This window comes from Cupressus sempervirens, chromosome 4 (genome assembly GCF_028749045.1).
Source record: "Cupressus sempervirens isolate cs-2001-9-10 chromosome 4, ASM2874904v1, whole genome shotgun sequence".
Lineage (NCBI taxonomy): Eukaryota > Viridiplantae > Streptophyta > Pinopsida > Cupressales > Cupressaceae > Cupressus > Cupressus sempervirens.
In genome coordinates, this window is record NC_143121.1 from 391,566,714 (window position 1) to 391,710,892 (window position 144,179).

The window sequence follows — 144,179 nt, forward strand, 5'->3', positions numbered from 1 at the left end:
GGTTTGTTATAAAAAATAAACCTATATATTGAATGCTCATGGAAATATGGTCACTAAGATTTTGTTTTTTGAAAAATAACTATTATCTTCGTATTCGAGTCCTCTTTAAACCAAAAAATAATAATTTGAAATTGGGTAAATATATAATAACTTACATGTGTCAAAAGCCATATATGCCAAAATTAGTGTTAGGTCAACTTTAAATTCTGATAAAATTTGAAATACTAAGGATAAAGACATCAGATCACCTCCATGGTTTTGATATGCATGTTAACAAACTAAATTCAAAAGAATCACATTGATATCTATTGTAGAAAAAAAGTTGTGTAAAAAATAATGACACTTTTTAAAAAATTAGGTTTTTGATAACATACCAATTTTCATGTGAGAAAAATTAATTAATTCAAATCAATTAAAAAAAATTAAAAAATATATTTAGAATCTACACAGAAAATCTTAAAAGACTCTAATTTATGCCATCTTCAAATTTCTAACCGTTAAATGACAATTTCCATCCGAAAGTGAAAGTTTTCTTGAAAATTCACAGTTTAGTGTCAGTTTAGGCAAAAAAGTGTAACCCATTATTGTGGGTCCACCCAGTTATGTTTTGTAATAGCTCCCCATTCTTCTCTTCTCTTCTTTCTCTTCTTCTCTAGTGTATTTGGGCTGGGATTCAAAGTTTTCTTCCTAGTTCTTTCTCTGATGAGCCCTCAAATCAGGGTTATATATTAATAAAATATACAATGGTTAGCCCATTTTTGCTTTAATTTTTTAATTTTTTTTTAACAATCACCATTACTGAAATTCATTTTAACACAATATAAATATTCTATGTCATTGGATTGTTTGCCTGAGCTTGACAATGCATTTTGTTCACCAATTACGAATATCATAAGTAAATACAAATAAAGTTGTAAGTCTTCATTCATGTCTTGGTTATCTTTTGTTCATTGGCTTCCACATATTAACTCATTTTTTTCAATGCTTCAACATATATAATGGTGCTCGTCCATGGTCAAATCTATTGACTCACGTTTTCACATTCTAAAAGTTTCTATTTACCATTTTAAAAGTTTTTAGCTAACCTAATGATTTAGTGTTGAATATTGAATCATAAACTCCCAACAAATTAACACTTGGGAAGAGCTTATGTATAGACTTTGTATGAAAACTCATCAAGTTTGAGATGGAGTGTCCAAAAATATGGATTCCTAATAAATAGCTAGAAACATGAATTATTTATAAGCCAAATTAAATGAGTAATTAATCTAACTAATCAAATAGTTGATATATGAGAAATATTTTGATTGACTTATTTTACAATAATTAAAATTTAATGATTGCATTTTTTAATTTATTACCTTTTTAAATGATTAATTAGAAATTATGTTTTTCTACAGTATATTATACATAAGAGTAGATTTGGTTAGTTTAATATATGAAATTTAGAAACTTAATTCATCTTCTTTATATATATATATATTTATAAAGTGAAAGTGACAGAGCCACATATATACTATATTATTAATTTGGTTCAAAGGTTCGTGAAGGGAAGAAACCAATAAGAAAACCTTCAATCCTAACCCAATACAAATATAAATGTAATATCCCATGATAATAATGAGAAGAAGAAAAACATAACCACGACCCTAATGAATGGTCAAATGCAATCAAGGAAATGCTAACCATGATACATTGTAATATAAAACCATAATATGAAAGTATATTTATCTAATGAAATTACACATATTATATACATCTCCAAAGAAAGACGTCACTACCCCACTTTGTATGTAAAAAGACATACAATTTCTATCCACCTTTTCATCATCTCGAGCATCCCTACCCTCACCCTAACAGACAAGTACCTACACAAGCATCGCCATAAAAAAATGTCAATATCATTTCCATGTCCTCTATCTTCAACAACACGCCAGCACCAATTCTAAACCTCAACAGAGTTTGATTCCTAAGGATCCAATAGGGCTTTCCTGCAAAATGATGCCAGTTTTTCTTGCCAATAATACAAAATCGGGGACCAAAAAAATCTTTAGTACACCTTCAATATACCGACTATATTTTCTTTAGGGGTATGCTAGATCTCCCATCTCCAACTCCATAGGAGTTTCTTCTGATACATCATTAAACGTGAGTCATTCCAACAATTTATCAACCTGCATTCTCTCCATGTCCCGAGCATTGATAGCTAAATGCATACCATGTTCTTCAATTAACCCACTCATCATTTGTACACCCAAACCATGATGAGGATGGCCCATTATATCTAAAATGGCCAAGACCTTATTCCTAAAGGATGAATTCGCCCTTCCAACCTCCCAATTTCCTGTTAAAATGGCTTAATGACACCCACTCTCAACGATGCCCTAATCCCATCCATAATCTTGTAGAAATCCCCTACCATCCACACCATATCTTTAGAGAAAACACTCCCGATCAATGCAGACCCTGAACATACGTCATACTGCCCAAGAGCCTTCACAATTACAACATCTGCCACCAAATTACTACGTAATGTCCTTCAAACAACTACTTCTAATTGTTGGGTGTTATGCAAAAAAAATGAATACATTGGAGAGGAAGATGAATATCAAATGAGACGGGAAAATAATCCTACTTTCATTTGGAAACATTATCTCCACCCTCAGTATGCAAAGAATACTATGCTTACATACACAACATTCTGCCATGAAAATCACTTGTATGTTTTGTTCGAAAATCCAGCCATCAATGGGTAATTCCCATTATTTTACTTTGATATCCATTTTGAAATTAGGTGGTGCGTATTCCATTTTCTACTACAAACTTAATTTCGCTATTACATTCTCATGTCAAAAAGACAATGACATTTATTCTTAAATAGCCTAAATTCGGTCATCCACCAATCCAGATTAATAACTGTGAAATTATGTCACTCGGATTCGTACATGTGCCAAATAAGGATATTTTTACAGAAGATATCCACTATTCTCCAACTCATACCACCTTGTATACTATCTGAGAATACTCGGTTATTCCCTGACCCTCAACATTAATGATCCGCGCAATTTACTGATTTTCCCATCATATTTCAATAAGAACTTTCCTCATATTTTGATGTTGCATGTGAACTCAATCCCTATGCATCTACTTTCCCATTCTTCTCATAGGTGTATCCCTACCCCTTCATGATTTCTATATTGTGCATCTCTGATCTTTCATCGGACAACTCCTATTTTAATTGTTAATTCCTTTATGCCTTATAAATTGTTTGAATCTTTTGTTTATCTTGTTCAATGATGAAGAAAAGTTGCGGGTATTTTCTAGGTTGAAAGCTCCGTAAGGCTTCAGCTGCCTCATTTCGATCACACCCCAAATTTGACAATATATCTGCTACAATATTTCCTTTCCTCACAGCGTGGGAAAAATCTTTGACTTCAAATGAATCTATGGTTTTCCATGCTTTTTGTAGAATATATTCATTCTTCCAACTCCCCAAAGCTGTATTTATGCATGCAGTAATTACTACCATTGAATCTCCCTCAATGTGTAGGCGATTAATGTTTAATTTTTGTGCCATTTCTAATCCTTATAGCAGTGCTAATGCCTCACCTACATTAATTTTACCTAAGGGAATATGTTGAGCCGTAGCTGCAATTACTTTCCCTTGGTGGTCTCTAATGCAGGATTCAATTCCTGACGTCCCCGGGTTTCCTCTTGAACACCCATAAAAATTTAATTTTAACAATCCAGCATCTAGGGGAGGCCATCTAACATATAATCTCTTAGTTTTAACCTTTGGCACAAAAGCAGTAAGAATATAGCTAGGGGAAGGTAAGTTACTCAAATGATTTACCATCGAGATATCCCCTTTTGTAATTACTGACTTCTATGTAGTGTTTCTAATATATGCCAAGACAAACTCATCCACTAATGATTCAATTAGAGCAGAACCACTAAAATAGTTGACTTTTGATTCCTAAAAAAATTCTTATTCATTTCCCACCATATCGACTGCACCACTATGGCTGGAGTGCACTTCCATAAATATGAATAATGAGAATGACTTTTCAAACAAGGTCAATCCTAAAACAAATCCCATATAGTATTCGGTAGTGGCATTACAATCTTAATTAATATTTGATATAACTTAGTTTTTACTATAATTTTCTTTTGAAAAAAATATTTATAAAAATATGCAACATCCCTCGTCCCCATCCCCCCTCCCCCCACACACCCACCTTCCACCCCCTTCTAGCCCCCCCATATATATCAATTTACCTATATGATTACCTCTATCTCCATCTCTCTCCATCTCTCTCTCTCTCTCTCTCTCTCTCTCTCTCTTTATTCATCTATCTTTATCTCCCCCTCTACCTCTATCTATATCTCTATGTCTTTGTCTCCAATATATTCCTCTCTCAATCTATGTTCCCACCTCTCTCTCCCAATTGAACTCATGTACAACAGAGTCACATGCAAAAATATGCAAAATTTTTCCCTAATTGAACTCCCATATAACTCTTTGACACACTCATTGTACACCAACGTGTGATTGTTAGTTTATATAACTTTGGTGGATGCTCATAATCTAGACTAGAGATCTAATTTTGGTATAGGAAAAGTCATGTTTCAAAAGGAAGTAGAATTTGTCTATACACATACAAACAATATTCTTTTGATTTTTTTTTTTTTTCCTATAGATCCATTTTACATATATTTCACAATTATTGTAATTGATGACAACACTTCACTCTAACACATTTTTTAATATTGTTTACATCAATACTATTATCATTGTGTGGAACACACACTAAACACAATTCAACAATCTCAATGTTGTCAACTGCTTGATTAGCTATGACCATATGTCATCTTGTAGAAAATTCAATTCTTAACCATTAACAGGAAAAACCACCCTTAGTAATCAATTTAAATTCCCTAGCTAGTCTTTTGCATTATTTCCTCCATCCATATATTTGTAATGTACCTTTCTAAATTGCTACTTGTTAGCTCTAGCATGCTTCCTAGTTAATCATTATGGAAGCAAAATAATATGATGGCTCTTATACCTTTCTCTATTATTGATATTTAAGCTACTTAAAATCTTCAAGAAATTTTTTTAGTAAATCTATATTGAACATTTTCTACAACACGTTTGCCAATGCCATTGTACCTATAACATTTAACAAAAAAAAGTTACTACTTGTAAAGAATTGACTCTTTTCTATTCTTATTGTTGTTGGCAAGCACATTAGCTACTTAATAATTCTTATTTATGATTATATGAACTTAATACATTCTTAAGTTCTATTAATCTAATTTCATAGATTAATTTTTTAAATTGATGATAATATAAAGATTTATTGTATTTATAATTTTAATCTTTTACAATTCTACACTCTTTTAAGTGTGCCTTCTCCTATATCATTTCAAGCCTTTTGAAATTATATCCTATTTTAAATTTTTACACTTTATTTTAGGAAAATTCTATATGATTTATTAGAGATAAAAGATTTAAGAGCGAAGAGAACTTGTTGATCAAAAAGCCTTGGCATACAAGGAAGCATTGCAAAGAGATCAAAAGTAGTAGTGGCACAAGAAGCACCTTCGTCATCTTTATTCTTGATATCCCATCTCAACACATATAAAGATTTAAATAGTTGATAGGCTGGTTTAATTCACTTTTAAATTTGTTACCACGTTCTCATAGAAAAATTAAAATATGCGCATAATGCGGAGCACGTGGGTACCACTTGCAATCTGCAATCTGAGAGAGGAGACGGGGATTAAATTTGAAATGTATTACAACTGAGCTATCCTGTTGTGTGTCCTTGCTAGATTTTTCTTTCCTGTTCGAGACGACTCATTAGCTTTGACCGATTTGAGGGATGAACCCGAGCGGCACATCATTATTAATTTTTAACACTTGCGAGGGATTAGTACCAAGTCAAGTCATTGGCTAATATTTTCTTGTGCGTGCCACACATGCTTGCCAAATCAAATTGGGTCCATGTGGAGGAAAGTAATAAATTAATAGGTGACATTTCTACTATGGAATTGGTCATGTTTATTAGATTCAAAATTTAAATTATTTGGTAGAATAGATTGATATTTTAAAGTATGTTCATCAATAAATTAGAGGAAGTATATTAATAGTTGTTTTAGTTAGTGTTATATATTTTGAGATTCTATCCAATACAATACATTTGGATTTTTTTTTGATTATTAGTGGCTGCCTTTTATTTCACATTAGTTTCGGCTGCGGTCTCTGTGCAAACAACAAAATATTCGTGCTATATATGAAGCTTCAAAGATTAATTTCTATTAAATTGATTTTTGTGGTGTAAATTTCCAATTTTCTCATTGGCTCCTCTACTTTTTCTTGTGGATCATTTTAATTTTTTTTTAGAAAAAATTGAACGTAAAATTCATGGCAAGTTGTGTCTATGGTGCCATGTCGTGCCAATGCTGGCACATTGTGTCAAGAGGTGGGGAGACTTGCGAAGAGCAATGCACGTGGCCTTCCGTAGAGGAATGCACATGGCCCTCACATGTAATTCTTACATCAAAGGGTTAGCTTATTATCAAGGTTTCCTTTGAGTAAACCAAGAACATATTTGATGTCATAATCCATCTCTCCATAACCTGAATCGAATGGAAAGTTTATTGCCACGTTGACTTCATTAAGAAAGTTGATTAATGAATAACTTTATTGCTTCATTAACGACATAATTAGTTAATAATAAAGTATTACTTCATTTGAACGGAAAGGAAAGGAAAGGAAAGGTGGTTTTATAGTCCACGACACTATGCCATAGTTTTTGGGTTTACGTATGGTGACAGTGATATGGGACTACCTCGTACTCTTTTTCGAGAGGCGCTTGACGCTACAAATGAGGTGTACACACCCTACCCCCTAGTGAGATTTGAACTTGTGACCTCTCTTTCAAGAGTACAAGTTCTCCACCACTAGGCCAACTCAAGATAAGGAAAAAGAAGAATTTGATCGGTTATATTTTAAACATGAATAAAAACATACCATTATGCATCAAAATGGAAGGGGGGCATTAGCGGCTAGAAGCAATGAAAGATCTTGGGAAGTGAGACCAGAAGGACATTGGTTCACAACGACACTCCCTAGATTCCTCTTTTGGATGCATTATTATTAGTTCCTTCCTTTGGCAAGAAACTAATGGAATCACCTAGTTCCACATTAGTTTTATAATCTAAAAATTTCATTGATATACCAATGTTTGCAAAAGGTTTATTAATTTGCATTTTTTTTGAAAATGAAAAATACAATTTGAGGGCTCATGAATAAGGAAAATTAAGCTTAAGAGGATAATGGAGGCATGTTGCAAATGGTAAGGAAAGGTAAAGATTCTAGTTTGATTTGTAATCCTTCACTACGTATGCATTTTTTAGCTTAGGTTGATCATTTAGGCATTGTCACTAATTTCTGCATACATCTTTCATGCCCACCATGGGGGCCAGTCCCCAAAAAAAACTTTTATTTGTGTAGGTGATGTACAGGTTATTTAAGCACATTCATTCTATAGATTTGAGCATTCATTCATTCTTGTTGCACTTCTATAAACTTCTACACATCTGTTCTAATTTCTTGCGCTTCTATTCTTTTCTGACGCACATTTATTATTTGTGCGCATTTTCTCACCAAAAACTCGCATCTATTTATCAAAAATCTGCATTCACTTATTCTGTGCTTTTATTTCATATTTCTACACTTCTGTTTATTTCTACTATGCTTGTCTAGCATCTATGTTTTTATTTACTATTATTGCACATTTTTATTGCATATTTGGATAAATTTTCTAGTTGTATTTTTAGATTCCTGACATTCTAATGAGTTGTTGTTCATTTTGGTAGTTTTCTAGGTTTTTTTTGTAGGATGTTGTCTGGAAGCCCCTCAAAAACATATTTGATTGTCCCTTGTTTTGCAAGTTTCTATAAGGGGTTGTTAAATATAAACTATAACCTTGGTTTGGGCTTAAAATATGACATGCTTTTAATTTTTACGTGTCTTCTTTAGATTAGATCATCATGCCAATTGTGTTTTGTGGAATAGCCACATTCTATATTTTTCCCAATTTTAGTACAAAAAAGGTATCATCTCCCCTTGTCATTCATGGATCTTGGGTGTAAGAGAAAATTTGTACTAATCTTTAGAGGGCCTACCTACCGAGATTTTCTTTAGGAGAGCCAGTGAGAGGGAACAACCCAAGTGGTAGTGGGCTAACACCAAGCTCTTTTGATCCACTATAAATACAAATCCATTGGGTCAAAATTTTCATGGAGTGGTTGTAATATTGTTATGTTAGGATGATAAAAGTGTCTGAAAGCATAACCTTCTAAACAAATGTACTTGCTAAATATTTTTTTTGTAGATTATCAAAAACCTTCTATCTATTGGTGCTAAGAGCCCTTAAAGAAATACCACACCTCTTGTGGCTTTGTTGTGGGGTAGTGGTTCCTTGGGATATCATCGCCCTTGGAGTTTGTATCTTAGTGTGCTCGAGAAGTGAGTGGACTATAAGGAGGAGTCTGTTCCTCCAAGATACCATTCTATCCACACTGAGTTAGCATGGTTGGACCTAGTTCAAGTGGAAATTCAATAGATATTGTCCTAGCCAACCTAGGATTGTGGTGCATTTGTGAATTTCATTTTAGAAATAGTTTTAGGGGATCATTCATACTATTTTATGTGTATGCATATATTTTCTTTCCAAAAATTAGAGAAAAAAACCAGATATCAATTTTTTTTTTCCAAATTCTATCAGATTTGTGCATTTTTCATAAATTTTTGCATTTCTTTCTTATACCTATGCATTTGTCAAAATTTTAACACTTTTAGTCAATTTATCTGCACTTTTGACTATGCTTTTGTGCTTTTGTTTATTATTCCTATGCATTTGTTCATTATATTTGCGCATTTATAATACTCAGTATCTTGCATCTATCACTATTACGTGCACATTTCTTCAGACTATCTACACATCTATTATTGCACATTTGTGATAGTGAGCTTAAGAGACCTTTTCAAGAAAAAACAAAAAAAAATTCTTTTGTGTCCATTTGATATGTCCTTCTAGTTTATTGAACAATTGAAACTTTTAGATAGTGAGAATACAAGTTTGAATACCATTTTCATTTTACATCCTTCTAGTCTACCATATCCAAAATCCTAAAAACATCCACCATCGAATTTCTAATGTTGAACAATTCCATCTTAGTGAGTTTCCTTATTAGGAGTTATCATCTTTTACCTAGACGCTTACTTACATTGACAATTTTGAATCGTCTTTGTCAATATCATAGCAAGTGCCGATCTCCTATAGAGTTTCATTGTCTACATCAAAATTTTTAACACTTTAGCATATCCTTCAACCAGCATCTACACTTTGATATTTTATGGTAGTTCAAACTAGAGCTCAAAAGTTGAAAGCCCAACAACAACAAGCCAACATGGAAGAAACAAATGCATATGGGAGTCCTTGGCCCAAAGAAAATGTTAGGTCCTCTAGATACTCAATGGATGATGAACCAACTAAAGAAGATATTATGGAAGCCATGAAAGATCCTAGGTTTTGAAAGGCAATGGAAAAGATATTGGACCTAGATAAAGAGAGATACTTCATGGTACTTGCAAGACAAGGTGTTAAAATTTTTGATCTCAATCGACTTAAGAACACTTCTAGTGATCAAGGACCCCCTCAACAAAGATTAACCCCACAAGATCTTTTTCAACAAGGTTCAACCTCACAAGGTCCTTTATCATCAAGTGATTCTTTGCAAAAAAATATTGTACCTTCATAAGGACCTGTTCAACAAAGTCCATCTTCTCAAGGTCCTTTATTAGGTTTAACATCCCAAGGGTTAAACCAACAAGATACTACTCAACAAGATTTTCCCCTACAAGGACCTCCTCAACAAGGTTATACCCAACAAGTGTCTTCTCAAGGTCCTAGTCCACCAATTGTAACCTTACAAGGACCTCCTCAACACGATTATACCCAATAAGCATCTCCACAACAAGGTGTAATGTAACAAGGGGGTAAGGCCACACAATTTGTTCCCACTTTTCATCACGAACGAATCAGATGAAAAGTGGGAAAAAGGTTTTTTAGGCAGCTTTGAGTAAATTCGAGGCTTCCATTGATGCCTCCACATGGCTTCGATGGAAGCCATGTGGAAAGGGCTTCAATGGAAGTTGCAAGCTTTGCTTGAAGCCCTTGCTGGCCACAGGCTTGCTTGGGCTTTGAGAGAAGGCGTGGGCTTCTTTCGAAGCCTTTACGACTTCGTTCAAATCCTTAAAGGCTTTGTTTGAAGCCTAAATAAACCCTAAGCACAACCAAAAATAACATTTTAAAAGCCATTTTACCACTATCAAATGTCTTTTTCTGGGCAACAGTTTTGCAATAGTGGTTGGAGCAAAGTTCGTGATGTTTGTAGTTACACCATCATTCCAGATCAACATTTTCAACCTCCTTTGAGCATTCAACATACTGAGTATGTTCATTCTTGTATTTTTAATGAATATTTAGTTTTTGATTAGATAAACAGGTTTTACAGGGATCCTGAAACCCGAGAGTTAATACAAATCAGGCTAAAAATAAGCGAGAGTTAATGAATATTTAGTTATTTTTAATGATTGTTTAGTTATTTTGATGAATTATTTGTAGTTTTTAAAAAAATATTTAGTTATTTTTATGAATTTATTTAGCTTTTTTATGGTCATTTTGTAATTTTTAGTATACAATAATTAATTTTATCTTTATATTTTGTATTTTGGTTTAAATGTTAGAAAATATTGTTAAAATTATAGTTAATGGAAGAAATATTATATGTTTAGTTTATTTAAAATGCTAGGTAGATAAAGAATTTAAAAAAAAAAATGATTAGATTTAGAAACCCAAAAATATGATAGTAGGTGTAGAAAACCAAAAATATGATTCTAGATGTAGAAAACCAAAAATAGGATTCACCATGTGTAGAAAACCAAAAATAAGATTCGATGTAGAAAACTAAAATATGATTTAAGATGTAGAAAACCAACAATAGGATTAGAGGTAGAAAACAAAAAATAATTTAAAACTCTAGATGACTAAAAATTAATAAAAAATTACCTTCAATATCTAGAAAAACTCTCTCATCACTTTCTCTCTCTTCACTTTATCTCTCTTCTCACTTTCTCTCTCCTCACACTTTCTCTCTCTTCTCACTTTCTCTCTCATACTTTCTCTCTCTTCTCACTTTCTCTCCTCAAACTTTCTCTTTCTTCTCACTTTCTCTCTCCTTAGAATTTCTCTCTCTTCTCACTTTCTCCTCACACTTTCTCTCTCTTCTCACTTTCTCTCTCTTCACACTTTCTCTCTCCATGAACTCTCTCTCTTCTCACTTTCACTCTCCTTGAATGCTTTCTCTCTCTCTCTCCCCCCTCTCACTTCTCTCTCCTTTCTTTCTCTCTCATCACTTTCTCCAGATCCTTGTGCACTTTTTCTCTCTCCTTAGCCTCTCCCTATTCTTACTTTCTCTCTCCTCTCATTTCTCTATCATTACTTTCTCTCTCCTCACACTTTCTCTTTCCTTTAAGTCTCTCTCTCCTCACTTCCCTCTCATTTCTTTCTCTCTCATCACTTTCTCTCTTACACAAGTTCTTTGTCTCCTCACACTCTCCCTCTTCTTACTTTCTCTCTCTTCTTGTACTTTCTCTCTTCTCTCACTTCACTCTCCTTACTTTCTTTCTCCTCACACTCTGTCTCTCCTCACACTTTCTCTCCTCACACTTCTTCTCTCATTACACTATCTTTGTCCTCACTCTCTTTCTCTCTCTCTCTCTCTCTCTCTCCTTTCTTTCTCTATCATCACACTTTCTCTCTCCTCATACTCTCTCCCTCTTCTTGCTTTCTCTCTCATCACTTTCTCTCTCCTCTTGCTTCTCTCTCCTTACTTTCTATCTCATCACTTTCTCTCCTCACACTTCTCTCTCCATATTTTCTCTCTCCTCATACATTCTCTCTCCTCATACTTTCTCTCTCATCACACTAACTCTCTCCTCACACACTCTCCCTCTTCTTACTTTCTCTCTCTCTCTTTTCTTACTTTCTCTCTCTTCTTGAACTTTCTCTCTCCTCTCACTTCTCTCTCATCAATTTCTCTCTCCCCTCACACTTTCTCTCTCATCACACTTTCTCTCTCCTCATACTCTCTCTATCTTCTTACTTTCTCTCTCACTCTCTCTCTCTCTTATCACTTTTGTAATATTAAGTTAACATTAAGTTCCCCTTATGTTCTTGTAATATTAAGTTAACATTTAGTTTGCACGTCGTACCTGTAGATGGTATCTCACGATTAGCCTCAGGATCAAGGAGAAGGAGAGGGTCATGGACATGATCAGGGACAAGGATAAGGGCATGGATAGGGATAGGGACAGGCTCAAGCTTAGGCTCAGGGACAAGGAGCACCTATGATGTATCATGTGTCCACCTTCATGTTCTTGATATGGGTATTTCCTTGAGTATTAATTCTTTTAGGATTTGAACTATGGGTGTTCATACTAGGAAGATTGCAACCTTATTGATGAGGTCCTTGGAATGTTGGATTTTGTTGTTGGAAAGGACCTGATTGAACATATTGTGCATGTATTTTTTGAACATAACCTTGTTGTGTAATACTCTGGTTGATAAGATCCTTGATGTGTTGAGATTCGTTATTGGGAAGGACCTTGTAAGGTTTCATTTTGTGGACTAGAACCTTGTTGGTTTACACCTTGTTAAGGAGACACTTGTTGAGGAGGTCCCTTTAAGGTTACAATTGGTGGACTGGGACCAAGATATGGACATACATTATCATTAGATCCTCTGGTACAACTGATCCAGATGCTTCAACAACAAACCTAAGAAATTCAAACTAGATCTTCAACCAAGAAGTATACATTAGAAGACATATGTCCATATCCTTTTGACAAGAGTTTGGTCATGATTCTATTTCCTCCTTGTTTTGAGGTTCCTAAATTTGAAAAATACAAAGGGAATTCAGATCCACAAGATCATGTTAGAAAATTTTGTGCAGCTTGCATTGAAGTAGCTCACGATGAGACTTACCTTATTTCCATGTAGTTTGGGAGGCCAACCCATGGAATGGTTTTCTAAGTTAAAACATGGTATCAAGTCATTTAATGAGCTAGTTGACATGTTTGTAACACATTATTCCTACAACATTAGACATGAAGTGATAATGTTATACCTTTGCAATATAAAAACCAATAATGGGGAACCATTCCTTACCTTCTCACAGAGTTGGTGTCACCTTTTGTCAAAATATTAGAGAATCACTCCTAAACATGAAAAGATGGATACTTAGCATACAAAATCTTCCATCAGACATGGGCTATAAAGTACAATTGCAATGTCTACCAAACTTCAAAAAGCTCATTGAAAATAGTGTAAAAATTGAAGACACTATGGTCCGAAAATGAGAACTAAAACTTTACACAAAAGACAATGCTAGATCTTCAAACCTCAACAACAAAAATTCCAATACCAACAATGAAAAATCTAAATATTAGAACAAGAAAAAAAACATTGTGAGTGATGGAGTAGTAGATAATCAAAATATTAAGACATCACAACCAATACTGAATCTACAAAACAAATCTACTACTCAAACAAATCAAAATACTCAAGATATCCCAAACAATCAACAAAATAATCAATCTTTCATGAGAACATATTTCATACCCAAGAAAAATACATTTACTCCTATATGCGAATCTCTCAAATCAACTTTGAGGAAGTTAATCACTCAGAAACTTATAACACTTCCTCAAGTGAAATATTATGAGCCAAAAGTGAAACCATCATGGTGGAATGGCGATGACTATTGTGAATTGCATAGAGGCAAAGGTCATAAAACAAATGAATATAAAAGGTTAAAGAATGTGACACAAGATTTGGTTGAGAGTGGCAAAGTAAATGTTGATGGGCATACCTCATATGGGACACATACTACATTCAAAGATCCACTTCTAGATCATGATAAAGAAAATGCCTCCAACAATAAAAATGATAGTCAAGACAACTACAATACTACATCCTACACATACATTAAGCCCAGGCTATGGCTGCTCTCCAAATAATCAAATTGGACAAAAATCAGGAGATATCCAATATTTGGTTAGAAGGAGACTCAATGAGTATTGTCAACTACCTTAAAGGAAAAAATAATCCCTCTTGGAATATTGAAATTAAAAAATATTATTAATACCATAGAAGGCTGCTATATTTCTCATCTCTATCATGAATCCAATGTGGTGGATGATGTAGTTGCCAATGAGGTAGTGAGGTATCAAGGGATCGAGACCTAGTAGGTTGATGAAAGCTTCCCTAAGAGTGTCATGTATTACTTTGATTATGACTTAATTAATGACAAGGTAGGAGTAATTATGAATAGAGATGGACATGCCTAGAAAGATTGATTTACTAATTTCAAAGTGTAAGGAAACCTATACAAAAGGCAAGTGAACATTATAATCATCCTATCAATGCTCACACTTTTTGGGTGCTTATGAGAACCACTTGTTCTTTCTTCAAGGTGATTATTTTGATTAGTTTTAGCAACTTTTTTTTCTTCTAGAAGTTGGGAATCACATAACTAAGATGGGAGGCCAAAGAAGGAGACAAGAACTGTCCAACTATGAAAAATGGAAAACATGCACAAGGTTATGGGAAATTTTAGAGAGAAGGCATCTCACCATCTTAATGGTGAAAATCATGAGTCTACCAAAATTTTCCATAAGAAATGGAATAATGGGTCTTTGAGCTTGGGTGGAAGAAATTACACTGTCAATGAGGAGCTTAGTTCTATTGTCATTGACATATTGATAGACAAGAGGAAGTTCAACAAAGACCATATGTTTCTTATGTGGCTATGGAAAATTTTTCCAAGTGATGTAGGAACATCCTAGGTGTAAGAGTAATCTTGAATCACCCAAAAATATTTTCATTTCAATATTTTCTATTTTAATAAGGACTAGTAGATAGGGTGGTTACTATTTATGGGAACTTGCTATTTTTAGTAAGTTTTTCACACAAACTTAGAATGTTCTCATTTTCTACATGAAGGTTCATTTTAGAGTTATCAGCCTACCATAAAAATCTCATTTCTCCAGCTTAAGCATTAGAGAAGTTATTATAGATTTTTGGCAGAAAAAAATTGTAGAAAAATCTTTAGGTTCACTGTTGGATGCCTTAGAGTGCCCAGATTAGGTATGAAAAATCAATGGAAGGGCACTTGTGCCATTCCAAGCTTGTAGATCAAGAGCTGCCATTTCCAAAAAGTGATTATAATAGCCAGTCAGAGCAATAGTTTGAGAGTTATGGCCTTTTTGGGCTACAAAAATTTCTAAAATAATTTGTCAAAAATGTATTTAGTAGATTTTATATGTATTGTTAGGGTCTGTCAGCCCTAGGTATTAAGTTTGAGCATCTAGAACCTTCCCAGGTGGCATAAATTTCCTATTTAAGAAAGGCTTGAACATTGTCTAGGACAACTCTAGGTGGTAGTTCATAGCTTGGTTTTGCAGATTACTGTAATTAAGGCAACCATCTGGGTTAGCATATAGTACTTGTGAGTTCTGTAATTCCACATTTGCGATGCAAATAAGAAGTCCATATTTTGTTCTCGCATTTGTTGTTTTTTCTTTGTTTCTCTTATGATTTTATGGTTTTAAGGGGAGCACCCTTCATCACCAAAGAACTTGGTGAAAGAGAGGCTCTTGTGAAAGATGAAGGTAAGACCTATTTTTAGCAAAAATGTATCAAGAAACTTTGGAGGTTTTTCATGCAAGATATTATATGTTATGTTACTTTAGATACTATATTTTCTAGAATTTTCTCATATCAATTTGTTTTGTTGAATCATTTTAGACATAATATCAAGGTGTCTATTCCTTTTTACCTATTATCTTCTTTAAATGCTAGTATTAAGGGCATTAGGGAGAAGGCTGTCAAAAATCCTCCCTTATGTGACAGACTCATGTTTCTCATTTATGAGCATATTAAAGCCCACTCTAAAGAGAAATTTACTAATTTGAAGAGAAAGGAGGTTACTATAGCTAGTGATACTGAAGATTCCTAAGGTTTTTTCTAATACCAAAGATAGTGAAGGGCTACATTCTGATGATGAGGATCTTAGGGTTGATCTCCAAGGGCAAGGATAAGCATTGCACTTAGAATACCCCTCATAAATGACCAAGGATAAATGGGTAGGCCTCCAAAAAATAGAAGAAGGGAGAGTCAGAAGATGAGTTGTATGAGGAAGACTTAGCAGAGTCAGAGGAAGATGTGGAGTAGGTATAGTGAAAAGAGAATCCTATAAAGAGAAAGCCAACCCAGAATGTCAAATCTTGTAAGCCAAACAAAAAGGCTAAGGTAGTAATTTTGTTTAATGATTATGAGGAGGATGGGGATGATTTGGATACTGATGGCTAGGAGGATGTGCCTTTTAAGGTAGTGTTGAGGAAGAAAACTACTGGGAAAGCCAATATTAAAGATGACTAGGGTGAGTACTCCTCCTTGGATCTCATTAAGAACTAGTATGTTGGCTCTTTGTCCCTTGAGGATAAATATAACCCCTACCTTTTGTTGAAAACATATACAAAGAAGAACCTTAATCATAAGTCAAAGGAAGAAAAATAACCTAGAAAAGCATGTCCTTAGACTTTGTGAAGTTGGGGATTGGAAGAGAAACAATAAACTTACAGGTGAGAGAAATGGATCCGGGTAAGGTGGAACTCTAAACTCTAATTGATCTGTCTTTGGTCATCCTTTGACAATAGAAAAGAGAAAGATATGGACCTCCTAAAAAATGTGAGGAATAACTTTCTTGATAACTTCAAATCATTGAAAAGGATGTTCCATCAGATACTAGGTCTAAAGGATAGGATGTCCATGGTTGAGGAGAAGGTTGGTGACAACAAGGTATGAGATGGAGACAAAAATGGTAACTCCCCACCGGGTCTTTGATTGACTTGGTCACTTTCTATAGGCTAGAAGCCCAGGTGATGGAGTTAGAAACACAAGTCAATGGTATTGAGAATACCCTCCAGAGTATATCCAAATAGAGCTATAATATCCTTAGAGCCTCCAATGAACACATGAAGATTCTAATTAATAAGATGGAGGTAAGTCTAGAGGAGAGAGCTATTGTTGTTGTAATTGAGGATGCTAGACTGGGTGCTAACAAAAGGGAAGGAATGGGTAGAAGGATCATGACTACTACTAAGAAGATGATAGTTGTGGCTAAGAAGATGGATGTGTTGTGGCAATAAGTACCATAAACAATGAAAAGAAAAGGTTAATTTCCTATTGGCTCCTAACTTTTTCAATGATTTTTTGGTTTGCTGGCTTCTTGGTGTCATTTTTAGTTTACTAGCCTTTTGTTATTGGATCTATTTTTTGTGAGTTGTAGTTTTTTGGGCTATAATGTTTAATCTCTAGTTATTTTTTGTACAGGGTTTTAGGCCCCCTTCAAAACATATTTTCTTAATAAAAAACAACATATATGAATGTGATCCTTCTCAGTATTATGCCAATATCATTACCTTTCATGAGAAAGATGAGTCTAAAGAATTTAATGCGATCACTATGAATCAAGCTAAGGTCACATTGCAAGTTGTCTCATCCAAATTGTCCATGTCTCAAACAAAAGCTATCTATGTACCAAAGTCTACATCCAAGATGTTAAAAAAATAAAACCTTTTGGATCAATTGAAGAAAACACCAGTGAAGATATTGATATTAGAGCTTCTATAGTTGTTAATATCACATAGGGAAATTCTTAAAAAAATATTTTGAAGACCACAGTAGCCAAAAATCTAGATGATGATCAATTCCAAGCTATGGTGGGACATTTGACCATGCCACATTTCATATCATTTACTGAAAATGATGATCTTACCATTCACAAACCACACAATGCTCCACTCTACATTGAAGTCCTTGTATAAAATCATAAAATTAAAAGAGTCCTCATAGATGAACAAGCTCCAACTTGAATATCTATACTCTAAAACATATCATTCTATTAGGATTTTCCAAAAAATAGTAGATCCTAAAAAGAAAATCACAATAAAAGCTTATGATGAACAAGAAAGGGCACCTAAAGGATTAGTTGTATTACCTATTAGATTTGGTCCAATGGTAAAAAATGGACCATCTCAAGTTCTTGATATGGAGCTAGTATATAATATTCTCTTGGGATATCCTTGGATTCACTCTACACAAGGAGTTTCTTCAACATTTCATCATTGTCTAAAATTCCCTCATGAAGGACAATAGATAATCATCAAAGGAGATCCCAATACTTTTCAGTATTGCAATACCATAGGGTCATCAACAAACTATCTAATACCATACAATCGAGTTATATTGACATCTCTCAATCATGATTCTAGTAATTAACATCTACTTCCAAGTCATTGGACTTAAAAGTTGATGTAAAAGAACCAAGCATGAGAGAATATACCTTTGGGAAAAATTTTTGTATCACAAAATTACCTCTATCTCTTAATCATATGGAAGATCCTTGATGAGAAAATAATAGTTGGAATCACCTCCCACTACTATTTTTGCAATTTTTGTGAGTGGGGGCACATTAATAGATGAAGCGAATGAAAAAAATGCTAAATAATTCCTCTACAAAGAAAAGAAATAAGAAACCACCAAGTATGAATACATTTCTCCTGAAAATTATGGCAAATGATATGTTATCTTGGTAAAAATGGGATACAAAGGTGTTGAGATAATGGGTGTTGCACACATTGCATAATATTGTTATATTTTACTATTTTATTTTATTATGTAATGTTGTACCTAGATGGACGTGCAACATGTAAAGATTCTCATAGAATATTCTTGATGAGTTGTATTGTAACATTGTGATAATATTTCATGTAATTATTTAATATTGGGGAAAAGAATTAAATGCCCAATATTAGATGTGGGGTCAGTGGATTAGGTAGCACATAGTTTTAGCACATGGTTTATGTAATACCACTTAGTGGTTTTGTGGGACTTGCTACTATATAAGTAGCCACAAGGGTAGTTGTTGTAGAGTGACAAGGAGAAGACAAAAGGCAAGAGTCAAGTAGGACAAGGCTTGATAGATTAGCCAAGGGAGCATTTGTGAAGGTTGGAAGCATGGCATGAGATGTGTGAATTCATGCTTGTTCACATAGTTTGCTTGGTTGTGGCTATGGCCATGAAGGCTTCCATGGTTGTATGGCAATGGTATTTTTGCTAAATAATACATGATGATGGATGCTTTTGGAGGCTAGGTTTTTCCCCCAATGAGGGTTTCCTAGGGTATGTCTTGTGTCACAATTTTGTGGGTATGTTGTCTATTCTCTTGCATGTGGATTTTAATTCTGTGTTTATTTCAGATTTATTATTGGTTATGTGGAAATGGTTATTATTTCTTTATTGTCAAGTTTTCTTACAAGTGGTATCAGAGCTATGGTTTTATTATTGTAACCCCAGATTGAATCCATGGGAATGCATGAGAGGATAAAAGAAAAGGGCAAGATATATGAATGATTTATTGCAGATCTAAGGGTTTTGGATTTGCTGTTATGATGGGATGTTAAAATATTTGGGCATGTGAAATTGTTGGGCAAAAGGTTTTTTCAAATGTTTCATTTAAAATGAGGGTTTTTTGGGGGTAGCATGCAGAAATGACCTCCTGGCTAAAAACAGACCTCACCATTGGATCCAGGTCGACGTTTCCATAAATTTTGATATATAATATGCCCTAGTTTGGCCATGTTCAGAGGAAATGAAAGAGTTTTTTGGTTTCAGCCCATGATGGCCGTCAAATTTAATCCCATCAGAATTTTCATCATAGAAAAAAAATAAAAATGAAAAATCGCAGTGAAACTAGTAAAAAGACTGTCTTAGTAAAATGGCCATAACTTTCTCTTAGAATATTAGATTTCAGAGTTCTTAGAGGCGTTGGAAAGCTAATTTAGAGCACCACAACATGGTGTAGGTTTATTCTATGATTTTGACATTTTGTCAGGTTTTAAGAGCCCTAAAGTCATATGTTATTTATTTTGAGCACGAATTAGGGCATAACTTGGGCATATGGAGTCAGATTTTAGACTTTGAGTAGTCAATGGAAAGCTCTACATATTGGTTCAGATTTGGTGCAGGTTTGACATGATTTATTTGGTGATATATTGATCTGAACAGTTTATAGATATATTTTGACTATGGTAACATTGTGAGTTTATGGCATTGGAGATTTAAGTTTTGATGTCATTGTATACTCAGTTCATATTTCAGATTGGTCTCATGATGATATGGTTATCAATATTTGGATTTGGATATGCATGATGAATTGTTGGGTCTACAAGTTGTGTAGTGTTGTAAGCGGTCTACACTTAGAGGTTGCATTTATAGCTTGGTTATGGGTTGTCTTTTCTCATTGATCTTTCATTATTAATGCATATTCAGATTGGTGGCTTGGATTTGGGTTGTCTATGCCCTAAGTCACATGATTTTCTGATTATTTTTTCATGTAGAAGGGATGAGATGTTGTTACCAAGGACAGTCATGGTGGAGGATTGTGGTTGACTATTTTATGCTGACAGGTTGGACATATTGAGAGCCTGATGCTTGGTTCATGGATGTGATCATGATGCTATGGATTTTGGCATAACATGATTGGATATACAGGTACATCCTTGATGTTCATTAGCTTAGATTTTTTGATTCAGTTATGGTGGTATATCTTCTTGGTTGAAGATCATGGTTATTTAGTTTCTTTTGAAGAGCTCATCATGTGCACTTTGAGTTCTTTGATGGTTTGATGCCATGGTTGATTCTCATGGTTAGAGGATGGTTTTTTCATCATGATGTCATGGATAGCTTGGATACATGATTTAGTGGGAGCTTGTGACAGTGTAGGATTAGTTCCTGATTTTGGTTTGGATCTTCATGTAGGAGATGGATTTTATGATGCCATGGGAGACTTGGTACCATGGTTGAGTGGGAGTTTTTGGCATTGATATATTTATTGAGTGTTTGCAAATGTTGGAGGTTTGTCTTAGATCCTATTGCTGCAAAAGCATCTTTGACATTTGCATGTTGCACTTGTTATCTTCATGGTGTGTGGAGATGGTTGCATCTTGAGGACTCATAGGGTTCTTGGCAAAGGTGTGGTTTATGCTTTTATTTGGCATGTTATCCTTGGTATGAGGATGGTTTCATTATTATGTCATGGTATACTCTTGATACGCGTTTAGAGTTGTGACATGTTATAGTGTGTTCATATGGAGCATGTTATCTCTTTAGTTGAGATGGTAAGATCATGTTGTCATGTTTATGTTCCTAAGGCCATGGTTGGAACTTTGACATTGATCTTGGTTTAGTTTCTTGGTATTGAGTACACTGATCATAAGCTAGATACTTCATGATATTGCTATGTTGCATTTGGAGTTGGCATGGATTGATTGGTTACAGGTGCTCATGGATACTTAGAGACAGTGGTGACACTGATTTCTCTTAGATTAGAGAAGTTTTTGTTGGGATGGTTGATGGTTTCAGCAGGAAGTCCAAGGGGTAGTCACCTAATATGGACTTGAGAGGAGATTGTTCTTAGATGAGTCTTGGTTGGAGACTTGGGTATCTTGATGAGCATTTTCATTCCTCACTCTTGGTCTACTCAACAGTTTGCTACTTGAGAGGTATAGCCCATTGTTTTTTCTTAGGTGCATTATATTTGTCTTTCATGAATATGGATCTTGAGCTATGGTACATGAGTTAGTTCTGGAGGGTTCATTTGAGAGATGGTTTAGCATTGGTTATCTCCATGTGCATATGTTGTTATGCTGGTTGAGTTTGGGAGATGGTTTTATATTGGGCGTTTTTCTTGGATTAGGAATGGTTTATTGAGTTTGATCTTCTTGTGAGAGGTTTACATCCATGATTAGTTATATGGTTTGGTTTGGGTTTTGTTGATGCTTCTTGTTGGGGTTTTATGAAGGAGATCATACTTGCATAGTTTACATCTAGGGGTGTGTGTAGAAGGACATGATACAGGTTATGATTTGCATGGTTTCTCTGGTCTTGGTTATCTTCCTGGATGTTTAGTTTTTCCTACATTGGATTTGAGATTGGTTAGAGATTGTGATCACTGGTTTGTGCTTATGCATGTCATGCGAGAGATGACATGGTTATTTCTTTCTCTTTCCTCTGTTGCTTGTGGAGAATTTGGGAGACTATTGGAGACTTGTTTTGAGAGTTGTTCTTGCAGGATATTAGTTTATGTATTGTGGATGTCCTTGATACAACATGGATTCACTTGTTTGAAATGTTGTGAGTGGATTGGTTATAGATTTGACATTATCTTTTGCAGTGGGAGCTTCTTGGTATATATGTGGTAGGTATTGCTCTTGAGGCTTGTGATTGCAGGTTATAGATTGGATATGTCAGTGATATGAGATTCACTTGTTATACCTTTGAGGTATGGATAGTTGGATGGGTTTGGCACTTGTTGTGGGTGCTATTTCAGCTATGGATATTTTGACAACTATGGATACATGTGATTACCTGTGGATTAGGTTATTTGTGCTTGAAATTTTAGTTGGTACAGGATTTTATGATCTTGTAATGTGACAAGTTGGGTGGCTTTCTCTTTGGATGGCTTCTATATATGTCCAGTGGTAGTGGCATAATAAGAGGTGAGATCATTCATGTTCGAGATGCTGGATACTTTGATTTTGTTGCGGGTACCAGGATGGAGCACTTGGTGTATTTTGATCCATGATGGTGGATGTGCTGAGAGGGATTGTTCTCTTATTCATTTATGTGGCTACGGATTGACTCTATGCAATGTATACAACAAGTGAGAGATTGTTGAGATAATGGGTGTTGCATACATTGCATAATATTGTTATATTTTATTATTTTATTTAATTATGTAATGTTGTACCTAGATGGACGTGCAACATGTAAAGATTAACATAGAATATTCTTGATGAGTTGTATTGTAACATTGTGATAATATTTTATGTAATTATTTAATATTAGGGAAAAGAATTAAATGCCCAATATTAAATGTGGGGTCAGTGGGTTAGGTAGCACATGGTTTTAGCATATGGTTTGTGTAATACCACTTAGTGGTTTTGTGAGACTTGCTACTATATAAGCAGCTACAAGGGTAGTTGTTGTAGAGTGACAAGGAGAAGACAAAAGGCAAGAGTCAAGCAGGACAAGGCTTGACAGGTTAGCCAAGGAAGCATTTGTGAAGGTTAGAAGCATGGCATGGGATGTGTGTATTCATGCTTGTTCACATAGTTTGCTCAGTTGTGGCTATGGCCATGAAGACTTCCATGGTTGTATGGCAATGGTATTTTTGCTAAATAATACATGGTGATGGATGCTTTTGGAGGCTAGGTTTTTCCCTCAATGAGGGTTTCCCAAGGTATATCTTGTGTCACAATTTTGTGGGTATGTTGTCTATTCTCTTGCATGTGGATTTTAATTCCATGTTTATTTCAGATTTATTATGGGTTATGTGGAAATGGTTATTATTTCTTTATTTTCAAGTTTCCTTAAAAAAGGAAGTGGACCTATTGGCTTGCAAAAAGAAGGCATCTTACAACCTATTTTAAAGAATCCAAATTATTAGAGAGATACCATAGGATTGGGATATAGATCATATTAGACATGTGAAATAAAATGTTACACTAGAACTTCTTAATCAAAATAGAGATAAATAAGAGGATATTGATTCTGATGAAGATTATTCTAGAGCCTATGAATGGGATTAGTCATCTGTTCTCACCAAAGATTAATAAAAAATTGACATTGATATGACTTATAGTAACTCATACCATGAGGAACAAAGTTCACAGTTAGACTCGTTAGAGTTAACCCCATATTATGCTAATTGTGACAATTGTGAAGAAAGAAAGAATTATCAGGAACATGGCATTTTAGATGAGAGTATGGAAATAAACCTTGTCAATACATTCCTAAACCTTTAGAATTTCTTTATTAATACTATTATCACCTTTCAACATGAACAAATGATCCCTTGCTATTATTACATTACTTCACCTCCTATTCCCAAATTTGAATTTTTCCATAATGATGATGCAATAATAGATTACCTTGAGATCAGAGAGCCCTAGGGAGATCATAAGAGAGGGTTTCCTATTGAACTCAATGACTTGGCTTATTTTAGTGAGAATTCCAATCCTTTCAATCATAAAAGTATCAAAATAATCAATAGATCTAATGGTGAAAACCATTCTGTGATAGTATTAGATCCAAAAATAGTAAAAAGAAAAGACATATCAAAGGGTGAAAACTCTCCGAGGCACCTAGAGATGAAAGGATTGACACTCTTCATGATTATTTATATTGAGAGAAATAAAAAATACTCATTGAACCAATAGTGCCTATCAACATTGGAAAAAAATAATCTCAACGCATTGTAAAGGTGGCTGCATCATTGGCAGATTTAGAAAGAGATGTGTTTCTATAATTATTTAGATCTAAAAAGATAAATTTTGCATGCTCATACACTGATATTCTAGTCTTAGATCTAAATCTCATAATGCACCATTTGTTTATATCTCTAGGAGTCAAACCAATAAAACAAAAACTCAAAATGATTCATCCACACATAGCACTCCTAGTTAAAGTTAATTTAAACAAACTTTATTAGAGTTATTGATTATGCAAAGTGGATATCAAAATTTTTTCCTATTTGAAAACCAAAAAAGTCTATTAGGGTATGCACCAACTTTAGAGATCTCAACAAATCTTGTCCAAAAGATGATTTTCCTTTACCAAACATTGACACTATTGTAGATCTTATAGTGAGACATAAAATGTTATCTTTAACAGATGGATTTTTTGATTATAACCAAATATAAATAACACTAGAAGATTAAGACAAGACTATTTTCACATGTCCTTGGGGTACTTATTACTGGAACACCATGCCTTTTGTTCTCAAAGACACAGGCGCTATATACCAGAGGGCTATGACTACAATTTTTCATGACATGATGCATACCATAATGGAAGACTATGTCATCTAGTGAGTCAAGATTCCTCGATTTATGGAAATATCTATTCTTATATAAAAGAAAATATCCTACCACTTGACTTATCCCAAAACTAAAAGAGAAACTTCCTTTGCCAAATATCTTGTTATACTCTAATTGTTGACACCTTGCATCGAGAGGTCTTGATGACACTCTCTTTCATTGTCTTGAACATAACATGAGCCTCAAACTTCTTTATGAGAAGTATATGATGGTATATCTAGGTCACACTTGAGTGGTCTTTCTTTGAATAAGAAGATTATGCATATGGATTATTGGTGGCCTACAGTGAAGTTTGATTATTTTTAATATGTCAAGAAATGAAAAAAGTGACATATACATGGTAATCTAATTCATGCACTAGCTCAGGAACTTCATCCATTTACAACAATATGTCCATTTAGTCTGTGGGAACTCAGTCTTATTAGGGAAATTCATCCATCTTCTTCCAATGGCCATAGATTGATCATAATGAAAACATAATATTTTACCAAATCGGATGAGACCATTCCACTCATAACCACCACTGGAAAGAAAGTGTTCATGTTCATTTGTAATTATATCATTTGTTGATATAGTATTCCATCATCCATACTTATAGATCATGATAAACAATTTCAAAATAAGGATATCCAAGAACTATGTGATAAATTTCATATCACTCATTATTCTTCCTCCATTTCTTTCCTACTAGGAAATGGTCAAGCTAAGGTATATAATAAAACCATTGTCAAGATCCTTAAAAAGACTATCAATGAATTTGACCATGACTGGCATTTCAACTTAGTCCAACTCTGCGAGCTTACCACATATCCATTCACACACCTACTGGAGCCACTCCATATGCCCTTTCTTGCAACAATGAATCTATGCTTCCCCTTGAGGTCAAGTTACCATCTCTTAGAGTGACATTAAAAGATCTTATTCCTAATGAAGACTATAGAGTATCATGCTTGCAAGAGTTGGAATTGCTATATGAAAAGCAATAAAAAGATTTTGAACATTTGAAAGCTCATCAACAAAAAATTTCCCATCAATATAATAAAAAAGTGAAACCTAGATAATTTCAAGTGGGTGTCCCAGTTGTAAGAAAAAAATCCAAAGAATCAAGTTAACCGAAAAAAGAAAGGCAAATCTGAGACAAACTAGATAGGTCCTTTTGTGATCACTATTGTATTTGGATATGGGGAATATCAATTATCGACTTCTAAGGGTGAGTTGTTGGATGAACCTCTTAAAACATACACCTTAGTAAATTCTATGTCTAAAATCCCAATGAAAGAGATGAAAAATAAAAATAAAATAAAAATTCAAAAATGAAAAATCACAAGAAAATGATGAAAACTTGGGAACAAGCATCATTTGTGGAAAACTGTCTCTTCTATCTATTTAGATTCTTCTAAATTGTCCATCATGTCATATATATTTATTATTCCATCTCTCAAAGCCCATCATCTCCCATGTACATATCCATAATAAACTGGCTACATACATGGTCTACCATGTATATATCATTAATAAAGTTCCATCACAGTCTAGTCTAGGTTAGATCTTCATGCTATCTTTTTTTATGTCATTATCCATCCCTAATAATATAGTACAATACGTAACTAGTGGCATTGCCCTCAACCTATTTTTGGAAGTGGATCTTTGACAAGTCATGACTCAAATGAGGATGAAAAAGGATTCTTTTTTAACAATCTTCAGATAAAAAATGAAAAACAATAAATACTTATCAATGGATTCAAAAACTTGACCCAAAACTCCTAATTCTTAATTAAATTGTTACGTAAATAAAAAATCTCAACTTATCCAAAAATCTAAATGATCACATCAAACCATAACAAGATCTTTGGCAAGGTATTTGTACATCTGTTGGCAATTTTGATTGATTATTAGAGTACATGCTAACATAAAATTGATTTTATTGGTATCATGTTCCTATGCTATTCTAGGATGTTTCACTAGTATGAGTTGATCACTCCCATATAAAATTGTGATTCGAGTAACCAGGATGGAAAAATGATATTTTTATTTGTTTTCTATTTGTGGGGTGTTTTCTATTGTGGTCGATCAAACTTTTATTTTGGGGTATCTGTGCTTAAGGACCTTCATATATCTAATGAGCATTCCACGGTGAAAACTTTATTTTTCACACTATAGCTTAGATCATGACGTGCCACACATATCTCCATCCTAAATATTTTTTCATAAGGTTAATTGGAAAATATTCCTTTTCTATTGATCATGCTAGTGATACTCAGGTCATCTAGGTTCAATTATACCTAGATGCTTGTCAAGATTGCAATATTAAAATCCATGTAAGGAATGCTCGAGTCATCTTGGTTTAATTATACCATGATTCTTGTGTTGCCTTACAAAAATAAAGAGCCCAATGATGATAAAAATTTATGTTACCTTCGAGATCAAGATGTCACAAAGTAGTAGAGAATGTGAGCTTTCATGTAATATTTATAATTTGCATTTACCTATCCATCCTTATTTTACATTCCATCCATATTCATTTCATTTGAATGTGTGAGGTTTCTTTTATAGATTATGAGTCCATTCTTATATGTCTTTTAATTCTTCCATTAGATCTTTTAGGGAGAAACATGTTATTATCTAGATTGAAGCTATTGGAAATTAATCAAAAGATTTTAATTTCATATAGAATTCCATCATTAGAAGATTCATTCACTTTTTATATTTTGTGTATTTCCATTTATCATTTTATTAGGTTAAGTAAACATTATAATTCATTTTTACTCATTTGCCATTAAAATTTGTCATCTTAGGCATCAATACATAGTAAAGAAAAAATTATAAATGAATCATATAGAATTTATCTTAGACCATTTAAAAACATTGCATAACATGAGTCACATATAACACATTTTCATTGAATCATAATAATGCATCAAGAAAAAAAGAAAATCATAATGCATCACATTATATAACATCATGAAGCATGTATATAGCTGTAAATACAATCATTTTATATCATATCTTCCATAATCATGTGTCAATATATATCATAAATAAGCATCATAGATTCATATAGTCAAGAAATAATAAGTGTCCAATGTCCATAGTCCTAAGCTTGCATAATCAAAAATCATATTCAATATCCAATGGTTGATGATATCACATGATAATAGAAAAATAGGTCAAAGTACACACTCCATCAAAATATAAAAAATCTAATTGGCACTATCACTAGACTTTGTGTGCTGATATCGATGTCCAAAAATAGAAGGTCCTACACCCTATGCTCCACCAATCTATCTGTCTGTCTCTGCCTATCCCCCCTTCTCTCGCCTAGGATGTCTCAAGGATACATCACCACTCTCCTTGCTTACTCTACTAAATGTCATATGCTAATAAGTACTCTCTCCAAAGCTCCCCATCTATTGGTCCTCTAGGAAAACTCTCTCATAGGCCTCCCTAAAGTAGTTGATCTCTCTACCTTATCTCAACATCAACATCATGCTCTTTGTATTTGGAACCAATGTTTGATCTTTCTCCATCTTCTCTAATAAGTCCTCTACTATACCTATTCTCTCCAGTACTCTATCTTTCTCCCTAAGTATGACTTGCATTTTTCTCTCCAACCTCTCTATCAAATGCTCTAACTAAGGCACCCTAACCACATGTCTCTCCACCTCTACAAACTCCTCAATGGACCACTCCATCTCCTACTTTGTTAACAATTGGCTAATGAGGATATGTAATTATTGTCATTTATGGCATCACATGATGTACATGCTTATAGGAAACCTTAGAAATAGAGATACTTAGCTTTTGGCATTACAAAATTGTCTACATATGGAATTTGGTGTACAACAGTGCATTGTTTTGTTTATAACTTGTTGTTGACATCATATTATGACTAGTAAAGTTAGATGGAGATAGTATACAAGTTGATGATGATGTGTATAACCTCTAAAGATAGTACAAATTGTACAAAAATAGATATTCATGTTCTTAAAGAAATAGGACAATAGAATCGAAGGAAAGGAATTATTTTGTTTACAAAATAATTAGTTGTCCAATTAGGGATGACATCCTAGATGTTTACTCTAAGTTGGAAAAGTGTATTATGGTCTTAGCTAACCTAGCAACAAATAGTATAATGGAATGGTATTTATGCAAAGGACATCTTATGATGAGAAGTGTAGCAATTATAATGATGATAAGTTGTGTTAAGAAATTGTATAATTTTTTTTGTGAAAATGATATATGTGAAGTTTGTGAAGCTATTTCGAGATCTGAGATCAAACTAAGAAAGAAGATATATTCTAGAAGTTTGATTACTCATTTGGGCAGTAAGCTCTTCTTGTAATTAGAAGTGCATGTTTGGGCAGTGGGCTCATCTTGCATCTACCTTACTACAACTCCTAATAGGGTTGGCACAACTTATAATAAGGAATCCTTATACTAAATTTTCTCATTGAATCCTAACAGGGTCCATCCTCTAACAAGGAACTTATATATTAGTATATTATCTAGTGGATATCATCCCCATCAGCCTTTTCCCTTGGCCAAGGTTTCCCTAGTTAACAAAATATGGTGTTATGAGTTATCTTTGTGCATGGTTACTATTACTATTCAACATTATTTTATTATTCTATTATGCATGATTTAAAGTAAAGAATAATATCTAGTTGGTGACTAAAGTTTGTAGATTACTGATTCACCCCCCTAGTAATCCCTATTGCTAACAATTGGTATCAAAGCATAGTTACTTTTTGAAGAAGCTTAATAGCTTGACTAAGATCCCTATGGATATGGAACAATTGATGAAGAACCTTGAAGAGGCACTTGAAAAAATTGATCTCCTTACTAAAGAAAGAGATAAGTTGAAGGATAGATATGAAGACTCCAAAGTATACATTGGGCAATTAAAGGAAAATATTGAACATCTCAAATCCAAGCCCGTATCTACTAAATTTGAAACAAGTGATGATGATTATTCAAAGCTGAAGACAAAATACAAGATCTTGAAGCATGAATTGAAGATTATGAATTTGAAGTTGACTTTGAGGAGTGATCCTAGCAAAGTTGAATCTAATTTGAGGATTGAGAATGTAGATCTTAGAGAAAGTTTGGCAAATAAGACATATGAGTTTGAAACATTGAAAGTAGATCATGAAAAGCATCATAAGTACAATACTATTGTGAAAGGTGAATTAAATTTGTGAAAGAAACAAGTTGAGAAGCTTTATTCTAGTAGAGAAAAGCTTGATGATTCAATACAAAGACCTACTTATGATAAGATTGGTCTTGGTTATCTATTTAACATGTCTATGAAGAAACTTGAGATTAGATTAGATCCAAAAGAGAAATATAAATATGATGATAAGATTGAATCTAGTCAATCTTCTAATAAGCCTAAAGAAGTTGATCAAGACAAAAAAGGTGAAATTTTTGATGAAACAAAGAAAGTGGAATCTCCTAAGTAAGCTAGGTATGAATTTAGAGGTAAGTGTTTTTCAAGTAATGAAATAGGTCATATGAAAAGAGATTGTACAAATAAGTCATTTAATCATGTTAAGGATTTTTATTGTCATAATTGTCATAGTATGGGTCATAAAGCAATTGATTGTAGAAAACCTAAGCATGATAATAATAGAAGGAATAGTAGAATGTCTAGAAATACTAACCTTGCAGATAGAAGAAGATATTTTGAAAGGACATTGAGAGAAGGAAGACCTTATGAGAAAAAAAGATAGATTGCATGTTATAAGTGTAAAAAATTTGGACACATAGCTCATAATTATCATGCACCTGATGATCAATAGAATCCTAGAAGTAGAGCACTAATATGTCAATTATGCAACAACTTTGAACATATAGTAAAGTATTACATTATGGATAAAAACTTCAAAGATAGAAGGAACAATGGAAGAAACTTTGAAAACAAAAGAAATGATGGAGGAAACATTGAAAATGATAGAAGGAACCATGAGAGGAACTCCAAAACTAACAAAGATAGTGATGGACAAAGAAATGTTATCAATAAAATTTGAGAGGAACTGAATGAGGCATTTGTAAAAGGATTAGATATCTATAATGAAAAGCTAGAAGATGATGAGACAAGAAGATTGAAATTAGTTGTCAAGTTTGCTTCAATTAATTTGAATTAACCTTGTTCACAATATCAGAATTTGATAACTTCACCCAAAGATTGAGGTAGAGGAAGAAAAGTTGGGAAAAGGTGTAGCGAGATAAGTTTAGATGGTATCTAAGATTGCTTGTAATTTGGAGCTTATCTAAACAAGTTATGAAGGAATTAAGATTTACTGGTATTACAGAGAAAGTCAATTTTGTAGCAGAAGATGAAAAAACTATGTTTTTGATAAGAATTTCATGAAGAAAAATCTAATGGAGCTTTTTCATGATAAAAGAAAGCTATGGAAAATGTCAAGTAGCATTTGAAGATCGGATAAGATGATCTTGAGTAGTTATTTGATTATAGAATGTAATTGACAAAATTTTCATGTTTGCAAAGTACACGATTAATGCAAGTTCAAGTTGATGGAATAAATGGAGTATAGACTTGATTTCTACTTCATCGAAATCTCATCTAAAGTAGAGAGTACTCAAGAGTGACTTGTTAAGGCGATTTCAAAGAGAACCCTATTTTCAAAAAGGTATTTTATCAATTATTTGCATATTTCTTTTGATAAAAGTTCATATTTGTTGGAAGCATGGATATGTCTATAGTTCAAAATGTTGAGAATGAGGAAAAACCTAAGTTGAAGGTTTTCTCTATGAAACCTATAGAAGGAAGCCCTAGTTTAGCATCATCCATTACACCGAACAATGTAGTTTATTTGGAAGATGTAGGTAGTTATCGTAATGGCAAGTTTGAGTCTATTGGGAGTGAATAAATGAAAAAGGATATGGAATTGGTTTTCAATCATGATATAACTATGAAGACCATATTTTAACATTTGAAGGAACCATACCTATTCAAATATCATTTCTACCATAAATTAAACATAGATAAGTGGACACAAATCATATTAAGTAGGATACATGATGGAAAATTATGGATGGAAGATAGTGTAGTTGATATCTTAGCTGATTTTATTCATGAGGTAACTAGTCTTAGTAAACAAGGTAGTGTACCTATAGGTGAGAAATTGGTCAAGAAGAAAGTTGAGAGTTATACTAAAGCAGTGTATAATGGAAAGGCTATGGTGATTAGTAGCATTAAGCAAGATGATGTAAGATTCCTTAGTAGAATCATTTCCTACTCTGTATGTACAAGTTCAAAGATTGATGAATTATCAACTAGACTCATCTATGTAGCCTACAAGATATGTGTAGAGAAGGAACAAGTAAATTTTAGTGAGATTCTAAGAATGCAACTACTTGAGAACCTTGAAAAGATCAACATGACTAAGAATGGTGTGTTTAGATTTCAACCACTAATTAATCACATATTCTTTCATGTACTTAAAAGATTTCCATATTTGTCAGTCACAGAGATAATTAGTAGTAATAAGTGTACAATGGGGAAATATCTGATATATATAGAAGACATCTAGCAGATAAGATATTGGATAGTGGAAATTTGATTATCAAGACATTTTAGAATGAAATGAGGTAGAGATTTAGAATTACAGCTGCAATTGTAGATAGATTTAAAGATGACATTTGTATTATGGTTGGTACAAATTATGCTTATATTCAAATAGTAAAAGCTTGGGAAACATTTCTTGGTCCCTTAGGTGATGAATTGAGTGATGACACTGCAGTTGGATATATTGATTTGTTGCTGAAATTAGAGAAGGATAAAGCAGGATATAGATTTGGAACCTATGATTAGATTACCTAGTTAGCTCATCAGGCATTTGTGGAGAAGGTATCACACAAGAAGATAGTGTCTATAATGAAGAAAGATTTATTAGAGGCTAGAATGATCGAGAGTGAGTCACAAGGAGTAAGGAAAATCATAAAGTAAGGTATATTGAATGTGAAACCATTGTTAGTATTTGTTGCAGAGACATCTTTGAAATAGAGCATTCCATATGCAATAGTATCTGATGAGAAACCAAGTGAACCAAAGATCAAATCTAAGAGATTAGTGGAAATTGTGACCATAAAGACTAAAAGGGTCAAGAAACAAGCCACTAGACTAGGAAAGAGACATAAAACATTGTTGATTCTAGCAAATAAGAAGAAGAACAAGAAGTTAGAAAAGCAGAGAAGGTTACAACTTCTAAGAAATCATTAGGAAAAGCTTGGTAACCTTGGAAGCCAAAGATAGAAAAGATAAAATCAGCTATTGCTTTTGAAGGAAACTTTGTTCAGATGAGAAAATTCTATGATTTGTACAACAATTTTGAGAAAGATTAGATTGATATCTCTACTATGAGATATACTCTAGAAAATAATGTGAAGCTAAAAGATATTGAGGGCATAGTAAACCATAAAGTTTATGAAAGACTCATAGAGAAGAAGGCTCTGGAGCTTTAGAAGTCTATGCTAAGAACTATTTTCAAGATTGATGATGAAGAATAGATTAAGAGATTGTTGAATAATCTTGCACCTTACCTAAGAAATAAAGTGAGACCATTTTTGTTTATGGTGGGTGAGAAAGACAAGTTGAGAAGTGAGACTGTAGTAGCAATAAGTTTGATGTTGACTGAATCAAAGGCAACATCTTCACCAACACCTAGAACCTTGGAAGTGTTAGTGAGTGGTGCCACTTTGTAGATATATCATACCAATGTTATCATTAACATTGATCATACCAATCCATTTAAGAGTTCAAAACCATTTGAATCTCATTTTGAGGATATTAAAGATAAACTGAGACAAATTGAAGAAGAGAAGAGGCTATTGAAAGAAAAGAAAAGGAAAATAGAAGAAGCCAAGTAGAAATTTCTTGAGGATGGAATAAGAAGAAATAAAGAGGAAAATAGAGGAAGACAAGAATAAAATGTTAGAAGAAGAAGAGAAGAGAGAAAAATAAAGAAATGAAAGAGAAAAGAAAGAGGAATAAGAGAGAAGAGTCAAGGAGGTAGCCAAGAAGCCAAGGGAGGATGATACTAAACCTTCTAGTTCATATACTCCACTTTCACTTGCTAGCCCAACAACTAATGATGATGATCAAAATGATTTGATCCCATCCTTATCAAAACTCATTTAGAAGAATATAACAGTGAAGAGCATGCCAAAAAACCTGATGGAGGTTACTGATAGACTAAATAGTACTTTAGCAATATAACACATAGAAGTAAATCAAGAACAAGGGGCACATGTAGTGCTAAAATCACTTGATGAGGAATTCACTAATTTGTTGAGTGTTGCCAAAATCAAGGCACATATTTCACAAGATGCTAACCTATTTAGCACCATTTGTCAAAATATTAAGAATGATATGATAAGTCTTGATACTTGTATCAAGGAACTTTGGTAGTATTAATAGGATGGGAGGATACTATACTTTAAGTTTACCCTATCTCATAAACTAACTAGAGACATTGATAGTTAGATTGGAGGTAAGATGAGTGAGCTAGAGGCTCTATCTAGCCAGTTACAACATCCATCTTGTAAGATTGATGATTCTGAAGGACAAGTGGCTAGTATTCACAATGATATCAAAAAATTGGAACTTTGGAAGGAAAAAAGTTTGAAGAGAGTATCATATTTTAGAGAGTCTATTGCTCTGAAAGTATCTTTTTTTGAGAAATAGTTGGAGAAATGTGTCAAGACCAAGGACACTTATTCTAACTTTTTGTATTCAGACCTTAATACATTTAAGATTGCATCATATGCCTTATGTGAAATTCTTACCTTAGCTGAAGCAACCAAAGAAACATGGACTAAAGGTATGGATAATCTAAAGAAAAATTTTGATGATTGCATGAAGATTCGATCATCTTAAGATAGAAGGACAACATTTTTGACAATAATTTTTGGACAATTTTTGACATTTTGACCTTTGTCATTGATGTCAAAGGGGGAGAAGTTGTAGGAAATTGAGAAGTGAATAAGAAAATTGTCAAAGAGGAGAAGTACATAATGAAATCATATTGTAAGAGGAAGCATATATAAAGATGGATAAATTGTAATAGATGCAATCTATGTGTGTGTTGTTTATTTTTAAAAAGTTTTTGTCACTTAGCTAATTTTCCCTATTTTTTTGCCATCAATGCCAAAGGGGGAAATTGTTAATAATTGGCTAATTAGGATATGTAATTTTTGTCATTTATGGAAACACATGATGTACATGCTTATAGGAAACCTTGGAAATAAAGATACTTAGCTTTTGGCATCAAAAAATTATCTGTATGGAATTTGGTGTACAATAGTGTATTATTTTGTTTATAACTTGTTGTTGAATTCATATTATGACTAGAAAAGTTAGATGGAGATAATATACATGTTGATGATGATGTTTATAACCTTGAAAGATAGTATAGACTATACGAAAAGTGATATTTTTGTTCTTAATGAAACAAGACAACAAAATTGAAGGAAACGAATTAATTACTTATCCAATTAGGGTCGACATCCTAAATGTTTACTTTAAGTTGGAAAAGTGTATTATGGTCTTAGCTAACCTAGTAGAAATTTTTATAATGACATGGTATTTATGAAAAGGACATCTTGTGATGAGAAGTTTAGCAATTGTAATGATGATAAGTTGTGTTGAGCAATTGTATGCGAACTTTTGTGAAAATGATATATGGAGAGTTTGTGAAGTTATTTTGAGATTTGAGATTGAATTGAGAAAGAAGCTATATTCCAAAAGTCTGACTACTCTTCGGGAAGTGAGATCTTCTTGTAATTAGAAGTGCATGTTTGGGTAGTGGGCTCATCTTGCATCTACTATACTACAACTCCTAACAGGGTTGAAATTTCCTCACAGAGATTCAAAGTCTACTAACAGGGACTCCTTATAATGAATTTTCTCATTGACTCCTAATAGGGTCCATCCTCTAACAAGGAACTTATATATCAGTATATTATCTAGTGGGTATCATCCCCACTGGGGTTTTCCCTTGGCCAAAATTTCCCTAGTTAACAAAATATGGTGTTATGAGTTATCTTTGTGCATGGTTACTATTATTATTGAACATTACATTATTATTTTGTTATGCATGGTTTAAAGTAAATAATAATATCTAGTTGGTGACTAAAGTTTGTAGATTATTGATTCACCCCCACTCTTAGTAATCCCTATTTCTAACATACTCCTTATCTAGTAAAGGAACATATGGATCCTTCTCTCCCATCTCCACATCCTATGCTAGACCTTGTACATGATCATTGTGTGCTGGTATCTCTCCCTCTGTACCATGTCTTGCTGCCCTAGGTACATGTCTAGGAACCTATCTTGACACTATAGCTCAAGGAATTGGTCTCATCCCTCTAATCATAACACAACCCCATGCCTATTCTCTCCTCTGGCCTCCATCATCACCACCATCACCACAATCATCATTACTCCCTCACCTCTACCTTTACTACCACCTCTTCTACCTTGTCTCCTCCTCATCTCTCTACTATTAGCCCTAACTACTAGAGGAGACTTGTCTACCATAAAAATCATTAGAAATGGATAAATCTACATATACCTCTCATACACCCTAGTGCATCATGGATCCACTACATTTCTCTAAAGTGTCCATGCATAGAATGACATCATTCAAAAATCCTATAAAAAACCCTCATAAGAGTCCATTGGGACCCACTCCCTCCTCTCCTAATGAGTGGGAAAAAACTCTAAAAAGCTCTAAGGCATCCCCTATAACTGAAAAAACTATTACAACACTTGACCTACCAACTATCTCTCTATAATGTGAGATGTCTTCCCAATAAGCCATCAGGTCTCAAAATAGTATCCCAATACTCTCTCATCATCCTAGTCCTTACAATCGAAGTATGATATCCATGCCATTATGTCCAATGCATCTAACAAATATATTAAATAATCTAATCATCCTATCTTAGACCAGGACCGAATCAAAGAATATAGATGAACATATTTTGTCTCACACCTCTTAACCTCATATTGATGGGTCTCAAAATAGCTATGTTCTCCCACACCAAAACATGCAATAGAGTCACACCTACCAATAATGATGCACCACTTTAGTACACCACCTAATGAATATCATGATACAAGTGTACTAAAAAAACACTCCCCAAGAAAATTGGGTCACATCCTCCATCATCCTCTACAGTGTTTGTCCCCATCCCATGGGTAATCCCCTCAATCTCCTATCTTGAAAGTATGTATACTGATATCATCCTAGCTAACATAATAGGTAATGGATCATATACCTCTACCATGAAATTGAAGCTAATCTCATAATCATCTTGTTGGAATTCTTTAGAACAACTGGGCCGGGGGGTGTTGAGTCAGTTATCCAAGATCCATATATACAATTAAAACTTTTCACAACTTAGTAAACCCATATCCATAAAAACATTTTATCATGCATGCATCCATTAGATTATGCAATTAGTTAAACTTGTAGGTTACTGCCAAATCAATTTGCAAAAATTTAAACATGAAACATAATAGATTCAATAACACATTTGACAAAATGATTTAATATGGAAACTCAATTTGGGAAAAACCATCAGTAACATGCTACTCATTCTCACTCTTTTGAAGTGATGCCTTATGAAAAGCCAACCTTGTTAAAGGTTATAATGCACACTATTAAATGTGACTTGGTTAAAGGATTTCAATCACCCTATTAGGAGTGAGCCTTGTTAGAAGTCTTTTGATCATTCACTTGGAATGTTGACTAGTTAAAGGATTTACAAATGACTATTAGGTCAACCTTAATCTAAAGGATTTACCCTAGAATGATACAATGATTAGAAATTAGCAATAAGGCTTGATCTAATAACAACTTACAATACACTTGTAGATTATGGATCTCTACTTTAGTCCTTCGTTCTACTTGGGTTTCACACACTTCAACTCTGATAGCTTGTTCACCCTTCAAGCATCCATACCCTTAAGCCTTCTTTCTTTTCTTACCAATATAATCTCTTCTCTTAGCTCACTAAATGAAGAAATACCCTAGACTCCTTGTCTTCCTTACATTCTTGAACATGACAACACTTGCTTCTGACCAACCATCTCCATAAATAGAAAAATAAGATCTTTTGTCATTCATCCTCTATCATTTATTTTAGGGTTAGATCAGATTAGGTAGGATTTAATGAATCTACCCCTTATTTCATTTCATTCCCTTCTAGAACCTTCTCCTTCAATCCTCTTTGAATTCACCTCAAAATGGTTCATCGTGAATTTTGTGCCACCAACTCATCAACCTTATCTTCCACATGGTTCACACGATTCAAGAAAATAACCTTGTTAGCTCAGATTCATCAAATTCATGATATTTCTCATAATGTTGACACTTGACATTAACTGGCTTCTAATGCTCAGCACATACTACATTTCTTGACATCCTCTATCAAATCACTCAGCACAAACTAAAGTTTATTGGTCCTCAACATCAACTAAACTTTTCTTGGATTGCACTAACTTTTCTCGGCACCTATTATGTAAATTTTCAAGCTTGGCAAACAAACTTTGTTTAACTTGTTCTTGTGAACTTAATCAGTGTAACCAACCTTTGCAACCTTAAGTAGATTATCAATGCACTATAAGATCATTGTCTTAACTAATTCTTGTACTTCTTTTTCATATCATAACTCAACCTTTCCTCTAGGTGCTATTTTTACCTCATCAAATAATGATAGTACTTAAATCATATAAGAATTGTCTTACGAACAAGTAGCAGGTTTGACATTAGTGACAAAAAAATGATTGAAACACATATTCATACTTGTGTCAATCTATTTTCAATAATCTCCCTCTTTGGCATTGATGGTAATCCAAATTGACCAGACTTAATCAGTGTGACCAACAAGATATCAAAAAGAAAATAATTCCTTGTATTGAAATCTCTCTCTCTCTCTCTCTCTCTCTCTCTCTCTCAACAACTTTCATCTTTACAATAGGTTACAATTTTTTTCATCTGATCAATAGACAATCAACTCATCCTTATGACTCCCTCAACATTATCTCCCTCTTACTAGGTAGATGTATTCAATAGGTACACTTTCTCCCTCAATAATTAGAATTAGGAAAATAAGAATTTCTCCTTCATCTCACTCAACTTTCATGAAGCTTAGTACACTTTTCTCCCTCTTATTCTCTTATTTCAATTCCTTTACCTCCCTCTTTGACAACAATGCCAAAGACTTGTCATCTTAATATGCAGATATGAACATTTTCAGTTTCTCCCTCAGTCACCATGCTTGTGATTGATTTGTAGTTCCAACTCTTTGATTACTTTAGGTAGATCCTAAAATAAGATCCACTGCATCAATATGTAACACATGTCAATCAACTTTTTTGATGCAGGGCACACCATCTATTTCTTAAATAGCCTTTGATAGGGGTATCACCTCTAGTTTTCTTCATAGATACTCATGAGCATCCATAGGTAATACTTTTGTGAAGATATCAACTATTTTATCTTTTGTGTTAACATATTCCATCTTCACCTCTTTATCTTGAACTAATTCTCTCAAGTGATGATACTTGATTACAACATGTGCTTAGTCTTTGTATGCATTAGAGGATTTTTTGATATATTTTTAGAACTTGTATTATCATAATAAAGTATCACAGGTTTAGTGATTTCTTCCTTGATACCTTTGAGTAGTTATTTGATCCATACAATTCATTGCATCAACAACATATTAATCTTTAGCAGTAGATTGAGAAATGCAATTTTATTTCTTGCTAGTCCATGTAACTAGCCTTTTGCCTAAGAAAAAAGCTCCTCCACTGGTGCTCTTTCTGTCATCAATATTTTTAGCCTAATCAGCATCAGTGTAGGCCTTTAATTAAAATTTATCATTTTTCTTGTAGTATAGACTATAGTGCTCTATTTCTTTTAGATGTCTCATTATTCTTTTGATAGCCATCAAATGATTCTCCCTAGGATTAGAAGAGAATCTTGCAACTATCCTTAGAGATAATGCAATATTAGGTCTATTGTGTACTACATATTGCAATTTTTCAATCATAGACCTATATAATGTTTGATTCACCTCAGTTGAATCATCATTCTTTGACAGTTTATGTCCTATTACCATGGGTGTACTTATTGGCTTGGAATCCTCCAATCCAAAAGTTTTTAGTATCTCTTTAACATACTTTCACTGAGTGATGTATATACCATATTTCATCTGATATACATGAAAACCCACAAAGAACTTGATCTGTCCAAACATAGACATCTCAAATTCTTGTTTCATTTCATTTGCAAAAGCTTTACATAAAGTATCTTGACCTCTAAATATGATATCATCAACAAAAAATTTAGATAACAAAATACCTTTGCCTTTCTCTATCTTCAAGTATAGATTGTTGTTATCATCAATCCTCTAAAATCTAATCTTCAAAAGATAATTATGAAGCCTCTCATACCATGCTCTTGGTGCTTGTTTCAAACCATATAAAGCTTTGTTTACTCTACATACTTTTGTTGTTAGCATAAACAAATCCTTCTAGATGTTCTCTATAAATCACTTCCTCCAATATACCATGAAGAAATATAGACATAGCATCCATTTGATAAACCTCAAAACCTTTGTATGCAGAGTAAGAAAGTAGATTTCTTACTCCTAGTCTTGCAATAGTGGAAAATATTTCTCCATAGTCTATCCCTTTTTCTTGTGCATATCCTTAACAAACTAGTCTTTCCTTGTACCTTTTGACTTCACCATTTTCATCTAACTTGTTTTTGCATACCCACTTGGTACAATTCACATTTTTGTCTTCTAGTCTAGGAACTAGAGTCCATATTTTATTTTTCTCAATTTGTTCAATCTCATCTTCCATGGCTATTCTCCAATCCACATCTTCTAAGGCATCTTTCACTATTTTGGATTCTCGTATGCCCAGAAAACATTTATCATTTCTCAACTTGTTCCTTGTCATTGGTCTAGAATCTTTCTCTCCAATGGTTTGTGTAGCAAGGTGATGTCTCTTGACATACTTAGAAAATCTTGGTTCTATTTTATTATCTTTATTTGGCCTCTCAACTTTTGAATCACTATGTGCATCTCTGTTAGGTAGTTCAACATCTCTTTTATGTACACTAATCTTAGAATTAGGATGTGCCCCAACTTCATTTTGTAACTCTACATTTGAATGTAGCTCAATTCCTGAATGCAACTTTACATTCATAGTATGTGACTCTATATTCATTGAAACTTTCCATTGATTTGCAACACTTCTTTAGCAGGCATACCTTCATAAAAGTATACAAATGATTTGTATTCTTCTAGTTTCTTCAAAGGTTCAGTCTTGTATACTTTTGCATATTCATCAAATTTCATATTTTCAAGTTCTACAACTTTGTTAGTGTTAGTATTTAAACACTTATATGCTTTACTTCTTGTGGAATAACCAAGAAATATACTTTCTTCACTTTTTTGCATCTAGTTTACCATTCCTGAAATCTTTGAGAATATAAAATTTCTTCCAAATACCTTAAAATATTTCATATTGGGTGACTATCCATACCATATTTAAAAAGGTGTTGAATGAGTACCTTTCTTGAATTGTATATGGTTCAAGGTATAGATAACTATACTTACAACTTCTCTCTAATATTTCAAAACAACATTTTTCTCCATCATCAGTGTTCTAGCATAGTCCATTATAGACATGTTCCTCCTTTTAGTAATTCCATTTTCTGGAGGGGTTCTAGGAGCATATGTCTATCTTTTGATTCCTCTATTAAAAAAAATCTCAAACACATTTGATGTAAATTCTCCTCCTCTATTAGATCTCAAACATTTTAGACTTTTACCTATTTCCTTATCAACTCTTGCTAAGTACCACTTAAACATTTGGAAAACATCAAATTTTTGTTTTAGAAACATAATAGTCATCATTCTAGAATAATCATCAACAAGTAGCATAATGTATTTATCTCCTTTGTATCTTTGCACTTCAATTGTTCCCCACAAGTTAGTATGAACAATCTCTAGTATTCTTTAGAGGTATGAGTCTTACTCTTAAAACATGACTTTATCATTTTGCCTAACTAACATTGCTTGCAAATTATATTATCAAGATTCTTCAACTTAAGAAAACTTCTAACTCTTCTCATGTTACTGATACTAACCAAGTTATCAAAATTAACATGTCATAACCACTTGTGTGATAGCGACACATCATCAAATTCTACAATTAAACAAGTAGTATCCTTTGTATCAAGGTAGAATAGATTACCTCTAGTTTGATCACCTTTTCCAATTAGTTTTCCATTAATATCATAAATCTTAACATTTTTGTTTTCAAACTCAACTTTGCATCCTAAATTATTCAGTTCTCACACACTCAATAGATTATAGTTAAGTCCTTCAAATTAGTAAGAATTGTCACATAATTTTTTTTGTGAGCTTGATAGAACCTTTTTCTTTTATCAAACATGGTGCATCATTACAAAACCTTACACTATTTCCATCATAATAATTCAAAGTAATGTACTTACTTTTATCTCCAGTCATGTGATGTAAACGCCCACTACCAATGACCCATCTGTCATTCTTGTAGAAACAAGACACAAGTGTAGTTGCCTCATCCTCATTAGATTCATCCTTCATTGAAACATACACCACTTCATCATCATGATCATCAGATTCAACTTTTGTTTCCTCTTCAGCAATGTAGCAAGGCTTCTTGCCTTTATCTTTGTAATCTTTGTTGTCTTCATCTCTTCTACTTTTGTACTTATCACCATCTTTGTAGTTCTTCTTCTTTAGACATCTGGCAATAATATGACCAACTTCTTTGCAATTGAAACATATGATAGGCAACTTACTTTTGAACTTGCCTTTACCTTTGTGAAATCTCCTTGCTAGTAGTGCTTCAAGTTGATCTACATCTTCCTCATTTGTATCATTGTCACTAGACACATATTTTAACTTTTTCTTCTTCTCGTTGGGTTCCTTTAATGATAGCTTAGCTTTAAAGAAAATTCAATATTTTTAGGTTTGTAATTATCAAAATTAGATAGCTCAAAAGAAGTGATCCTACCTACTAGACCTTCAAGAGTTAGATCATTCCCCAGCATACATCTTTTTTCTTGTATTGTAGAAACTCTAATAACATAGATGGGCAAAAGGGTTCTCAAAAATTTTCTTAGTATATTATCATCATCTAATTTACCAGTAGCTCTTCTTATTGCATTAAAACCATCTTTTATCCTAGAGCAACATTGAGAAACATTCTCACCTTCTTACATTCTCATATCATCAAACTTACCTTTGAGACTTTCAACTTTGGTTCTTAGAACATTTTTGTCACCTCCATAGATACTATGTAGAGCATCCCACATTTTATTTGCAATATCACACCCTTTGATATCATCAAACTCGACATATCTTAGGGTAGGGATAATCTCCAACATTGCTTGATTGTGTTATTTTTTCTTTTTCATATCTTCAGCAGTTGGGAGTCCAATAGGGTCAACATGCTCTATGATGATGATAGATTGTGTATGATCTCCATGCCCTCATAGGTTTAGCTTCATCGGACTTTTTCATGCATGAAAGTTATCTCCATTAAGCTTGGGTACCTCTCTTTTTGACATCTTGATCTTTGTGCTTCTAGTACCTTCAAACTAGTCCTCTTAAGCAGACAACTCTAATACCAATTGTTGGAATTCTTTAAAATAACTGGGGGGGGGGGTTGAATCAGTTATCCTAGGTCTAGATGTAAAAATAAAACTTTTAACAACTTAGTGAATCCATATCCATAAAAATATTTTATCATGCATGCATCCATTAGATTATGCAATCACTTAAACTTGTATGTTACTGTCAAATCAATTTGCATAAATATAAACATGAAACACAATATATTCAATAACACATTTGACGCAATGATTTTGTAAGGAAACTCAGGTGCAGAAACAACTTCCTACACTAATCTCTTAAGAGAAGTATGGTGCAAATCCTATTAAAATATTTTACACTAACAGATTCAGTATCATGTAAACAACAATATTTCAGCCAACTAAGCATAAAGAAAATAGATAGAGAAAGAAACACATAACACAAAGATTTTTTGGTGGGGAAAAAACTTTCGGTAAAACAACCCCACCCCTCCAGAACCTGCACAATGTATTATCTTCAACACAAGGTTACAATACACTTGCAATGCAAGTTCAACAATGACAATAGAAGACTCCAGTAGAAACTCACAGTACCAACAATAAAATTTCTCATATCGCATCTCTTCACAACCCTAAAAATACTTGTAACATGCACTTCACTTTAGGGCTACTCCCAAAGGTAACCGTATTAGGGTTTTTACCATTCTCTGAGAAAATAGGAACCCCACGATTGGGGTAGAGTGTACAGTACTCAAATTTATCAGTTGCCACATCTTCACCTATCATTGAATCTTCCTAACATAGCTCTTACGTGTCATAAGAATTCGTCAAAGCCATTTTAGCCATGATCTCCTTATACATAATTCAAGATGCCGACACATCAACATTATTTGCAGGAAATACATTTTACAAAAAAAAAATTAGAATAGGAATTATCCAAGGTTGAGACACCTTATTCCTAACAGATTTAATATAGAAACCCAATTTGGGAAAAACCACTAGTAACATGCAACTCATTCTCGCTCTTCTAAAGTGATACCCTATGAAAGGCCAACCCTGTTAAAGGTTACATTGCACACTATTAAATGTGACCCAGGTAAAGGATTTCAATCAACCTGTTAGGAGTGAGCCTTATTAGAGGACTTTTGATCATTTACTTGGAATTTCACCCAATTAAAGGATTTACAAATGACTATTAGGTCAACCTTAATCCAAAGGGTTTACCATAGAATGATACAATGATTAGAAAGTAATAGTAAGGCTTGATCTGATCACAACTTACAACACACTTGTAGATTACATATATCTATTTTAGTCCTCCATTTTGCTTGGCTTTTACACACTTCAACTCTGATAGCTTGTTCACCCTTCAAGCATCCATACCCTTAAGCCTTCTTGCTTTGCTTTCCAATGTAGTCTCTTCTCTTAGGTCACTAAATGAAGCAATACCTTAGACTCCTTGTCTTCCTTAGGTTCTCAAACATGACAACACTTACTTTTGACTAGCCATCTCTATAAATAAAGAAATAAGATCTTTTTTCATTTATCCTCTATCATCCATTTAAGGGTTAGATAAAATTAGGTAGGATTCAATGAATCTACCCCTTATTTCATTTCATCCCTTTCTAAAACCTTCTTCTTCCCTCTTTGATATCACCTCAAAACAACATCATGAATTCTATGCGACCAACTCATCAACCTTATCTTCTATGTGGTTCATATGATTCAAGAAAATGGCCTTGTTTCCTTAGATTCATTGAATTCATGATCTTTCTCATAATGTTGACACTTGGCATTAACTAGCTTCTGATGCTTGGCACATACTGCATTTCTCAACATCCTTTATCAAGTCTCTCGACATGAACTAAAGTTTACTGGTGCTCAGCATCAACTAAAGTTTACTTGACTTACACTATTTCACTCGACTTACATTGAAATTGACTTTTCTTGGCTCCAACTATTTTTTTGCTTTGCTTGCACTAACTTTTCTTGGCACCTACTATGCAAATTGTCAAGGTTGGTAAAAAAATGTCATTTAACTTGTTCTTCTAAACTTACTCAATGTAACCAACCTTTGCAACCTTAAGTAGAATAACTGTCTTAACTGATTCTTGTACTTTTTTTCCATATCATAACTCAACCTTTCCTCTAGGTGCTATTGTTACCTCATTTGACCAAATACTCTTCATCAATCAAAAAAATGATAGTACTTAAATCATATAAGCAATTATCTTACCAACAAGTAGCAGGTTTGACATCAATGTCAGAACAATGATTGAAACACATATTCATACTTATGTCAATATGTTTTCAACACATCTAAGTCCTCATCTTTAAACACATCCTTGCACTCCTCTAACCCACCATACTAATCATATTGTACTAACTAACCACTAATAGGAATTCTTAATATTTTTTAGACATCTTCTAGTGTCATGCTCATCTCCCCTGTCGGTAGATGGAAGGGAATCATATTAGAGTGTCATGTCTCTATTAAGGGTATAATTAACCCAAGGTTAGCCTTGATTATGGGCCAATACAAAGTGCGATATGTTAGAATTCTTTAGAATAACTGAGAGGGGGGGGGGGGTGGTGAATCAGTTATTCAAGGTCCAAATACCCTATTAATACCTTTTTACTAATTTTAATGAATCCATACCCTTTTTATCTATTCAAACTTAAATCAATCATATTAGCAAGTTACATTAAATCAACATGCAAAGATAAAACATTCAAGATCAACACATGACACAATGATTTACGTGGAAACCCAATTTGGGAAAAACCACCAGTAACATGCTACTTGATTCTCACTCTTCTGAAGTGATGCCCTGTTAAGAGCTTGCCCTGTTAAAGGCTTACAACACATTGTTAAATGTGACCTTGTTAGAGGATTTCACCAAACTGTTAGGAATGGGCCTGGTTAAAGGTCTTTAGAACATTCACTTGGAATGTCACCTTGTTAAAGGATTTTTCTAATGGCTGTTAAACCAACCTAAGTCCATAGGATTTAGACTTACAGTTACAATTGCTAGAAAGTAACAATAATGGTCTTTTGATCTGATATAACTTACAACATACTTTGCAGATTTCAAATCACACTTTCAGTTCAATCCTTATGCTTGGCTTTTAATCTCTTTAGCTCTGACTGCTTGTCTTCCTCTCAAGCTTCGTCTCCTTGAGCTTCTAACTCATTCTGTCAATGCAATCACCTTTGTGGTCGTCTATACAAATAGAATTTCTATGCTATCTTCTCCTAGGCACATTCTTCAGCATTTCATGCTTTTATGCTTGACCACTATCTCTTTTTCCTTCTATCCCCTCTTGCTCTCTTTTTCTCTTATTAACTTATGTCTTCTTATATAGAAGTTTGATTTGCCTTTACCACTCAATTCTCCCTCTTCAATTTTAGAGTTTCAAAATTGATTAGGTAGGATACAATGTATCTACCCCATATCTTGTTTTCTTCTTGAAACTTTGCCAGTTGTATCTTAAAAATGTTCTACATGGTGTTCTATGCGACCAACTCATCATTCTTATCTTCCTTTTAATTCACAAATTTCTAGATAACAACCTTGTCAGCTTAGATCTGGCGAATCTTCGATTTCCTAAATAATGTAGCAACTTGGCATTATTGAGTTACTGATGCTCGACACCTCTGTGTTACTCAACACCTATACCAGCTCGGCACTTGAACTTACTCGGCACTTGAACTTACTCGACACTTTGAACTTACTCGGTACTTGAACTTACTCGGCGCTTGAACTTACTCGGCACTTGATTCTACTCGGCACCACTTGACATCTGAAGTTTACTCGACATTAACTAGAACTTGCTCGGCTCTTACTAGCTTGCTTGGCTCCTTCTCTCTAATGAACTTAGTTTGAGCTTTACAAAAGACTTAGTTAAAACCTTAAATCTTTGATATGTTTCAGTGTGCCCATTCTTTGTAGTATGTCATCAAATACATTCTTTCATCAATGGCTTAGCTGATCCTTGTACTTCATTCCAACATCATAACTTCAACCTTTCTCTAGGTATTTTAGTTACATCTTATTAATTGCCTCCACCTTGACAATCAACTAATTGATAGTATTTGGATCACTAAAGCAATTGTCATCCCTGCAAGTAGCAAGTTTGACATCAATGACAAAAACAATGATTGAGGACATTCTTTACTAGTTCCATATTTTATTCCAACAATCTCTCTCAACTTTTCTTATAATTATTTCAATCATTTCCAACACGATATAATCCACATTTGGTAATCAAAGTTTGATCACTCTTAGTCAAAAGAGGTCTCAACGAATATGTGTCAGGGAATCTCTCCCTCAACATCAATATATCTAACAAGTCCTCCTATACACATCAAAAAAACCATGCAATTAGCTATCTTGAACCTTTATTATCTAGATTTTTGGTCTACTTGTTTAATCTTACAACTGATTTTACCAATATGTTTATCACATGTTTATTAACAAATCTATCATTTGTCTAAGCCTAATTGGATTTCTAGCTCATGTTGCTACAATGACACCTACATTGTGTATGCACCCTAAAATGGTCACTTAGAATATTGGCTCCCATTATTCAATTTATCAAATTTCCTGAATCAATGGTTTGAATTATTTTATTAAATCAACTCAAATCAATTTGTTTGATCAAATTCTAATTAATTCAATTATTTGAACATTTCCTAAAGTTTGATCATTTTATCCTAAGTCTTATTTAATTAAAAGAAAACCTCACTTTCAATTAAATAATTAATCCACATTTAATTAATTAAGATAAAAACCCCTCTTTTAATTTAATTAAATATTTCCTATTTAATTTAAAAAATTTGCTTCCTTTTAATTTAATTAAATTCTTCTTGAAAAAAGAAATAAAATAAAATAAATTTAAATAAATTCTTTTTTCCTCTACACTTAAATGCACATATTTCTAAGTGGGATTCCATTTAATTTTCCTCCACTTTTCTCATTGATGGAATTTTGTCTCACATGGATCATTCTTTCTCCACCCTTGATTAAATATTATTGTCTCTTAATCTTAATCATCCATTCTTCTTTATAAGGGAGAGTCCTCTCCTCATTTTACACATCCATGATTATGCTATTGTTATGTTGTAGGTTTGGAGAGCGATTTATGGAGGAGTTTGAGTATTAAAGCTTTTTGTGGAGAAATTTTATCTTCTTATCTTCTTATCTCATGCATCCATGGCTTCCATCATCATGATCCATCCTTGCATTTTCATATTAGCTTAGATCCATATTTGTTTTCATAGATTAATCTTGTATTGTTATTTCCTTTCATAGTTTATAATTCCTTTCTTGTATTGGTTTGCATTGTTATCATTCATATTAGCTTGCATCTTCATTTGCATGCATATTTTGATCTTTGAATCTCTCATTTTATGGTGTATTTGCATGGGCACAAACTAGATCAAATTGAGGGCCTTAATTGTAAACCCTTGCACTCCATGAATAGAGAGCTATGAGCTGCCATTTGAGACCTCATTCTTAAGAAATCTTGGATATAATGACTCATAGAAGTGTGCTCACATTTTAGGCATACATTTTTTGGCACCCACTGTGGGCCAACCCACCTTTACATGCTAGTTTTGGCTATTTTTGGAGCTAATCCCCTTGTGTAGATTTGTTTGGAGATGAAAATCTTAGATTTAAAGATCTGATTATATCTTCCAAACAACTTGGTTTTTTTGTTTTGAATTTTCCTTTGCAGGTTAGTGATAGATCAAAGAAGCTTTAGTGGTATTTTCAAAATCTTCCAAGGTGTTTTCTAGTTTTTAATAATTTTTTCTTAATTTTTCATGAAAAATAATTTTAGGGTGCAAATTAGCAATTTTTTAAGAAAATTCTACATTTTTGCAAAGGTCTTTGAAATCTAAATAGGGTTGGTTCTTTGTGTTTTGATTTTAGAGATCATAATAAGGTTCAATAATTCAATTTGAAAAAACTAGTCTGTTTTGACAAAATGGTTCCCTAGGGCACAAATGAAAAGATCTTTTCAAAATTCTAACATTTTTGGAAAGATCTCTAATTTTTGATTGGGATCTTTTTTCTATATTTAGGGTTTTGGATCCAAACTTATATCATATAGGTCCAGTCTTATTGACTAGGTCAAAAATCACTATTAAAAAAAGAGAATTTAATGAATAACTTGTATTTAATTTTCACATGGATCAATGCATGATGTGAGATTTCATTTGGGTTATTTTCTAGTTATTTTCACTCTTAAAAGTTAGATTTATAGATCTAACCCTAGTTTTGCATAAGGTGGATATATAGTGCATATCTTATGTTTGCTTATTTTGCTTTTTGATTTGTTTTTTGCCAGTAGGCATTCAAGTGTAAACAAAAGGTACAAAAGAGAAAAGATGCATTGCAAGGATTACTAGGTATTTTTTTGGATCTTTATAACATTTGGATTTGGAAGTCAAATGAACCCTCTCATGTGTTTGGCTTGAGTGCTTTTACATGCTTTCATAGATTCACACTTCATTTGGTGCACTAAAATTGGATCTAGATTTACTTTCATGCACATGTGTTTCACATAGTAATTAGGCCCTATGAACACTATTTGTGGAGCTCTTGAGGGAATGTGCCTCATTCACTTGCCTTACATGTGAAGCTCTTCTCGATGATAGATCCCTTTGTCGGTAAGGAAGGATATTTGTTATTATCTCACTATTCTACTTGGGTTTGTCCTCAACATCCATTAGTACTCTCTCTTTTGAGATTGGTGGTGTTTGTTGTTGGCTTTTCCAAAAAATTGACGAGGTTATTTCAAATTAACATGTCAAAAAATCTTGTTTTCTATGTTTGGATAAGGTGAAGAGGTTAGAGGAGTAAGCTCTATTCACTTTTGGGCACATTAGAAACTTGGAACCCTTGAATCCAAACCAAGTCCCCATGTAGTACAACTTTGTGAGTCTTCCTTGATTAGAGAGGGTTAACTATAGTAGACATTCTCTTTATTGGGTCAACCATGTGGATGGAACCTCAAGCGGTAATAGCTATTTTTGACATGGTAGTAGAAAACACTATATAAATGTCTTTGTGGGAGAAATCCTCATGGGTGTAGTCTTTTGTTAGATTGTCGGATCTCCTTAGTATCTTTGATTGATTAAATTCTTAGAATATCTCAAAACCCATGTGCACCAGAATTGGATTTCACCCACTCTAGATTGCAAAAGATATAGAGTTGAACACTACTAAGAACCATAATGCTGCCAAATTTTCTTTTCTAGGACTATGTGTGTGATTGGAAAATATTTTGAGAACATACATAGTGGTGGTTCTAGGGATTAGACTGATACTGTGACACTATTCTTGTTCATGTGTAAGGTTTCTTTGTCCCTTGCTCATTGTTTGAAGATGTTTGCTTGAAATTCTTGATTGCTATCTTGCGTGCCTGGTTCATGATTCAAAATTTATCACACCTAGTTGGATATTTAAAAAAAATAAAATCTGAGTTTCAAAGTCGAGACTTTATGATCAAACTACTTTGCTATCGTGTTATTTGTAGTCTCCCTATATTGATTTGGTTTAGATCAGGCTACTTACCCCATTGTTAGAAGCTTGTTTTCACCTTGAGTTATTGTGATTTGACCCCTTGAATTAGTGATCTTTGATTTCACAAGTGACCTTGTTTGGAGTCGGTGAGATAGAGACCATCCTTGTTGAGAAAGATATACATTTGGATTCTTTGATATTATTCTTGGAGAGTTTTAGTAATCTCTTATCCATCCACTTTCATAAAAATTCAATTTTAATTATTCATAATTTGGGTAAATCATCCTCCTAGTCCATATGAGCTAGAGAATTCACCCAAAGTTGTGGGCACCTCTATGGTAGTGTTGGTTTATGCCTATTGCAAAATTCTATCTTATCACATCTCTTTTGAACAAGTGAGCACTTTTACTATCCTAGTTTGGTACCAATAGTTCTTAGGCCTATCCTATCACCTAGTACCATTTCTTTAATGCTAGTGACAAGAAGATATCAAGTGGATAAAGGAAAGTGACCTCAAGTCATCTTTAAACAATTACCTTAATTTCAAACTTGTCAAAGACATGAAGGAAAAGAACCTATGTTTGTTCAATTTCATGAGAATATTCTAGAAGCTTTGTTTGACCCTAGTAGTGACCTTATTGAGTTGACTAAACCCTTAGCATCACCTCACTTGGACATGGATATGAATTTTACAATGGCTCCAAAAAAGAAGAATCAAAGTGGTGAATACTATGTTGACCTTTTGAGTGGTGATCCCACTCATGAAAATAGACCAACCTCACCCCATATTGAGGATAGATATTTGAATGCACACCAAAGGGCTGAGAAAGGTAAGCATTATACCTATCAAGAAGAGAAATCCCAATATGATGATCAAATTTGTGAGCCTTCTAGCACTCATGTGAATGTAACATTTATTGGTAATTAGCTTAGACGGTCAAGACTGTGTACACCACTCATGACACCTGTAGGTTATGCAAGTGATAGACTCAAAGTACTTGAGCATGAGACAAAATACCTTCTAGAGGAACAAGCTAAGAAGGAAAAAAAATTAGACACCTAGAGAAAGAAAGGCAAGTTATGATTGAGATAGAAAGAAAAGCCTGTCAAGAAGCACAAGACCTTCTTGTGTCTCCACAACTTGACAATAAATTCAATAATGTGCACATTGGTGGTGGAAACAACTCTCCTCCACTCATTCTTCCCAAGACTCCATGAAATGGAAAACATTGGAGAACACCTTTCAGTATCTCCTAGTCCTAGAGGAAGAAATGCTTCAAGGAATGACGATTATAGGAGACCAATAGCTCCTAGAGTTTCAAGACAACCTCCACAACATGCTCATCATGGTTCACAATATGGAGGTGGTAGCTTGAACTTTGAGCACAATTATTACGATGTCATGGCTATGCAACAAGACCCACATTTTTAGAAATATGTGGAAGCATTTATGGAAAAAAATAGAGATGCATGCTTTGAACATTTAATCAACCATGGTCTTAAGGTCTCTTACAACTCTGATGTAGACAAAAAGATTAAAAAGCATGATACCTTTATGAAAGAAAAAATTCACCAATTGAAGAAACAACTAAAGCCAATATCGACACCCAAGAGTTCTTTTTCACTTGATTTAGTTTGTCCTAATCATTTTGATAAGAGTGTTGACATTAGAGATTTTCCTAGAATAATTGAGATCCCCCAATATGACAAATATGATGGAAATGGGGATATGAATGATCATGTGCATAATTTTTATACTATGAGTTTTGAGTTTCATCATGAGGACTCATACCTTATGAGATTATTTCCAAGGATTCTTAAGGGTCAAGCAATGGAATGGTTTACCAATATAACTCCTCCTGTTAAGATGTTCCTCGAGTTAATTCAGAGATTTGTTCAACCCTTTGCATACAATCTTTCACAACCTATCTCGCTATTGGAATTATGTCACACAAAGAAAAATCAAGGAGAATCCTTGGTTCCTTTGTTACTTTCTTGCAAAGATGGAGATAATAGTGCTCTCACTATTCTAGGAATATTCCTAAGAAAGAAAAGGTTGAAATCCTCATTAGTAACATGGTTCCTGAGATGAAGTACGAAGTTAAGAAGATGGTTTTTAGTGCTTTGATACTGTGGTTAAAGTTGCATTTAGAATTGAGGATATTTTGAGAGAGCAAGGTATTTTGAAAAAAAATGGAAAAAACAAAAACAATAACAAGGATAAAGGAAAGAACACATATTGGAATAAGAAGAAACAAGTGGTTAATGATGGAGTTGTAGATTCCTCTAACCCTTAAAACCAAGCTATTCTCCATTTGGCTAGTGTAGGACCTAGAAAACATGCTAATGTCTAACATACTATGAGAAAATCACAAACTCAATAATCATACATTAACACCCTCTAGTCTATCATGAAATCCAAATGAATCAAAACAAGAAAGCAAATCTAAAACTTCCTCTTTCATTTGTAGCTCCCATGTCCTTCTTTCTTCTCCATGTGATGTAGCTCGAAATAGCCTATAATGCACACAATATTGAAGCAAACATCTATGATAATGATGGTGCTATGAGAATACTTAAATTTTTTATTTTACTATGAGAGATGGAGTGAAAAAAATGAGAAAACTAGGGACCCAAGAACTCAAAAACTCTGCAACAAAGATGAGAGAAAGAATGCTTATTTTATAATCAACACACAAGGTGAGAGCATTGGATTTGTCACCCTTAGATATGAAACTTGGCACAAGATTTTTTTGAGAATCCATGACACATATGACACAAGATTCCAAGTGTAGTATTCTATGACGCTTGAAAGTCAAACATGACTAAATGTGGAAGAGAATCTATGGCACATCCTATGACACCTTAATACCACTTAAAGCCAAGAATCTATGACAAATGAAGCCAAATACAAATGTGTGTAAGAGAATAAGAATCTTGGATTATGACACATCTTAGCCATGTGTCAATGGATAATCTATGAGGTGTCACACCCATGTGTCATGATGATGTCAATATTCTATGGAATATTTGAATTAAAAATCCTTTATTCCACAAAATAGAAATTACTGAAAATGGAATTAATGGAGGAAAATATTACTTAGGAAATTATGAATTTCCATGGTTTATGAATGATAAATAAATTAACTAATTAAATTTATTTATTTATTGAGGATGACAATTAGGAAGAATAATTAGTAAGAATGATAGGATTAAATTATGGGTTATTTAATCCTATAGAGAACATTAATAGGCGATTGGCCAAATTGATTAAATAAGTGTGATAGTATCCTTTAATGAAAATGTGATGATATAGATTGAATAGGATGATGAATGATAGACCAAAGCCATGGTCAAATTGATTGATTGATTAACATGCCAAGGACACATGACATGAATTAAAGATACATAACATTTAACCGATATCATAAATGCTACAAGATCAAAATTGATTGATATGATTGATTATAATAATATCGACGGACGTAGTCAATATTATTAAAGTGGTTTGATCATGTCATGATCTAACATTGGGAGCCTCAAAAATGTCAAAGATCAGATGACCTGAATGAAAGTTTGACCTAGCACTGAGAACCATGACAATACTAAGGTTAGATTCATAAGATTTGAGAGATTGATAGGTTTCTAAGGCACTGAAAGCCACAAAAATACCTAGGATCAGATAAATGATAATTGATTTGGGATGTTTGATATGTTTCATGATGATTCAGACTAATTTCAAGTTGATTTGGCATGATTTTGAGTTGATATGAAATGGTTTTGAGTTGATATGAAATGATTTTGAAATGACATGAAATTGATGTAAAAGAGGATACAAATGATAATAGACACTATTGAGATATGATCAAATTGACCAAAAGATCAAAATTAGTGGAATTAGAAAATGGGATGAATTTTTATGAGGAAGTGATGAAACTATAGATGTGAGCCATTTTTTAGCATCTACATTTTACCTCTCTTTGATACACTGTGATTTAGAGCATTGTGTCAAAGAAAGCTAACAACAAAGCCATAAAAGCTTGCCCCAGTAATGGCATATATATTTATTCCCCCTTGAGAAATTGACCAAAATAGGAATATGATAGTTCAATTTCATCAACAGTGAGAAAAAAAAACCATAGCAACTGATGGATAAAAAATCGGAGCTAAAACGTGAAAGTATGGGCTTTGGAGTGTAAGATGGCATCGCAACCAACACAAAAAAGGGCTCTTGCACATCCATCTAGGGAAAAAAAACACTATAAAAGGGCTTGGAGAGGGTTTTGAAAGTCATTTTCACTCTCTCATTTGAAGAAAAAAGCTTTGGAGCAAGGAGAATGGATTGGCTACCCAGGGAGCAACACCGTGGTGAATGAGTGCATACCTTTCGACAACGGGAAGATGCTAGACCTTTGGTGAGTACATTGAGGCCATATTTTTATTTTTTATGCTTTTATATGATTTTAAATTATTTTTCCATGCTTTTTCCTACTTTTTAGGCACATAGGAGTCTGTCGGGGTACAATGGGGTCAAATGGGGGTCCTAGGGCCAAGATAGCGCATCCAAACACCCCAACTACCCTCAAAACACATCCAAGTGCACCATGGGTGAACTTGGAATGCCCAAGTGCACCATGGGTGCACTTGGAATGCCCAAGTGTCCTTAGGCACACTTGGAATGACCAAGTGCTCCCTAGATGTAGTTGGGAGCCCAAACTGCACCCTAGGATGCTCTGGGAGTTTGAACGGGGTCCAAATGGTCCCAGATCGACCTGAAACTTGGGGTGCACTTGTATAACCCTAGGAGGATGTTAGAAATATGTTAAAATGAAGTCAAAGGTGGTCTAAGTGGTCAAAATTTGGTCAAATTTAGGATAGATGTAGGTCAAAGTCGGGTAAATGCTGACAAAGAATAGTGCAAGGGGCCCGAAAGGGTGCAAACAGACTCAGAATGACCTGAAACTTGGAGGACATGTTGAAAACTCTAGGAAGAATTGAAAAAATAGTTTAACTAAGGTTAGGATGATTAGGAAAAAATCAAACCTAGTCAAACTTAGCTCAGATGGAGGAAAAAAAGGGCTGACAATTGGCTAGGGATAGGGTCAAAATGATGCAAATAAGCTCAAAATGACCCAAAACTTGGAAAACATATTTAAAACCATTGAAAGAGTTCAAAAAATAAGTCAAGTTAGTCAAACATGCTTAGAAAAAGTCAAAATTAGTCAATCTTTAGTCAAACTAAGTCAAACTTGCATCAAAAGTAGGGTAAATGGGATGCAAAACAATAGGAGATTGGCATAGGCTATATGATTATGTAGGAGGAGTTTCCCCTATTATGGACAAGGGGACATAGGCCACCAAGTCTTGCATTATGTCACCAGATGACAATTGGTGAGTGAGGGATCTTGGCCAATCTTGGTTTATATCATGTTACATTCATGCCGGAGGTAAGGGGGAATAGGGCTCTATTGATAGCTTTGATAGAGAGATGACACTCATAGATTGGTTCATTCCATCTCCTGATGGGGGAGGTGACTATCAATTTAGAGGATGTATGGTGCATCGTTAGGATCCCTATTCATGGAAAATTAGCAGTGTATGACCCAACTATGGGATGAGCAACACTACACAACTTATTTAGATGTGGAGATGTGGAGTTAGGGATTCGAGATTATGAGATTAGGTGGGTGGTATTGGTGGCACATCATGAGCGGCTGATAGATGTGATCTACTGGGTGATCGATGGATTATTGATTCATGATAGGCAGGGACATGGATTCATTGTCAGATGGGGCCAAGTTCTAGAGTGAATGATTATGGAGGGTACTATGTTTGCCTGGGGCCCATGCATGCTGGCAATGTTGTATTACTATCTGCATCAAGTGGCATATAGAGGTGGGCTATCATTTAGCACTGGCAGTACATTTTTATAGATTTGGGCCTATGAGCACATTGCAATATTTAGGCCTCTTGTAGATTGAGAGTTGGTGGAGGACATGCCATATGCATACAACTATAGGGGTGTACTAGTACGAGGATCACTAGGGTACACGAGGTACTTTTAGCATCAGATGGACACTATGACACAATTTATCTAAAGACCTTATAGAGATTTCCCTAGATGGGATGATGATGACATTCACTTACCATACTATAGGCAGGAGTGCTATCTCATAGGGCACATAATGATTGGGCATTTGGTGATAGAGATGTACCTACTATAGGGGGTATGGAGATAGTTTGGGGAGACCTAGGATGTACCGACTAGTCTAGCATTATTTGCATAGTCTACAGTATGTAAGGAAACTTGGCAACAAAGAATATAACCACCGTTTCCACATAACCGATAATAGATCTGAAATAAATACAGAATTAAAATCCACATGCAAGAGAATAGAAAACATACCCACAAAATGTGACACAAGATATACCCTGGGAAACCCTCATTGAGGAAAAAACCCAGCCTCCAAAAGCATCCATCATCATGTATTATTCAACAAAAATACCATTGCCATACAACCATGGAAGCCTTCATGGCCATAGCCACAACCGAGCAAACTATGTGAACAAGCATGAATCCACACATCCCATGCCATGCTTTCAACCTTCACAAATGCTCCCTTGGCTAACCTGTCAAGCCTTGTCCCGCTCAACTCTTGCCTTTTGTCTTCTCCTTGTCACTCTCTCACTCCACAACAACTACCCTTGTGGCTGCTTATATAGTAGCAAGTCCCACAAAACCACCAAGTGGTATTACATAAACCATGTGCTACCGAACCCACTGACCCCACATTTAATATTGGGCATTTAATTCTTTCCCCAATATTAAATAATTACATGAAATATTTTCACAATGTTACAATACAACTCATCAAGAATATTCCATGAGAATCTTTACATGTTGCACGTCCATCTAGGTACAACATTACATAATAAAAAATAAAATAATAAAATAACAATATTATGCAATGTGTGCAACACCCATTATCTCAACAATCTCCCACTTGTTGTATACATTGCATAGGGTCAATCCGTAGCCACATAAATGAACAAGGGAACAATCCCTCCCAGCACATCCACCATCATGGATCAAAATACACCAAGTGCTCCATCCTGGTACCCGCAACAAAATCAAACTATCCAGCATCTCAAACATGAATGATCTCACCTCCTATTATGCCACTCCCACTGGACATACATAGAAGCCATCCAAAGAGAAAACCACCCAACCTGTTGCATTAGAAGATCATAAAATCCTGTACCAACTAAAATTCCAAGCACAAAAACCTGATCCAAAGGTAATCACATATATCCGTAGTTGTCAAAATATCCATAGCTGAAATAGCACCCACAGAAAAGTGCCAAACCCATCCAACTATCCATACCTCAAAGGTATAACAAGTGAATCTTATATCACCGACATATCCAATCTGCAACCTGCAATCACAAGCCTCAAGAGCAATACCTGCCACATATATACCAAGAAGCTCCCACTGCAAAAGATAATGTCAAATCTATAACCAATCCACTTAACACATCTCAAAGAAGTGAATCCATGTAGTATCAAGGACATCCACAATACATAAACTGATATCTTGCAAGAAAAAACTCTCATAACAAGTCTCCAATGCTCTCCCAAAATTCTTCACAACCAACAAAAGAAAGAGATAAAGAAATAACCATGTCATCTCTCACATGACATACATGAGCACAAACCAGTGATCACAATCTCCAACCAATCTCAAATCCAATGTAAGCAAAACTCAACATCCAGGAAGATAACCAAGACCAGAGAAACCATGCAAATCATAACCTGTATCATGTCCTTCTACACACACCTCTAGATGTAAACTGTGCAAGTATGATCTCCTCCATAAAACCCCAACAAGAAGCCTCAACAACACCCAAACCATACCATATAGCTAATCATGGATGTAAGCCTCTCACAAGAAGATCAAACTCAATAAAACCATTCCTAAACCAAGGAATAACCATTCCTAATCCAAGGAAAATGCCCAATATAAAAACCATCTCCCAAACTCAACCAGCATAACAATATATGCACATGGAGATAACCAATGCTAAACCATCTCTCAAATGAACCCTCCAGAACTAACTCATGTACCATAGCTCAAGATCCATATCCATGAAAGACAAGCATAAATATAATGCAACTGAGAGAAACAATGGGCTATACCTCTCAAGTAGCAAACTGCCGAGTAGACCAAGAGTGGGGAATGAGAATGCTCATCAAGATACCCAAGTCTCCAACCAAGACTCATCTAAGAAAAATCTCCTCTCAAGTCCATATCAGGTGACTGCCCCTCGGACTTCCTGCTAAAACCATCAACCATCCCAACAAATACTTCTCTAATCCAAGAGAAATCAGCATCACCACCATCTCTAAGTATCCATGAGCACCTGTAACCAATCAATCCATGCCAACTCCAAATGCAACATAGCAATATCATGAAGTATCCAGCTTATGATCAGTGTACTCAATACCAAGAAACTAAACCAAGATCAATGTCAAAGTTCCAACCATGGCCTCAGGAACATAAACATGACAACATGATCTTACCATCTCAACCAAAGAGATAACATGCTTTATATGAACATACCATAACATGTCACAACTCTAAACGCATATCAAGAGTATACCATGACATAATAATGAAACCATCCTCATACCAAGGATAACATGCCAAATAAAAGCATAAACCACACCTTTGCCAAGAACCCTGTGAGTCCTCAAGATGCAACCATCTCCACACACCATGAAGAAAACCATCTCCACATACCAGGAAGAACCATCTCCACACACCATGAAGATAACCAAGAACTCCATGAGTCCTCAAGATCTAACCATCTTCAAACACCATGAAGATAACAAGTGCACCATGCAAATGTCAAAGACGCTTCTGCAGCAACAGGATCTAAGACAAACCTCCAACATCTGCAAACACTCAATAAATATATCAATGCCAACAACTCCCACTCAACTATGGTACCAAGTCACCTATGGCATCATAAAATCCATCCTCTCCAAACCAAGAAGATATAAACCAAACCATGAACTAATCCTGCACTGTCACCCCATCAATGTCACAAGCTCCCACTAAACCATGTATCCAAGCTATCCATGACATAATGATGAAAAAATCCATCCTCTAACCATGAGAATCAACCAAGGCATCAAACTATCAAAGAACTCAAAGTGCACATCATGAGCTCCTCAAAAGAAAACCAAATAACCATGATCCTCAACCAAGAAGATATACCACCATAACTAAATCAGAAATCCAAGCTAATGAACATCAAGGATGTACCTGTATAACCAATCATGTCATGCCAAAATCTATGGCAACATGATCACATCCATGAACCGAGCATCTGGCTCAATATGTCCAACCTGTCAGCATAAAATAGTCAACCACAATCCTCCGCCATGACTGTACCTGGTAACAACATCTCATCCCTTCTACATGAAGAAAATAGTAAATCATGTGACTTAGGGCATAGACAACCCAAATCCAAGCCACCAATCTGAATATGCATCAATAATGAAAGATCAATGGGCAAAGACAACCCATAACCAAGCTATAAATGCAACCTGTAAGTATAGACCGCTTACAACACTGCACAACTTGTAGATCCAACAAGTCATCATGCATATCCAAACCAAACACTAATAACCATATCATCATGAGACCAAACTGAAATATGAACTGAGTATACAATGACATCAAATCTTAAATCTTCCAATGCCATAAACTCGCAACGTTACCATAGTCAAAATATATACCATAAACTGTTCAGATAAAAATATCAATAAATAAATCATGCCAAACCTGCACCAAATCTGAACCAATGTGTAGAGCTCTCCAAGAGCTTTCTGTTGACTACTCGAAGTCCAAAATCCGACTCTGTATGCCCAAGTTATGCCCTAATCCGTGCTCAAAATAAACAACATCTGACTTTAGGGCTCTTAAAACTTGAGAAAATCTCAAAATCACAGAACCAAACCTACACCATGTTGTAGTGCTCTGAATTAGCTTTCCAACGCCTATAAGAACTCTGAAATTCGATATTCTGAGAGAAAGTTATGGCCATTTTACTAAGACAGTCTTTTTACCATTTTCAGTACGATTTTTCATTTTTAATTTTTTTTTCAATGACGAAAATTCCGACAGGATTAAATTTGACGGCCATCATGGGCTGAAACCAAAAAACTCTTTCATTTTCTCTGAACATGGCCAAACTAAGGCATATTATATATCAAAATTTATGGAAATGTCGACCCGGATCCAATGGTGAGGTCTGTTTTTACCCAGGAGGTCATTTCTGCAAGCTACCCCCCAAAACCCTCATTTAAATGAAGACATCCGAAAAACCTTTTTATCCAACAATTTCCCATGCCCAAATCTTTTAACATCCCATCATAATAGCAAATCCAAAGCCCTCAGATCTGCAATAATTTTTCATATATCTTGCCCTTTCTTTTATCCTCTCATGCATTCCCATGGATTCAATCTAGGGTTACAAATAATAAAACCATAGCTCTGATACCACTTGTAAGGAAACTTGGCAACAAAGAATATAACCACTGTTTTCACATAACCCATAATAGATCTGAAATAAATACAGAATTAAAATCCACATGCAAGAGAATAGAAAACATACCCACAAAATGTGACACAAGATATACCCTGGGAAACCCTCATTGAGGAAAAAACCCAGCCTCCAAAAGCATCCATCATCATGTATTATTCAGCAAAAATACCATTGCCATACAACCATGGAAGCCTTCATGGCCATAGCCACAACCGAGCAAACTATGTGAACAAGCATGAATCCACACATCCCATGCCATGCTTTCAACCTTCACAAATGCTCCCTTGGCTAACCTGTCAAGCCTTGTTCCGCTTGACTCTTACCTTTTGTCTTCTCCTTGTCACTCTCTCACTCCACAACAACTACCCTTGTGGCTGCTTATATAGTAGCAAGTCCCACAAAACCACCAAGTGGTATTACATAAACCATGTGCTACCGAACCCACTGACCCCACATTTAATATTGGGCATTTAATTCTTTCCCCAATATTAAATAATTACATGAAATATTTTCACAATGTTACAATACAACTCATCAAGAATATTCCATGAGAATCTTTACATGTTGCACGTCCATCTAGGTACAAAATTACATAATAAAAAACAAAATAATAAAATAACAATATTATGCAATGTGTGCAACACCCATTATCTCAACACAGTAGAGGTTCAAGAGTGGAGAGCACCTATCAGGACATAGGTGGCACATGCATAGCTAGTGAAGTTACAACCAAGGAGATGGGGGGTAGGAGTAGATGTAGTGGATGTAGGCACCACAATAGCATATGATAGATGGTTTACGCAACATCGTCCTAGGCCTTTGATAGATCAAATTATACTAGTACCATGAGTGAGGTCTTAGGTAGAGCAAGATGAGGAGGATGACGATGAAGAGGAGGATGGGGAAGAGGATGAGGGTGAGGAGGAGGAGGAAGATGGGGGAGCAGATGATGCTGAGGGGGAGGATGAGGAGGGAGGAGAAGTGAAGGAGGAGGATGGGGGAGAGGATGATACTAAGGAGGAGGAGGAGGAGGAAGATGAGGAGGAGGAGGAGGGAGATGAGGATGTTGAGGGTGATGCGAGGGGTGATGATGAAGATGCTAAGGGGGAGGATGAGGAGGATGAGGAGGGAGAGGATGAGAGAGATGATGAGGAGGGTGGAGATAGTTGGGGGGGGACAATGTTGGGGGTGGTGATGAGGTAGAGGATGAGGATGACTATTGGGAGGCTAGGGATGTAGCTGTGATGGATGTGTAGGGGGATCTAGTGGACTATGGTGATAGGGTACTAGTACTAGTATGGGTAGGGCCTAATCAACTAGAGATGATGGAGATGAATAGAGGTCTATGGAGTTAGTTAGATTAGGTTGTGGTAGAGAGGGATGCAATTGTAGTAGAGAGAGATCAAGCTATGGCTAAGAGAGATGCCACGGTGCATAGGGAAGAGATGGCAACACAAGAGTCTCAGGAGTTCATCAGCAGCATCAGAGATGCAAACTTTTGGGAGATGGTGATGATGACGAGTAGGACACACATGGAAGCATAATAATGGTGGGATAAGTATGAGAGAGTGGTGCCACTAGGGTAGAGAGTAGAGAGTTTTCATGCATCAAGATCTCACTCCCATTGGACCCAGAGGACACAAAGTAGCGCAAGGGTGATGGGGCCTATGAGGCCACCACAGAGAGTAGAGGGATCATCCTCAAGGTTAGATAGAGGCCATGAGGCTAGGGACAACATGGGATGACACTAACAGACTCATGTACAAAGGGGCTTCTCTATTTTTCTTTTTGATTTTTGTTATGCTCTTTCATGGTTCATGCCTATGGGAAGTTAGTATTGATGTAAACCATGGTCATTACTCTGATACTTTTGTGATACATTTATGAGATGTACTTGTGTTATGATGACTATATGAGATGGATTATGCATATGCTTTTGTATGGATGCATTTATGCCTTTTTTTATGTGGACTTTTATATGATGACATCATGCATTGATTTATCACATGTTATGTGCAAGAAATGCCATGTTTTATGTTTGCCACATATTTTTCTCATGAATGAATTCCTAATGCAATGTAAAGGATATGGAATGAATGAAATGTAAAATGATATGCAAATGAAATGCAAATGACATGTAAAATGAAATGTAAATGAAATGTGAAGATGATATAAATGCCATGTTTATGCAAAGATGTATTGTTGCTTTGGATCATTTTGGACTTTTGACATATGCAGGGATGTAGGACAATAATGCTTTTGATGTATCAAAGTACGAGACCAAGGTAGAAGAAATAGAAGATAGAGGAGATGAGATGAGGAATTGTTAGTATGACGAGAAGACTTTTGCTTTTGTAAAGTGCACTACATGTCAAATGGAGCTTTATTTTGATATGGAAAATGGAATGTGACACATCGTGGCATAAAGGACCAGAGTGCTAATGCAAACCTTTTGCATGAACAAGAACGATGCAAATAGAAAATGACCTTCTCCCTCCTGAGGCATATGTACATGCCCCAGACTCTCAAAGGTACATTTTAATAGGCAGAAAATAAAAGATCATGAACCATCCTGGCCACTCTCATAGATCAATTTATATCATCAAGTGGCATAGGAACATGTTTGAAGAAAAAAAAAAGCAGAAATAAATCACTCACTAAACAGTGTGAGCCAACAGCTATTCTTGTCCATTATTACTTGCTTTTTAGTGTTTGAGGTCTTTAGATAGTGTTTGATAATTTGATCATGGTGTGTTTGCAATTTTTGATTCAATTTATAGATTTATAGTGACATGTTGGATTGACTAATGGTTCACATTGCTCAGATAGGTGTGATTGTCATGGAAGTGTAGTGTTTTGAGTTTTAGTTTGCAAAAGCACAAGTATTCACACAAAAAGGGGTGATAATTCACAATGACTATTTACAAGATTTATTATAAATTTTTGGTGGGTTTTGTGGTTTTTAGGCTTTTTTGAGGATATTTGATGTTTTTGTGTGGCTCGTTTCTTCAAGAAATTTTATGTTTTTTAGGATTTTCTTCAGGACATTTTATGATTTTTAGTGATTCTTCCAAGACATTTTATGATTTTTAGTGATTTTTCTGGGACACTTTATGATTTTTAGTGCTTTTTTAAGGACATTTTATGATTTTTATGAATTTTTTCATGATCATATTTTCTTTTTTGGGACTTTTTCAAGATCGGATTGGAATTTTTAGGATTTTTTTAGGGTCGTAGTTGAATTGTTAGGATTTTTTCAGAATCATATTTGAATTTTTAAGATTTTTTAGGATCATAAAAGCATGTACAAGTGTTAGCTCCAATTCATTATGCAATAGGTCCAATGGATAAAAAGTGCTTAGGGATATGCCCCTAGTTCAAGTTCAAACTCATGCACTATGTAGGTAATATGCCCCCAGATAAGATGCAAACTATGTACAAAGGCCAATGACAGAGCATGTACAGACTGGTGATGCATTAGGTAAGATAACAATGGATATTAACCACTTCATGAGCCATGGTCAAGGAGCCAAGGATGTCTTGCATGATGATAGATATGATCAAGGAATGAAAAAAGGGGAAAAAACCAAATGAAATCTTGATAGATGGAGGAGCAACAACTGATTACACATGGTGCCTATTTGCTAGGTTTTCACTTTTGGATGAAATTTTTCTCTTGACTCAAATTTTCGTGCCAAGATGCCTGTTTGCTAGGTTTTCATCAAGGAATCTATTTTTTCATGAATTTTTTCACTTTATTCTTTTTTTTTTTTTCATGACTTTTTTTCTTTTTTTTGATATTTTTTAGGACTTTTTGCCATTTTTTGATATTTTTTCAGGACTTTGTGCCATTTTTGTGATATTTTTTAAAGACTTTTAGACAGAATCACAAATGCTACTAATGAATGCTGAGAAGATAGCTATTGTTGGTGCTACTAACTGATAATCTCTAGACCCACAACTAATCATAACTAGGTAGGAGTTGTTCCATGTCTATAGCTAAGATCAAACCACTAGAAAGACATCGAGATATACCATTGTGTATCGTATGTAAGACAATGTCTACCTCTTGCGAATCGAGGCATTTAAGGATGATTAGGTCAATGAATATGTTGTGTGGGATGTCATTGATGATGAGATGCTCAAAGGCTTGCTAGATAGAGGTTGTATTTTGGGTGTTGGGAAAATTAGGTAGCTGGATTTGGGGATAAACAATTGGATAGAAGAAAGGATTGGGAGGATTGAGACCAACAATTCCCCACATAAAGGTTGATTGGGAGTGGTCAAAAAGACTTCATGGCATGTTGAAAAATGGAATATTTATATTCATGGAATCAACTTGTTCATCTTGTATCCTTGGGAGCTACTTAGCTTTTTATTTTTCATGGTCTAATTGTGCCTTTTGGTTTTCACCAAGAGACCTACTTTTGTCAAATTTTTTCCCTTTTTGCTTTGCAACTTTACTTATGGAAGATGGAATTGACTCCACAAAATATGCCAATGTGTTCTCTTGAGGAGAAATTTCTTCTTTATGATCACCAATTTTTGTTCCTGCATAGATTTCAAAGTCTATTTTTGAAGTATCATCATTTTCAAATTGATCAAAAATTGACGGTCCACGTTGGTCCCAATCCAATAGTTCAGGATAACTTGAGGGGATGTCATCATTAGTGTTGAATGGGCTATGGTTGAATTTAGATATATGGGCATTAGGTTTAGTTTTATCATTGGGGTTATGCTTAGAAGTTGAAGGACTATTGGTTTTAGGTTGGATATCCTTAGATACCTTTTCATCATTCAAAACATCCATAGTCTTACACATAGGTACTATAGTACTAGGAGGACCTATTCTTAATGGTTTAAATCCAAGCCCCAAACTAGGAGGTCATCCTTTTGTAGTGATAGGTTTAGTTATTCCTTATTTCTAACATCCAAGACCACTATAGCCATAATAGCCTTGTTTCTGCATGATAATAAACCCAAGTCCATACTTGCTAGGAGATGTCAAAGTGGGTTCTTGTTCTTCTTTTTCTTTCTCAGTACAAATAGATGTATTCTCATAGACATGTTCTTCAGCTAGGCCACCTCCCCTATTGAAGTTGATAGAAGTGGAATTCTATGTACTGATCTTAAGATGTTGGTCTTGTAATAAATGTGATTTACCATAAGATTGGGGAGAAAGTGGTGACTCCCTAATGTGGGATACTTGAGACATAAAGTATTCTCCACACTTGTTGTCTTCAATCTTTAGCTTTTCCTTGGCCTTACTGAGGATTATATTAGCATCCACATATTTGGAGGAATCTATGGGTTGTGATTCATTGTTTGCTAGGACTTGGTATGCAGTAGCATCTCTTAGATTTGCACAAAACTGGAAAGGATTTGGATCATCAAGGATGGTAACCTCCACATTGTTGTAGGAAAACTTTAGACATTGATGATATGTAGATGGAACTACTTTCATAGCATGAAGCCAAGGGCGTCCTAGTATCATGTTGTAATTCATTTCAATATCTAGGACCTGGAACAATGGATCTTTAATAATTGGACCAACTTTGATAGGTAGGATGATGACCCCCATAGAGAAGCATTCACCATCATCATGGGCTCTAATTGTGATCCTTCAAGATGGATCCCCATCATTTTTAGAATTACCCAAACCTTTGACTACTTTAAGTGTATAGATATTCATCCTTGCTCCTCCATCTATCAAGATATTTCTGACTTTAACATTGTGGACAAAGGCTTCAAGGTGAAGGGGATCATTGTGGTTTGGTCTATCTTTAGGAATATCTCGAGGGGAAAAGGTGATACGTTGTGATGTAGAGAGGTTCCCAACCATGGCTTGGAACTGGATGACATTGATGTTATCTGGGACTATTGACTCTTTAAGGGCTTGATCTAAGATCTTTTGATGTTGGGAAGATACATGTAGTAGGTCCAAGATGGATATTTGTGCAGTGGTCTTGCCAAGTTGTTCAACAAGGCTATAATTAGATGAAGTAGGAGTCGTAGGTCTACTAGGGGGTGCAGGTAGATGCAATAGGTCTAGAGGGGGCTCAAGGAAGAGTGATCTTGGTATGACATGTAGTGACAACGCAATGAGGGTCTTCAACCTTCAATGTGAATGTGGATATGTGGGAATATAACTCATTGAAATAGTTGATGGTGTGGTCATATCTAATGCACATGTAATTCACATTACCTTGTGAGTTTGAGTTTGAACTAGAGAGTTTCTCTTTGTCATGATTACCCAAAGGATCTTTAAAGATAGTGTGATTAGAGTTGGATGCTAGCAATGATGAATCAACTATGATTATACCATCATAAATTAGGTCTCATATTTCATGATTTAGTTAGAAACATGATGAGGTCTTATGTGCTTTGATGTAGTAGTAATCACAGAATTTTTTGTCATCCCACCAATCTACTTTAGTTAATGGTTCATCTTTGATCGGGGATAAATGTAGGAATTTATTATTGATTAACTATTGGAGTGCAGTCTCAAGAGGTATCCTCAATGGTGTGAATTTATTGTCCTTGGTTCTAGGATGTCTCTGAGGTTTGTCCTGCATGGAAGTCTTGGTCTTTTGTTTTGGGGTTGATGTTTGATTGGAGGTTTGTGAATTTGTAGGGTTTGCACCTTTCAAATTTAGTTGAGGTTGTGCTATACTAATCATGTAGGCATCCACAATGTCATTCTTAGTCACATTTTTTTTTTGGTGAAAAATTTTGCTTTGTCATTAGACAAGTTGGTGTTTGTGTTTTCCTTGAGGATTCTCTTACAGATAAGAGCATCTTCAATACTAGCCCCTTTTTTCATCATTTTAGAAATGGTGTTTGGAATCTTGATTTTAAGTTGATACATCAAGTTTGGGACTAAGTTTTCAATGCATAGGTTAACTTGTTGTTCTTTAGGAATGTCTAGTGAGCATTGAATGACTAAGCTTCTCCAACATAGTAGAAATGTGATAAATGGTTCTTCCATCTTTTGTTTAGTTGAGCACAAATCAGAAAGTGTCACCTCATTTGGAATGTTAAAGGAAAAGTGGGAGATGAACTTTTCTTCTAGCTCTAACCAAGATTTGATAGTACTAGGAAGTTTGGAGTACCATTCAAGTGCAAGCCCACCTAGAGAATGAGGGAACAATCTCATGAGATAGATGGGCTCATCACTAAGTTTGGTACAAGAGGCACATAATTTTTAGATGTGTTCAACAAGGTTTCCTTTTCCTTAGTATTTTTCAAACCTTGGTGCCTCAAAGTTTTTTGGGAATGGAGGCATATATAGACTTTTGTGAAATGGATTAGGATGTAGGCCCCTTTCTATATATAGATCCTATTTCTTTTGGGCTCCCAATGCCTTGACTTGGTTAGAAAGTTGTTTGAATTGTTGCAATAGCTCATAATTAGGGTTTTGCATGATAGCTTTCCCTTCAAGTCTTTTGTGCCTATAAGTAGACCATTTTCTATGGTGAGAGCTATATCTACTTCGCTCTGAAATTTCTATGTCTGATGAGTCTGGTGATGTATCACTAGGTGGTGGAGGTATGTTAGTACCTTGAAGCTGAAAGGGTCAATATTGTGACATATGTTGGGGTACTTGTTGTGGTATTTGATGTGGTTCTTTTTGTGTTATCAACTATGATTGATGTACCATGTGTTGTTGTTGTGGCATTTGTTGTGGTTGTTTTTGGGATACCTTTGTTGGTTGCATGTAAGGCCATGTATGTGATTGTTGTTGTAGAGGTATCTTTTGAGGTTGTTGTGGCACATGTTGCTATTGTAACAAATATTTATGGTATACAATTTTTTGCTCAAGGTGTCATTGGTATTCCAGCTATTGCTTGAGTTGCTCTTGTTGTTTAGCAAACATGGCTTGTTGTTGTTGATACATTGCATAGAAGGCAAGTGGGTTTACATTGGGTTTTGTGTTAGGGCCGTTGGATGCTTGTACCACTTGAGGTTGTTATTGTTGTGGTTGATGTTACTATTGATATGTTGAATGTATGTTGGAAACATTAGGTCCTAGGTCTATTGTAGGTTGATGTTGTCAGGGTAGTTGGTTATGTCCTTGCAAATTGACCATCATGTTGGTTTTGTTTATTTGGCACCTTTGTGTGTTAGAGGTTTCTCCTTGGGACATCATATTGACTTGACAATGAGGTGTATTATTTTAGGAATAGGTGTAATGTCAATAAGACATTTCCTTTGTGCATCAATAGGGATTTTTTTAGTTGATGTTTCACATGGTGTACCTATGGGAGGCTCCACAACATTTGACGTCATAACACTTGGTAAAGTTAGGAGTAGAGGTTAACTTTGTGGATTTTCCTCCAAAGGAGGTATGTTTGGCATCCCTAGAGCACAAGTACCTTTAGGTGCATCTTGTTGTTGCATCATGTGACTAAAGTCAAGTCTTAATGTCCTCTTGGGATATTTAGGGAGATTCTTGTTTCCTTTCATTGGTTGTGGTTCATCAAACAAGGGATTAATGTTGATGTGCTCAAATGTACTTTGAAGGATTTCAATTGTTGGTTCTTGATGGGACCTTATAGGTGCCATTATTTTGTTCAAAAACTCCAAAGGTTGTTTCTTTTTGTCTAAGTCCAAATTGATCATGGGTTGTATGTTTTCAATTGTTGTGTTGGTTTGATTTTTGGATTTACATCCCTTCACATTTGGGTTAAATTTGACAATTTCTTGGGCTGCCAAAATTTTGAAGTTCTTGTGGAAATTTTTGTCTTGACATGCCCTAGCCATTTCTTCATTAGTTATGCCATAGTCAATGTCAAAGTCATCACGTAGGCATACAATACCTTGTTGTGTGTTTGATGTATTATAGTTGAAGGTACTTGTATTGGGTTTACTAAATTCAAAGGAGTGTTTTTGTTCATCCTCAGGTGTGGTTGGTACTGGCACTAATATAGGTTCAAATTTAGGATTCCATTGAATCATCCCATGTGTAGGGGAAGTGTTTGAAGGAAACCTCATGGTTGGTGCATTGTTTAGGGTTTTTTGTACCATCTCTTGGTTTTGGTGATCTTGTCGATACATGTTTAAGGGGTCTACAAGTAAAGGTTGTGATGCCTCAATTTGGTCTTTATCAAAGGTTTGTTGGGTTTTCTTACTCTTCTTTTTTCTTGGACAAGGTTTTGGTTGTGTTGGCACCTTAGAAAACAAAGGTTGATAAAGTTCTTCAGGTTTTTGAGCTGATTATGTCCTAGTGAGTGCTGGCATGATACCTAAGGATGTAGATATGAGTTTTTTTTGGATTTTTAGGTGTTTAAGGATGTTATGCAACCTAGGAAAATGCCAAATGAAGTTGGGTTTTGATATGTAAGATGCAAGTGTCCTAGGGAAACTATGCAAATGCAAATGTAAATTCACATTTTGGAGATTGACTAAAGGAGATGAAAATGACCCTATAGTATGAAAAATGAAGGTTAGGGTTGGATTTTTGACTTGGTAATGATGGTAGGGGTTGATGTATACAAGGTGGACTATGCAAGAGATGATGTCCTAAGGTTGATAATGACATTTGGGATATGCAAAATGAGGATAAGTGATCAACAAGACAATTTGGTTGATAGAAAAGTTGATAGGGTTTGATAGTGAGAATGATGATCAAGTTTTGATCAATGCAAGATTAGGGGGGATATACCACTAAGGTAAGTCAAAATGAAATTTAGGAATATGACAATGTAATGGCAAGGGTGTATGCAAACTTTTTGAACTTAGGTGAAATCTTTAGATAGTATTTTGTCTAGGAGTTTAACCTTGTGATAATGGACTTTGGATCTTGACCAAGAAGAGTGATAAAAGACAAAACGATAAAAATGATAAAGATGACAAGGTAAAATCTATCAAGACATAGATAGAGTTTGACAAAATAAAATAATAAGAAAAGATAAAAAGACTAGTCAAGATCCATCATCCATCAACACTAGGAGATACTCTAAGACTCATACTTTGTTCAGATTTTTGACTGAATTCAAAGGTTCTGGGGTTCAAAATGATGTTTAGGTGACCCAAAATGATGGTTATGCTTATTGGACATGAAATATGCAAAGATCCTAAGGTGAAAAATGAGATTTTGGGTGCAAGATTTAGTTTAAGGGTCAAATGTAGAATGAGGACCTATAGAGACTCCTAAATGCAGTTTTGGGGTCCTAAAATGCAGTTCGAAGGCCCAAAATGGTCATACAAGTGCCCAACTATGCTCTAACAGCACCAAGTGCACTCTAATAGTACCAATTGTGCTTATGGTATAGTTGGTAGTTTCATGGTGCAGTTGGGAAGTTGGGTTGAAGGGTTGCTAATTCTAAGAGAGGTGGTCATCATGTTGCTATTGCAAGAAGCTATACTATTGGGGTTGATGTTAGGATGGGTTAAGAGATGTATAATGGAGGTATTGACCTAAGGAATGATGTCCTCAGTGAAGACAATGAAGGTTAGGAGATGCAGAATGTAAATTAGGGCATGCTGAGATAGGGGGCCTACCTAGGTACCTAAGGACACTGTTGAAGCATCAAAATGTTGTCTAGAAGCCTAAAAGGGGTTATCAAACTACCAAGTGTACCTAGAAAATACCAACTACACCTATGGTGTAGTTTGGGCTAGTTTGAGTGTAATTGGTAGTTTTAGAGCGTAGTTGGGGAGCTGGGCTAAAACTAAGGCAATTTTAGGTGCTGGGTTTTCCAGATTGATGTCACAATGAGGTAACCAATAGAGGAAAATGTTAAGACTAGAATGGAGGCTTAGAATGATGTTTATGACACCTAGAATGATGGTTTAAATGTTCAAGATGAGGGTGGGGTATGAAAAAATGCAAGATGGACAATGCAAAATGTAAGTTTGGGGGTTGAAATGCAAAGAATGAAGGATGCAAACTAAACCCTAATGAATGTAATATGAAGGATGAGGGATGCACAATGAGGACTAGAAGATGTAAGATCTTAGATGAAGTCTATATGATGCAAATATGAGGCCTAAACTAGGGTGAATGCAAGTGGATTCTATGCAAAAATGAGACCTATGTTATGCCAAGCACATTTAGGATCACATGTTGCCATGTTTTCCAAGTCTTGAATGTATTTAAGAAAAGTTTGCAAAGATTTGACAAAGGTTGTAATGTTTTGACAAGGTTCAAGGTGTAAATTTGAGAGTTGGTTGTTATCTTGATTAATGTTTTACACACATGCAAGACACATTAAGACAAGAATAGTTGTTGTTAAAAGTGAACAAACTCACCACAACCTAGGCTTTAGTACTATATCCACTAAATTCCTACTTGAACCAAAGTTTAGCTGCACTTATCTAGAGTAGGCAACCTAGGATCTTGGCACCACAGGCTCCCCCTTACAACGCACTCACTTCTTAGGGCTACCAAGATTTTCTTCCCAAGAGGCATGACTTCCCAAGGGACTGTTGCCTCTACTAAGGACCACGAGAATGTAGGATGTCTTCACAGGCATGGGTGACCCTTTGAGCTAGTGGATAGAAATAATTTTGGCCACTAAAACATAGTTTTTAGTGAGGTCATTCTATTTAGCAAGTGAATGATAAAATTCCTCAGAAGGTCTCCTAGCCTTGAGAACTAAGGTTTGATGCACCATAAGGGTACTAGAGGAGACTATCACTCAGCAACACCATCAACACAACTTTCACTGTAATTGAATTTTATATAGCAGTTATATTGTTGACCTAGCTTTTGGCCCATTACCACTTTAAAGTCATCCCCTGGCATACCCAATATCGAGTATCTTGGTCCAAGGCAGGCTTCCTATAGAAGTTACATAGATTTCTCTTACACCCAAGATCCATGAATGGTGAGGGGAGAGGATATGTCCATGTAACCCATAGGGTTTTAAACACCATAGACATGCCAAGAAGAAAAGAAAAAGTTTATTTTAAGAACCAAACAAAGTGTTACTTACTTTAAGAAATCCACACACATGGTTTTGACAAACACACAAGGTCTTCTACAACATCTTGCAAATAAGCATTAGTAGTTTGTTAAGATCATATCTTCATCTAATGATCACCACATGCTGCAAATAGACCATCAATAACACAAAATAATCTAACCTATGTCCTAGAAGCAAATGGAAACCTTAGATGTAGATTCTAATTTATGTGTGTGTTTTCTATGAACAAGGTCTGCTAAGACAGAGCAGATTGCACCCTAGAAGGCCAAAATGGCTCAAAATGCCCCCAAGTGCACTCAAATAGTGCTAACTATTCCCAGGGTGCACTTGGGGCTCAGTAGGGCATAGTTGGTAGTTTTTGAGCATAGTTGGGAGGTCAGTGGCAAGTTGTGAGGAAATGGTGCCTAAATAAGTCCTAGAAATTGAAGATTTTGATATCTATACACCCAAGTGTGCCTAGATAGTGTAGACTATGCCCATGGTGTAGTTGGGGCTTAGAAGGGAACAATTGGTAGTTTTTGGGCATAGTTGGTAATATAGAAACAACAAATAGGGGTTATGGTGTCTCCTCGGCCCCTAAAACTATATCCTAGGGGCCCACGTGCGCCTTGAAAAAGTAGAGTGCACCCTAGGGCAGAAAGCTAACAAAATGCATAGAATGAAAGGATATAACCATATTATTGGACCCCCTAATTAATCTAGGTGTGATGAGGAAGTGCAAATAGTAATTATATTCTTCTAAGTGAGCTCCGTCCTTGCACCTACAAGCAAAAAACAAGAAAACCCAAGTTACATAAGCATGTTCATGTTGGGTTCACCAAAGTGTAAGACCTAGAAAATGGGCTAATGTCTAACATACTATGAGAAAATCACAAACTCAATAATCATATGTTAACACCCTTTAGTCTAACATGAAATCCAAATGAATCAAAACAAGAAAGTAAATCTAAAACTTCTTCTTTCATTTGTAGCTCCCATGTCCTTCTTTCTTCTCCATGTGATGAAGCTCCAAATTACCTATAATGCACACAATATTGAAGCAAAATTCTATGATAATGATGGTGCTATGAGAATTCTTGAAGTTTTTATTTTAGTGTGAGATATGGAGTGAAAAAATTGAGAAAACTAGGGACCCAAGAACTCAAAAACTAGGGACTAGAGATGAGAGAAAGAATGTTCATTTTATAATCAACACACAAGCTAAGAGCATTGTATTTCTCACCCATAGATATGAAACTTGGTACAAGATTCCTTTGATAATCCATGACACATATGACACAAGATGCCAAGTATAGGATTCTATGATGCTTGAAAGTCAAACATGACTAAATGTGGAGGAGAATCTATGATGCGTCATATGACACCTCAAACCCACTTAAAGCCAAGAATTTATGATGAATGAAGCCAAATATGGATGTGCATAAGAGAATAAGAATCTTGGATTATGAAATATCTTATCCATGTGTTAATGGAGAATCCATGAGGTTTCACACACATGTTTCATGATTATGTCAATATTCTATGGAATATTTGAATTAAAAATCCTTTATTCCACAAAATAGAAATTACTGAAAATGGAATTAATGGAGGAAAATATTATTTAGGAAATTATGAATTTCCATGGTTTATGAATGATAAATCAATTAATTTATTGAGGATGACAATTAGGAAGAATAATTAGTAAGAATGATAGGAGTAAATTATGGGTTATTTAATCCTATAGAGAAAATTAATAGGTGATTGGCCAAATTGATTAAATAAGTGTGATAGTATCCTTTGATGAAAATGTGATGATGATATGGATTGAATAGGATGATGACCGATAGACCAAAGCCATGGTCAAATTGATTGATTGATTAACATGTCAAGGACACATGACATGAACTAAAGATACATAACATTTAACCGATATCATAAATGCTACAAGATCAAAATTGATTGATATGATTGATCATAATAATATTAATGGATGCAGTCAATCTTGTTAAAGTGGTTTGATGATGTCATGATTTGACACTAAGAGCCTTGACAATGTCAAATATTGGATGACATGAATGATAGTTTGACCTACAATTGAGGGCCATGACAATACTAAGGTTAGGCTGATAAGATTTGATAGATTGATAGGTTTCCAAGGCACTGAAAGCCACAACAATGCCTAGGATTAGACAAAAGATGATTGATTTGGGATGTTTGATATGTTTCATGATGATTCAGACTAATTTTGGGTAATTTTGAGTTGATTTGACATGATTTTGAGTTGATTTGAAATGGTTTTGAGTTGATATGAAATGATTTTGAAATGGCATGAAATTGATGTAAAAGAGTATACAAATGATAATAGACACTGTTGAGATGTTGTCAAATTGGCCAAAAAATCAAAATTATTGGAATGAGAAAATGGGATGAATTAGTATGAGGAAGTGATGAAACCGTAGATGCAAACCATTTTTTAGCATCTATAGCTAGTGCCAATCAATAAGCCAAGATACCAAGAAAGGCCTAAAGGAGAGAAATGTAACTTTACACAATTGGGTGAGTCATATGAAGAGATATTCATGAAGCTCCTTACTCATAATCTTGTGCACCCTTATGATCTTGCAAATTTTTGCATACCTAAAGTTAAGCCATGGTGGTGGGATGAAAAAGCCTATTCCAAACTTCATGATGGCATTGGACATGATATTGAAAACTATGGGAGATTTAAGCATATTGTTCAAGATCTTATTGGGAATGAAAAACTTGAAATAGGTGGATTAAATACCAATGCTGATCACACAATGTTCAAAGAACCTTTGCCTAAGTATGAGAAAGGGGAAGATTCCCAACCCAAGAATGGAAAGGTTGTAATTAATTACACTTATATGAATGCAAAAAATGTTGTCAATATGCTTGATGTTGTAGAAGAAAGTGTTAACATTTTTAACACATATTTGTATAGGAGGGGTCTAGAGGGAACACTTATTAGATGCTTAGAAAGGAAGAATCCAATCAAGCATTAGTTGACATCCATGAGGGTATCTGTGGGGGACATTCCAATGGTCTTATGACTCAAAGGTTTCTTACAACAGGGTACTATCTTCCCATGATGCAGATTGATGCAGTTGCTTTTGCAAAGTCATGTGAAAAGCATCAAATACATGGTAACTTGATACATGCTCTGGGCAGGGAACTCATTCCTTCTATCTCTAATTGGTCATTTCTATATTGGGCCTTTGATCTTGTTGGGTAGATTCATCCCAAATCATCATGTGGACACAAGTTTATTATCACTACTATTTATTACTTCCCTAAACGGGTAGAAATTGTCCCACTTTCTATTGCCTTAGGCAACACAATTTCCCTATTTATTTTGAATCATATCATTTGTAGATATGGAGTTCCTTCTAAGATTATCACTGAAAATAGAGGCTAGTTAAAAAAAATAAGGTCCTTAAATAGCTTTGTAAAAAATTCAAGATAAAACAACATTGGTCCTTCATTTACTTCCCACATGGAAATGGTCAAGTAGAAGCATCAAATAAAACCATTCTCAAAATATGACATAGAACAATTCATGAGAATGGTAGAGATTAGCACTTATAGATAAATTTGCCTTTTTAGTCCTATAGAATGAGTATTCGTACTCCTACTGGGGCTACTCCTTTTGCCCTTACATATGGTGTTGAAGTGGTGTTAGCTTTAGGGGTTGAGATTCCTAAACTTAGAGTTTCCCTCAAAGGTCTAGTTACAGATGAAGACTACTGCACCATGAAACTGCAAGAGTTAGAACTTCTAGATGAGAAATGCCAAGTATCATTTGACCATATGAGGGTCTATCAAAAGTGCACGCCAAAATCATTAAACAAAAAGGTTCACCCTAGAGAATTCCAACTAGGAGATCTTTTCCTACATAAAAATCCTAAGAATCAATAAAATAGAGATCAAAAGGGTAAATTTGAACCTAATTGGCTTGGACCTTACAAATTTACAAAAATTTTTGGGTTTGGTTCCTATTTACTATCTACAACAGAGGGAGAGCAACTCCGTAATCCTATCAATGTCTTGCACTTGAAGAATTTCTATCCATGATGCTCATTCTGTCTAGGGGCATCTTTTTACATATTTATTGATCCTAAAAAATTCAAAAAAATTATATATTTCAAAAATCCAAAAAAATGATCATCTTTGTAATAAGTTCTTTAATATATCTCCAAAAAAATTATATATTTCAAATAATAATAATAATAATAATAATCCAAGTGGTGAAAACTTGGAAATGGGTGCTACTTGTGGCCTTTGCACCCCTGGTTCTTAGTACATGTCTTCGACACTTAGTCTTTCTCCATCATTCCTTATTCTTGTTTCCTAGTATGGAATTCGTCTTTGTCTTTGTCTAGGGGGCATAATTATGTTAGCTTTGGTCTCTTGGCTACGTTAGTCTTTAGGAAACCTCACAAATGATGTTTTTCAAATCCACCCCAATTGTATTTTTCAATACAACCCCTAACATCAAGTCTTTTTCAGCACTTATTGATTTGGTCTTACCTAGTTTCATCATTTGAAGTCACTTGCTTGCAAGCATTTGATCCTTACTCTTGGAACTCAATATCAGTAACATGCTTAAAATTTTAAACACAACACTTAATTCTTGACCTATGTCATGATCTTTTCTTTGTGTGCTGACTATTATTGATTTTTGTTGAGTGTCCTTGTCTGATAAGTCTCTTTGGGATGCATAGCTAAAGGAATTGGGGCATGGGGCATGTTTTTATTTCTTTCTACTTATGGGTGTGGTCTTGAAACTCTAGAGTGTCACCTTTTGTCCCGTTGAAACACTTCAAAGATTTGAGGCATCATCCTTGACTACTTTTGCACAACCACTCTTATGGTCATCTTGCAATCTATCCCTTGATGTGAGCATGGTTTTGCTACATTAAATTGGGTAAGCTAACATTAGAGTCATCTTGACCTTTATTTCTTTGATGCTTATGTTAGAATCTTTCCACATTCCAATCTGATATAAATCACATTCATATATTCATAGTTACACTTGTAACTAGTGATGATTGTGTGATTTTTTGATGTTTGTTAATAATGGCCCAATGATGAAAATAAGTTCTTTTACATTCTCTAATGAATGATGAACACAAAATCCTATGTTAGAGTTTCTCTATTTCAAGTACACCTTTGCATTTTCATGTAGCTTGCATTATTAGACTTCATGTTAGTTTGCATTTTTAGGCTGCATTATCAGTTTGAGAGGGTTTTCCCTTCATCTTTCTTGTGGACTTTTAATCAACTGTGGTCATGTTTTGATCATCATTTCCTTATCTTCTTTCATGATCTCAATCAAAATTTCTATATTAAATAGTTGATTGATTTTGGGGCATTCTATTTCTTATGAAAAATTTTCTTTTCTTATTTTTGTTTCTTTGCATATCTTCCAAATTTCTACCTTCCATTCACTTTCACCCCACTTCTTTTCTCCTAATTCACCTTTGAGGCATAAGATTTCATGCTTGATGATCTACCTTGGTTCTATGATTCTTATATCTTTCATCTTACATCAAGAACTTTATCTTTTGTTTGATTTGATCAAATTTATCAATTTCCTATTTCTCCTCTATCTCATTTCAATTTAAATCACAAGGGGGCAGTACCTATCAACTTCAATCCTTGATTCAGTTTTATCAATTTTATCCTTGACTTTTTAAAGTCAAAATTTATTTATATTCTTTATCCTAATGTGTTCTTGAATCAACCACATGTCTAGGTTGTTTTGTGATCCCAAATTGATCTCACACTTCAATTTTTTTTGACTACATGTGTTCCCAAATCGATCACACATTAGTCAAACAGGGACAAATGTATGCACTCTAAAATGGTCACCTAGACTATGGGCCCCATTATTCAATTTATCAAATTTCCTAAATCAATGGTTTGCAATATTTTATTAAATAAATTCAAATCAATTTCTTTGATCAAATTGTAATTAATTCAATCACTTCAACATTTCCTAAGGTTTGATCATTTTATTCAAAATCTTATTTAATTAAAGAAAAATATCTCTTTTAATATAATGATTAATCCACATTAAATTAACTAAGAGAAAAACCTCTCTTTTAATTTAATTAAATATTTCCTATTTAATTAAAAGAACTTTCTCCCATTTAATTAAATAAAATCCCACTTGAAAAAGAAAAGAAAGGAAATAAAAATTAAATAAATTATTTTTTCCTCTACACTTAAATGCACATGTTTCTAAGTGAGATTCCATTTAATTTTCTTCCTCTTTTCTCATTGGTGAAATTTTATCTCACACGGATCATTCTTTCTCCACCCTTGATTAAATCTTATTGCCTCTTAGTGTTAATTGTCCATTTTTCTTTATAAGGGAAAGCCCTCTCTTATTTTTGACATCTAAAATTATGCTATTGTTATGCTACAAGTTTGTAGAGTGATTTTTGGAGAAGGAGTTTGAACATTAAAGCTTTTTGTGGAGAACTTCTATCTTCTTGTCTTCTTCTCTCATGCATCCATGGCTTCCATCACCATGATCCATCCTTGTATTTTCATATTAGCTTAGATCCAAATTTACTTTCTTATATTAATATTGCATTGTTATTTCCTTTCATAGATTAGATTTCCTTTCTTGCATTGCTTTGCATTGTTGTCATTTATATTAGCTTTCATCTTCATTTGCATGCATATTTTGATCTTTGAATCTCTCATTTTATGGTGTACTTGCATGAGCACAAACTAGTCAAACTAAGGGCCTCCATTACAAACCCTTGCACTCCATGAATAAAGAGCTATGAGCCACCATTCAAGACCTCATTCTTGAAAAATCTTGGATATAATGAGTCATAGAAGTGTGCTCACATTTTAGGCATACACATTCGTTTTATTAGTTATCCTCATTAAATAGAATTGCCATCAAATTTTACCATATTAGTTATGTAAGTGCTTCATCTTTCTATCCATTTTTAATCACTAAATGTAAATGCACAATTTTGTATCACAAATGTGTATAAAGATACCATACTTGTACAATTTCAATATTTGTGTAGATATATGCTATAAAAATGATTCATCCCCTAACAAAAGAAAATTTATTCATAAACAATTGTGCATCAACTCTAATCACAAATGTAGTTTCCACAAATGTCTAGCCAACAAATCTAAATGTGTAGCTTAAACAAAATAAAACTATTACCCCATCAATGCATGTATTTATATCATAAATGTGAGCTATCATCAACAACTACACATTCACATAGTATACCTATGCATTTGTGCGTCACACCTTTGCATCTATCCATGATAATTATAAATTTTTAAAAAAATCAATACTATCCTATCAACCTATTCAAAACTATCCTAAACCTTTCTTATCTAGATTTGTGGTCTACCTATTTAATCTTACAATTGATTTTATCAATATGTTTATCACATTTTTATAGAAAAACCCATCATTTATCTAAGCCTAATTGGGCTTCGAGCTCATGTTACGACAATGGCACCTACATTGTTCTTATTAGTTATCCTCATTAAATAGAATGACCATTAAATTCTACCCTATTTTTTATCTAAGTGCTTCATCTTTCTATCCATTTTATATCCCTAAATACAAATCCATAATTTTGTATCATAAATGTGCATAAAGCTACCATACTTGTGTAATTTAAATACTTGCATAGATATATAACACAAATAGGGTTCATCCCCTAACAAAAGAACATTTATAACAAATGCACACCATCCCTAAACAATTATGCATCAAGCCTAATCACAAATGCAGTTTCCACAAATGTGTAGCCATCCCATCTAAATGCACCTTAACATTTTACCAATGTGTAGCTTAAAAAAAATCAAACTATAAACCCATCAATGTGCATATTTATATCATAAATGTGAGCTATCATCAACAACTACATATTCACGCAGTATATTGCATATTTATGTGTTGCAACTATGCATCTAATTTTACAAATTGAAAATTTCAAAAATATTCAAAACTATCTTATAAACCTATAAAAAATAAATCAAAACCTACCATATCTATCAAAATTTCATGCTAAAACTATCAATTGATTAAGAGGGATCGATCACTTACTAACTCTCTGTAGTTGGCTAGCTGTTGGTACCTCCTGACTCATACAAAATGGTACTCTGCAATCAAAAACTACACCATTGCTATGCTAGCTCTCCTCTAATCTCCAAATTCAAAGTGTACAAATGATAACTCACCCACCTTATCTTTAACATATTTATGCCCATGGGACCCCTTTCTTGGGAGTGTTACCATACAAAATTATTGTTAGTCATTTTATCTCACCTCACCCATTCTTTCTTTTGTCTTATTGAAAGATTTTTCAAAATAACACTAACTTTTGAGGGGACATCCCATATAGTCTATGTCATTCCAAGTCTTGGGGCATGGGCAACCGGATCAAGTGCTAGTTGTCTTTGAAACAATGTGTTGTCCACACATTATTCCAAAGAGGGGGAAAATGTACACACTTAAAAATTGTCAAGTCAATTAATTAAATATTTTAATATTTAATGAATAATTTTCCTCTTTTAACTTTAATAAATTATTTGATTTATTAAGTTAATTCGCTTTCTATTAATTTATTAAATATTTTTATATTTAATTAATATTATTATTCTATTAGTATTAATAAATTATTTAATTTATTGAGCTAATTCACCTAAGTCAATTACACTATCCTAAGTCTTCTAAATAATCCTATTAAGTGAACTATTTATATTGCTTAATCAGATCCACTCATTCAAATGACTAAGCCTTTTAGTCCACCTAGTTAGTCAATCTCATGTGGCATCTCATATTTGCACTGATAATTAAATTTAATTAATTATTAAAAATCCTATTTATCCTCACCCATGTGTCCTATTTTATGGGGCTAAAAGACAATATGTGGCCTTGATCAACTCAACCAATGGGACACATGTCTCTAGGTAAAAAAGTCCTCTTCCACTTCCTCTACTAACTAGGAGTTAGTCAATCCACCTTATGTAGTCAATAATGACTCATGAGACACTTGTCCATGGAGTCCTCCTTAAAGCTAGAGTCCTTGATCTCAAAGATTCTTGATGAGATGTTTTCCACGTGTCTTTCCTCCCCCAACCTTTCTCTCACATCTCAACTAAATATTTGATTTCCTCCATTTCTCCAACCAAGTCAATCTCATCTATCCATGTGTCTTAAATTGTCTCTCCACTTTTAGATGTAGCCAACTAGGCTAGGGTCTTCCCAGAGTCTATAAAAGGAACTTCCATTCCCTCATACCAACAACTAGAAAGGACTAGATTTTAGACTCACAATTACTATTAGCCATTAGAGAAATCACAAGAAATTTTCCATCAACTCCATAGTTGTTCATCTAATCTCCATTATAGTTTTAATTCTTTCATCCATCCATAATAATTTGTATTTAGCATTGTAGGATAATTTAGTAGGATCTCACATTAAATTTTACAATCTCCAAAACCTTGAAGCATCTTGAAGAAGGGAGTACATCATGATGTAAGGGCTCATAAATCAGGATACTTAAGCTTAGGAGGAAAATGGAGGCACATTTTAAATGGTAAGGAAAGATAAAGATTCCATCTTGATTTGTAATCCTTCTTTGTATATGCATTTGTTATCTTAGATTGATTATTTAGGCATTATCACTAATTTTTGCATACAATTTATAATGGAATATTGCTCAAATAAAAAATTTCATGGAACATGAAATTCTTTTTCCTTGATTGAGTACATTCTCTAAGTTATTCATTATGCAAAGGTAGATGAATGCAAACTTTGAAATCATTGATATGTGATTACATATGCCATCTTGAGAATTTTATTTAACTCCTCCATGGATGTGTGTATTGTGGCTAAATGGGGGGGGGGGGGGGTGTTATATATATGAATATAATGTGTTTTGTTTCTCTCTACCCACCAATACAATTAGAATAGATTCGCTATGTTTCATTTCTTCTATTAGTTAAATCTGGTTGTAGAAGTGCTTGGCCAACACATTTTATTTTATTTCATATGTGTAGGTATGTTTTTATTTCATTGAATTGCATATGAGTAGATATGATTTCATTACATACGAGTAGATATGCTTTCATTTATTTCACTGCATATGAGTAGATATGTCATTTTTTTATATTCCCTAAAATATTTTTGTATTATGCTACTTAGACATATGTGGAAAGTAGTATGTTTCACAGATGCACTAGATCTATTTGATCATCTTGTTCCAAGATTCTAGGCTTCTCATGCTAGGTTTGGGGTGTTATTCATGTTAGGAAGGACCTTGGGGGAGGTAGAAACTTCATGGTTGGCATGGTAAATTCACCTGGGCCACACTACCATCTTAAATAGTGGATGGATGATGTCTAATGGATGTAGAGAGTGAAGCTTACAGATGGACACATGTTTGATACATCTTGATTAAATCTACAATGATGTGTTGTAATCAATCATCTTATTATGATAATTTAGATGAAATAATATCTAATGGATGATGTATGATGATCTTGAATGTATTTATATTAATCATGCATTTTGGTGAATGGATCATGTATAGGTCATCATCGTGGATAATCTAACGTAAATACATATTGTAATGGTAAATATTTTTTTTCTCCTTGATTATGGTAAATGGAATGGTTATTGACTTCTCAAACTAGGTTTTCATTTGTTTACTTCCACATTTCTAGAAATTAGATGATGCCACAATTGCTGAGTAGGACATGGTTCTTACATAAGGTATTTAAGTTTATGTTCTCAAATGATTTTTTTCTGATTTTGGTTTAGATGTACTCTTCTCAAGTCCTCTTACTCTTCCTTAAAAAATCCATGTTTTATTGTGTTTAATATACTTGAAATATTGTCAGTTATTAGCTCCACCCCTCTTTTCATTGCAAATAAAAAAAGAAAAAAGGAAAGGAAAACACTAGGATGAGATAGAGGAATTGGTATTCATTAGTCTTGAATGGGGTAAGCCTTTAGGGATTTTACTATTATCATTTGTAGTTTCTAGTTTTGTAGGTCTACTAATTGTTAAATCACAATAACCTTGAATTCCTATTTTTCTCTCCCCCCTCTTCCATTTTTGTCTAGTCTATCACTTTGAGTTCCTATTTATTGCCATAATTTCTTTCATGCATTAAAAATATTTTCAAAAAATTTCAATATGTACCCTAGGGTTTAAATTGGCTAGATTGATGATAAAAAACTTTGTCATGTTGGATATATAAGCTAGGCTAGGTTACTGACAGGGGAGGGGTGAATCAGGAACTAATAAAATTTTAAACTTAATTCACCAATTAAATCATCACCATATAATCTGATCTATTTGCATGCATGAAAGAAATAAAAAATTCATAACACTTTGAAACAATATTTGATGACCTAGGAACCTTCCAAATAGAAAGTAAAACTAGGGCAGGGATCATACCCACAAGATTTAGTACTATAGTGTAAAGTTGGCATGTTAAGACTTACAATTGGTCACTTCTGATGACCTACCTTGTTAGGAGCAATAAGGACTATTAGTCCACCTTGTGAAAAGATTTTACAAACATACAATGAAGTATGCACTTTGTTAGGAGATTTAACAAAAGACTATTAAATCCACCTTGTTAGAGGATTTGATTGATGCACCTCTTAGGATGAACCAATGGCTAATATCTGATCTAAAACTTTGATTTGTTGAATGATATTCCTTTGTATTACAATGACCACCTTGTTGTGATAGATAAGTCTCTACTATACCTTATACTTCTTGTATACTTCTTTAATTTGCACTCATATACTTCTTACTTCTTCACATTCTTATTTGGATATAATATAATATATTACATATATACCAATCCACTTAATTACCTTCTAGAGTTAGCTACAATACCAAATTCATCATAGTTCACAAAGTTGGTCCACTTGTAACTTAAGTTCTAAAGACAACTCGGTGAAGTTCTGACACTCAACAAACACTTTCAACACTTGGCAAACTCTGTTACCTAATTGAAGTTGAACCTCAATCTATACTAATCATTTTGATTAGTAGGAAATCAATCAATATTCTATTTCTCGGTGAACATTGAGAAAATTGATAGATACTGAAATGCTCGATTAACATTGCATGACTCAGTCAACACTGAATTCACTCCATTAACATTGTGAGCTTGATAGACACTAATATGCTTGGTTAACACTACAGAGCTTGGTTAACACTGTACTTTGCCTCTAAAGCTTGGTAGACATCAGAGAACTTGACAACCATTTTAATTTATCTCAAATGCTCGATAGACACTATGAAGCTTGACATGAACTACAATCTGATTGTTTAGCTTGATAGAAATTGAAATAATTGGTTAACACTACTAGAAGAATGATAAGCTTAGTAGAAACTATAGAGCTTGGTAGCAATGTAACAACCTGACTAAGTGTTAAGTCACTAATAGAAAAATGAGTTGACCTAAGGTCAACAATCTCCCCCTTTGGCATTAGTGACAAAACACTTATCATACAAAAAATCTGAATTCTCAAAATTACAAGTCAAAACTCCCCTTATCAACAATCTAGATCTACAACTTGGTTTTGAATATTGTCTACTATTGTATCTCGGTAGCCTCTTACTCTATTTTTTTGATTTTTCAAAAATTCCTTTATAAATATATGTTTTTCTATCTATACATGTGTTTCATTTTATATTACTACTCCCCCAACATATATCTCTCCCCCATACATGTATTTGAAGTATGATAATATTCTCCTATTACGCCAATAATCTTCTCCCTCTTTTTGACATAAATGCCAAAGGTGTAAAATATTTGCTAGTTAATACCAAAATGTGACAAGAAATCATTGTTTACCTTCAAAATGATTACCATGGTCTTGTCCCAATTCTCTTTGAATAACTAGATGCATGCAAGGCTATCTATAATTATGTTGAAAGTTTCAACATATGATTTGCTATGGAGAAATTATTGTCATGGACCAATGTATTTGCATGTGCAATATGCTTTTGCAATGCATCCATGTTGAGAAGGATCATGCCTTAAATATCTGCCAGTGTAGCCCTTATCTTGGCTTTTTTCCTTAATAATTCTTCCTAAATATTTATCAAGTACCCGATCTTCACAAAATGTTTAGAGCTGCAACTAGGATCAAGTGAAAATTATTGTGCACTTTCCTTCATGTCTTCATCTATCTTGCATAGTTTATCCTTTATTTCCTTAGTGAAGATAGATGTATCATTTAACTTAACAATAAAGAAACAACATTATTTACATAAGTTTCAAGTGTAGCAAGAATAGTAGATAATTCTACTTGGTCAATAGCTATCTTCTATACTACCTGCTCGAAAACTTTGTTTCTAAAATTTCTTTTTACCCTCTGCAACAATTTTTCTTGTCCATCTAGCTCTTCATTATTCTTAGGAACAACTTTAGTAAGTTGATCCAAATTTGGCTGCTTCTCATCAACCTCAATACTTAGTGCATCAATGTATATTCCTTTTATATCCTCAAGCACTTGATTTTTCTTATTCCTTTCCTCTCTAAGATTTTTATTTTTAGCCCTCTTTTTCCATAGTTCACCAAGGGTATCCATTTCTTTAGGAGTGAGGTTAGAAGTATTCTAATTTGGAATAAAATTTTCCTCATCCAAATCAATTTCTTCTTCTTTACCATTTTCTATTAGAATAATAGAAGGACCAATTTTTTTCCTTTGTTAAATTTTGTGCTTGGTTGAGGCTTAACCTCAACTATCATTGCACTTGGTGTAGACACACTCGATATAGAAACAATAGTTGAGATAGTAGGAACAATGATAAATATAGGAGTAGCAATACTAATAGCAAGAATACTTGAAATACCTTGTTGTAGCTCAATAATGCTTGATGCTGGAATGATTCGTGCCTACTACTCGATAGATGAAGTGATGAAAAATTTACTCATCCTGGCACTTGGTAATGTTTCTCTAGAGATTGGTTGGGTGCTTGGTGATGTAGTTTTTACCTCAATCAACTCAGTAGAAGCCTTCTCTAAACTTGGCTACACTAAGGCTTTTCTTAATGAATGAGGAAGGGAGGCCATAACCTCTACTACTATCTTCTCTACATTAGATTTTTGAATACTTTGAATCTCAGGAAGAATTCATCCTATAGCTTTTTGATCCTCTTTCTCTTTAGCATCTTCTCCTTCTACATTTTCTATTTCTTCATTTGTTATTTCTATATCTTCTTCTACATCCTCCTCTTTATCATCTTTATCATCAATATGCACAACTTGATCACTAGGCTTGGGCATCCTATAGATGTTCTTCCATGCAATAATATTTGGCTTCATAATGTATTCTATCTCTTTTACAAGGATAAAAAATGCATTGAATCTAGGTATAAGCTTGTGTTCATTTTCCTTCAATAATTCCTTCACTTCCTTATCAGAAAGACACAAAATAAGTTTTTTGAGATTTTGTTCTATGATGTGTTGGAAAAAGTTCAATGCATTGTCCCATTGTGGTGAAACTACCTTCAATAATTCATTTGGAACCTTTGATTTTAGCTCATTAGGGGAATACTTCCACTTATCTATCTTTTCCTCTATGACATCCTCAATCTATTTCTTCTCTTCCTTGGTCCTGGTATCATACTTCAAGAATCTAAGTCACCTGTACCTCCACCTCCACCTTCTTCAGGTCTATTCAATATTTTCTCAAAGGTGGAGGCAGACCTTTTGAATGTGATATGCTCATCATCACCCAATTTTAGTCTATTTCTTGACTTTGATGGTCTTTTGCTAAAGACAATAGGGGAGGACTTTACATTGGTTATAGTGACCTTCCCTTTCTTCTTGGGAGGCTCCTCCTCTTTAAGTTCTTCTTCCTCTGTATTCTCTTCTTCTCCTTCTTCTTCCTCTAGATCATCACCTTTTCCTTTAGTCAGAATGAGAGGAGAACTAGATGATTTGGTATTCTTTAATATTTTCTCTACCTTTTTTCTTCCTCTATTTATTTATTGAGGAAGCTTGATCTCCAATTCATTTCTAGCCTTTGCTTACTCATAGGTTCCAAAATATGAAGCCTTGGGATCTACTAGCTCATTTAGGAGAGCCATAATTATTTCTTTAGTGTCATCAATATTTACCTCATAACCCAAAGGTTTTACCCATGCTACTATAGACTTGACTGCTTGGATATGGACCTTGTCACAATCAACTAGAAAACAAATATCCTATTCATAGTCTTCTACCAACTTCCTTGGTATTCTAAATCTACTTTGCATTTTCTCTTTAAAGGGCTCAAAATAGTTATCCATTATACTCTAAAAAATTTCTCCCATCTTTTCTATAAACTCATTAGTCTGATATAGCACTGGTGTATCCTTTCTCCACACTACAACTCCTTTTGAAGGGAAATTTTTGCACATAGAAAAATAAATAGGTTAATAGACAACCAAATTATATGGATTATTCTTTGAAACTCAAATACTCTCCATGTTCTTTCTTAATTGGCTCAACTATAGCTTAGAAAATTCCAAGGATAGATTGTTCTTCACCACCTTGTAAGCCAAATCAACTGATTCAAATGAGACATTGTTCAACCAACTTGAGCTATAAATCTTATGCACAATAACATAGATGCCAAACTTGAAATCCACATCAATTACTCTGTTTAACTTTGTGCCTCTTCCATCCCACTTGACAAGAGTCCTCTTAGCCAATTCAACCTAACCTAGGGTTTTTGTGTTCTTTACCTTATTTAACATTGGAAACCTAGTGATTCTATGTATGATCTTCTTTATTATCAAAATAGTGTGATCCAACCATAAATGCATGTCATGGACTTGAGTCAAGATGAACTTAATCAACATCCCTTGGAAATCCCTCAGCATATGTAAAATATGTATCAAACCATTCATTTCTAGACCTTTATTCTTAGGTTTGAAAATACCATCCACACATAGCTCATTGTATGCTTGGTTCATTTCTAGAGTTCCCAACTCTTCAATTGAATAGTGGAAAAATGAACTAATATCATGAATAAGATGTACCTTTGGTGGAATTTAAGATTGTGCTCCAATAGGGTCAAGTGCCTCTACAACTAGTGGACTCAAATTGAATGCGGGAACCTTGCAATCAACTCCATGAACCAACATCTCTGGACCCTTCTTTATTTTTTTACTAGAAGATGCCATTCTACTCCTTTAAACTTCAAACACAAAAGTTAACTTCAACAATTACTACTTCAAATCACTTTGGGGGCTCTAAATTGCTCTTCTCTCTTAACTCTAAAAAAATACAGTAAAATTATTTGATCAATTTCCTCCTTTTAACAAAATTTAGTCTTAACAATCACCATTAATGCTTCATACAAATGTTCACTTGGTGATAGATTATCCTCCACTCAATTTGGTCTTTAATTCTTGGAAGACACATTCAACTCGATAAAGTCTCTTAACTTGGTAGGAACTACCAACTTAGAGGGAACTTTAAGCTCGGTAGAGTTATCACCATTTGGTTTGAACTTGATACTTGGTAGAGTCAAAAAAATTGATATTTGCATCTAAAACTTGGTAAGGTTATGTGGCTTGACCTTTCTTGGTAAGGTCTTGCAACCTGATCTTTCTTGGTAAGGTATTCAAGTGTCAACTTAACTTGGTGATCGTTGTGCATCTTGAATGTTGATATGGATCATCTTCTTGCTGATTGGAACGAATGTAAGATTTATTCTTCTAAACCATAGTTCTAGTAATGTCAATGGATGACTAAGTTGAAATAATTGTGCCACCCAACTCATTGACTTGGGTGTCAATAATTTTAGGACTTTGGCTTGTATTCTCTAGCAATTTTTGCACCCATTGTTTCCTCATTTATTTTTTGATATTGTCATCCTTAGCTTTCTTTTCATCTTCAACTCTTCCTCTATTCATATAGTTCTTTGAAAAGATGTCCAAGTTTTGTACATACAAAACACCTCTTTGTAGTGTCTCTCTTCCTCATGTGATGTTTTACACAATTTTCTCTAATGTGTCCAAACTCACACTAGTAAATTTGGACTTAATTTTTAAAAAATTTTGATCTAAATTTTGACCTAGGTTGGTTAAAATTTTGACCAATTAGTTCATGGAAATTATTTTTGTCAAAATTTTGACCAACTTGTGGGTTGGTTAAAACTTCGACAAATACATTCGTCAAAAAGTCATTGTCTTTGGTCACTCTAATTTTCTAATTTTGGTCAAAATTTTGACCAAATATTGGTCAATCACTTTCAAGAATTCGTTAAAATTTTGACAAAATATTGGTAGATTTTTTTAAAGAATTGGTCAAAATTTCCACCAATTTTTGGTCAAAAACTTTCAAGAATTAGTTGAAATTTTGTCCAAATAAGGGTAGCGAAATTTCAAGAATAGTCAAAATTTTGACCAATTTTTGGTGGAAAACCACGAGGAGATGGTCAGAATTTCGACCAAACTATGAGTTTAAAAAAAAAGAGAGAGTAGATGAGTCCCCCAATAAATGCCTACCCATGGACTCTCTCTTAGATCATCTTCTTGGAATAGTACAATTTTAGAAGAGGCTTGGCAATAGTTGCCATTGTATAGCACATTTGTTCAGTGATTTTGAAGTTGATCTAATGGTGAGCCCTCATCTAGCATCAAGGTTTCACATGAAGATTGTAAGGTCCCTCCTCGTATGTACTTATTAAATATTAATTTCTCTATTAAAACTATTATAGGAGATTGAAAATGGATATGAAGTAATGTTTTATGTTGTGAATATCCTAATGAAAATTGAGATTAGTTGATACATCCATATTTTAATACTCAATGATTCAAGAACTACTAAATTTTCTCAATTGTTTAAACATTAAAATTTCTCTAACAATGATACCAGGTGTTTTCACCTAATGATGAGGATGTTGATTTTGGTACCACAATGACTAGGTTATATGCATTCAGATGGTTCAGTATGCCCTATTGGTGATGTTATGATGTTTAGGTATATGCATGTCTAAAAATAATTATTCTAGTATATTAATTTGAATTAATGAATAAAGTTATGTTATATTGATTATGTAATTACTAATGACTAAATGTGTGTGCTAAAGTTAGAAAGGGTTATTTAAATGAAAGATTTATGTTTTGATTTATGCGATTATCCAAATAAGTTTTAAATATATGCATGTGATTTTCTTGAGCTACTGATATGTGAAATGAGCGTGCAAGATTTATTAGTTGGGAAATCTAACAGAGAAACAAAACTAAACCCTATGTACTATGTGTGGAAATTAGGGTTGAGTCTAATAAAAGATCCAGACCCCGTTGTTTGTATTTTATTTGTATTGTGAATTGAATGAATGTATCATTCTATAATAAAAAAGTGTTAATGTTTTGTAATAGTGATTTTATAGTGTCTCTTAACACTCGTGACTCGTAAATGGATTTCAGCTTGATAGTTAGGGTAAACCAAGTAACCTAAAGATCTGAGTTGGACTAAGTTAGTAACCTAATTCTAATTAGTGGGTAATCAAGATTAATTACCCTAATTAGGATTATTGATTAATTTGCATTTTTTAAAGTTGTTAGAAAGTCCAAAATTTTCAAGCTTTTTGCTAGGCCCCTAAATAGTCCTAGAGGCCAAAAATCATGAAAACTAAGTACGTAAGGGCTATGTGTATGGGTTGGGGGCATTTTCCACACCTCTAGGACTATTTAAAATTAATATAATTAAAATAGATATATTATTTATCTTGTAATATTTAATTAGTATTAGTAATATTTTTAAGAACAATTGACTACATTAATTTTATTGATATTAACAAGTGAAATTTAAGATTGACTTGAAAGGATGGGTTGGTATGTAAATTAGCATATGACATAAAAAGTAATAATGTTTAGAACTTTTAATCAATTGTACTTCAGTTGTTTAATTTAGATAATCAATCAAATAATGAAAATTTAATTTAACATTTTTTTTAATGATGACTATAAACTAAACGTAGTCTTAAGGTTTTGTTAGGGGAATCTATATTTGTATTTCAACCCACCATAGTTTAACTTGTGAAGCAAAATTTAACATTTATCAAACCTATGTGTCATGTGAGTTGTAGTCAACCCTTTTATCAACACATTAGTTTTATTTAACTTTAAAAAAAAATTGCATGTGTTTTTTTGCCTCATATTTTTGGCATGACAATGATCTTCCATGATAGGAAGGTTTCAGCATAAATGGAATCTCAATCCTTCTTTAGATGAAGGGGATATACACAATTTACAAGTTTTAGCAACTAAATTGGTAGTACAAATTAAGAAAAATATACATATTAAATATCAACTTAAAGAACATGTAAGAGTCTTGATTTCTTCTCTCAAATCTATGATAAACAATTCAACTTAGCCATTGAGCATAGTAGATAATTGTTTTGACCTCAATTCAAAGAGAAATGAGAATATTACTAGAGAGATCTACAAATAACAATCCTATGGAAAAGTAGCAAAACGGTCAAAGAAATAATAGCAAATAGCCTTAAATTTATTAGTGAAGAAAAAAGATATAAAGTGAAATTGATATTATTGATATTAAGAGAACAAAGGTCAAAGAAAAGATAGAACAAATTAAAAGGAGTCTATATGAATTAAGGTTCATAAAGACCTCAAAGAAATGACTATGACAAGTAATGATACACATGTTGCTAAACAAGTTTTTTTGAATGCCAATGAGAACATATGCCACCTGTGGTAAAATAAGTATAGTATGGAAGATGCTTGGACTCAAATAGGATGTTTTAGAGAAAGCTAAATTTCCAATACATTTCCAAGAGTTGATGTGCGACCATGAATAGCCAACAAGTTTGGGTTAAAGTAGTATTTTTTTGAACTCTAAACAATGCATGACCTATTTATCGTAGAGCTTTACTAGAGAAGGCGAAGCATTGGGGGGGATTTGACACCATAACTTCATCAAAATCATAGGTGCATTTTACTTCCCTACTTGAAAGGTTTGGTTCTTCAAATTGCATCTAATGGAAGCTTAGAAAAGAATTTGTACCTTGAAATAGATCATCAAAACACTTGTCAATTGGGATTGAGTGAATGTTTGAGCATTGCCACAGATGTAGGACATGGCATGGAATATCTTCATTATGATTGTCCTTTGTAGTTTGTTCACTATGATTTGGAACTAAGTAATGTGCTCCTAGATGCTAATATGATAGCCGTTGCGAATGATTTTGGTATATTCCATTTAATTGCTATGTATCCCATAGATTTAGTGAGTATAACAACATTTCTAGTCAGAGGATCTATAGGCTATATTGCTCTAGGTAATTATTTTCTTGAGTATCTTTTACATTGGCATTGTCATTTTCCTTAATAGATTCTCATTAATAAATTTGTTTGCATAGTATGGGCTGGGCGGGAATGTTTCTACAAATGGAGATCTATATAGTTTTGGAATCTTGATATCTGAGATGGTTGCAAACAATATAAAGGATTAATCAATGCAACATTATACCGAGTGCATAAAATAGAGTCAAATAGTCTTAGACAATCTAAAGATAGACTTAAAGGAATGACATTGATTAACTTGCAACAAAAATGGATCTTCATTCATTAGATGGAACCTATTGGAGGACTGCATCACAACAAAACAAATGTAGCAATCAGATTTACCAAATAAATCTTACTCTGAAAACATAAAATGTTTACATGAAAAAATTAAGAATTAAAGTCATACTCTAGGCACATGAATTTCAAAATGTATCATTGTATATTCAAAAACCAATATAGTAAATGATGTGGAACATTTAAAATACCAAATTGTCTTACCATTCTAAATAAACATGCTGATATTTAGTTAAAAATTAAAAACATTGATATTTAGTTGAAAATTTAAAATTCTTATATTTAATGTGCATTACATCCTACATTTTTTTAGAGTAGGCAAATACTTACAATGCATAGAAAAGAAACAAAGAAACAACTTTACTACTTAAGCACTGGGATAAATGGGTTAAAAAGGGAAAAATCATGTCTATGCAATTCTAAATCAAATGTTATTTTATAGGGAAACATGGGGACGTGTTCTTTACCCCAAAACTCCTATGGATATCCATGGATCAAGAACAACATTTAATGAGGATTTCAACCATATACAATTCTATGATTGAATAACATTCTCTTATTGGATAGCATAAAAGTAGCATTACAACTACAATAGTAATCTAGGTACATCTATTTAACAATTGTGTCTTCCCCCAAATTTTCTTTTCAAATTTGAAATTTTCATTATCAAAATGAAAGGGATGACATGTTAGTAAAACAAACAATATATAGAAGTTCCAAATGACATCTTCTAAGAATAGTTAAAACCATGTCTCAATGCCTGACCCCTTATTCCCTCTCCTACAAATGACAATTCTTGAAGCATAAATTTTTGTACATGTAACATAATTAAACAAAGTCATTTGGTTGCTATTCCAAAGGGCCAAATGGAGATCTATTACATTGACCATCATAGGTCCCAATAAAGATTTTCCCACCTTCTCTACTCATTATACAATTTGATTTTTCTAGCTCCACAAACCTTTCTCACATGAATGGCTTTTGTCCAAAGGTTAATGAATAAAGAAGTAGAATCTTATTTTCTCTTCATTTCTTATACTTTCCGTTCAGCATGTGCTAAGTGAGAACATCATAGATCCTTTTGGAAGGAACTCACATATTGTACTATCCAAAAACCAAAGAGAAAGTTTTAATTACAACTTATGCTTGATGGAGTTTTGGAGATGAAGATGTTTTAGGGGATGGTGATGTGTTTCCAATAGGGATAATAGTTCAAGGCCAATTTTTAGGGGACAAATATTAAACATATAGGAGAGTTTAGAGATGGTTACAAAGAATGGTCAGAAAGAATGTTGGTTTGCTTTGTAGTAGTGAATTTCCAAGAGAATGACCTTCAATGAGAGACATGGCCAGGACATTAGAGAACCTCAAGGAATCATTGATAGGAGGTCCAACTACTTCTAATTTAACACCAAATATATTAGAGCTCCTATGCAATACAAATATCATAGAACCATTGGCCTCTAGTAGTCAAAGTTCTTCATTTTACCTTATGACCTTCCTTGAAACCTTTGTACTGAGTTAATCTACATGAAAAATCACATATTAAAATTTTATTTCTAAAAATATCACAAGAAACACATTAGTATTTGTTAAACATAATTAAATCAAGTGCTTAAGAGAAATTTTCATGAACCATCAGGAATTTAAAAAAGAAAAGTCCTTTTTATCCCAAATATTGTCGTAAATAATGTGTATACGACAATTGCAAAAAGATTTATTTATGAATGAAGTAGCTAGCAATGTGAGATGGTAGAATTATACAAATTTAATTTAATTGCATATCCTAGATTAAAGAGAAAATTTAATTGTTACATTAAGTACCATGGTCGATTCAAAAAGAAAAACAACATCAAACATACCTTTCTTCTTGTGGCATTCTAGAATGAATGCAGATTGATGGAAAGTTGCACTCCATAAGAAGCTTGTTTAGCTCTGCAACTCCTTTAACACTCTTGAAAAATATGTGAACTTGATTGAAGTATAGTGCATCAAGTAGATCATTTAGCTTTCATTTCTTCTCTAGCTCGCTCAATTTGATGTAGTGTTGGAAGAATCTCAAGACATAAATACCAGACACAACAAAAGAGAGAATAATTTACTATTTTATCAGACATTATTAAACTCAAATAAATTCAATACTTGAACTAAACCATGAAGTGTCAATTTTTCGTCATTGTCAATGTATATCTCCATAGGTTGTAAATGAAAACATATGTGTGTAACATTAGGTGGTGTGATTGCCATCAAGAGCCAACAATGCCACAATAACCCCCTCATTGATCCAAGGAGCACATGTTGAATGAAAAGTATTAAAAAGGTTCAACTAGTAGTTTTGTGGTCCAATATATCGTCCCTAAAATTTGAATTTAATAATTTTCTATATCATTGAATAACTTATTTTTATTGTTGTTACAAAACTAGTAATAGAGGCCACATGTAACCCATGTCTCCACCATGTACAATGAATGAAAGTTGGCCACCATAGAAAATGTAGCTCTGCACTACCTCTAAGGTAGCTTCATTCTTGCAAATGCAAAGAAAAGGATTTAGGTAACATGCAATCCCAACTTTGGAATTACAATAAAGCTATGACAATCCTATATTGATGAGCGATGATGAGAAAGCTGATGAAAACAAAGGCTTGGCTAAGAAATGCAGAACTTTAGGAAAACATGAATTGCCTTTGCAAATGTGTGCTACCAACTTATGGCCAAAACATGAATCACCTTTACATGGGTTAAATAAACATCTTAATATCAATACTATAGAAATAAGCATAACTAGTATTCCACCTGAATAAAGCCAATTTAAATGAACTAACTAGTTTCTCCAATCATTAAAGTAATATTTAATGTAGGATTAAATAGGTCAACTTCTATAGAAGACATTACATCTTGCATGAATCTCTTGTAGATGGGCTGAATCTCCTTGCTCAGAGTGGTAAAGAACATCATAACTTCCTTGTCATGAGGGGTCATCTTGAAAATCTCCTAGACATCTCTCCACATGTCTACAACATTAAAAAAGTCAAAAACCATACTAAACAGACTATGTAATCAAAATCTATTTAAAAAGATATCTACTAACATACCAAGTGATTCTAGCATTCTATCACACTCATCAAGGATAAAATGTCTAACATTTTTGAGACTCAAATCTTTTTCCCTTGCTAGAGCAAGTATCCTTCTAGGAGTACCCACCACTATGTGTGGACACTCATTTTTTAGCAATGTTTTATGGACTTTAAGGTTTACCCCTCCATAGAATACAACCACCTTCAAGTCTATTAAATAAGTGATAAATCTCTCAAATTCATGGCATATCTACAATATAAAATAGAACTAGTAAGAAACTATTATTAATGGAAATAACTAAGTATAAAGTAACCACAAAAGCCTAGTTATCAAAGAAAAAATTCCACTATATCAATCCATAAATTAAAATACCTGATATGCCAATTCTTAAGTATGACACAAGACAAGAGCTGCAACTTGCCCAAGAATAGGTTCATTATGTTGTAGTGTGGAAAGAAAAAAAACTATGGTCTTTCCCATTCTAGACTTGGCCTATCAAATCACATCCATCCCTAGAATGGGCTGGGGAATGCATTCATGTTGTACTGATAGAATCAAACAAAATAAAGCGATATCTCAATTAGGACATTCACAATTGGGCTGATTTCAGAATAATTTAAGATAGCCATGATTATGCTCCAACTTTAGAGGCATAGTAGAAGTAAATTACGTGTAGAACATTTACATGAAGTTATTAAAGAGACTATTTCAACAAAAAATATAAGTACTCAGTAGTCAATCAATGAGCACCATGATGACTACATCATCTTTAGTCAAACAAATAGCATTTTGATATATCTCACTATCATTTTTGGATTGAATTCAGATGTCAATTCCTTCCATGGGAAATATATGAATTTGCACATAACTTACATGAAACACAAATTTCAAGTATTGAAGAAAATTGGTTCATATGTTACCATTAATTAGCATATATAGTAAAACATGTATGAAGCAATTTAAGATTCTCTATAATCAAGTTTACAAATCTATGATCACATCACTGAGACTTCTTTAGAATTATATTTATATTCTATAATACACTTTAGCAGTTTGAAATTGTAAGCTGATCAAACTCAAACCCATGTATATTCATTATGTTAGCTTGACAAAGTATATTTTAAGCTATATATACTTAATGAAATGCTGCAAGATGTGTAACAGTGGGAACACCTCTCATGCTATGCGGCTAAAAATGAACTATTTTCCTTGCTTTCCTTGATAATAATTCTTTTTTGAGCTCACAAATACAAGAGAAAGAGAAAAGCATGAATAAGAATTTAAAGGTCATACTTTTATAAATGAAACATTATGGTTTTCATTCTCCTTCTCCTTTCTTCAATCACAGTGAAGGTATATGACAACTTATTCAACCATCTTTTACACAATGATGTGCCTTAGTTAAATTGTGTATCCTAAAGGTGGATGGAAATTCCACTCATCATAGAACAACATCAAGTTTTCATTAACAATATTTGAAGAAAGTAAATAGCCAAAATAAAACTACATAGAGGAAACAATATTCAAATAGTTATGCTTCTTAGAAGAAGAGTTTGAGATAGAGAAATAACATTTCTAGAAGAAATGTACCTTTTATATAATATATATTATTCAACCATATTTTACACAATGATGTGCCTTAGCTAAACCAGCTGTGTATCCTAAAGATGACTTGTAATTATACTCATCCTAAAATAAAGTCAAGTTTTCATTAAGGATATTTGAAGAGAGTGAATAGCCAAAACAAGACTACATAGAGGAAATGATATTCCAAATAGGTTTGCTTCTATGAAGAAGAGTTGGGGATAGAAAAATAAAATCTCTAGAAACAATGTACCTCCTATGATGAAAGCCAACCAAAGCTAGTTTTGATCCAAATGCATCCTCTAGCCTGGCTGAGTACCCAAAGCCCTATTGTGCAGCGAAAGATCCTTAAAACTAGTGCCATCTTTGTGAAACAAGTTGCAAATTTTGTCTCACTTGAGAAGTAATGCTCTTTCCTCCAAATATCATTGCCATATAAAATCTCAACAAAGTACATCTATTTTACCAAGAATAGATGTTGGGATCCACAAGAAAAAAAACATATATACCATAGTTTCTTGAATGATTGACTTCATCAAGGTGATACCTTTGTCTAATCTAAGTAATTTTTCTCCCAAAACCAACAAGTTACTATACAAATTACTAAAAAATCTACTAATAATAAAGATTTGGAAATCCATAAGAAAAGAGAGATCCCCAAATACATACTTAGGTAGTTGGTCCACTGGGAAGCTGAAATGTTTTTTTGTCCTATTTTGAATTCTCTCAGATGAGAGTTAACAAAAAATTATTGATTTTTTTGGGTTAATCAATTGGCATGAGAACTTTCCATAATCAACTAGGTTACTATGAAAAATCTAAGGTTGCCTAATATCTGCTTTACCTTGCAAAAGTGTCTTTTGTAATGTGGAGATGAAAGAATTCATATGACTTGAGCTTATAATACCCTTGAGATAAGTGTTATCTTATAACTTCCTTATTATAACTTTCAAATAGTAAAAATATGTTTAAAAGGAAATAAATGAACATTTTCAAATATTTGATCACCTTATGGACATAAATTTTGAAACATTCCTTGATCAATATTGGGTATGGAAGAATTGGCAGAATATTGTGATATGCAAGAATATGTAGTTTCTTACCAGTTCTTTATGATTACATCATTGGAGGATGAGTTGTTTGGTCTGGCACTAGAAGAGCATTATTGAAGTTTAAGTGAATTGTTTCTAAATTTGGGAAATCCTATTTCATTTTTTTGTTTACTAAGTTTTGCAGGGGTTGTTTGATCTTCCGAAAAGATTATCATGAGTACTCATGAAGTGTGGTATTGAGTTGTTTCCACCGTGATGAATGAAGGAGTTAAGAAATAGTTAAGAAATAATAAAATCATTTATATTGTTTATATATTGTACCATGGTACTCTAATATTGATAAATATGAGATGTTTACTGCAACAAGTCAAACTACAATATTGCTATCAGGGTTCAGTTCTAATATTATCATTATACATTTTTCTCTTATCCAGAGACAAGAATGTAGGCCATTCCAAAATGATTTCAATTGAATTTTCAAAAACCAATGTTTTCATAACAACATGCCTTAAATTCATATCTTTTTGTTTGCTCCTAGTTATTATCTTTCTCTAGACCAACCAAGGGTAGAAACACACATGGAGCATATACTTGAGGATGCATGAATATATGAAGACAAAGGATATGCAAAATATACACATTGATGCATGAAGACATTGAAAATACATAGAACATACACATGAATGCATGGAGACATAGAGCATACATGAAGTATACACATTAATGCATGAAGACATGAACCATACACAAGGTTTAGACATTAATGCATGAAGACACAGAGCATACACCAAGTATACACATAATAAATTAAATTGTTATATTTCTTCTTATTGACTTAAAATGATTCCTTGTTTTCATCCAATACCCTATAGGATGGCAAGATAGTGCTTTGATGCCATTGTAAGGTCCCTTATAGAGACCTCCATTGATTTACACTACTATTCCCAACTAGGGTTTAGATCCCACAAAAAAATGGCAATATAAAACATTCCTTACTAGGAGAATGCCAATTCCTACTAATCAATGTTCATCATTATGTATTTCAATTGCATTAAGAAATAATTATTGATTCACAATACATATTCAAGCATTTAATTCCCCATTGCACTCTTCATCACTAACCTTAAGAAAGATGGGAAATTCCTTTTTAGAGGGCCTTAGAAACCCTCTACAAGTAGGCTCCCTCAAAGGATTTATGGAGCATATAAGCATTACCTATTTTTAGGGCCATGTCCTCAAAGATTTAAGATATACATCCATACCACTAGCTTAAAAGCTTCCTCCAACATGGTATTACTCTAAACCTGACAAGACAACCTATCCTCTTAACTATATTAGTGAGTGAACAAGGATTAGACTAAGTATATATTAATAAATCATAAAGTAAATGTACTTCAGGATAGCAACTTGTAATGTTCCTATTTAGGAGAATGCCAATTAATAATGATTATACTAGATTAAGAAACAATCACTTATTTATAATACATACCTATGCCTTTAATCCTGTATGACCCTTTGTAATCCCCAATCTTATAGAATTTGGAACATTACTTGTCCATAGGAATATTAGAACCATTTGTGAGTAGGAGTGATTTAAATTTTAAATAAATGTTGATGAACTATGATTCTATTCTATTAAATGATGAGCAGCAATTTAAATAAATAATGAAGAAGCATGATCTAAATTTAAGGAATCGATTTTGATTTGGTGAATGAAATAAGATGATTTAATTAATATGATTTGTTTTAATTTATCTATTTTTTTAGTCATACACTTTGGACTCTATAGCCATATAAAAAGGAACTTTCCCACTTCATTTCAAATCATAAACTCAGTTAGCTCAAGAAAATCAACTAAGGAGCAAGGTAAATCTATTTACATCAGCAACTAACCATTTTTTAACAAGCCAAATTTGTGCACAATGTTGATCAATGTTCATGATCGGGTCTATAAACATTGAAACTAAGACTACTCAATTATACAAGTCCAAATTTTGGTGTGGAGAAATCAGTTCTAAAGGCTGCAAGCTACAGGTATGTGTTGAATTTATAAAAGTTGAAAGTAATCATGCCTTGTGAAAACTCAAAACATCTCCAAATTTGAATTTCAAGCTAAGAGATCTCATTGAAATTAGGTAATGTAACATATTTTTAAAGCAGTCACAAAGTATGTGTGGTCAAATTTCTTAATAAGTCATTAAGCAGAGAAGCAAATGGAAAAATCAGAATTGTTCATGATCTTGAATTTTGATTTCTTAAATAATAACTCCTATTGATTTAAAGAAAAAAAAAAAAAAAAACCTAATTTAGGGTATTGTATGGCATGTTAAAGAATGACATGAGTAATCTAGGAGAAGGCTCAAAGAAAAAGGAAAAGGCACCTAAAGATGGGATAAACTCAAGACAATGAAGTACTGTGCAACTCAAACATGATTTATGAGACATGCTCCCCAAGACAAACATTACATCCAAATGGAAGAAAATAAATGACACCAAATTTGATCCCTATAACATTAATTTCATAAGAGATATAATAGAACATTTCAACAAAATCCATCACCATGGGCAAACAAAATCTTGAAGAGTGGTATAGTTCATGCAACTACATTTCCACTAGCTAGGCAATGACCCAAGCTAATGGCTGAATATATTGGAAGATATGATATTGAAACAACTACTTACCCCTAAAGGATGTCCTATGGTTGAAATCATACTTGATAACATAAAGGATCCATTCAATATCTCATAGCACAAAGATGGCTAAATCAAAACACGAGAGTTTGTCATGAAAGAGTTTGAAAAAAGTAGAGGATGACTACATCACTCTTGTCAACAATGAATGGTTATAATCCAAGAAACATGATACCAAATTATTAAATTTGACCAAGGTATCAAAAATAGGGAAATTACTAGGTGGCACATGGATTTTTGGGACCAATCTAATTGTGAGGTCCATGAAGGCTGAAGATGTGTCAAATCTTGGATGGGTGGCATGTTTCTATCGACTAGATGACTATTTCACCATGGGTTTCCACTTCCTCTTCTAGCTATCAATCAGATAAAGATCTAGGGTCATCATATTCCTACATTCTAAAGATACTTAAGGTTTAATTGATGTAGGGAATGGACAATTCACCATGTGGCAAGATGTGTCAAAATCAGAGGGGCCCTCCTACCTGTATCATTGAAAAGGGTAGTGTTTTTATCATATCAAGTCTTTATATATATTCAATTGTAATATTCTTCTAAAAAAAATTTCAAGGGCTTCTAATGGTGAAGTTAGCAATAGTCAAATCTAATTTTTCATAGTATCATAAGTTTAAGTTCTAGAGTTGAAGTCCCAATGTTACAGCAAGGAGGTGATCATATGATTGTGAGGGCTAATCTTCCATCCTGAGATGCTACGACATGAAGGATATCATTGGATCATGTAATCATGTGATTTTAGAATCTTAGGGTCAATTGATCATGGATGTAGATAGGGATGGTCTTGATGCTATGATGTTTAGGTGCTATAGGATCATAAAGAGTATACCAATGACTTGATTTGTCACAAAATATAATGTTTATGTATCTTTGGACTATCATGTGATTGCATTATTATAGCATTAGATTGATCATGAGATTAAAATCATAAAATTTACTATTGCCAATGCTATGCTAGAATTTTTTTCATGTGGTTGTGACATCTTAAGATCATAAAGGTCTTATATATTGGTGATCGTAAGATCGTAGAGACTAAAATTTCAACTAGAGATTTCATGAGGGCTTTGACTTTTTTGATGATCATAAGATCATGAGTCCTTGAGTTGACTATGATAAAGATATATTTTCATCTTGTTTGAGCTAGAAAAGAAAGGGCTCTTCAACCAATAATATTTTAAGAAAGGTATAGAACAATAGTTGAATATGGTTGACTTGTTGATTTCTTGACTTGGCATGCCAATAACAAAGAAAGAATGGTTCTCTAATGGTGAATTAGATATTTTGACAATCTATAGATTAATTTCAATTTTCTCTATACCTAATAAATGAAAAGGGACACTTCATTGCCACCTGGTTATCCATCTACTTAGTCAAGGCATTAATGGTCATTGTTTATGTCTTTTCAAGGTTCCATTGGCTATGAAATATATGATTTTCTTGAATTTGAATGTGAATCAAGATTAGATACTCTTCAAAGTTATTGTGATTTTTATTTGCAACCTTAAATTTAGTTTTTGTGCTTTGAATTAGGATAGAAGCTATGTTAGTTATCCTTGAACTATAAAAGCAAATTTTGTAACCCTTCTTATGGTCCACCTTTTTCTGAGTCATTAGTATTTCATTCCATACTTCATTATTGTAATTTTACTTTTGTCTATGCATGAATGTATTCTATACTATACATCATTATCTTGTTACTATAAGTGCAAACATTCATTTCCTTTGTTGATGTTTTATTTCACTTTCTTCAATCTCCTTAACAATATCTATTCTTGCCTTGAATGTTATAGAGTGAAGTTTCTTCCTTGTAGTATTTCTTTTGGTTTCTAATCTATTTGTAGTTTTTGAATTAAAACAAAAGTTGAATTAGTGTCTTATGAGAGTATGTTGATGAATAGTTCATTGTTAGGTAGAGATAAGGTTGAAAAAACTAATTTTGTGTATCACCCACTTTAGATTGGATTAGGTAGTTAACTTTCATGCATTCCTTCTCCCTTTTCCTCTCAAAGAAGTAGTTAAATATACCATGATAGTAAGGAAGTCAGCCTTCTCTAGAGACTCAATCTCATTTTTCAAGTCCCACAACTTGGATATTGTTTCCATGTTTCACAAGGTTGCCTTTAGGTAAAAACTTTATGCAAGGGTGCAAGCTTTTGTGACAACAATTTTTGCATGCCTGATGGGATTGACATTGAAGCATTCTTAAGTCTACTAGTTCACTGGTGTAAAAAGAGAACTTCAAATTGATGATGGGAAGATAGTGTTGTTCTTAGCATTCCAAGCCTCTAAGAGGTTCACAGTCAAAGAACTTGGTGACTCTACTCTAGTCGACACCTAGTTTCTAGACCAAACTTGTGATTCATTCCCAAAGCTCACACAAGGGAATCTTCTAGAGCTAATTTTCAATACATTGATTTTTCATTTTGAAATCCTAGAAGAAAGAGAAGTAGATTATCCCTATCACCAGTTAGGAGCGTAGTAGTAACACATACACCTAGAAGGTCACTTTCTACTCCCCATGTTGATAGATCATAGCCTAGGGTGCTATCCTCTCATTTGAATAGCTCATTATTCCATATGGCATAGCCTAGATCACATGATTTTGTCACCTTCAATAGTGGAAGTCCTCTCATTTTGGCTCAAAGACATGATATTCCAATATTAGCTCTTAAGAGTATACCCAATTTTATTGGTGAAACTTCCATCTCCCCTATAGAACACATCCAAGAGATATCAAATGTTTGCAATATACATGGTATTATAGAGGATGATACTACTATCAAGCTTCTAGCTTCATCCTTAAAGGAAAAAGAATTACAATGGTATAGAGGTTTACCCCACAAATCTAATATTGAAGCATTCTTAAGTCTACTGGTTCACTAGTGTAAAAAGAGAACTTCAAATTGATGATGGGAAGATAGTGTTATTCTTAGTATTCCAAGCCTTCAAGAGGCTCATAGTCAAAGAACTTGGTGACTTTACTCCAGTCTACACCTAGTTTCTAGACCAAATTTTTTGTGATTCATGCCCAAAGCTCACACATGGGCATCTTCTAGAGGTAATTTTTAATATATTGAACTTTCATTTTCAAATCCTAGAAGAAAGAGAAGTAGATTATCCCTATCACCAATTAGAAGTGTAGTAGTAACACATACACTTGCAAGGTCACTTTCTACTCCCCCTCTTGATAGATCATAACCTAGGGTACTATCCTCTCATTTGAATAGGTCATTATTCCATATGGCATAGCCTAGATCACATGATTTTTCCACCTTTAATAGTGGAAGTCTTCTCCTTTTGGCTCAAAGACATGATATTCTAGTATCAACTCTTAAGAAGATACTTGATTTTACTAGTGAAACTTCCATCTCCCCTATAGAACACATCCAAGAGATATCAAATGTTTGTAATATACATGGTATTATAGAGGATGATGATGCTATTAGGTTTCTAGATTCATCCTCAAAGGAATAAGAATTGCAATGGTATAGAGGTTTACCCCATGAATCTATTATTGATTGGGATGGGTTAGGAGCATAGGTTTGCAACCATTTTTTTGAAAAAGTGAACACCTATCACTTTAATTATAGCTACTGAAAATCAAAAGGGCAGCCCATGAATACATGAAAAATTTCAATTATAGATTTTAGGAGACATGGGATAGAATACTTACTGCAGTAAAGCCTTCCCCTGGTAATGGTTTCTTACATTACCTCAGAGCCTTTAATATTGATATAGCTACCACAATGCAAACTATGGGAGGAGATACTTTACCAAATGTTTATGAAATTTTTATGACGGTAGAAAATATCTAATACAAGGGGGGAAGTTAGCTCCAAGGCCTCTAATGCCTTTCTTTCCTAATATGCCTAAACATCAACCTACACTAGCCCCTATTCCCACTACTTCTACATGTCAACCTCTTGCCATAACTCCTCAAGCCTCTATTTCTACTAGTGAGTTAGGAGAGTTGAAGGCTTTGATGCAAAATATAGATAAGAAGTTGCAAATTCAAGACAAGAAGATAGAGGATAGCTTCTTAGTAATGCAAAAGGTAAGCAACAAGGTGGTGACCCTGGAAAGGAAAAAATATCAAGGCAATAAGCCTCCCCAACTTTAATATCAAGCCCCTATGCATAATAGGTCCCCAAATCAATATCAGGGTCATGTTCCATACAATCACAATAGACCTATTGGTAATACCCCTGCTGCAAATACACACCCAAATAGGGCCTTAGTTCCCCAAAACAATCTTGTTCAAGATCAAGACTTATGTCCTTCCTATAACTATTCATATGGTTTTTGCACATGCAAAAAGGTAGAGCCTTTCTTAGCACTAAATACACAAGAGAAAGCAAGAAGACATCAATATAGTGCCAACCAAACTACTGATGGTTCTCATATACAATAGCATAATGATTATTCCTTCATGAACTATCAACCAAAGGAGCTATGTCATGCCAGTCATGATGCTATAGCTCACAACAATAGAAGTAAGAGGAGAGATACTAAGGATGCTACATCACCTTCACCTAATCAAGATATAACTTTAGGTTTTTCTCCTCATATGCTAGTGATGAATGTACAATCCAATGTTGTTCCTTAGAAGAAGAAAAATATAAGAAACAATGGTTTTGCTAAACCTAAGGCTACTCAATTTTAGCTACCAATCTATGCAGCTCCTAAAGTCTCAACCAAAGTAGTAAGTACCCCTTTCAACATTGTAGATTAAATAAAGAGGACTATTATCAATCTCTCCATATGGGATATTGCTACTCCTATGTCATCATAGGAGAAACTATTGCAACAAGAGTTAGAATTCATAGAAGCAAAGGATCAAAAACCTAGAGAAGAAAATGCAACAAGCCGAGTGCATCCAATAATGTAGGAGAAACAAGCAAGAAAATTAGGGGTCCTCCCTTTTATGTTTCCTTAATCATAGGAGATAAACTAGTCCATAATTGTATGATAGATTTAGGGGCTAGTAGTTCTATAATGCCTAGAAGTGTAGTTGATCTTCCTGGCATTAGTTAGCAATGTTCTTTAGTTATATGGAAGTTTTGTCATGACTGTAGGGGTCCTAAAAGATGTGGAAATGGCATTTCATGCCTACCTTGGTTGTACTATAACTCAAGATATGTTAGTAGCTAAGGTAAAAGGTTATTTTTCTATCTATCTTTCTAGAGACTTCACTATATAAATAGGAGGTCATATTGCAGTAGATTGGTCATATATGTTCTTTGGAGCAAGATATAGGACAAGAGTCTCCTTGAGAGCAGAGAATTTGGCCCTCAATCACATAGATACTCATACTCCAAGCCCTATAAACATGAATTGTACAATTAGGGAGGATGATGAAGGGTACACATCTCATGAGCCTACTACTTCTCTAGCAGAAGTGCCTGATTATCTTTTGAATGAGTGGGTCACTGCTTATTAGTTTGATCCAACACAAGAGACTCTAGAGACATGGCTTGACACATATTGTATATTAGAGAAGGGTATTCCTATTCCTAGTCTCATGAAGACTCAAGAGGACAGTGATGGATTATGGAGCATGTTCTCTGTGGCTCAAAAAATAAGAATGGTTCAAGGACTAGTGTCATGCTCATTTCCCTTGAATTGGAGAAGTCCTATTTTTCTTATAGGCTCCAATTTAGCTATACTGATAATGTGGTAGAGTATGAGGCTCTAATCCAAGGTCTCCAACTTGCACAAAAGAGAGGAATCAAATCTCTAAAGGTATTCGAGGATAGTGAGTTGGTTGTTAATCAAGTAAGGAGCCTAAATATCACCAAGAATAACCTCCTCAAATCACACAAACATAGAGTGTGGGATTTTCTAGAAGTTTTTCATGCATTCAACATCAAGAGTGTCGCTTGAAGAGAAAATAAACATGTTGATATACTTTCAGCCATTGGTGCTCATTATGATGTACCAGAGCATGTGGAAGATAATAGAGAGTAGCAAATTAGAATGTTGTGAGGAATTTTATCCTAGACAACTACACAAATTGGAAAGTCTTTCATTTTGATGTATAAATTATCAACTTCCTGCAGTGTGAAGTAGAACTCTCTGAGAGGAATCAATCTAGTCTGTAGGGCTGGTATGGTGATCAAATCATGAATCTCAGTTAAAAGAAGTTACCCAAAGGTCCAATAATTTTGGAGAATATCTTCAACTCTGATGATCAAGGAGTGGAAAGTTGAACTTGGCTACAACTAAAGATGATCACATACCAGTTGCCATTGGTGATGGGAAAACTCTAAATATGGAAAAGGTGTGCTCTAAAATTAAACAAGAAAATTTTGCTCACTTATGTCAAGAATTCAATGATGTATTTACATGAACATATGATTATTTAAAAGGTTTTGACCCAAGTTTTTTCCAACATATCATAGATTTAAATAGTAATGCAAACCCTGATAGGCAAAGGAAAAGACTAGTTAACCCTACAATTAAGCCTATGATGAGAAAGGAGTTATCCAAGCTGGTAGAGGCTAATATTATTTTTCCTATTAAACATTCCTCTTGGGTAGCCAACCTTGTTCCTGTTAGGAAGAAGAATGGAGAAATTAGATGTGTAGATTTCTAGGATCTTAATAGGGCTTCTCTCAAAGATCACCATCCTCTCCCTTCCATGGAGCAGATTTTATCCACGATCATTGGCTCTAAAAGCTTTTCCTTCTCAGATGGGTTTTTAGGTTACAACCAAGTGTTAGTCCAAAAGTTTGATAGATACAAGAATTCTTTCACTACTAAATCAAGCACTTATGCCTATAGCAAGATGCCTATTGGACTAGCCAATGCATGTGCTACTTTCCAAAAGATAATGGAGATGGTTTTCAAGAGCATGATTGAGAGGTTTGTGTTAGTCTTCCTTGATGACATAAAACTCTACTCCAAAAATGTGGTAGATCATTTTGATCATCAGGGATAGGTATTCATCAAATGCAAAAAGTATAGTGTATCACTCAATCCAAGTAAGTGTTTTTTTTCGACTAGTCAAGGAAGGTTGCTTGGATATATTGCGTCTGAAGAGGGTTTAAATATCAATTGATAAAGAACAAAGGCAATTATTTCTCTTCCACTTCCTACTCATAAGAAATGGTTACAAAGCTTCCTTGGTAGAATCAACTTTGTAAGGAGATTTATCCCTAATCTTGCTACCATGATTAAGCCTCTTATAGCTATGCTAAAAAAGAATACATTTTTCACTTGGACAGATGAAGGGTGAGCTAGTTTTGAAGAAATAAAGGCAACAATAGCATCAACTTCTACCCTTATCAATTCCAATTTTGATAAGGATTTCATTCTCTATGAGTCAAGTATATAATTTGTCTTAACACAATTGAATGATGAAAATGAAGAACAACCTATAGACTTTTTCAATAAAGGGATAAAGGATTATGAAGATAAGTATAGTTATGTAGAGAAATAGGTCCTCTTTGTCATAAGGGCCTTGAAGAAGTTTAGACATCCCCATACAAGTGTAAATGACTTCCTCTTGAATAAATATGTAAATGAGAGAAGAGTTGGATGGATCACTAAGGTCATGGAGTGTGACACAGATATCAAGATCACCAAGCTAGTCAGAGGCAAAGGGTTTTGTGAATATATGATATCATCCCAGGAGATAATTGAGGAGGTTTCTCTAGCTATAGGAGATGCAAAACCAATAGGGGAAGGAAATTTAAATAATTGGATGCATGACATGACAACCTTCTTATTAGGAGGAGGATATCCAAAAGGATTAAGCAGAGCTAAAAGAAGGCAATTTAGATTGCAATCTATTCCTTTTGTCCTAATGGATGAGATTCTTTGCAAAAGGGATTTCATGGAGCCCTATTGAGATGCATTGATCCTAATCAAGCTAATAGGATGATCAAAGAGTTGTATGATACTCTTGATGGTGGCTACTTCTCAACTAGATCAATAGCCATGAAGGTCATGAGAGCTAATTATTATTGGCCAAATCTATTTCATGGCTATCATAGACGTGTGAAGAAATGTGAAAAGTGTGCCTTCTTCTTAGGTAATAAAATGTTAACAGCTCTTCCTCTTCATCCTATTTAGGTTGATCAACAATTTTCTCAATGGGGGTTAGATTTTATTGGTCCAATCAACCTACCTTCTAGTTTTGGTCACAAGTGGATCTTAACTACAATAGATTACTTTACAAGGTAGATAGAGGTAGTAGCCTTAAAGGATTCCATAGAGACTTCGGTGGTTGAATTCCTTGATGGGATTGTAACCAAATTTGATGTTCCTTCGACAATTATATTTGATAATGTCAAGTCTTTTGTTGGGACACATATTTATTTTGGGTAGCTGATCATGGTATTTATTGGAGTACTTCCGCAAATTATTATTCCCAAAGAAATGGCCTAGCCGATTCCTTTAATAAGAACCTTAAAAAAATCATGAAGAGGACAATTAAGGATAACTAGAGATGTTGGCATTCAAAATTGAAGATAGCCCTTTGGACTAATAGAATCATACCTAAGAAAGTAGCAAGGAATTCACCTTTTATGCTGGTATATGGAAGGGAAGCCAGGCTTCCTATTTCACTAAAATTACCCTCTCTTAAATTGGCTCATCAATTGGAGCTAATTAAAGATGATGTAATGACAGTTAGGATGACAGAGCTAATAGATTTAGAAGAAAAGAAACAATAGGCTATGCATAAACTTGAGATACATCAACAGAAATTCAAAAGAAGTTTTGACAAGAAGGCCAAAGCTAGGGTTTTTGGAGAAGAAGACCTTGTTCTCAAATGGGATGCAGACAAAGCTAAACTAGACAAACACTCCAAGTTTGATGCTATCTAGAGTGGGCCCTATATTATCACCAGTTGCGAGGAGGCCAATTCTTTTTAGCTATTCAAGCCTAATGGTGATGTCCTACCAATTCTAGTCAATGGAATTTACCTCAAGCCCTACTTCTAGAGAGGGTTAGGGTTTTCTCTATATATTAGGGTAGTTTTTCCAATTTTTTGAGTAGCGCTGAGAATAGGCTATTTCTCTAGAATAGCTAGGTTTTGAATTTTTTTGTAGTTATAGATGAAAATTTATGGTTTTATAATATGCAAGATTCATGTTTTTTTATGACTTTATAGGCCAACAGATGCTTAAGGTCACTGGTCAATGCATAACAAGCTAGCATCCCCTCCCAGTTACTAAAAATGTTATCAATTCTTGCCCTTCTACCAAAAATTTCAATTTAGGTCTATCAAGCATGTCCAATAGTCAATATTTGAATATTAAAATCTTGCATGCATAATAGGGGTACATAAAAACTTCATCTTTACCATTTTATTCCTAGGTATTGAGTCTTCCATACTTCATGTTATATCCTTTTAAGAATCAAGGTGCAACTATGTGACCACCTTTCATCACCTGATTGTAAGATATCATGCCCTAACCATCAAATGAGTCATGAATGTATGAGGTAGTTGGAGACAATAGTTGGCACAGCTTCACAACATTTTATGTGAGCATCGAATCTTAGATCATGAGGGTGTGAAAGACAAGAGAAAATCAATTATCATCTCAATCATTAAATCTAAGGAAATTGACGACTGACATATTCTTGGATTTCCAAGAATGATGATGTTTAGTTGAAGTAGGGAATTGGACATGTATCTAGGTGGTCTCAATCTTCTCAATTCCTTGTCACATCATCACAAGTGCAAATAATTTTCATTGAATAAGGAATGCTTGTCTCAAATGCTACATTCCGCAGATAAGAGTGAAGGCTTCAAGTTGCAATGTTGTGAGAGTCAAAACATGTTGTAGTCAATTTCATGGTTTACTTAGTCACAAGGGATTTAGGGTTAACCATAGTTAGAGTTATGATGTCACATCATAATTTTTATTACATGGTCATAGGGAGTTTGGTCTACCCTAAGGTTTAGCTAGAAATTTTTTGATTCCCTTTATCACTCCCTCACAAGGTTAAAAATCAGAGTTAAATGTTTAAGTTGTGATCCTATGATTATCAATGGGTCAATCAATTCATCATAGCATCATAGGTGTCTTTTCAGCCATGATTGGGTGATGGCGATAGGAAATTCTAATGTTACGACAAGGAGGTGTAGATAGGATCTTATTATATGTAGTTGATCATAGGATCTCAAGGGAGAAATTTGAAACTACCGAAGGCACCGCATAGTTAGTTATCCATGATCATAAGATTGAAAATGATAAGATTCAAAGGTGAGATGCTATGATATGCTTTGATTATAGATTTTTATGTTTGTATCATCAAGTTGTTATAGGGTTGTTGATCTAAATTGATGAAATTCATGAAGTTGTAAAGCTACAACAAAAGATAAGTCATAAGATCTCAAGGTTGATTTCCAAGGCTTGTAACTATACAAAGCAAGTGTTCATCATAGCATTGGGAGATCATCTAGTCATAAGGATAGATAGATAAGAGTATTTTCACAAGTGAGATCTTGACCATTGAATCTCAAAGAATTTATGACTAGTATATGCACACTTTCAAAAGCTGCATAGGATTTAAGGAAAATGGGGAAATGCCTAGTTACCATGTGGATTTGTGGGACTAGTCTGATTGTGTGGGCCATGGAGTCTAAAGATGTTTTATAGCTTCCATAGGTGGCATGTTTCTATTGGCTAGATGATTATTTTACCAAGGGTTTCCAATTCCTCCTACAGTCATTGATTAGATCAAGATCTAGGGTCATCGTATTCCTATATTTTGGAGATTCTCAAGTTTTAATTGATGCAAGGAAATGACTATTTTCCATGTAGCAAGATGTGTTATAATCAGAGGGGCCCTCTTACTTTTATTGCTACAAAGGGTAATGTTTTAATCATATGAAATCTTTATATATTCAATCAAAATATTCTTTTGAAAAATATTACAAGGGTTTCTAATGGCAAAGTCAGAAATGGTCAAACCTAGTTTGTCGTAGCATTATAAATTTAAGTTCTAGAGGTGAAGTCCCAATGTTACAAAAAGGAAGTGATTGTATGATTGTGAGGGCTAGTCTTCTAGCTTGAGATACTACAATATGAATGATATCATGTGATTGTGTGGTCATAGCATAGTAGGGTTGAGTGATCATAGATGCAGATAGGGATGGTCTAAATGGTATAATGGTAATGTGTCGTAGGATCATAAAGACTATACCAATGACTTGAGATGTAATGAAATATAATGTTATCATATGTTCAGACTATCATGTGATCATGTTGTCATCGCATCAAATTGATCATAAGATCATGATGGTAAAATTTAATGATGTTGATGCTATGCCAAAAGTGTTGTCGTGTAGTTGTGACATTGCGAGATCACAAGGGTCTAATATACTAGTGATCATAAGATCCTAGAGGCTGAAATTTCAATTGGAGATGTCACGAGGGCTATGAAATTTTTTGATGATCATAAGATCATGAGTCCTTGAGTTGACTATGATAAAGATATATTTTCATCTTTTCTGAGCTAGAAAAAAGGGGTCTTCAACAAATAAGATTTCAAGAAAGGTACAGAATGATAGTTGAATATGGTTGACTTGCTAATTTCTTGACTTGGTATGTTGATAACAAAGAAATAATGATTATTTATTGGTGAATCAAATATTTGGACCATCTATAAAGTACTTTCAATGTTCTCCATACCTAATAAATGAAAAGGGACACTCTATTGTTGCTTGGTTATCCATCTACTCAATCAAGGTATTAATAGCCTCCATTTCTATCTTCTCAAGGCTCTATTGGCTATGAAATATATGATTTTCCTACATCTAAATGTGTACCAAGATTATGTCTTCTTCATATTTGCAATGATTATTCTCTCCAACTTTAAATGTAGTTGTTGTGCCTTGCCTTAGGGTAGAAGCTATCTCAGTTATGCTTGAACTATAAAAGAAAAATTTGTAACCCTTCTTAAGGTCAGCCTTTTTCTAATTGATTAGTATTGATTTTTATACTCTGCTACTATAATTTTCCTCTTTTTATGCATGAATGAATTCTCTACTATACCTCATTCTTCAATTAATATAAGTGAAAAAATTTCTTGCATTTTTTGGTGTTTTGTTTCACATTCTTCAATCTACATAATAGTATTTATTCTTTCCTTGAATGTTATAGAGAATTTTTTTTTCCTTGTAGCATTTCTTTTGGTTTCTAATATGTTTGTAGCTATTGAATTAAAAAAAAAAGTTGAATTAGTGTCTTATGAGAGTATGTTGATGAATAGTGCATTGTTAGGTAGAGATAAGTTTGAACAAACTATTTTGGTGTATCACCCCTTTTAGATTAGATTAGGTAGTTTTATTTCATGCATTCCTTCTCCCTTTTCCTCTCAAAGAAGTAGTTAGATGCACCCTGATAGTAAGGAAGCTAACCCTCTCTACATACTCAATCTTGTTGTTCAAGTCCCATAATTTGGATATTATTTTTTAGAATTACAAGTAGGAGAGTAGGGGAGGGGGTGAATCAACAGTTAAAACATGAAACCATAAAATTTTTCACCACTCATCCATCTCATGCATTCAATAGATAAACATGAAATGACATATAAAAAACATACATCTAAAGCATGTAAACACATAAGAAATCACACATTTGACACCTGATATGATTACCCAAAAACTCTCCAAAGCGAAGGTAAAACTAGGGTGGGGATGACACCCACAATTCTTCTCTACTATAGAAATAAAGTGTAGTCAATTAAGGTTACAATGATTTGACCATGAGATATGATCTGCCCTATGAAAGGCTTACAAGGACTATTAAGACCCACCTTGTTAGAGGATTTAAACACCCTATTAAAAGTGTGCCTGGCTAAAGGACTTCAAAACATCCACTTTGAATGTAAACCTATTAAATGATTTACAACAATTTGTTAGGACTACTCTACCTAGGAGATTTAACTAAAATCACATGTTAGGGTGTTTTAGAATAGATCTTGTAATTATCTCTAGTAGCCTAATTAAAGATCAAATTCATACATTTTCCTTCTTGATCCTCTCTAATTTGATATGTCAATGTTGTATCCTCTATCATTTGTTCTTCTTAAACTAATTCTGCAATTTCACTCTCTATATCTTCTATGTCTCCATGAATGCTCTATTTTTGTGTGCAAACTTCATTATTTTGGTCCTTCAATTCCTTACACGGACATTATGAAGTTTAAGTTTTTATCCTCCTTAAGAAGACTAGAAGACTTAGGGTTAGGTATGAATCTATAGCTGATATTCATCATTTTTTTTCTTAATCCTTCCCTTTTTCTGATTGGCTGCATGTAATTGCATAGGGAATATGCATACAGATTCATCCTCTCTTCAAAATATTGTATTCTATCTTTAGGTCAGTTGAAAATTAGTTTACATAGTTATTTGTGTAAGTACAAACATAAACATCCAATCTGTGATGCTCGACACTTGAAGTTACTAATGCTTAACACATACTGTAATCTTATTTTTGACTTAGCATTTGAACTACTTGGCATCTACTATTTACTTGGCACTTGAATCACTTGACATGTATTGTATTCTCAACACTTGAATGACTTTCACATTAGTGACTCGACACTCGTTTGAACTCAGCATAGTCTTGTATTTACATATCATATTCGACATGTATTACTAGTTTGGCATGAACTTTGTAAATGGCTTAAGTGTGTTGACACTCAATTGTCAAAACCAATCTAAGATCAAAAATCTCCCCCTTTGACATGAGAGACAAAAAAACTTAACTTTACATATTCAATCTAATCTTCTTGAGTATAATATATTCAGATCTCGGCTTATATATAGAACTTCAAAATTTTCAAAATTTTGTAATAGACTATATATCTCAAAACTTATAACTCCCCCTAAGTTAATGTGCCTAATCTATATCAAAATTATGTTCTCCATTCTGAGTAGATCTATCTCTTGCTGATACTCTTTATCATTTGTCTCTTTCTCATACTCTTTGTCTTCAATATGTTGATACTCTTTATCTGATATGCTTTGTTATTCTTTGTTCTGTTTGCTCCCCTTTTGATTTATTTTTTCTTATCTCTCCCTTTTTATTCTTTTATCATCTTTCCCTTTCTTATTTACTCTCCCTTGTTTATTTATTCCCCCTTGCTTATTTATCTCCCCCTATTTGACACTTATGGAAAAGGGTCTATACACTAATGGTGTATCTATCTGAGAAAGACTTGTGGACCTCCATTACTATTTTCAAAGTAGCATCCCAATTGTCACAGGAAAAATCTAGTGACTTTATTTGGATTACTATCTCTACTACAAGGTGAACTAATCCATCAGATGTAGAAAGATTAGGATATTTCTTCAATAATTTTTTTTGCAAATACTAGTTCTTTATGGAGTATCTCCATATGAGGGGTAAGGGAGGCTTGGATGTTAATCAACTTGGCTCTTATATTAGCCTCTTCTGCTGTTAATGCAGCTAGTTGACTCCATGATTAAAGCAATGAATGAAAGTGCTTCTCAGTCTAAGCTAGGTTTTGAGGTAATTGCATACCTGATACTTTTGAATTTCTCTCTAGACTTAGAATTCTATGGCTTGTTTCTTGTGTGAAGTGTGTGGGCTCATATAGTTTAGTGTACAATGAGAAAATATTCTCAAGTACCTTCTTCAATTTCTCAATTTTTGTAGTTGATTCAACTTGTTGTAGTGCTATATCACCATATATCTTTTCATTCACTTTTCCTTGAAATTTCCTTCCAGACCATTCCAAAAGTTTTGCATTAGTGTCCTAGTCTTCATTGTTCACCTATTTCAAAATTTATGATAAGTATTCTAATAGTGGCTTTGACTCTTTAGGTGTTTGCAAGATGAATGCATCTAAGAAGATGTCTTTGATTTCCTATAATGCTTGCCTCTGTCTATATTCCTTTCAGAGTATTTCTTGATTTTTCTTCTTTTCAAAGGCTTGTTGCATTATGCCTATCTGCTCTAATGTCATGGTTGCATAATCATATTTGGGTATCAAGATTTCTTCATCTAGAGTTACATCTCCATACTGAATTACCTTAGCAACCTTGGAGGAACTTGAGCCTGGTGCTAATATTTGCAATGGTATAATTATAGTGCTCAGCTCTTGAAGGACTTTTGTAGGAGTGCCAAATGTCGGTAGTGTATGCACCCTAAAATGGTCGCCTAGACTATGGGCCCCCATTATTCAATTTATCAATTTATCAAATTTCTTGAATCAATGGTTTGCAATATTTTATTAAATCAATTTCTTTGATCAAATTCAATTTATTTTATTTCTAAGGTTGATCATTTTATCCTAAGTCTTATTTAATTAAAAGAACTTGCTCTCTTTTAATTAAATAAAATAAGTCCCCGTTTAATTAAAATAAAACCTCTCTTTTAATTAAATAGATCATCCACATTTAATTAATTAAGAGAAAAACCTCTCTTTTAATTTAATTAAATATTTCCTATTTAATTAAAAGAACTTGCTCTCTTTTAATTAAATAAAATAAGTCCCCATTTAATTAAAAGAAAACCTCTTTTTTAATTAAATAGTTCATCCAAATTTAATTAATTAAGAGAAAAAACTCTCTTTAAATTAAATAAAATAAGTTTCCATTTAATTAAAAGAAAACCTCTCTTTTAATTAAATAATTCATCTACATTTAATTAATTAAGAGAAAAACCCCTCTTTTAATTTGATTAAATATTTCCTATTTAATTAAAAGAACTTGCTCCCTTTTAATTAAATAAAATATCCCACTTAAATCTCTTTTTGATGAAAAAGGAGTTAAAAAAAATTAAAAATTAAATAAATCTTTTATCTACACTTAATATGGGACTTATCTTCATCCTTTCTCCACTTTCTTCTCAACCACTCTACTTTTCTCATTGGTGGATCTTTAGTTCACATGGATCATTATTTCTCCACCCTTGATTAAATCTTTTTCCTCTCAATCTAGATTGTCCAATCTTTTTTATAAGGGAGAGTCCTCTCCTTATTTTAGACACTCATTATTATGCTATTGTTATGTCACAGGTTTGGAGAGTGATTTTTGAAGAAGGAGTTTTAAATATTAAAGCTTTTGTGGAGAACTTCTATCTTCTTGTCTCATTCTCTCTTGCATGCATGGCGTCCATCATCATGATCCATACTTTGATTTTCATGTTAGCTTAGATCTTACATTGATAGATTAGATCTTGCTTTCATAGATTAGATCTACATTGTTATTTCTTTTCACAGATTAGATTTCATTTCTTGCATTGTTTTGCATTGTTATCATTTAGATTAGTTTTTCATTATGATTTGCATGCATATTAGATCATTGAATCTGTTGTTTTGTGGTGTACTTGCATGGGCACAAACTAGGTCAGACTGACGGTCTCCATTACAAACCCCTACACCCCATGAATAGGGAGCTATGAGTCGCCATTCGAGACCTCATTTTTGAGAAATCTTAAATATAATGACTCATAGAAGTGTGTCCACATTTTAGGCATACATTTTTGGCACCCACCATGGGGCAACCCACCTTTGCTTGCTAGATTTTATGCAGATCTGTTTGTAGACTCAAGAAAAAAAAAAAAATTTAGGTTTGAAAGATTTGATCATATCTTTCAAAATGCTAATTATTTTGATCTTTTTTTTTTTTTTTAAAGATTCTAATATATCAGGAAAGCTTTGGTCCAATTTTTAGATTTTTATAAAATATATTTCATTTTTTATGATTTTTCTTTGATTTTTCATAAAAAATTATTTTTGGGAGTAAATTATCATATTTTTCAAAAAAATTTACATTTTTAGAAAGATCTCTGAATTTTAAATAAATTTTATTCTTTGTGTTTCAATTTTAGAGGTCATATCAGGGGTCAATAATTTGAGACTCAAAGAAACCCTAGATTTGAATGATTTGATCATATCTTTTAGCCAACTAGGTATTTTGATCTGAATTTTTTTTTTTAAGCTTTTGATGAATCAAAGAAGCTTTGGTCCAATTTTTAGATTTTTTTGTAATATTTTCTATATTTTATGATTTTTCATTTTTTTTTCATGAAAAATTATCTTTGGGAGTAAATTAGCATATTTTTCAGAAAAATTTACATTTTTGAAAATCCCTATAAATTTTAAATAAATTTGGTTCTTTGTGTTTCAATTTTAGAGGTCATATCAAGGGTCAATAATTCAAGACTCAAAGAAACCTTAGATTTGAAATATTTGATCATATCTTTTAGCTGGCTAGATATTTTGATTTGAATTTTTTTTTGTAACCTTTTGATGCATCAAAAAAGCTTCGGTCCAATTTTTTAATTTTTCTGAAATATTTTCGATATTTTATAATTTTTCATTGATTTTTCATGAAAAATTATTTTTGGGAGTAAATTAACATATTTTTCAAAAAGAATTATAGTTTTGGAAATATCTCAGAATTTTGAACAAAGTTTATTCTTTGTGTTTTGATTTTAGAGGTCATATTAGGGGTCAATAATTCAATTTGCAAAAACTAGTCTGTTTTGACAAAATGACTCCCTAGAGCACAAATTAAAAGACCTTTTCAATTTTTTTTGCATTTTTGGAAAGCTCTCTAATTTTTGATAGGGGTTACTTTTCTATATTTGGAGTTTTAGATCCAAATTCATATCATGTAGATCCAATCTTTATGACTAGGTCAAAAATTAATTTTAAAAAAATGGCATTTAATGAATAGCTTGCATTTAATTTTTACAATGAATCAATGCATGATGTGAGCTTTCATTTGGGTTACTTTCTAATTATTATCACTCTTAAAAATCAAATTTTTAGATCTAACCCTAGTTTTGCATGAGTTGGATATATATTGCATATCTTGTGTTTGCTTGTGTTGTTTGTTGCTTTGTTCATTGCGAGCGAGAGATCAAGCGTAAACAAAAAGTATAACAAAGAAAAGACACGTTGCAAGAATTACCAAGTATTTTGTTTGATATCTAAAACTTTTAGATTTGAGATTAAAATTAAATCTCTCATGTGTTTGGCTTGAGTGTTTTACATGCTTTCATAAAACAAATTTCAATTGATGCTCTTAATGGGAAATGAATGAACATAGATTTGCTTTCATACAAGTTTGTGTAAGTGAATTCTTGTGTTTAAACCTTAAGTAATTCTTGGTTCCAATATCAAATATCTCATTAAGTGATTGAGGGCATGGATTCATTCCTTGTTTACATAGGGAGTTGAATGCACCACTTTGTGGACTCACTCTATGTTTACTTGGAAAGTTAAATATTCCATTGTTCAACCCTTTTTCATTTGTGATTAGTATTGACTAGCAGTCTTAGATTACTTGTGATTGATCTAGATTTCTATCTTGGGTTATTGGACTCGCTAATCTGTCAGCCCCTCATTTCCACCCTGTGGTTGCAAGATCAACGCCACATTAAAGGGGAGGGGTCTACAGGAAAAAAATGTTAATTGCTCCACTAGGCAACCCTTTTGTGCTTTTTGGAACTCACTTGTTTCCTAAGGTGTGGACTCACTTTGAGTTGGTGTGAAGAGTTAAATGTTCCACTTTTGGACTCACTTTGAGTTGGTGTGAAGAGTTAAATGTTCCACTTTTGGACTCACTTTGAGTTTGTGTGAAGGGTTAAATGTTCCACTTTTGGACTTGCTTCACATTCTCTTGAAGGGTTAAATGTTCCACTTTTGGACTCACTTCACATTATCTTAAAGGGTTAAATATTCCACTTTTGGACTCACTTTACATTTACTTGAAGAGAGTGTTCCACCTTTAGTGCTTTGAATACTATTGATAGTGAATTACTTAGTTTTTATTTCTAGGAGGCCTGCTTGGGGATTTCATCACCCCTTGGGATGACCTCAACTCCTGTATTCCGGTGGAGTATAAATATCGAGAGGTGAATCCAAAGACACCTCTCTTGGGAATTGAGTTTGATACCACTCTTGGCTAAGCCTCAAAGAACTTTATACCTTTGAGAAGTGAAGGAGGAGATTTGGGTTACTGTCTCCCCCTGGCTGTGTCATTTTGAATTCTTCTCATCTACAGATTTGGGCCTCACGTACCTTGCGTATATCAAGGACTCCTTTTAGAAAGCCACGTATATCCTTGTAGATAGCTTGATAAGGTGTTGTTGTGTTCTAAGTGCTTGCTAAAACATTGTCAAGAACATACACAAGTAGAACCTTTAAGGAGTAGAAATACTAAGTCACTGTACTTGTTCATGCGCAAGGTTGCTTTGCCCCTTGCTCATTGTTTGAAGACACTTTGCTTGAAATCCTTGATTGCTATCTTGTGTTCTTGGTTCATGATAGAGAATCTATTGATACATCTAGTTGGATATTTAAAATGAACAAAATCTGAGTTCTTGAGTTGAGACTTTATGATCAAATAACTTTGTTATCCCATTATTTCTAGTCTCCCTAGGTTGATCCTATTTGGATTAGGCTACTTACCCCATTGTTAGAAGTCCTTTTGCACCTTAGGTTATTGTGCTTTGAACTCTTGAATTAGTAGTCATTGATTTCACAAGAGACCTTTTTTGGAGTTGGTGAGTTAGAAACCGTCCTTGTTGAGAAAGATATACACTTGGATCCTTTGATATTACACTTGGAGAGTCTTAGTAATCTCTTGTCCATTCACTTTCATTAAAAAAAAATTAATTTTAATTATTTATAATTTGGGTAAATCATCCTCCTGGTCCATATGTGCTAGGGTATTCACCCAAAGTTGTGAGCACCTCTGTGGCAGTGTTGGTTTATGCCTATTGCAAAATTCTATCTTATCACATCTCTTTTGGACAAGTTAGTACTTTTACTATCCTAGTTTGGTACCAATGTTTCTTAGGGTTATCCTATCAATTAGTACCTTTTCTTTCATGCCAGTTACAACAAGATATCAAGTAGATCAAGGAAAGCAACCTCAAGTTGTCTTTAAACAATTACCCTTAGTTCAAACTTGTAAAAGATGTAAGGGAAAGGAACCTATGTCTATTCAATCACCTGAGAGTATTCCAAAAGTTTTGTGTGATCCTAGTGGTGATATTATTGAGTTGAGTACACCCTTAGCATCACCTCATTCAGCTATGGATATGAGTTTTACAAGAGAACCATACAAGAAGAATCAAAGTAGTGAGTATAATGTCGACCTTTTGAGTGGTGATCCCACTCGTGTTAGTAGACCAACTTCACCTCTTATTGAGGATAGGTATTTGGATGCACATCAAAGGGATGAGAAAGGAAAACATTATGCCTATCAAGAAGAGGAAGCCCAACATTTACTGGTAATCGGTTTAGACAATCAAGACCATGTACACCGCTCATCACACCTCTAGGTTATGCAAGTAGAAGGCTCAAAGCAATTGATCGTGAAAGAAAAGCCCTTCTAGAAGAAAAAGCTAAGAACGAAGAACAATTTCAATGCCTAGAGGAAGAAAGGCAAGTTATTATTGAGATGGAAAGAAAATCCCATCAAGAAGAACAAGACTTTTTCAAGGCTTCACAACTTGACAATCAATTCAACAATGTGCACATTGGTGGTGGAAACAACTCTCCCCCATCTACCTCTCCCAAGACTCCACAATGTGGGAGATATTAAAGAACATCTTCACAATCTCCTACTTTTAGAGGAAGGAAAGCTTCAAGACATGATTATTATAGGAGACGAACATCTCCTAGAGTTTCAAGAAAACCTTCACAACAAGCTCATCATGGTTCACAGTATGGAGGTGGTAGCTCCAAATTTGAATATAATTCTGATGATTTCATGGCTATACCACAAGATCCACATTTTCAGCAATGTATGGAAGCATATATGGACCAAAATAGAGATGCATGCTTTCAACGTTTAATCAACAAGGGTGCTAAGGTCCCTTACAACTTTGATGTGGATAAAAAGATTCAAAAGCATGATCTTTCCATGAAAGAAGAAATTTATGAATTGAAGAAACAAATGAAGCAAATATCGGCACCCAAGAGTTCTTTTTCATTTGATTCAATTTGTCCAAATCCTTTTCATAAAAGTGTTGACATGAAAGATTTTCCTAGAAAAGTTGAGATCCCCCAATATGATAAATATGATGGAAATGGGGATCCAAATGATCATGTGCGTCAGTTCTATACTATGAGTTTTGAGTTTCATCATGAGGACTCATATCTTATGAGATTATTTACAAGGAATCTTAAGGCTCAAGCCATGGAATGGTTTACCAATATAACTCATACTGTTAAGACATTCCCTGAGTTAATTCAAAGATTTGTTCAACACTTTTCATACAATCTTTCACGGTCTATCTCACTATTGGACTTATGTCACACGAAGCAAAATCAAGGAGAACCCTTTGTTACTTTCTTGCAAAGATGGAGACGAAAATGCTCTCGTTATTCTAGGACTATTCCTGAGAAAGAAAAGATTGAAATCCTCATTAGTAATATGGTTCCTGAGATGAAGTATGAAGTTAAGAAGATGGTTTTTGAATCCTTTGATACGATGATTGAAGCTGCATTTAGAATTGAGGATGTTTTGAGAGAGCAAAGTATTTTGACAAAAAATGGAAACAACAATAATAATGGTCATAATAACAACAACAAAAAGGATAAAGGAAAGAACATAAATTGGAATAAGAACAAACAAGTGGTTAATGATGGAGTTGTGGATTCCTCAAACCCTAAAGACCAAGCTGTTCTCCATTTGGCTAGTGCTAATCAACAGAGTAACAAACCAAGATATCAAGAAAGGTCTAAAGGAGAGAAACGTAACTTTACACAATTAGGTGAGACATATGAAGAGATATTCACAAAGCTCCTTGTACATGATCTTGTGCACCCTTATGATGCTGCAAAGTTCTACATACCTGAAGTTAAGCCATGTTGGTGGGATGAGAAGGCTTATTGCAAGCTTCACAATGGCATTGGACACAATATTGAAAAATGTGGGAGATTCAAGCATATTGTTCAAGATCTAATTGAGAATGGAAAACTTAAAATAGATGGACTAAATACCAATGCTGATCACACAACATTCAAAGAGCCTTTGCCCAAGTATGAGAAAGGGGAAGCTTCCCAACCTAAGAATGGTAGGGCTGCAATCAATTATACTTATACAAATGCAAAATTTTTTGTCAATATGCTTGAGGTTGTAGAAGAAAGTGTCAACATGATGGAGGATAAAGATCCCAATGGTTATAATTTAAATTTGAACTCTCCTACCTTTGGCAAAAAACCTATTTTGGTGCTAAGGGGTGCTCACTCTAGAGAGTCATCTCAAGGTCCCCTTGTCATTAGAGGACCCAATCCAAACCAGTCAAGTAAACCTAAGCAAGTGTCTTCCCAAAGTCTCAATGTTGTTACACGAAGTCAAGGTCCCCTTGTTATCAAAGGACCTAGTTCAAACCAACCAAGTAAGCCAAAACAAGTGCAATACAAGAATGTTCCTTCAAAACTAGTGGTTAATCCCAAGTCAAATTATAATCTTGTTGATCAATTGCAAAGAACTCCTACTTAGATTTCAATCTTTGAGCTTTTAGAGTTGTCTCTGAGACACAAGCGAGTCCTTGAGGATGCTTTGTGCATGGCAAACATCCCCAATAATTTAGATGTTGATCAATTCTAGAACATGGTTAATCATATTGCTAGCCCTCATTATCTTTCCTTTTCGAAGGAAGATGATAAATCTTTGAGCCATCCACAAAATCTTGCCCTTCATATTGAGGTTATGATACATAGGACCCATGTTAGGCATGTGTTGATAGATGGGGGTGCTGGGCTTAATATTTTTTCTTTAAGTCTTTTAAAGACATTGGGTTATTCTGAACATGTTATTGATAGCAAAAGAAAGATTACTATCAAAGCTTATGATGAGGCAGAGAGAAGTTCAAAGGGGTTGGTTGTCCTTCCTCTTAGGATTGGCCTTGTGGAAAAAGATGTTTTATTCCAAATAGTTGATGCTGGACCCCTTGCATACAACATTTTTCTTGGTAGAACATGGATTCATGATATGCAAGCAGTACCATCTACTTATCATCAGTGTGTTAAGTTTCCTTACAATGGAACAGAGATATGTATTCCTGGGGATAACACTTTGTCTATCAACTCGATTTCAGCAAGTGCTCATGTCCCCCTTAATAGACAAGCAGATGATTTTAATGTAGTTTTAGCTGATTGCAAGAACAAGTTTAAGTCCATAGACCTTGGCATGGGGGGATATCAACTTAACTCCCTCACTACATTACCAGTTTCACCTAGGTCTTATGTTAAACCTTCACAAGAGATGAAACTTTCCTCTTCAGCTATGACATTATTTGACACATTTGTACAGTCATTAGTGCCTATTCAAGATGAGAAAGAAGATGTGGTTGTTAAAGATTGGATTTATAGAGAACAAAAGTATATGCACAATGAAGATTTCACTCCTTCACCTAATGCTTATGGAAGAGGGTATTCTTTTATTAAGAAAATGGGTTATCTTGGACATGGTCCTCTAAGTAATAGATTGGATGCTAGAGCTGAAACTCTTGATCATCAACTTTTTGGATGCAAGTCTAAGAAGTCATTTGGCCTAGGGTATGTGGATCAAAGTAAGAATGTTTTTTCTATCCTTGATCAGTCAGACAGTGAAGAAGAACAAGAATACATACCTAATTCAAAAAACCAACAAGATATGTGTGAAGATTGGGTCCCTTCTACTAATCTCCTTTGGGGAGATTCAGACAATCTGGTATTTCATGAGACAGTTGCCAATTTAGAACAAGAATGCGTGACTCTTAATAATATTGAAGCTTCAACATCCAGGTATCCCAAGCATTCATGGTATAAGCATCCTAGTCGAGACTTTGAAATAGATTCTAATGAGTATGAATGGGATTCTTTCTTAGAATCTTCCATAGTTGATATAGATGTTGATGTTGTTCATACATATAGTTCTCAACTTGAGTTAGTCAATGAATCATGTGTAGGATTAGAGGATTTGAACTTGCATGTTGCCTTAGTGGACGATTCTTCACTTGTGAGGATGAATCATGATTTGGGTAGTTTAGGAAGTTACTTGACAGACCTTGAATCTTCAAACATTATATATATCATCCATATTCACAATCTTGAACCTGTCATTGATTTATCCCTTGTTCATCCTAACCTAATTGATTGGTCCCAACGCAATCGAGAACCTGAAATCTTAACATTTCAAAATGACTATGAAATAGCCTGTTATTTGAATGCCATTGAACTTGTAGTCTCTTCCACCAGTGAACCAGCTACTAGTATGACAGAGCCAGATATCAAGTACCTTAGTCACAAAATAAAGAGAAAATAAAAGAAAAAGAAAAGGAGTTCTGATGGTAAAAACCACTATGTGGCAGTGTCAAAACCAAAAAAGGTAAAAAGAAAGAACGTATCCAAGGGTGAAAACCTCTCTAAGGCACCTAAGGATGAGGTACTTGATTCTCTTCCTAGTTATTTTCAAGATAGATCTTCAGTATTGATTGAGCCAACCCAAGCAGTCAATTTGGGTACGGATGAAGCTCCGCAAAGGGTACATTTGGCTCAGTCCTTGTCATCACAAGAAAAAGAAGCCTATAATAAGTTCTTACAAGAAAAGAAAATTAATTTTGCATGGACTTATTCAAATATTTTAGGGTTGGACACTAATCTTATTATGCATCACTTATCCATAGCTCCAGGTGTTAAACTAGTTGAGCAAAAATTGAGAAAAATGCATCCTCATATAGCTCTCTTAGTCAAGGCAGAATTAGAGAAACTCCTTGGTGCAAAATTCATAAGAGCTATTGACTATGCCGAATGGATATCAAACATTCTACCAGTTCCAAAACATGAAAAAACCATTTAAGTTTGTACAAATTTTAGAGATGTTAATAAAGCATGCCCAAAGGATGATTTTCCACTTCCTAATATAGACATGATAGTGGATATGACCACGGGTTATGAGATTTATTCCTTAATGGATGGTTTTTCTAGATATAATCAAATTAAGATAGCTCCTGAAGACCAAGAAAAGACTGCATTTACTTGTGCACGGGGTACCTATTGTTGGAATGTTATGCCTTTTGGAATAAAAATGCAAGAGCTACCTATCAACGAGCTATGACAACTATTTTTCATGATATGATGCATAAAAACATGGAAGATTATGTGGATGACACCTTGGCCAAGTCTAAGAAAAGAGATACACACTTAGATGATTTAGAAGTCATTCTAGATCGTATGGAACAATTTCAACTAAGGTTAAATCCTAAAAAGTGTGTATTTGGAGTCACCTCTGGCAAATTACTAGGATTCATTATTTTAGTAAAAGGGATAGAGGTGGACCCTGAAAAAGTTCAGGCAATTGTGGATATGCCACATCCTAAAAAAATTAGTCAAATGAGAAGTCTTCAAGGATGTCTTCAATCTATAAGGAGGTTTATTTCACAATTGACAGATAGAGCTCAACATTTCAACAAGAACTTACATAAAGGAGTCAAATGTGTATGGAATGATGAATGTCAACAAAGCATGGACCAGATCAAGAAATACTTGGCAAATCCACCTATTTTAATGCCTCCTATCCCAGGAAAACCACTTATCCTATATGTTTCAGAAACAAAATCTACCTTGGGGGCATTATTAGCTCAACTTGATGAACATGGGAAAGAAAGATAAATATACTACATTAGCTGTACTCTTGTTTCATATGAGGTTAATTACACCAGTATTGAGAAAGCTTGCCTCACAGTTGTGTTTGCTTCCCAAAAGTTACGACATTATATGCTTGCGCACACTATACACCTCATAGCAAAAATAGATCCACTTAAGTACTTACTATGTAAGGCTGCCCTCACAGGTAGACTTGCTAAATGGATTATGATTCTTTTGAAGTTTGACATAGAGTACATTGAGTGTAAAGAAACCAAAGGACAAGTTATAGCAGATCAATTGGCTAATTTCCCACTACAAGATGATGCACCTCTTCAAGTTGATTTCCCAGATTAGCACCTCATGTATATGTCTAAAAGAACATGGAAGATGTTCTTTGATGGGTCCTTTATGCAAAGTGGTTTAGGAGCTGGTGTGTTGTTTGTTTCTCCTCATGGGTACACAATTCCTAAATCTTACAAGCTATTATTTCCATGTACAAAAAATATTTCTAAATATGAAGCTTTAACAAATGGACTTAAAATGGCCATAGAATGGAGAATTATAGAGTTACACATCTATGGAGATTTACAGTTGATAATCAACCAAGTCAATGACGATTGTCTAACAAAAAATGATAAATTGGTACCTTAAAAGAAAATGGTTGATTCCTTGAGACTCAACTTCACATTCGTCTCATTTCAACAAATCCCTCAAACAAAAAATAAGGCAACTGATACTATGGCTACACTTGCTTCACTTCTTCAATTAGAGCAACATGAATCAAGATTTGAATTCCTGGTGGAAGAGCTACATCACCCTATCTATGATTCCTGAGAAAGTCATGTTATATGTACCCTTGTTGGTCATGAGTCATCTCGTTATGGTGCCATTTACTCATACATTCATGATGGAATTATACCTAAAACCTTTAACCGATCTAAACAAAAAAACCTTATTCGAAATGCCTCTCATCATTCCCTTATCTTTGGTGATTTGTATAGGAAGGGTCTAGATGGAACACTTCTTAGATGCTTAGAAAAGGATGAATCTAATCAAGTGTTAGTTGACATCCATAAGGGTATCTGTGGGGGACATTCTAATGGTCTTGCCATGGCTCGAAGATTGCTTAGGGTAGGATATTATTGGCCCACAATGCAAATTGATGCAGTAGCTTTTGCAAAGTCATGTGAAAAATGTCAAATATATGGTAACCTGATACATACTCCAAGTAGGGAGCTCATTCCTTCTATTTCTCATTGGTTGTTTCAGCATTGGGCCTTTGCTCTTGTTGGGCAAATTCATCCCAATTCATCATTTGGACACAAGTTTATTATCACTGCCACTGATTATTTCACTAAATGGGTAGAAGTTGTCCCACTTTCTATTGCCTCAGATAAGACCGTTTCTCTATTTATTTTGAATCATATTATCTATAGATATGGAGTGCCTTCTGAGATTATCACTGATAATGGAGGTCAGTTTAAAAATAAGGACCTTAAGCAACTCTGTAAGAAGTTTAAGATAAAGCAGCATTGGTCCTCTATTTATTTCCCACAAGGGAATGGTCAAGTAGAAGCATCAAACAAAACCATTCTTAAAATCTTGCATAGAATAGTTAATAAGAATGGTAGAGATTGGCATTTACAAATAAATCTAGCTTTGTGAGCCTATAGAATGAGTATTCATACTCCTAATGGGGCTACTCCTTTTTCTCTTACATATGGTGCTGAAGCAGTATTACCTTTAGAGGTTGAGATTCCTTCACTTAGAGTTTCTCTCAAAGGTCTAGTTACAGATGAAGACTACCGTGCCATGTGACTTCAAGAGTTAGAAATTTTAGATGAGAAATGAAAAGCATCATTTGACCATATGAGGGTCTATGAAAAGTGCATGTCAAAAGCATTTAACAAAAAGGTTCACCCTACAGAGTTCCAAGTGGGAGATCTTGTCCTATGTGTGAATCATAAGAATCAACAGAATAGAGATCAAAAGGGTAAGTTTGAACCTAATTGGCTTGGACCTTACATTATCACAACAACTTTTGGTTCTGGTGCTTATTTATTGTCTACAACAGAGGGAGAGCAACTCCTTGATCCTATAAATGTCTTGCACTTGAAGAAGTTCTATCCATAATACCCATTCTTTCTAGGGGCATCTTTGTATATAGTTATTGATCCTGAAAAAAATTAAAAAAATTGATATAATTCAAAAATCCAAAAAAATTGATATATTGTAAAAAAGTCTAAAAATTGAAAAATGTCCTGAAAAAAAAATGATCTTCTTAGTGACAACCTAGCAATAGGCACTTTGATGTATCTCCAAAAAAATTATATATTCCAAAAAATTCCAAAAAAAAAAAGAAAAAAAAAGAAGAAGAGCCCAAGTGGTGAAAACTTGGAAACGGGCACTACTTGAGGCCTTTGCACCCCTATTTCTTAGTGCATGTCCTCAACACTTAGCCTCTCTTCATCACGCCTTGTCTTTGTTGCCTCAGTTTGAAATTGGTATTTGTCTAGGGGGCATAACTATGTTAGCTTTGGTCTCTTGGATGTGTTAGTCTTTAGGACACCTCGCAAACGGTGTTTTTCAACACCACCCCAATTGTATTTTTCAATACAACCTTTGACATCGAGTGTTTTTCAACACTTATTGGTTTGGCCTTACCCAGTATCATCATGTGATCTTCCCTTCCTACAAGCATTTGATCCTTATCCTCAGAACTCAGTATCAGTTAACACACTTAAATTTTTAAACGCAAAACTCAATGCTTGACTTATGTCATGATATTTTCTTTGTGTGCTGACTATTGTTGATTTTTGTTGAGTGTCCTTGTCTAATAAGTCTCTCCATGATGAATTGCTAGAGGACTTGGGGCATGGGACATGTTTTTATTTGTTTTTTTCTTGTGGGTGTGGTCTTGACACTCTAGAGTGTCTCTTGTTGTCCCCTTGAAACACTTAGGAGATTTGAGGCATCATCCTTGATTGTTTTTGCACAACTGTTCTTATGGTCATCTTGGCATCTATGCCTTGATGTGAGCATGGTTTTGCTACACTAAATTGGGTAAGCTAACGTCGAAGTCATCTTGACCTTTATGTCTTTGATGATTATGTTAGAATCTTTCCACATTCCAATCCGATATAAATTACATTCATATCTTCATAGTTGCACTTGTGACTAGTGATGATTGTGTGGTTTTTGATGTCCATTAATAATGGACCAATGATGAAAATAAGTTCTTTTACATTCTTTAATGAATGATGAACACAAAAATCCTATGTTACAATTGCTCTTTTGCAAGTACACCTTTGCATTTTCATGTAGCTTGCATTATTAGACTTCATGTTAGTTTGCATTTTTAGGCTACATTAGGAGTTTGAGAGGGTTCTCCCTTCATCTTTATTGTGGACTTTTAATCAACTATGGTCACATTTTGATCTCCATTTCCTTATCTTCTTTCCTGATCTCAATCAAAATTTCTATCTTAAATAGTTGATTGATTTTGGGGCATTTTCTTTTCTACTTTTTGTTTCTTTCCATATTTTCCAAACTTCTATCTTCCATTTTCTTTTTCCCCACTTATTTTCTTCTAAATCACCTTTGGGGCATAATATTTCATGCTTGATAATCTACCTTGGTTCTATGATTCTTATATCTTTTATCTTACATCAAGAACCTTATCTTTTGTTTGATTTGATCAAATTTAGCAATTTGTTGTTTCTCCTCTATCTCATTTTGATTTCGATTACGAGGGGACAGTAATTATCCAATTCAATCTTTGATTCAGTTTTATCAATTTTATCCTTGACTTTTTCAAGTCAAAATTTATTTGTATTCTTTGTCCTATTGTGTTCCTGATTCGACCACACATCTGGGTTATTTTTTGATCCCAAATCGACCTCACACTTCAATTTCTTTCTTTGACTACATGTGTTCCCAAATTGATCACACATTAGTTAAAGAGGGGCAAATGTATGCACCCTAAAATGGTCGCCTAGACTATGGGCCCACATTATTCAATTTATCAATTTATCAATTTATCAAATTTCTTGAATCAATGGTTTGTAATATTTTATTAAATCAATTCAAATCAATTTCCTTGATCAAATTCAATTTGTTTTATTTCTAAGGTTGATCATTTTATCCTAAGTCTTATTTAATTAAAAGAACTTGCTCTCTTTTAATTAAATAAAATAAGTCCCTGTTTAATTAAAAGAAAACCTCTCTTTTAATTCAATAGTTCATCCACATTTAATTAATTAAGAGAAAAACCTCTCTTTTAATTTAATTAAATATTTCCTATTTAATTAAAAGAACTTGCTCTCTTTTAATTAAATAAAATAAGTCCCCATTTAATTAAAAGAAAACCTCTCTTTTAATTAAATAGTTCATCCAAACTTAATTAATTAAGAGAAAAACCTCTCTTTAAATTAAATAAAATAAGTCTCCATTTAATTAAAAGAAAACCTCTCTTTTAATTAAATAATTCATCTACATTTAATTAATTAAGAGAAAAACCCCTCTTTTAATTTGATTAAATATTTCCTATTTAATTAAAAGAACTTGCTCCCTTTTAATTAAATAAAATATCCCACTTAAATTTCTTTTTGATGAAAAAGGAGTTAAAACAAATTAAAAATTAAATAAATCTTTTATCTACACTTAATATGGGACTTATCTTCATCCTTTCTCCACTTTCTTCTCAACCACTCCACTTTTCTCATTGGTGGATCTTTAGTTCACATGGATCATTATTTTTCCAACCTTGATTAAATCTTTTTCCTCTCAATCTAGATCATCCAATATTCTTTATAAGGAAGAGCCCTCTCCTCATTTTAGACACCCATTATTATGCTATTTTTATGTTGCAGGTTTGGAGAGTGATTTTTGAAGGAATTTTGAATATTAAAGCTTTTGTGGAGAACTTTTATCTTCTTGTCTCATTCTCTCTTGCATGCATGGCTTCCATCATCATGATCCATACTTTGATTTTCATGTTAGCTTAGATCTTGCATTGATAGATTAGATCTTGCTTTCATAGATTAGATCTGCATTGTTATTTCTTTTCATAGATTAGATTTCATTTCTTGCATTGTTTTGCATTGTTATCATTTAGATTAGTTTTTCATTTCAATTTGCATGCATATTAGATCATTGAATCTCTTGTTTTGTGGTGTACTTGCATGGGCACAAACTAAGTCAGACTGAGGGTCTCCATTACAAACCCCTGCACCCCATGAATAGGGAGCTATGAGTCGCCATTCGAGACCTCATTTTTGAGAAATCTTGAATATAATGACTCATAGAAGTGTGTCCACATTTTAGGCATACAGGTAGTGTTACCAATGCTTGAGTAGCCTCTTTCTCCTTCTCCTTTGGTATGTCCTTAATTTCTTTAGATCTACTTCCATCAATCATAATGATTTGACTTGCACCTTGTGTTTGTGTTGTAGGTGAAGAAGTGTCTTTCTATCCTATTTTTTTATTGTAGTTTCCTTTTCCTCTTCTCTTTAAATTTGTTGCTATTCAACCAAATCAACTTTTTCAACCTTTGTTGATGTGTCTACTAGTGTTTTTGTTAAAGGTTGAGCATTGGTAGTTGAAGGGATGGCAAAAGGTGGTTCTTGTGTGTTCACCTTATCCCTTCTAATGTCAACTACTATTGTCTAAAGTTCATCAACACTGACCAATATTGGATTCTCATACAATCTAGCTTGTAGTGTGGATTGGTTAAGAATCTTCTTAAGATCTTCTATAGTCAAAGGATTGATGTTTTGAGCTAAATTGTTAGGAACATCCTTAATAGTTATAGTTTCTTTAAGCATGCTTGTGTCATGTGGAGAGCTCATGCTTGGTATTTGTGTGTCTTGCACACTCTATTCTTCCTACTGTTCTTTAGTTGTAGTCGACTCATTTATCTTCTTTTGTGTTTCCTCCATAGTATTATTCTCTTTTCCTTTTATTGTATCATCTTCCTTGTCTTCCTCCTCATCTCCATTGTTTCTTCCCTAAAAAGGATCCTCTTCTCCTTCTTTAACTATTGTTAGACCATATATTAATTTCCACATTTGAGTGGATTTCTTCACAACATCTTCAATATTGTTTTGAAGTATGCTAAATGCCCTATATTTAGGTGCAAATCTGCTACCATACTTCTTTCTTGCCTTGAAAATTTGTCCTCTTGTCAAATCTAGCATCACCCATGCTAGTGTGGATTCCCTTATTTGTTTCTCTAGGTTTAGGTAGTAATGCCACTTATTTTCTACAATTGTGTACAACTCCTTTGGCATTGTATTGTCTAACTCAAGTGGAGTGTTCTTGAACCTAGACATCATTGCATAAACTGACTCTTCTACTTGGTTCTACTCTTCTCTAAAATTAATACCTTTTAATCTTATCAAGTCTACATTATTCTTAAAATTATCATAGATATTCTCAAGATCAAATTTAGGTGCATGACTTACCACTCTAAACTGACTTGTATCTTCAGACTCTGTTCTTTCATCATCTATTTCTGGTTGTGCTATCTCTTCAACTTTGGCCTTTCTTGTTTAGTTGCCTTGGCCTTTTCTTTAGCTTTCTCTTTGGCCTTTTTCATAGTGGCCCTTGTGTTTGCCCTGGTTGTAGGTGCTAAAGGATTTTCTTGGCTTGTCTTTGCAATCTTTTTAGCCTTTATCTTTGCTACAAGTGAGCTTTTGCCTTCCTCTTCTTTGGTTTTTCCTATTCTAGTGCTTCCTCTACTTCCTTGGAACCCTCTTCTTCAATTTCTTCACCACCTATGCCTTGGGTCAATGCAAGAGGTTCTTTGGCTTGTTCTTGCTCTTCCTCTTCATTCTCTTCATCATTTTTTTCTTCTTCACCAAATTGGGCCTTGATTTTCCTTACTATTTTGTTTTTATTCTTTAGTTTGGAGGTTGTCTTCAATTCCATCTCAATTTTGGACTTCATTGCATCATAGTTACCAAATATTTTAGTACTTTTATAAATCTCCTCTGTTAGGAGTGCAGTGATGGTAGCTAAAGCTTCATCAACATTGATTTCATAGCCTAGGGGTCTCAACCATCTTACCCAGGGTATTGCTACCTGAATGTAAGTGTAATCAATATCCAAAAGAAAACATATGTTATTGTAGTGGTGTTCTACTAAAGAAATAGGTATCCTAAACCTATACTTCATAGACTTCTTGAAGTCTTCAAAATAGCTTGTCATAACTGACTCAAAGTTCTCTCCCATTTTCTCAATATATTCATTGATTTGCACAGCCACTGATTTGTAGGTCTTTCATCCAACTTTGCCAAAAATGAGAATTTATTTTGTACATAGAAGAATATACAGACAAGTATTGATCCAAATTTACATTGTGCACCTTTTCTCTTCCTAATGGAACCTAGATTTTCATTTATTTGTTGTAATTGAAGTTCTACAAGATCATAAGTATGATCTTTCTTGATGATTTTGTAACTAACATTGACTACTATGTAGGGCACACTATTTAACCTACTTGACTAATAGAACTTGTGGGGAAATAACCCTAAAAAAAATCAAGTAATGAATCAGTGATGGTATTTGTTGTCATTTTATGCTTATTCCATTTTGCACCTATGTTCTTCTCAATTGCTTCCTTTGAGTCACTTCATAGTGTTTTTGGCTGATCTAGGGTTGGATAACCAATCACAGTATGAACAATTCTTTTTGAAATTTTGATAGGTCCACCCTCTAACCACAAACATCCATAATGAATTTTTCTAAGAACTATTTTTGTCCATTTAGTTTTGAAAACTATGAGAAAATTTAGGGCACAGGTCAAACCCTTTCTCTCCACAATGTTAAATTCTTCCTTTAAGACTCCATTTTCACACAATTTATCATATGTTTGTCTTATCTCCATGTCATCTATTCCTCCTACTTTGCAGTTATAACATTTTCTCACATTGTGTACCATTATGACTTTAAGAAAAATCATGGATAATGTGCCTGACGAATGTTGTTTATAGACAATGTCTGGGATGGCCTTGAAATTGGGTTCTTTGACCTCATTGCTAAATAATTGAACCTCAAAAGCTTCTTTCTCCTTTTCATTCTTTGAACTAGAGGACATTTTGTCAAACTAGGGTTTATCAAATTTAAACTACACAACTTGGCTTATGAAGAATGCCTTTGAAATTTGATGAACTAGTTCTTGGTTATCGCTAGAATCCTTACAAATGCTTTGAACTAGTTTGTGAATCACTTCTTCACTTTGCTTTCTCTCACCTGAGTTTGTAATGATGAAAAATAGGTAAAAATTGACCTTATACCCTTTGAAACTTTGCATTTAATGCTTGGTACTTGTACAATAGTAAAACTCAACATCAACACAATTACTATTTCATTCAACATCTATAGAGACTTCCTTCACTCGATAGCTACTACAAACTTGACTCTACTTGTCTTTGATTAGCAGCCTGACATTAACTAGTTTTTCACTTGGCATACATATAAGACTTTTCATGCTTGGAAACAACATGAAAAATTTAAGATTTAACCTTGAATTTTCTATAACTTCTTACATCTTAATTCATGCTAGTCTAATCATTTCAGTGCTATTTTCTTTTGGAAATGATGTATAATGCAACACTTTAAGTATCAGTCCCTCATACCTCTTGTTTTTTTAGTTTGATGAAGTGTGACCACTTGACCCATTGGGTGAAGTGATCCCTTTTCTATTAGATGTACTGCCAACATCTTTCTTCTTCCATGTCTTAGTAGTCTCATTCCTAATGTGTTAAACATCTGGCTTGCCTTTATCTTAATCAAATTCACAACTTGGTGCCTTGGACCTAGTTGGACAATGCCTGCTAAAGTGACCAGTCTTGTGATAGCTGAAACATGTGGTTGGACTCAACCATCTCTTTTAGTTACCACTAGAGTGAGTCCTAATGTAGTTTTCAAGTACATGTCCATATTTTTGATAATAGTGACAACTATATCTTGCATTGTAGTTATAGGAATTTTCATAGTTTCTTACCTTTGTTGGATTGCTTGATGAACATGTGGACTTTGATCTGCATTCAAAGGCTTTATGTCCATACTTCTAACAATTGTAGTAGTGTCCTTCAAATTTTTATGCATGCATGGTTCTCATTCTGAATTCATGTGCCTAATGACCTTGTTTGTTGCACTTGTGACAATGAGTCATGTTCTTAGGCTTAACATTCTAATTTGCATTCTTGCTCCTATACACATTAGCTATATGTCCTTTCTTACCACAATGATGATAAGTAGGTTTAGAGTTCTTACCTTTATTATTCTTTTCCTTATTAGTTTTGGACGATTCTCCTTCTTTAGTGCTTATATAGCCCAATCCTGATGTATCTCTACTGGATCTAGGGGATTCTAGTAGTTGCTCAAAGTACTTGATACCTTCATTTGGATTGTTGAAACTTTCAACAAATTCTTTTTCTCTTTTTAGGTCATTCTACAGTTGTTCATTCTGCAACTTCAAGGTAGTTATCTCAATGTCCTTGACATTCAACTCATGATTATCATTCATCATTTGGCTTAAGGTATCCAATTACATGTTTGAGATCCTAGATAGCTATGTTGACTTTTCTTCCAATCTATTTGCCAAAATTCTTTTGTCTTCTTCAATCATGGCCTTGTCTTCTATAGCTTTCTTCTTTTGTTCAATCACCTCACATAATAGTATAGCTTGTGATTCTTGCTCCAACTTGAGATTTTTGATCTCTTTAGTTTATGCTCTATTATTTTCCATTAGATCTACAATTCTTGCATTTAATTCATTGGAGTTACCATCTACAAATAGCTTTGTGGTGTCAATCTCTTTCCTTCTCTTCAGGAACTCTTCAAAGTATCTCCAACTTCATTTAGTTGATGTAGTATGAGATGTATTTCAATCTCCTAGTTCTCAATGGTTTTTCCCAACTTGTAGACTTCCACTTCAAGATCTTTCTTCTAAGTTGTAAAGCTTCTTCTTCTAAGAACTAGGCTTTGATACATATTTTTGTAATTACAAGTTGGAAAGGTAAACTACTAGGGGGGGGTGGGGTGGGGTGAATCACTAGTTAAAACATGAACCCATGAAACTTTTCACCACTCATCCATCTCATGCATTCAATAGATAAACTTGAAATTACATGTAAAGCACATACATCTAAAAAATGTAAACACATAAGAAATCACACATTTGACACCTGGTATGATTACCCAGAAACCCTCCAAATAAAAGGCAAAAATGGGGTGGGGATGACACCCATAATTTTTCACCATTGTAACAATAAAGTGTAGCCAATTAAGGTTAGAATGATTTGACCATGAGACATGATCTACCCTGTGAAAGGCCTACCCTATTAAAGGCTTACAAGGACTATTAAGTCCCACCTTGTTAGAGGGCTTTCAACACCATGTTAGAAGTGTGCCTAGCTAAAGGACTTTAGAACATCTACTTGGAATGTCATCCTGTTAAAGGATTTATAATTGTTTGTTAGGACTACTCTGCCTAGGAGATTTAACTAAAATCACTTATTAGGATGTTTCAGCATAGATCTTGTGATTAGCTCTAGTAGCCTAATTAAGATCAAAATCCATACAGTATCCTTCTTGATCCTCTCTAATTTGATATGTCAATGTTTTATCCTCTATCCTTTGTTCTTCTCAAACCGATTCTACAATTTCACTCTCTATATCTTCTTAGTCTCCATGAATGCTCTATTTTTGCATGCAAACTTCACTATTTTCCTCCTTCAATTCCTTACATTCTCATTATGAAGTTTAGGGTTTCATCCTCCTTAAGAAGACTAGAAGAATTGGGGTTAGGTATGAATCTATGGCTAAGATTCATCCATTTTTTTCTTAATCCTTCCCTTTTTCTAATTGGCTGCAAGTAATTGCATAGGGAATTTGCATATAGATTTGTCCTTATATTCAAAAGATCATATTCTATTGTTAGGTTAGCTAAAAAATGGTTTACATAGTTATTTGTGCAATCACAAACAAATATGTCCAATTTGTGATGGTCACTAATTAAAGTTACTGATGCTTGGCACATACTATAATTTTGTTTCTGACTTGACACCTGAACTGCTCAGCATCTACTATTTACTCGACACTTGAATCACTTAGCACACATTGTCTTCTCGGCACTTGAGTGACTTGGCACATGAGTGACTCTGCACTCATTTCAACTTGGCACAGTCTTATATTTACATATCATACTTGACACATATTACTAGTTTGGCATGAACTTCATAAATGACTTAAGTGTGTTGACACTCAATTCTCAAAACCAATCTAAGATCAACATTATTTTCATGTTTCACAAGATTTCTTTTGGGTAAAAAATTTAGGCAAGGGTGAAAGCTTTTGTGACAATAGTTACCATCTATAGTATCCTTGAACAATTGCAATAGAAAAATGCTCAAATAATGATCTTTGAATTACTTTAAATCTTGCTTGCTCATAGGAAGATTCTCAATGAAGCCCTAAATGAGGAAAATGTACTGCAAGATCTTGATCTTGATAGGTTTTAGTCTATGGTAGGTCACTTGACCTCACCTCACTAATTGACCTTTTTTGAAGAGGACAATAATTCATTGAGTCATCCTCATAACCAACCATTGCACGTTGAAGTTATGATACATAAAAAATGTGTCCATTACATGCTCATTGACAATTGAGCTAGTTTAAACATCTATTCTACTACTTCTCAAACAATTGGGTTATTCTGAAGATTTTATTGATCCTCATCACAAAATAACCATCAAGGCATATGATGAAGTTGAGTGTAAATCCCTAGGTCTTGTTGTGTTTCAACTTCACATTGGTCTAGTAGAAAGAGATGTTACTTTTTAAGTCCTTGACATTCTATTAGCATACAATATCCTTCTAGGGAGACCGTGAATACATGAAATGCAAGTTGTGCCTACAATGTACCATCAATACATCAAGTTCCCATTCCAAAGTTCTGAAGTTACTATACTTGCTAATACTAGTTACACCTATAACATGCTAAAATATGTTGAAAGCTTTGTACTTACTAATAGGGAATCTCTGGACCATCATGCCAATAAGCTGAAAGAAATGGAGAAGTCACTCAAGTTAATAGAAACTTGGATGGGTGAATATCACATAGAACCTATTCTATCTTTGACATCTCTTTTCTAATCTCCCCATCATTATGGGAGACCATCTAAAGTGAAGAAACCTTTTGTTCTATCACCTAAAGCTAAGTACAATAGTACCTTTGTTAAAGATATTTTACCTCTGGAGGAGGAAGATGAAAATATAGCCATTGCTGCATGGATATACAGAGAGGAAACTCTAGTCGATCTCACAAAACAATATCATGAGATTATTCCTAAAAAGTATGGTTTGGTTCTTAAACTCATGAAACACTATGGTTACAAAGGAAATGGTCCAATTGGATGTAACGAAAATGGCTTGATTGATCCTATCAAAGAAATATCTAGATGGTCTTGAGATACAATAGGTTTAGGTTTCAAGAAGATTCTCTTTCTTCTAGGGATTGATAAATTCATACTAGAATCTGAAAGTTCATCTAAAAGTGAATCACAAATAGAGTCAAAGAGTCATGAGGACAACTTTGATGGTGAGGATACTTATCGTTATCCAATTCCTTTTGATCTTGCTAATTTTTTTGTAGAACCAGATAACTTCATACCATTAGTCAATACTATGGAAGTTAACAATGATTCTTTTGAAAACACTATTGCTACTCCCCATATTCAACAGGAACAAGGAGAGTCTAGTCATATTGTAGTTGTTGAATGAATTTGTAAAAATCAAGATGATAATGAAAGTGGAGAATGGATTCCTATTATTGTTGGAGAATTCTATAGTCTGACTCCATGTAGTAAAGATTCTTGAGAGTATGAATTTGATTATCTCTCAGAGGAAACTACTGACAAGGATGTAGATCAAGTTCACACATATGAAAATCATCTTGAAGTTGGTAAAAAATCTATGGTTCATTTGGATGAGTCTCATCAAACTATAGTCAATGAGTACTTGGTTAATGTCATTAGAACTCAAAGGTATTCAAACACACCTTTGCATGAAGGCACTTTAGGTCTCAAATTACTTATCCAAACATTTGATGACTATCCCATGAATGCTATTGAACCCACTATATTTCTCTCACTCACCTATCTTAATATCATAGACTAAAATCCCAATAGATCTAGTGAAGTCCCTAAAATCTAGAATGACTATGCTCTTGCCTGCTACTTAAATGATGTCAAACCAGTAATGTAATCCACCAATGAATAGAGCATCAATATGACTAAAGCTAACATCAAATATCTTAGTCACACAATAAAAAGGAAAAGAGATAGAAAGTCTAATGGTAAAAACCACATTGTGGGAGTATCAAAACCCAAAATAGTAAAAATAAAAGACATATCCAAAGGTGAAAACCTCTCTAAGATGCCTAAAGATGATATATATGATGCACTTCCTAGTCATTTTTAGGAAAGATCATTGGTTTTTGTAGAGCCAACACAACCAATCAAATTGTAAACATAGGAATAACCTCATATGATACACATTGTACAATATTTATCAACAAAAGAAAAAGAGGAATTCATTACCTTCTTTCAAGAAAAATAGATAAACTTTGTGTGAACCTACTTAGACATGAAAGGCTTAGATCTTGATCTCATAATGCATCATTTATCTATTGCTCTAGGAGTAAAATTAGTCAAACAAAAGTTTAGAAAAATGCATCCTCATGTGGCATTACTCATTAAAGTAGAACTGGAAAAGCTTCTAAAAGTTAGTTTCATACATGCTATTGATAATTCTAAATGGTTCCCAACATTGATCTAGTCTCCAAACATGACAAGTCTATTTGAGTTTGTACAAAATTTCAAGATTTAAACTTAGCATGTCCAAGGGATGATTTTCCACTTCCCAAAATTTATATGATAGTGGATATGACAACATGATATGAAATGTACTCACTCATGAAGGGTTTCTCTAGTTATAATTAGATTAAAATTGTGCATTTTCACATGGGGACCTTTTGTTGGAATGTGATGCCATGTATCAAAGGGTAGTTACAACAATCTTCCATGACCTAATGCATAAGAAAATGGATGACTACATTGATGACACCTTGGTCAAGAGTACACAATGCAACACTCATTTGTAATATTTGGGACCTATCCTAGATCATGTGGAGAAATTTAGTATCAAATTAAATCCCAAGAAATGTGCATTTGGTGTAACTTATGGGAAGTTACTTGGCTACATTATCTCTGTAAAAGGAATTGATGTGGATCCAAAAAAAGTTCAAGCAATAATGGAAATGCTACCACCCCATAATATAAATCAAATGAGAGGCTTAAAAGGAAGACTTCAATCCATTTGTAGATTCATTTTACAATTGGCAGATAGGTCACAACCTTTTACAAAGACTTTACATAAAGGCATAAAATATGACTGGAACAAAGATAGTGATAAGAACTTAACACAAATAAAACAATATCTTGCTAATCCACCAATCCTAATGCCTCCTATTTTTGAGAAGCCTCTTATTCTATATATCTCAGCAATAGAGTCATCTCTTAGTATCTTGCTAGCTCAAAAGGACTATGATAACAAGGAACAAGCTATCTATTATCTTAGTCACACGTTGATTTCTTATGAAATGAACTATAGCATCATTGGAAAAGCTTTCTTGGTGGTTGTATTTTCTTCTCAAAATTTGAGACATTACATGCTCACTCACACTATGCAAATGGTTTCTAAAATTGATCCATTAAAGTACTTACTCAACAAGGCAACTCTAAGATGAAGGTTACCAGAGTGTGTTATGATACTAAGTGAGTTTGATATTTAGTGTGTTGAAATAAAGGCTATCAAAGGACATGTAATTGATGATAAATTAGTAGAAGCACCTATGCAAAGTATTGTACCACTGAATATTGAATTCCTTGATGAGTCTAGTATAATCCTGACACATCAAACCTAGGTGATGTTCTTTGATGGTTCCTTCACACAACAAGGATCTAGTTTTGGGCTTCTATTCATAACACCGTAGAAGTATTCATTTCATAAGGCATACAAGATTCTCTTTCCTTGTAAAAAGAATATTGCAAAATATGAAGCCCTAATCAGTGGCATGAAGATTGTAGTTGAATGGAGAGTAGATGAGTTGAATATCTTTGGTGATTCATAGCTTGTAATCAATTAGGTCAATGATGTGTATTAGAAAAAGGATGAGAAGCTGATACCTTATAAATGAATGGTGGATGACCTGAAGAAATAATTTTCTCATATCACTTTTCAATAAATTCCTCAGGTAGACAACAAGGTGGTCATGCAATGGCTACTCTCACTTCCATGCTACAGATGCCCAAGAATGATTTTGAACTTGAAATCTTGGTGTTGACATTACTCTACCCTACTTATAATTCACCTGAATCCTAGGTGATATATTCTATTATAAGACATGATTCATCCTACTACCATCATATCTACTCTTACCAATGTGACCATATAATTCTAAACAATCTAACCTAGAACAAAAAATGCCACCTTATGTAGTGCATCACATAATCTTATCATTACTAATGACTTGTTTAGGAGAGGTCTTGATGCAACACTCCTTAGG

At 34.0% G+C, this 144,179-nt stretch overlaps 1 pseudogene; it reads right to left on the reverse strand.

The window, feature by feature from the left end:
- Positions 1–10,141: 10,141 nt before the first annotated feature.
- On the reverse strand, positions 10,142–98,156 carry LOC149561696 (DEAD-box ATP-dependent RNA helicase 15-like; annotated as a pseudogene).
- Positions 98,157–144,179: the final 46,023 nt, after the last annotated feature.